This window comes from Physella acuta, unplaced genomic scaffold, assembly GCF_028476545.2.
Source record: "Physella acuta isolate Inbredline_101_S28 unplaced genomic scaffold, ASM2847654v3 ptg001057l, whole genome shotgun sequence".
Taxonomy (NCBI): domain Eukaryota; kingdom Metazoa; phylum Mollusca; class Gastropoda; family Physidae; genus Physella; species Physella acuta.
Genome location: NW_026732574.1, coordinates 642,330 through 779,365, shown reverse-complemented (window position 1 = coordinate 779,365; position 137,036 = coordinate 642,330). Strand labels below are relative to the sequence as shown.

General features: G+C 41.2%; 4 protein-coding genes across 9 annotated transcripts; 1 reads left to right on the top strand and 3 right to left on the bottom strand.

Moving 5' to 3' along the window:
- Nucleotides 1-15,492: 15,492 nt before the first annotated feature.
- On the bottom strand, nucleotides 15,493-77,064 carry LOC131955133 (uncharacterized). Of its 6 annotated transcripts, none has more exons than XM_059319115.1 (17): nucleotides 60,216-60,332; nucleotides 57,722-57,978; nucleotides 45,995-47,704; nucleotides 44,748-44,922; nucleotides 43,734-43,811; nucleotides 38,891-39,084; nucleotides 25,940-26,093; nucleotides 25,442-25,578; nucleotides 24,621-24,800; nucleotides 24,019-24,219; nucleotides 23,241-23,420; nucleotides 22,634-22,738; nucleotides 21,997-22,254; nucleotides 21,138-21,351; nucleotides 20,610-20,768; nucleotides 20,393-20,470; nucleotides 15,493-18,210 (listed from the first exon to the last, which is right to left on the bottom strand). In XM_059319115.1, exons 2-17 carry the CDS (start codon nucleotides 57,809-57,811, stop codon nucleotides 18,041-18,043), a joined length of 4,083 nt encoding a protein of 1,360 aa, XP_059175098.1. In that variant the 5' UTR covers nucleotides 57,812-57,978; nucleotides 60,216-60,332; the 3' UTR covers nucleotides 15,493-18,040. The 6 variants fall into 6 exon arrangements, with proteins under 6 accessions (XP_059175098.1, XP_059175093.1, XP_059175099.1 ...); XM_059319113.1 differs by lacking the exons at nucleotides 57,722-57,978; nucleotides 60,216-60,332 and adding exons at nucleotides 19,602-19,636; nucleotides 73,771-77,064 and having other exon boundaries at nucleotides 18,083-18,210; XM_059319110.1 differs by lacking the exons at nucleotides 57,722-57,978; nucleotides 60,216-60,332 and adding an exon at nucleotides 73,771-77,064.
- Nucleotides 76,451-99,553, bottom strand: LOC131955159 (serine-rich adhesin for platelets). The gene is made up of 5 exons (XM_059319149.1): nucleotides 99,542-99,553; nucleotides 97,863-97,926; nucleotides 82,278-87,401; nucleotides 76,526-81,494; nucleotides 76,451-76,466 (listed from the first exon to the last, which is right to left on the bottom strand). Exons 1-5 carry the CDS (start codon nucleotides 99,551-99,553, stop codon nucleotides 76,451-76,453), a joined length of 10,185 nt encoding a protein of 3,394 aa, XP_059175132.1.
- Nucleotides 99,554-99,616: 63 nt separating this feature from the next.
- LOC131955158 (homeobox protein ESX1-like) lies at nucleotides 99,617-100,744 on the top strand. Its single transcript, XM_059319147.1, has 2 exons — nucleotides 99,617-99,621; nucleotides 100,252-100,744. The coding sequence occupies exons 1-2, from the start codon at nucleotides 99,617-99,619 to the stop codon at nucleotides 100,742-100,744; spliced, it is 498 nt and encodes a 165-aa protein (XP_059175130.1).
- LOC131955157 (uncharacterized) lies at nucleotides 100,741-105,990 on the bottom strand. The gene is made up of 2 exons (XM_059319146.1): nucleotides 104,916-105,990; nucleotides 100,741-101,270 (listed from the first exon to the last, which is right to left on the bottom strand). The coding sequence occupies exons 1-2, from the start codon at nucleotides 105,988-105,990 to the stop codon at nucleotides 100,741-100,743; spliced, it is 1,605 nt and encodes a 534-aa protein (XP_059175129.1).
- Between the last annotated feature and the right edge of the window lie 31,046 nt (nucleotides 105,991-137,036).

The window sequence follows — 137,036 nt, the reverse complement described above, 5'->3', positions numbered from 1 at the left end:
GTATAAAGTTTTTGCAGGCTACCTAAACAAGATGAAAAACACTCCCACTCCAAAGAAAAAAAAATCTTCCAACATGCATCAATTTTTTTTCTAGAAAGCAGTGATATTTATTACTTAAATGATAATTAAATAGTATATTACGTGTTCTTTTACAGTAATTATAAAACATGTTTTTAACGCAATCTGTCATTTTGATTAGCCTGCAAAGCACCAATGGGCCAAACATTTCAAGATCAGTCAACCAAACATTTCAAGATTCATCTGACACACTTTTTGCTGACTTAGCTGTCTGAGTTTCTCTAAAACTTATAGATCCCATCTCATCGATTATTAATCGATTCTGTCCTGCTGATCTGATATTGATCTGCTCAGCCAGGCGTGACGACGATGTGAACGGTTTACCTGGTCAGGTGTGCAGGGCTACTTGTGACCTACTTTCATACCTGCGGGTGAAGTGTACAATTTTTAAAAACATCGACACCCGAGGCAAACAGCTTATTCCCCCATCCCATAGCCTCACTCCCCTTATTCCCCCCATCCCATAGCCTCACTCCCCATATTCCCCCATCCCATAGCCCCACTCCCCATATTCCCCCATCCCATAACCTCACTCCCCATATTCCCCTATCCCATAGTCTCACTCCCCTTATTCCCCCATCCCATAGCCCCACTCGACCTTTCCTCCAATTTATTACCTACTTTCCCCTCCTCCACACATTTTCTACTCCCATCCTCAACTCCTTATAGATGTTACCTAACATTTTCCCTACTCTCTCTATAGATGTTACCTAACATTTTCCCTACTCTCTCTATAGATGTTACCTAACATTTTCCCTACTCTCTCTATAGATGTTACCTAACATTTTCCCTACTCTCTCTATAGATGTTACCTAACATTTTCCCTACTCTCTCTATAGATGTTACCTAACATTTCCCCTACTCTCTCTATAGATCTTACCTAACATTTCCCCTACTCTCTCTATAGATCTTACCTAACATTTCCCCATCTCTTACAATTCCCCCCCCCCCCCCCCCCCCATCATCAGATCATGTAAAACTCAAATTAAATATTTGCCAGTCATGTGACCACTAGTGTGTGAACGAAAAGGTTAAATCCACGATGTATTCATTCATTTCACCGTTTATTTACACCTGTACATGAAAGGTAATTGGCAAAACATTTGAACTCTCGTGTAGATCAACAACACACACATACACGCGCACACACACACATACACACAGACACGCACACATCATCTCAGTGGTTGTCTTTTTAAGGATTAGTCTGATGTTGTGGTTGATGGGATGTAAGATGTGCAAGGGATGGTTGTGTGTATGATTGGTGTGTTTGTGTGTATGATTGGTGTGCTGGTATGTGTATGATTGGTGTGTTGGTGCGTATATGTGTGTTGGTATGTGTATGATTGGTGTGTTGGTGCGTATGATTTGTGTGTTGGTATGTATATGAATGGTGTGTGTTGGTATGAGTATGATTGGTGTGTTGGTATGTATGATTGGTGTGTTTGTGCATATGATTGGTGTGTATGGTTTATGTGTTGGTTTATTGGTGTATGTATGATTGGTGTGTTAGATTTATGTGTATAAGATTAATGTGTATGACTGGTGTGTCCGTAATAGTATAGTTATTAGATCTAGCTAGAATAACGCCACCGTATAGTTATAGATCTAGCCAGTAAACTTTGCTGTTCATATTTTGACAATCCAACTACCTGTATTTTGTAAGGTATTTTTTACAATATGACCTTAAACTTTATTCGCAATGTAATATAGCTGTGCTACTATTATCTTGACTAAAGATGTCCTTGACTGTACTTTAACAATGAAAAGATAGTTTCCTAGGGCGGCAGCGCTATACCGTAACTTGAAGGATTGGTTGTGTCAGTCTTTGTTTAAATCGTGTGGAACTGCACATCAATAAAAACATCGATATGATGCGATAGATTGATACTCTAAAATCAATATATGATTTAGTTTGACGGGAAAACTATAAGTGCTAACGGGAAATTCAAAAGTTAAAATGATAAAAAAATGTTCTCGACAAGCTTGAAGCGGTGCCATTCTAAACTGGGAATTAAATGGGAATGTCCAGAGACTATGTCGTGGCACTGTCTTGAGACAGTCTTAAGATTGAGATAAGGCTGACTTGAGATTATCCTGCTAATGTCCAGAGAATGTCATGGAACTATCTGGAACTGTATGACCCGTTCTGTAAAGTGATGCAGTTTGTCAATGTAGATTTTACTCTGTGGGTCCTCAGTATGGAACTGACCTATGTAGAGTACAGTGGTAGATCTTAAGATACCTAGTTTACAGTGGTAGATCTTAAGATACATAGTTTACAGTGGTAGATCTTAAGATACCTAGTTTACAGTGGTAGATCTTAAGACACCTAGTTTGGCAAATCTCAAGATACTTAGTTTACAGTGGCAGATCTAGGGGTACACGTGATACCCGTTAACATCAAGTAAGTTGTCTAGTCTAGGTACACTCCAGGATTCAGTCATGTGGAACGATCTCACCTAGAACCTGACCACCGACATTTGTTTGGTGTGAGAAAACAATCTAGGTCACGTTCAACGTCACGTGACTTATTTATTTACATTTGTATTGAAAACTCCGTTGACGCACACGTCGACGCGTGCGCCGTGTGTATTTGACCTAGTTAAAGCTGAGTGTGACGTGTAAGGTGTGCGTGTGTGTATGGGGGGGGGGGTGTTGCTTTTCATGTTGTTTCATATTTTTATGTTCGAGTTTTTGTGTGATACTAGCAAGTGAAATCTTTGTCCAATCAAATTCTTGAAATATTTGACACGGTCTAGTTAACAAGTTACCTACACGAGTATTGTGGTTTGTTTCGTTCACTTACCAAGTCACTTTCAACATTCCATTTTTTAAAAACTTTTTAAAATTCTTACTTCTACTACGCTACATTTTTAATACCTGTACATGGGGAGTGACAGTGGTGGGGGGGGGGGGGTGAAAGGGAGGGCAGGGGTGGGTGAGAGAGATGGCCATGAGCGTCCCATCCGTCTAATTACCAGTAAACATTAAACGATGTTTCTAGTCAAATTCAATACAGAAAATTTGCCGTAAACTTAGAGACAGTTTATAAAATGAAAAAAAAATATATAGAAAACTAAAGCGCATTGTATTTTATTAATTTGATTAACTTTATGGATTAAAAAAAACAACAACATATTTGTAAACTTAATTGAAAAAAAAATACACCTACAAATCGCCTAAAGTATCATTAAAATCCATAACCTCACCATTGATCTGAATTCGATTTTACACTGCATCCCCCCCCCCCCCCCCCACCACCACCACCACCCCTCCACACCTCTCTCCCTTAGTCACGACAAATCAAGTCCATCCATATTTTTTAAGCTTGCATTGTCAGTTAAAAAGCTATTAATGAAATCATTACACAACGTTTAAAAGATCAAGGGAAACAATGGGCCAGTATATCGTTTGTAGGGGACGTCATCGCGTCTTTGTTCCTGAGCAGACAACTCGACTAGTCAACTCACAAAGCCATTCTTTACACTTTCTTTCTTCACATTCATAAGGGGGGACAATCAGAATGGTTGAAAATTATTGAGTTATTTACCTTTGTTAGTGTCCTAAAGAGTTTTATTGTGGGTTAAAAAAAATTTCAATGCAATGATAGTCCTTGTGTTTTTTTTCTCTTCAGCGATCTGACGATTATTGAACGTCACGTTTGGCTTGAAGGCCAGTTTCTTAACTGGTAGATTAGGTGGGGCGGGTCTGTATTAAGGGGAGATTACCTAGGACTTCGAGATAGGTGTGATGTTGTAGATAGAGTTCATATTTCAGCGCTCCTTGTTTTAAAGGCAATATGAAGTTTAGAACAAGAAGTTCGTTTGTGTAGATGTTTGGTGGCTTTTTCATAAGGATGTGATCATTCGGGGATGTTATACAGTGTGTCATGTATGCGTTGTTAATATTATATTAGTGATGTAGTTCTATGGTCATGTGACTTGGTGCAGTCATGTTGTGACTTGGTGCAGTCATGTTGTGACTTGGTGCAGTGCTCTGGTCATGTGACTTGGTGCAGTCATGTTGTGAATTCCTGGCCAGTTCTTAAGACGTTATTTTCTGCGTATTGCCCTCTTTTTTTTCTAATCACTAGTCGTGTTCCCCCCCCCCCCCCATTAAAAACTTATCAGCAAGTCAGGTGGTTTTACTATACAAGCTCGCTACTAGTATTTTTACTGCTGACCGTTGTATGAGACGGGGACAGTTATAGGAAGTATCGGAAAAATCGGCAAACACGTTTTCTTCAAAAGCTTATCAGATTTATGGGTTCATATAAAGATCACTTTTTGCTTAAAATACTGTTTCATAAAACACTCTAGATGACATGGCCTTTTACGAAACACGTTTAGTAAGGGAAAATTCCAATCCCTCTTACACCACATTACGTAATGCAACGTAAACCTCCCTCCTCAACCCACATAATGTAAAGCATTACACCCCCACACCCCACGTAATGTAAAACAACATTACACTCCCCACTACCGGCTAATATCATAGAACAACCACCAGTCCTCACGTTTTGTAAAGCAACACCCCACATCATGTAAAGCTACACCCCACATCATGTAAAGCTACACCCCACATGATGTAAAGCTACACCTCCTACTGTGTAAAGACCCCCCCCCCCCACCCCTCTCAACGACTGCCCCAGGAAGTCTTGACACGCCAATCCTGTTTCGATATTTATCAATTTTAATTTTTGCTGAGTCGTATCCTGGTACAATAGTCGCTGAATGGTCGCTGGATAGTCGCTGAATGGTCGCTGGATAGTCGCTAAAGGGTTTCTGTATGGCGTGGAGTTTGTTTCTATTCAGTCAAATAGAATGATCCATTTCTATTAAATTACTAATCTTAATTTAATTAAACGACGAAAAATAATTAGTTATTGACAGATATATAGAAAAAAAAGAAGAAAAGACACAATAGCATTTTAAATACTTCTTAAATCTACATTGACTTCTTTTTCTTATTTTTAAAATTAATTTATGTAATTTGCGAAGTGTCATTTCTCTAGATTTTCTATATTTTTACAAATTTAGGAACGAACTCAAACAGACGGCCTACCATTAAACACATTCTAATCCCCCTGGGTTAGAGTGAGTCTATGAGTAGACCGAACTTGATTCTATATTTGATTAAATCAACAATCGGTAAATACTTTTCGGGCCGAACCCAAAGTTGCATGACACACCAAATTTAGATAAGGACGATACGTCATGTTCAGGAATTCCCGGAAATTTCTGACCGGGTTGATCGTAAGACAGTAGCTCTCCTGTCAGTGAAGTCACTATATTGTTAAGTATTGTGTCGTCTGCAGGTTGTTTTCTATAAGGAGTTTAAATGATGTGGTATTTCAAACTATTCAGTGATGTGTTCGACAGTTTCTTCCACAAAAATTGAAAAAAAAAACAAACTGTAGGCACCCATGTAATTTAAACGATTTTTATCAAGTAGAAAATGATCATTTAAATTTGTTTCGATTGATTGAAACAGAAGAAATGAGTGAACTTTTGACAGTTTCTTTTAGATTCAAATTATATGTAAGTCAAAAAAGATACACGGTAAAAATTGTATGTTTGATATAAGTGGTTTATTTCAATTTAAATAGTTTTTTGGACATTTTTATAAACATATCATCACTTGTTATATGTATATGGTTATGTGATCTTTAAAATAAGTTTTAAGGTTAGGGTCGTCATGGACGTCCGATTGCAGGGGGAGTAGGGACGCGGACTGAGGCGATGTGTGTGGGGAGGGGGAGTAGGGACGCGGACTGAGGCGATGGGGGGGGGGGGGGGGCTAACAATATATTTTTTAAAAAGTAATTGTTAAATGAGCTTTTGAAGTTATTTCTCATTTTATTTTTAGACTTTGAAATTGCTATTAAAAAATCACGGAGGCCTACCTAAAATCGACTAAAACTTGCGGTATTTATGGAAGCCACATTGTGTGATTTAGGTTTTATACGTTTATGGTTTTATATACGATATTATATTTCAGAACTGTTTGTTCAAAACTTCTGGTTTTTTTTTAAAATTTCTTAAACATCGGTTCATATTCATTGATTTATTGGGATCGATAATTTTCTGATTAGCCTATAAGCGAATCGATTTTTTTTCAAGCGAACAAGTCAATAGGACAAGTTAAAGATTTTCTATAAATGTTAGTGGCTGATTTCTAATGACCGGGAATTATCGATAAAATGACGATACAATAGGGGAGGGGGGGGGGGGGGTTGTAGCTGGTGTGATGTAATAACGTAGAGTTGTAATAAGATACGCCTGAGCTTAATGAAAGTCACACCCCTCTCCCCTCTCCCACCCTGTGTTTCTTCCAGACATTTTTTCTCCGGGGGTGGGGGGCACTTGAAATTTTCGGGGGGGGGGGGGATACGATTAAAAGTATTTATTTTCTAGTTAGATTCCATTTCGTTCGGCTGGGGGGGGGGGGGCGATAGACTCTTCGGGGGGCTTTGCCCCCCCCCCCCCCACCCTTACCAAAAGAGGTGCCTGGAAGAAACACTGCTCCCACCTTTTTGAAAACTTGTCCTGTGGGAAATCCTGTTAAAAAAATGATGTAGCCGACTAGGTTGGACCAGCAGAAGATACCGTATGATCTGATTGCCTTTCAACACCTGGACGTGTTTTTACCGCGGTCGTAACTCCGGATATGACGTCATAGGCTAGGTCAGCAGTAGTAAGCGATGCGTGTAAATTTAGACCAGCGTAAAAATGATGGATAAATTTAAACATTGCGATAAAGAATTCGTTTGGGAACGTTTGTAGGTCTAAGTTTTTTTTAGTGTAAAGTAAGCATGGTGGGTTATAACCAGTAGTTAGTATGTGTGGACATTGTGAGGTAAATATAATTTCAAAACGATTTGTTTTCTGCTTGTGGTGGGTGGTATAGTCCTTGATCTAGTGAATTCTAGTGGACTGCGTGTAGGATTGTGTATTCAGTCGGAACTAATTGGAGATTCGTTTGGATATACTAATTACTAGGAGGCTAGATTGGACGGACTGGACGGTTAGATTGGACGGACTGGACGGTTAGATTGTACGGACTGGACGGTTAGATTGGACGGACTGGACGGTTAGATTGTACGGACTGGACGGTTAGATTGGACGGACTGGACGGTTAGATTGGACGGTTATATTGGACCGTTAGATTGGACGGACTGGACGGTTAGATTGGACGGACTGGACGGTTAGATTGGACGGACTGGACGGTTGGATTGGACGGTTAGATTGGACGGTTAGATTGGACGGTTATATTAGACCGTTAGATTGGACGGACTGGACGGTTAGATTGGACGGACTGGACGGTTAGATTGGACGGACTGGACGGTTATATTGGACCGTTAGATTGGACGGTTATATTGGACCGTTAGATTGGACGGGTCGGACTGGACGGTTAGATTGGACGGACTGGACGGTTAGATTGGACGGACTGGACGGTTAGATTGGACGGACTGGACGGTTAGATTGGACGGTTAGATTGGACGGTTATATTGGACCGTTAGATTGGACGGGTCGGACTGGACGGTTAGATTGGACGGACTGGACGGTTAGATTGGACGGACTGGACGGTTAGATTGGACGGTTATATTGGACGGTTATATTAGACCGTTAGATTGGACGGACTGGACGGTTAGATTGGACGGTTATATTGGACGGTTATATTAGACCGTTAGATTGGACGGACTGGACGGCTAGATTGGACGGTTAGATTGTATGGACTGGACATATTTTGCTGACTAGACGTTTAAATTAATTATTGAAAACACGTTATATAAAACATCTTCGCGTTGTGCGTATACAATTGATAGGGGATACACTTTTTTTTATTTAAAACATTAGCTGATTGTAGTTATCTCCCTTATAAGTATGTCTCTGGTCCATTGTACGCGTACTATGGATAGACAATCATAAAAATAAAATGCAATAGCAGCAGAAATAGTCGCAGGTCGATCCATCGTTTCGTATATTTTATAGAACGACCATTTTATCCAACGACCATTTCATCTAACGACCATTTCATATAACGACCATTTCATATAACGACCATTTCATATAACGACCATTTCATTTAACGACCATTTTATCCAACGACCATTTCATATAACGACCATTTCATCTAACGACCATTTCATCTAACGACCATTTCATCTAACGACCATTTCATCTAACGACCATTTCATCTAACGACCATTTCATCTAACGACCATTTCATCTAACGACCATTTCATCTAACGACCATTTCATCTAACGACCATTTCATATAACGACCATTTCATCTAACGACCATTTCATCTAACGACCATTTCATCTAACGACCATTTCATCTAACGACCATTTCATAGAACGACCATTTCATCTAACGACCATTTCATCTAACGACCATTTCATCTAACGACCATTTCATCTAACGACCATTTCATCTAACGACCATTTCATCTAACGACCATTTCATCTAACGACCATTTCATATAACGACCATTTCATATAACGACCATTTCATCTAACGACCATTTCATCTAACGACCATTTCATCTAACGACCATTTCATCTAACGACCATTTCATATAACGACCATTTCATCTAACGACCATTTCATCTAACGACCATTTCATATAACGACCATTTCATCTAACGACCATTTCATATAACGACCATTTCATCTAACGACCATTTCATATAACGACCATTTCATCTAACGACCATTTCATCTAACGACCATTTCATCTAACGACCATTTCATAGAACGACCATTTCATATAACGACCATTTCATAGAACGACAATCACCGATATACTAAACTGTTTGCCGTCTTCACCTAACACCTGAGCGTAGATATTAAAAAAAAAATCTTTGCCCATCTACATAGATAAAAGTTGTACTCTAAAGATAAGTGATGTCAACAGTTGTAATGGATTGGATGAGATTTGTGTTCATAGGAAAACGTTTTAGTTTGAATAGAATCCCGTAGTTATTTTTATAAGGCTTGTTCGTCATTTACTGAAAGGGAAGTAATTTACGTTATTTCCCTTGACTTTCGTTATCATGGGGGAAGTTTGTAGTGGTTCTTGCGAATATTTGTGAGTTGAGTCAAATCCGAAGTGGTGGTTATCTAATTGCTGATAAATGGTTTATTCAACAGGTCATTCATGATCGGAAATAGTATTGTGAGTCTCTAGTTTATTCGTGATTTATATCCTACTGTTAGCCTCCAATGTTTGCTGTTATAGATTTAGTAAGCCTCATTCATGTTATTTATCTGGTCGAACATATAGAAAGATTACAATAAGATTGTTTTTAAGTTTGATGGAAGGATTTTTAAAGAGCTGGGGACTGCAATGGAAAGACTTGCGCATACTTATGTATGATATGATGCTAAAAAGTTAATGATTGTATAATTATAATAGGTAAGTGTTTAGCCATCAAATTAAAGACGATTACATCGAGCGTGTTACTTTGACATCTTTATTGGACCGGTCGTGTCAAGCCACGTGTTCAAGTATTTCGCCGTTGTCTTAAAATTAACGGTCGTCCAGCGCTCCTATCTCTCCAGCCACTACCCCCCCTCCCCACCTATCCTTGACCAGCGCGTTATCTAACGTCCACACAATGACCACTTATGGCATGTCTACTCCACACGGCTCGTTGCTAGGTTACCCGAGGTGTCACGTGAACAGTGATGAGCGTCTATCCAGTGTTTGTTGATTGACCAACCAATAGCGTCCATTTCTTGTTCTAGTACAGTGTATAAAGATAGCATTAATGCTCGACTCAACCAATAGCATCCCTTGCTTTTCGTACTACATCGTATAAAGATAGATCTAGAAGGAATTTTGTGCGTCCAAGTGTTTAACATTATTTGACATTTAAAACTAAGACATTCGTTATGGATATTCTGAATACAACATCCAGTTTGTTGGATACATCACAGCCATGCTATCCATGTAATTGTACAAGTAAGTATTCTTAGCTGGTATTTTCCATGTAATTATTTTCCATGTAAGTGTACAAGTAAGTATTCCTAGCTGTATGTAGTATTTAATTTTGCTTTCAAACAGTTACATCACATACTAAATTACATTGTGCTATTTTTGTAATCATCTGCTTTTTGTGGGCCTATAGCAAATAGACATAAAATAATCCAAATGGTGTGTGTGTGGGGGGGGGGGGGGTTGTGTGGTGTGTGTGTGTGTGAGGGGGGTACTCTGTACGCCTTCTCTGTAACGATCTAAATGCGTACCTGAAATAAAGTTTAAAAACTCAGTAGAGACATCTATTCTGTATGGGACATGAAAGTAACAAAATACAGCAGCAGATGGTCGAACTAGTACCAGATGCTGACAGTGTATAGTGTATAGGTCTAACTAAACTATAGCTTTATATAACGTAGCACGGCTTTTGACTGGGTATTGGATGTCTGCTAATGGGGGTCATGTGACATGACAGGCAGAAATTTAAAGTGTAGTCTCCCAGCTGTGGTGTTGACCTACAGTTGGTAGGTGCTTAGTGCTTGTTTACTGACTTCATCTACACGCTCTTCACTTGAATCTTAGGATTGGACTAAAACAACTTTTCGCAATCAAACTTTTATTTTTTTGTTTATGTGTATTCATAGAATCTCGTATAGAGCTAGTGTTTATTTCGAATTTGTTGAATAGACATTGATGTTTATTTATACGACGAACAGTTAGCTCTAGTTAGACGTACAATCATGGGTTTTTTAAGTTCGATCCAAAGATTTTTTGAAGCTCCGGATGTTGTCTACGGCAATACAGCAAAAGGTAAATATTGGGAGTTGTCTGGCACCACGGTCACGTGACTTCTGATACTATTTATAGATTCTTGATGCCGATTCTGCGACATGGTGTTTCATCCCAACAATACAATGAGTCTACTTTCATTATCTCAACAATATAATGATTCTACTTTCATTACCCGACCAATATTCGAGTGCTTTTGATTCTATTAAGTGACATAATATAAGCACGTCTATGTCACCTGTTCCATAGAGCTCCTCTTTCAGACCTAACGATTCATAAAGTAGATGAAGTAGAGTTCATGTGTCCCGACCTCGGCATTTGTAAGGATGGTGTGGACAGCACGATGCCCCACCGACTTTACTTTTCCTAAAATGAGTCAGGTACCTATCAGAGCTGGGTGGACTCAGGCGTCCCGACTGAGATCCGAACGCGAGACCTTCGGGCTAGCAGTCAAGCGCTCTATCCCCCGACCAAGCTGTACCATCCACTTACTACAGGCTGTTTTTTTTACCTTAGAACTTTTTGTCTTTCCCCAGGTGCCAGTAGCCCGGATACCGCAGATCACCCACTAAAAGTCAATGGGGGATTTATCGCAATGGCTGCCGGCCTGTCCGTGATTGTGCCCCTTATATGTGTCCTCATCATCCAGCTGAGGAGGTCGAAGCGGGAGGAGCGGGAGCGGGTGGCCGCAGCTGCCGCAGCTGCTGCCGAAGCCGGAACCACGCCCACAGACGACCTGCCGCCGTCGTACGAGCAGCTGTTTGGCTCCACCGTCAACCCGGTCTCAGACGATGACCTACATTCCAGCACGGACGCCCTCAACACCAGCACTGATGACGTCATGCACGCGCGGTCAGACAGCATGGCCGTTTTGTTGGAGGAGAACGAGGTGAGACGCCCGAGGGCCGTGTCAGCGAATGCTGTCATGAGTGACAGTGGCACTAATGTGCCAGTGACATCAGACGGTTCCTACGACAACGGAGGGTATGCCGGGACACCCCTGTCAACGATATCCGGTTCCTCCGTGTTGGATTTACCGCTCTCGAGCAGGTCGTCGTCTGCTGGCAGTAGCAGCGACGGCCATGATGGAGTGGACGGGACATCCACCGTGAGCACAGAACTGTCAGACACCAACTCACTCCAGAGTTCTCTTTCTCTGGCGCCTTCCACGTCATCCTCAGATGTGCCCCCACCCTCTCCCCCTCCCCCACCGTACAGATCTCCAGCCACTAGCCGCCATGCCAACAACGCAAACAGTTCTGGAATTCAGCAGATGCTCAGACGGTTTCCCGGCATGCACGTCTCCATCCAGGAACTGTTTTCTTCCTTCCTCTCCCCTCAAGACAACGAGAATGACATCCCGCCCCCTTCATACGAGGAAGCTTTGAAAATTCTAGAAGCTGCCAGTCAGTCCATTCTTGGGGGAAATTCAAATTAAAATCTAGTAATTTTAATTGTGTAAGTGTAAGGACACTTATAATACATTTGTAAGTAGATTGTTGAGTGCAGATCACTGAAGTGTAAGCTGACTAGTCTGTGACTAAAAGCGGTCACTGTGAGTAAGCTAAATTGTGACTCCTGCTAAAGGTTACTGTGAATGAGCTAAATTGTGACTCTTGCTAAATGTCACTGTGAGTGAGCTAAATTGTGACTCCTGCTAAAGGTTACTGTGAATGAGCTAAATTGTGACTCTTGCTAAATGTCACTGCGAATGAGCTAAATTGTGACTCCTGCTAAAGGTTACTGTGAATGAGCTAAATTGTGACTCCTGCTAAAGTTAGCTCCGAATGAGCTAAATTGTGACTCCTGCGAACTAATCTAGATCTACTAGTCTACTACTAAAACTATACTTACTAATCAATTATGTTAATTTATTCAGCTCTATGCATAATTACAAAACTTTTCCCTCTACGAGAGCATTAAAGTAACACGCTGGCCTGTGATTCAAACCAAATGTCTTTCACTTGATAACAAAAATCTGAAGGTGTTTTGTAATACATGGCAAGAAGTAGATTTAGATCCAGCTTTTATGAGTTCATTAAGACAAGTTATATCCTTCTGTGGATTAGTAGCGAACGATAAATGGGATTATTTCAAAGTGAATTTCTTTCAAGCTGAGTTGCAACTCTCTTGTATTGTAGATTAGCACTTGTTAAACATGTTGATGGAATATGTTCTGACATACTTATTTCAATGTATACATCAATGTATGGAACAAGTTCTAGCTTGCTACATGCTGGAGAGGAATGTGCCCTAGACAAATCAAACGGAGTCGCAACAAATTGTTTTCATCATTGTTTAGAACTGTTGGGGGAGTTCTTGTCTAGATCCGCCACTAATACAAAAGGTGAATGGACAAAAAGTTAAGCCCCGCCACCTGTGACCTATTTCTGATGTCCAGACATTTGAATATTTAAATGCACACCATTAAAAACAACTTATTCGCCTCTAGGGTAGTGGTTAAAGGTACCAAAATACTTTTTTTTTCAAGCAAATTATTAATGGCATGTCCTAATTTTACCCTCTTCAATAAAATCTTAAAGTTCAAGTATCATATCCTTTATTTTATAATATTTTTTGAGGAGGGGGGGGGGGGTAACTGTACAAGATCCAAATGAAAAGGCTTTATGTACCATTTTATTGTGGTACACAGGAACATGGATGTTCACTTTGTTACCCCGAGGGCTAAGGACAGGTGAATCAAACATCCATTACAAAATATTGCTGGCGTTATTTCAGCACAATAAACAGGATGTTTAGTGGGTCGATTTTAATCACAAAAACTCTTTGGACATGGCCTCAAATTTTGAACCAGAATTAAAACAAAACTTTTTGTTCTAGATGTCACCATGACCTTTAATAACTCCAGCATACATTATCTGTTACCAATTATAATTGGTAAATGCTAATTTCTAACTTAAAAGAATGATGGGTGGGGTATTAATATTTTAGTCCATCTAATTGAACCATTGGTATCTCATAACCTGTGTTTGTCACTGCTAAATATAATTATACCTTTGGTTAAAGCTGATGCAATCAATCTAATTGTGTGCCTAATGATACCAGTGCTAAGTATAGTTTATTTTTTGCCATTACATAAGTGAATGATAAACCAAGCTATTGTCACTATACTGATTAGTTTGAATCATCTGTAACTTGGAAATTTTTAAAATATCCAAATAGGATTTTAAACCATGTTTTGTTAATTTCAAAAAAAATATTTAAAAATGTTTTACTAAAATATCCAAATAAGATTTAAAATCATGTTTTGTTATATTTCTAAAGGTAATTTAAAAATGTTTGACTAAAATATCCAAATAAGATTTTAAATAATGTTTTGTTAAATTTCTAAAGATAATTTGAAAATCTTTGACTAAATATGGTTATAAGCTCTTACGGGTGATTTTTTTTTTTCAAACTACAGGTAAAATATTTCTGAAACTAGTTTTAAACCCTCCCCCCCTTCCCCCATTAGAGTGATGCTGAATTCCATACTGGTTAAAAGCTTGATATTATGAATCAAACATGATGTGATGTTATTAACTTGTTATTAAAGCTGGCTTTGAATCCAGTTGAGCCTTATTGTATTAGTAGACAAATGGGATGATTATTCTAGACAGTTGAAAAATAAATAACTCCATGTTACAAAATATTTGTACAAATATTTTTGTTTTTCTAAATCCAGGTGGTAATACAAAAAATGGCTGTTATCTGTCCATTTAAAAAATGTTTCTATGCAAATCTCATGTGTATATCTTGTACATTAATGAACTGGTTTAAAAAATATTTTAAACTAAGAATTTTTAAATGCTCATTTTTTTCATTTGATAAATTGCAAAACTGATTGGTTGATGTTTCATTTATTCTGCTGAAAGACCACAGCATTAATTAGTCATTTTTGTAATTAATAAAGAATAGATAGTTTTACATTTAAAAAATATCAAGTTGATATTTTATTATAATGAATGTTTATTTTTAAGAGTAAGTTTATGTTTTAAGTTTTAGTCATCTCCCTTTCACAACAAATGTGAGTGGTCTTTCCTTGGCTAGAACACTAGTAGTCACTGAGTTGTGCTGACATTTCAGGTATTTATACAACAATGTACATGACATGATATTGCAGGTTTTTATGATACTTGTACCTTAAAAAAATATAATTCCAGAGTTTATAGAACAAATATACCTGACATTTTATTTATTAGCCTGCAAATTTAAGGACTAAGTTGTTGAAACATGTGAAATATTTTGTAAATCAACTTTATACATTCCTTGTTACCTTGTGCAATATTGAAATCAAATAAAAGAAGATAAAAAGGAACCTATTCTTTCAAGTTTGTTCCAACCATATTGTTGTTTCTTAATTTTATCAATTAGTTTTAATCAATGGATTGACATTATTGGGAAATAATGGGATGAAGATATACTGGCTAGTCATTACTAGCATATTAAAGATCCACTGGTTCATATACACGCATACATTACAAGGGAGATCATCAAATTGTAGTAGTTTCACAGCTGGATTAAGCACCTTTTGATGGTTTTAGTGTTTGGTTTTAAACCTGTTCCAACTTGCACTAAAAGTCTGTCAATGACTCAGGGTTTAAAAAGAACAAAAGAAATGAAGACCAAGTCCATTGAGATGTTACAACACTGTATTCTTAGACTGACTTGAAGAATGCATTGTTAGTGCAAGCAGTACATTTGGCAATGTGTTAAACAGTTGCCAGATTTTTTATTTACTGTTGTTTTGTATAATTCTTTTTATATACATTTATAAATCATAAAGACATAATAGAAATTTATATTTACAGAATAAATTAAATCTATCGCTTCAATGTTGAAAATTAAAATGAATGGAAGGTAAAACATAACATTCTGAAATAATTTACTGCACAAATTTCATACTTCCATTGTTGACGCAAGTTAACATACAACTAATATAAAACAAGTTTCACATACAATTAATGTAAAACAAATTTAACATTCAGCTAATGTAAAACAATCAAATAATTTACTGCACAAACTTCATACTTCCATTGTTGACGCAAGTTAACATACAACTAATATAAAACAAGATTTTAAAATTGTTAAAATAAAAGAAACAAATAGTTACAAAAATGTGGACAAGTTTATAAAACACATTTTTAGGGCAACACATTTTAACATACAACAAACGGGAATCATCTAGTACACCATATGACAACAAACACACAACAACATATAAACAACACATGATCTCCACAACACTAGAACACATACAGACAACATATCATGCAAACGACAGCATACACAACACAAAAACATGTGGTAAAATTGTAAAATATTTGACAAACAATAAAAAACGTCTAAAATATGAGACTGTACAGTCATTTACTAGAAAATAAACAACTAAAACTTCTTTTACATCAAAAATAGTGTGTGACAAAAACAGTTTACCTCTTGAATTGGTTTACAAAACTATTCAAGGGAAGTAATAATGCTTTTATTTTTGTTTTTAGGTCTATCTGAATCTTTCTAATTTATTTCCGTTAAATCTAGATGTAAAAAAGAAAAGAATGTTTTAGTGTTGGTCCATTTAAATTATAAAAGCTTATGGAAATTTTACAGTAATTTATTGGTCTGTTAAAAAAAATTATTTAAAAAGTTGATTTTAGTTCCAGTTTAGGGGAGGTGACTGGGTTTTCTAAGAGACATTCCATCTAGTCACAGTAATATACAGGTAACTACAGGTGGAATTACCTTGTTAACTTACAAATATAAGCTTAAGTTAATGAAGAAATTGTATGAAGTTTGTAAATTAGCAGCTGAACACTTGGTGCCTTAAAGGCATTATTTGTATCACTGTGGGTTTACGTAGAGCTCATCACTAGAGTCCCTGGTTGACAACCCACAGGTCTATCTACATATGTACAGGTTAGCTTGGGTTTGTCAGCAGCAGTTGTGAAGTATGATCAGATGGAATACTGATGGTTGATCAACATAGAGATGCTAGCAAGAAAACACAGCAGTTGTGAAGTATGATCAGATGGAATACTGATGGTTGATCAACACAGACATGGTAGCAAAAAAACAGATCTAGAGCTGGGGGTGGTTCTGGTAGCAGACATAATTTTTTAAAATATCCAGGTCATTAACTTTTTTTTTCATTGATAAAAAAGTGTTCAGGATTGTCTTAAAAATGTTTAAAAAATCAGATGAATACCATTGTGAAACTTTGAGCTTGAAGAGTGAAGGAAGAAGGTATGGAAGACAAGGGAGTTAATCACTGGTGAGACAGAACAAATGAGATGATTAGAAAGACTTGTGCAGTTGATAGAAGCCAACCATCCACTCTAACATTACCGTTGATAGAAGCCAACCATACACTCTAACATTACCGTTGGCCGTTGATAGAAGCCAACCATCCACTCTAACATTACCGGTGGCGCGACGTTTTGTTAAATTTAAAATGCAGTAAGATTTAAAAAGGCATTGTTTTCTGTCACTGTGGTGTGTGGGATTACAACTTTTCTTTCTAGTCCATCTTTTCATCAGCAAATCTTGATGTCAGTGGATGTAGACAGTATTGTATTGACACCTGACACATCCTGATGACATTGAATGACACATCCTGATGTCTGTGGACATTGCCAGCGCTTGGTTGATGTGTATCATCAGCATATCAGAGCTGAGATCAAGGGAAGACAACTAGAAACTTTGATAAATCCTCTGGTCATGAGAAATGTGATCTTAACATGGTCACCTTCAATCCAATATATTATGAGCACAAGATATCACGAGTTCAGTTTTAGGGTGACTTTCTTCATTACCCAGTGCAAAAGGAGAAACACGTAAATTCTGTTTTAGTGATCTCCCTTTGTCCAGTATTCTATACAAAGATAAAATATTCTGTAGTTTGTAATGATCTCCCTTTGTCCAGTATTCTATACAAAGATCAAATATTCTGCAGTTTGTAATGATCTCCCTTTGTTCAAATAATTTAAGCACTTTTTGTTTTTATTGAACTCTCTTTATCATCCAGTGACAAAGGATAATCCAAAAAATAGTTTGAATGAGATTTCATGTTACATTTCTTAGTGTCATTGCACTGTGGGCAGTTTTACATAAGAAAGTCTTCTGCTGGGCAGAAGTAGTGTCATTGACCTAGGGTCAAGTCAGGTCACCTGAACTGTAAATTTTTGTTTAAGATTTTCCTTTGCCCAGGAAGAACCAGTTGATTTTTTTCCCCAAAGTACTATCAGACTTGACCTTGTGGCGACCTTTGGTGCGGGGCAAGGTGGCGATGGCGCCGACTCTGTTAGCTGTGCTGCCCACCATATGTGTGCTACTGGTCCGCAAAAATTTATTTTTACCTACAAGTAAAAAAAAAAGTTGTGTGAATAGAAATTTTTGTATTGCAATGCTTATTATATAGTCATTCTTTCATTCTCTCTCTCTCTCTCTGAATATATATATATATATATATATATATATATATATATATATATATATATATATATATATATATATATATATAAATATATATATATATATATATATAAATACATATATTATGTATGTACATAAACTAAAAGTAAATATGTGTTCAATGATTTATAAAAAAGTGACACAACTATAATGTTGTGTATTTAGTCTAACTACCAGAATGATTCTCTCATGGCTCGTTTAAAATTAGTGTAGAGAAAATTATTTTTTCATTACAGTGTAACCATCTTGGAATAAATATTAAAAATTTGAGACACACTGATGAGGAATGTATCAATTTTTGTTTTATTAAAGGGGAGTTAATCAGAGCTCAGGAAAGAATTAGACAACAATGAACTAATCATCTACCACTACACAACATGCTAGACTAATCAGATTTCATGCTAGAGTTCAGCATTAGTGGTCCCTACTTTTTTCAACATCCGGATGTTAATGCTTCAATCTATTCTAACATCCAGATGTCAAACTGATGATGTCTAGACATCATTAAAAATACTTTCCATAATTTAGTAATGAATGTGTGACTAGATGGATGACTGAATTAAGCAGCAGTACACGATACCACTATAAAAACCCATAGGACTGAGCATGAACAGGGGAAATAACTCAAAGCTTTGTGGGTACAAAGCAAGTAGTACAATAGGTAAATACAGTGTTAATTTAGGCTAGTTTTCATACCAGTGTCTGATAATGGCATCATCATGGAATCTTCTAGAGAATTGCTCTTGGAAGCTAGTAGCAAACTATAAACCAGAATTGCTTACTGATGTAAACACCCTAAGATTAACCCTAAGTGTCTAAACTAAATATTTCAATACTACTAACAATCTAACACCTACACCTTTAGAAGACACTGGTAGGAAAAATATATATATATATATCTTTGTCTATTAATTTATGGATATTGGATAATGTAGCACTAATACAGTGGTGTATCCAGTAGCCTCCCATGGATTAGTGTTAGAGAATTAGCCACTCCCACAAGTTTACAGCTAGTTTGTGAGTTCAACTAAGACAGTTATATCAGTAGGTAGCCACTCCCACAAGTTTACAGCTAGTTTGTGAGTTCAACTAAGACAGTTATATCAGTAGGTAGCCACTCCCACAAGTTTACAGCTAGTTTGTGAGTTCAACTAAGACAGTTATATCAGTAGGTAGCCACTCCCACAAGTTTACAGCTAGTTTGTGAGTTCAACTAAGACAGTTATGTCAGTAGGGCTCAACAGAAATGCTTCACACAACTAAATTGTTGCGTCACCTTTTAGGATTTTCTTGTCAACCACAGTAAAATACCTGAAACAATTTTTCAGCGCGAGATTCACATTTTTATTTCAGGTAGATTATAATAAGATTCACATTTTTATTTCAGGTAGATTATAACAAGATTCACATTTTTACTTCAGAAAGATTCTAACAAGATTCACATTTTTACTTCAGGTAGATTATAACAAGATTCACATTTTTACTTCAGAAAGATTCTAACAAGATTCACATTTTTACTTCAGAAAGATTCTAACAAGATTCACATTTATATTTTGGATTGATTGTTGTGATGAGATTCACATTTTTATTTCAAGTAGATTGTAATAAAAATTCACATTTATTTCAGAAAGAGTGTAACAAGATTGGCATTCTTATTTTAAATGGCTATTTAATAGCAAGATTCACATTTATAATTGAGATAGATTAAAATAAAAGATAGATATCTTAGATAGATAGTAACAGGATTCAAAATTTCATTGCCATTAAAATAACTAGATTCACATTCATACTTCAGATAGAATTGTAATATCGTGATTGACATTTATAAATAAGAGATTAAAATAATGAGATTTAAATTTTTATTTCAGGCAGAATGTAACGCGATTCAGATTTTTACTTTTATTAGCGAGATTCAGTTTTATATCACAGATAAATTAAAATATTTATATTCAAATTTTTATTTTATGAAGATTGTAATGAGTTTTACATTAGCTTAATTTGAACATGTTGCCGATGTTAAATAACTTAATTAAAAAAATAATCAGGTGTTGCACTAGGTCTACTCACCTTTTGGTTTGTTGTGATTTGTTTTAAGTCTAAAGTTGGTGATGATGTTCTGCTTGACATGAGCTGGAATGTTAAAATCTGGGGACAAAAGTTTTAAACTAGTTTTAAAATCTGTAACCAAATTCTACATCCAGCACTTCATAAATTGAACTTTGTAAACTATGCAAGCAAATGGTGATTTAAAAAGTTGGACCATTAAAGCGAGAAAGAAACCTACTATTTTCAGCATCATCCTTGACCCTGCGCCTCTCGTCCTGGAATGCTTTGAGCCACCTCTGCTTGATGAGTGAAGTTTTGGCCACCAGCAGGTACCACTTCTGTCTGCTGGTGTCATGCAGCTTCCAGGCGTTCCTCACACTCACATTGTACTGGGGATCTGAAGGTTACAGCATGTTACATTCATCTCAATACACAACTAATGTTTTACTGCTGTAACAGTGGGGTGTTAAAAATATTTGTTGGGATCAGGGAATTCGGAAAATATTGGGATCATAAAATCACATCAATATTGGGATCAGAGAATCCTAAAGATATTGGGATCAGAGAATCCTATAAATATTAAGATCATAAAATCATATCAATATTGGGATCACAGATCTTAAAGATACTGGGATGAGAGAATCGTATAAATATTGGAATTATAGAATCCTATCAATATTGGGATCAGAGAATCCAAAAAAATATGCATATATGTCTAGATATTTCTCAGGGGTGTACCCAGTGCAAACATCAGACAAGTGCTCACCTCTGCCATCAGGTACGTTGATCACCTGACAGTAGTCCATCTCTATCCGACCTTTGTAGCAGAAACTGGACTTCTTCAGCAGATCTTTCTTGCAGTAGATGAGTTGGTGGTCAAAGAGGAAGAAATATCTTTCTTGTGACCAGCCAGCGTGGTTGATTTTGTTGAGCTCGCCTGAATAAATTAGCTCGGAGCTGTGCTCTAGTGTGTCAGGACCCTGGAAATATAAACAAAACACATTCGTTTTTCTTGTAGAGATAGTGGTAAGTCAGGTTCCACAACTCTCTCTGACAGCTAAAATCAAGTGCCACAACTCTCCTAGCTACAGCTAAAATCAAGTGCCACAACTCTCCCTTCTTCAGCTAAAGTCAAGTCCCACAACTCTCCTAGCTACAGCTAAAATCAAGTCCCACAACTCTCCTAGCTACAGCTAAAATCAAGTGCCACAACTCTCCCTTCTTCAGCTAAAGTCAAGTCCCACAACTCTCCTAGCTACAGCTAAAATCAAGTGCCACAACTCTCCTAGCTACAGCTAAAATCAAGTGCCACAACTCTCCTAGCTACAGCTAGAATGAAGCGCCACAACTCTCCCTATTATAGCTAAAACCAAGTGCCACACCTCTCCCTACTTCAGCTAAAGTCAAGTCCCACAACTCTCCTAGCTACAGCTAAAATCAAGTGCCACAACTCTCATGACTACAGCTAAAATCAAGTGCCACAACTCTCCCTATTATAGCTAAAACCAAGTGCCACACCTCTCCCTACTTCAGCTAAAGTCAAGTCCCACAACTCTCCTAGCTACATCTAAAACCAAGTGCCACACCTCTCCCTACTTCAGCTAAAGTCAAGTCCCACAACTCACCTCCCAGTCATCCACCAACAACTGCCACGCTGCCAGTTTTTCAATGCTCTCCATCTTCCTCTTCCTCTCATTAATGAGCAGAGCAATCTGTTTCATGGCCTCTAGGGCAGCCTGCACGTAGTGGAAGTCTGGGTGGTCAGGGGGAGTGAACTTGAGCAGCTCCGCAAGCTGGAGGTGATATTTGCAGATCTTTTGGACGGGGGTCAGAAGAAATCCTTCCAGGGGTATTTCTATCATCTCTTGGAGCAGCCGACAGGCCTGGAGGTTAAAGGTCAGGTACAGCAGGTACTCAACTATTACATCATTTATTTACATCATTCTAACTATAGCTTTACATAATAACAACATTTATAACATAATATCATTCAACACTAAAAAATCATTTTACTTATCTATAACATCAAATTTCATCATTAATCTACATTACTAATTTATATCAGTAATCTTTTCAGTTATCTATATTACTAATAAACAACTTAATCACACAATCATTAATCTACATCACAAATGTGCAACATCTTTTCTCTAACATCACTCATCTACAACACATTTTACAACATCACTAATCTACAACATAGATACTCCTTATCATCAACACCTGATTCACACAACAGCCTTCTATCATTCCCAGACTCACCTCGAAGAAGTGCCTGTATCTTTTGTTCCTGTAGAGTTCCCTCAGTTCCTCGCAGGCAGCTGGGTGGTTGTTGCAGTAATCAGAATACATCTCAAAGCCTTTCACCTGATTACAATTCACAAACTTTTAAACTATTGCCAAACAAAGCTCTGACTACAGTTGCTTTGGGAAAATACTTTCTTAACTTCTGAATCCAAGGACAGCAAATTTGAACATAGTGTTGGGGTCGGCGTGGTCGAGTCGGTAAAGCTCATGGTTGCTAAACCAAGAAGTCTAGAGTTCGAACCTTCGGGCAGATGAGGCTTGTTAGCTGGGGACAGCCACTCTTCTAGGAGAGACTACTCCAAAATCAAACTAATGCTGCCTTGGACAAAGGCAATGGAAGCAAATCCAAAAAGAAAAGCAGGCTGAAATCGGAGTCAACGGCCTATATGGCGCATAACCAGTTGACACGTATCCTTAATTGTGATGGAGGCGTGGTCGAGTCGGCAAAAGCTCATGGTTGATAAATTCGTCAAAGTCTCGAGTTCAAACCCTATAGCAGACAAGGCTAGATACCTTCCAACACTAAAAATTAAGAAAGAAGAACAGTGTTGTCATGGCTTACCTTATCCAAGAAACACTGCCCAATCTGACTGAGGTGAGGCTGATGGTGGTTGATGCAACATTCCAGCCTGTCTAACAGTTGTCTGGCAAACTCGTAGATCTCCTCAATGTTGCTGAATATAACAGTCACTTTCTCAATGGGGAACATTTCTGGTCTTTTGCGGGCTTGTTTCACATAACCCTGAAGGTGAGGGGAACATATAGGTTGTAGGTTGATGTGATACATTTATGTCAGAGGAATAGAATGATGTAGGTTGATGTGATACATTTATGTCAGAGGAATAGAATGATGTAGGTTGATGTGATACATGTAGGTGAGGGGAACATATAGGTTGTAGGTTGATGTGATACATTCAGGTGAGAGGAACATATAGGTTGTAGGTTGATGTGATATATTCAGGTGAGAGGAACAGATAGGTTGTAGGTTGGTGTGATACATTCAGGTGAGAGGAACAGATAGGTTGTAGGTTGATGTGATACATTCAGGTGAGAGGAACAGATAGGTTGTAGGTTGGTGTGATACATTCAGGTGAGAGGAACAGATAGGTTGTAGGTTGGTGTGATACATTCAGGTGAGAGGAACAGATAGGTTGTAGGTTGATGTGATACATTCATACACTGGCTACAGTCAAATGTCTGACTGATGACTAAAATACAACAATGTCTACCAAAGGTATGACTAAAACATGAGCTTAGACTAAAGCACCAGCCTAGACTAGACTAGATTAAAACACCAACATAAGACTAGACTACAACACCATCCTAGACTGTCCACTCACCTCCACCACATCCCGCAGGTGCTTGACGTACTCCCTCTCAGCGCTGATGATCTCATTGACCACGTTGGCCCTGGCCTGGTGCTTGTCTACAAAGTTTGGCGCCATCATCACGCTGCCCACCCTCTCACTGACCACCATCTCCTCCTTCTCTGCCAGCAGAAAGGTCAGCTCGTCTTCCATGATGTCCTGGTTCACACGCAGCTGTGGGTGTACAGAGGTCAACATGTCATACAGGTGATAGGTCATACAGGTGGCAGGTCATAGGTCATATGTCAATAGGTCATAAGGTGATAGGTCATACAAGTGGCGTCAACAGGTCATAGGTGGCAAAATAGGTCATACAGGCGGCAGTCAATAGGTCATACAGGTGGCAGGTCATAGGTCATACAGGTGGCAGGTCATAGGTCATACAGGCAACAGGTGATACAGACAGCAGTCAACAGGTGATACAGGTGACAGTCAACAGGTCATGCGTCATACAGGTGGCACTTAACAGGTCATACGTCATACAGGTGGCACTCAACAGGTCATACGTCATACAGGTGGCAGTCAACAAGTCATACAATGTATAACAACAAAATGAAAGTATTTGATTGACATACCCTGACATAATTAGTGGGAAACCAGCCCTCATGTCCGTCTAGCACACCAAACCACCAATGCTTGTCTGTGGCGTCAGTCACACAGATCAGGTCCCCGGCCCTGAACCCCAGCTCATTGGGGTCCATGGTCACATGATCCCACAGGGCCTCGGCATAGGTCAGGTTCTCCTCGCGGTACATCTATAACAACAGCAGATGGTTCACATACACGTACAAGTTCTAAAACAACAGCAGATGGTTTTCATACACGTACAAGTTCTAACATCTAAAACAACAGCAGATGGTTTTCATACACATACAAGTTCTAAAACAACATCAGATGGTTTTCATACACATACAAGTTCTAACATCTTAAACAACAACAGATGGTTCACATACACATACAAGTTCTAACATCTAAAACAACAGCAGATGGTTTACATACATATACAAGTTCTAACATCTAAAACAACAGCAGATGGTTTTCATAAACATACAAGTTCTAAAACAACAGCAGATGGTTTTCACACATACAAGTTCTAAAACAACAGCAGATGGTTTTCACACATACAAGTTCTAACATCTAAAACAACAGCAGATGGTTTTCATAAACATACAAGTTCTAAAACAACAGCAGATGGTTTTCACACATACAAGTTCTAAAACAACAGCAGATGGTTTTCACACATACAAGTTCTAACATCTAAAACAACAGCAGATGGTTTTCATACACATACAAGTTCAAACAGTTTTTATCAGACAAATAAATAGCTAGGATCTAATGATAAAGGCTGACCTTTGTCTAGGGACCAAATGTAGGTCTGACCCATGTAAAAACTGACCTGGTCAAGAGCTGCCAACATGACATGAGATGACCTTGCACTCAATGACTTCTCAGGGTACTCCACAGAATACTCGGATTCATCCGAGGACTCATCCCCTCCACTCTGCTGGCTGGTGATGCTCTGGGTGTCAGATCCTGTAGGGTTGGAAGGGTTGCATAGAGCTACAGGCATTACAGTAGTTTTTTAACAGGTATTACAGTAGTTTTCTTACAGGCATTACAGTACAGTTTTCTTACAGGTTTTACAGCAGTTTTCTTACAGGTATTACAGTACTGTTTTCTTACAGGTGTTACATTAGTTTCATTAAGCCTACAGCATGGGATGATAAGGGGGATGGGGAGAATGTTCTGACTAAATGTCAGAAGTTGACAAAAGATCCACATGATAATCAAACTGAAGTAGTTAATTATAACCTACCAATTAAACTGGCATAATTAATGAAGCTAATTTCCACCTACCAATCAAACTGATGTAATTAAGCTAAGATCCACCTACCAATCAAACTGAAGTAATGTTTTTTCCTGGCCAGTTTGTCCAGATTATCTGGCATGCTGTGAGCTTGTTTTAATGTGTTAATGGCCTGGACACTCTTGCACGGCTTCACGGCTGGCTTCTCCGCATGGAGGGTGATAGGTTGGGGTGTGGATAGCTGTGGATAGAAACAAATATTGATAGGTTGGGGTGTTGATAGCTGCGGATATAAACAAATATTGATAGGTTGGGGTGTGGATAGCTGCGAATATAAACAAATATTGATAGGTTGGGGTGTGGACAGCAACGGATATAAACAAATATTGATAGGTTGGGGTGTGGACAGCTACGGATATAAACAATATTTTGATAGGCTCGGGTGTGGACAGCTACGGATATAAACAATATTTTGATAGACTCGGGTGTGGAGAGCGACGGATATAAACAATATTTTGTTAGGTTGGGGTGTGGACAGCTGTGGATATAAACAATATTTTGATAGGTGGGGGTATGGACAGCTGTGGATATAAATAAATATTGATAGGCTGGGGTGTGGATAGCTGCGGATTTAACAATGTTCGGTGTTGACAAATGCAAAAACTCCAATTTATATGACTGGTATAGAAAATTTTTTTAGTATGTTAACTTCAGACAGAACAGATTAAGTGACTGGTTAACGACCTCAGACAAATAGAGAACTAAGACCGCTTGAAAAACTTTGCTTACACATCTATTGGACTTAAAAGCTCTGCGCTTATGTTGAAGACGGGTGACTACAGTGTCTTCAGGTTCCAGAAACATTTTCTGGCTGAAGCTACTCAAACTCTGGCTCTCAGCCTCAGATATAGGCTGTAAGGTGATCATTGTGTCAGTCAGATGGTACTCACACACAGGGATGTGACACGGTGGTCAGGTTCTCACTCATTCATACATTAACGTTATACTTGTTTGTTGCACTTAATCAACAAGTAGATATCCACATAAACCTATACAACACTAGTTATTCCAAGTATAAATCCCATTAGTGTTATTTCACAAAGTTTGTTAGAATCACAGATACAACTTTATAGCACAACACAGCTTAAATTCCTGATGACAATGTGAAAACAAACAAAAAATTTGAGCAAGTGAGCGGGGAGGCGTGGACACAACAGAGCAGTTCTACCAATGGAGGATCTAGTTCCAGGATGTAAAAACAAACACTTAGCTAGGCTAGATCTAGTGCTGGTTTGTTGACATACTTTATCATCCCATTTGTCAAGTGCTTTGATAACTTTTTATTTAATCTAAACCTGTTGTGCTAGTCAATTCAGAGAAATCTAGATCTGGTTAACCACAGTCAAACAATAAAGTTGGTTTGTGCTGTAGAATGGTTCATGTCTAATAGATAAGCTAGATAATATGTTTCTTGAGAGGTTTGTAATCAAAACTATACTTTTCACAACCTAGATGAGTTTTGTTGACATCGCCTCTTTAGAAATGCTAAACTGTATCAATAAGAGAATATAATACTAAGCTTTTGAAAGGTAAACAAACTGAAGTCAAAGTAAGGCTAAACCTTCCTATGTCAACAAAACTATAAAGTAAGTAAACAAAGCAATGCTAAAATGTTAGTAAGGCACATTGGGTTAATCCATCGGATCAAAATAATCGAATAAATGAAACAAACAAAAGCAGAGCAACAACTGATGGCAGTGACAAATCGTAGTTGATTAAAAACTGATTAAAACTGTACCCCCCTCTCATCATGTCAAGGATGTTTGTTAATTAAGTGAACACAGATTAACTGGGCTACTGATGCAACACATCTAATGAGGTCAGCTACAAATCCAAAGAATAAGTTGTCTGCAAACATTCCACATGTAAGTCAGCACAGCCCCAGTTAACACAGGCTGGTCAAAATATCTTCAGTTCATCTATACTACAGTGGTCCTCACACCTGTTTGCATGTCTTAATGGATACATGATGTTTGTTGACATGATCATCTCATAAATATGGGGGGAGGATGTCTGTCTGTGTGTGTGTGTATGGGGGGGGGGGTGGCAGGGTTGATTTTCATGACACTTTTTGACCTCATCTGACCTAGTTTGTTGTGATGTTAGTTTAATGAAGCATTAGTCAAATAAATGTCATTTGAGGAAAAAAAAAAGTGGGATCTAAGACTGATGTCATGTCTAGTGTGTGTGTCTAGAGTGTGATGTCAGACACCCAAGTGTCCACATAAGACAGACATGATGTCTGGTGTGTGGAGTGTGTGTGGAGTGTGATGTCAGACACCCAAGTGTCCACATAAGACAGACATGATGTCTGGTGTGTGGAGTGTGTGTGGAGTGTGTGTGGAGTGTGATGTCAGACACCCAAGTGTCCACATAAGACAGACATGATGTCTGGTGTGTGGAGTGTGTGTGGAGTGTGTGTGGAGTGTGATGTCTAGTGTGTCTAGAGTGTGATGTCAGACACCCAAGTGTCCACATAAGACAGACATGATGTCAAGTGTGTGGAGTGTGTGTGGAGTGTGTGTGGAGTGTGCTGTCTAGTGTGTGTGGAGTGTGATGTCTAGTGTGTGTGGAGTGTGTGTGGAGTGTGTGTGGAGTGTGTGTGGAGTGTATGTGGAGTGTGATGTCTAGTGTGTGTGGAGTGTGATGTCTAGTGTGTGTGGAGTGTGATGTCTAGTGTGTGTGGAGTGTGTGTGGAGTGTGTGTGGAGTGTGTGTGGAGTGTATGTGGAGTGTGATGTCAGACACCCAAGTGTCCACATAAGACAGACATGATGTCTGGTGTGTGGAGTGTGTGTGGAGTGTGATGTCTAGTGTGTGTGGAGTGTGATGTCTAGTGTGTGTGTAGTGTGAGGACCATTGGTGTGGAGTGTTATGTCTAGTGTGTGTGGAGTGTAATGTCTAGTGTGTGTGGAGTGTGAGGACCACTGGTGTGGAGTGTGATGTCTAGTGTGTGTGGAGTGTGAGGACCACTGGTGTGGAGTGTGATGTCTAGTGTGTGTGGAGTGTGAGGACCACTGGTGTGGAGTGTGATGTCTAGTGTGTGTGGAGTGTGATGTCTAGTGTGTGTGGAGTGTGATGTCTAGTGTGTGGAGTGTGAGGACCACTGGTGTGGAGTGTGATGTCTAGTGTGTGTGGAGTGTGATGTCTAATGTGTGGAGTGTGAGGACCACTGGTGTGGAGTGTGATGTCTAGTGTGTGTGAGGACCACTGGTGTGGAGTGTGATGTCTAGTGTGTGGAGTGTGATGTCTAGTGTGTGTGGAGTGTGATGTCTAGTGTGTGTGGAGTGTGATGTCTAATGTGTGTGGAGTGTGAGGACCACTGGTGTGGAGTGTGATGTCTAGTGTGTGTGGAGTGTGAGGACCACTGGTGTGGAGTGTGATGTCTAGTGTGTGTGGAGTGTGAGGACCACTGGTGTGGAGTGTGATGTCTAGTGTGTGTGGAGTGTGAGGACCACTGGTGTGGAGTGTGATGTCTAGTGTGTGTGGAGTGTGAGGACCACTGGTGTGGAGTGTGATGTCTAGTGTGTGTGGAGTGTGAGGACCACTGGTGTGGAGTGTGATGTCTAGTGTGTGTGGAGTGTGAGGACCACTGGTGTAGATGTAGAGAGGTCATCCATCATTGACACATCCACCTATTACATTAAATTACAACAGCCAGCACAGCAGGTTAGCAGCTGGCTTGAGATATGACATGCTCCTCTCATTTAACTGGTCACGTTTTTACACTGACATCACACCACATGTGATATCCTGTCAGAACTTGTCCTGTCACTGACATCAGAGCATGTCATGTCCTGTCATTGACATGAAAACATGTCATGTCCTGTCACTGACATGAAAACATGTCATGTCCTGTCACTGACATGAAAACATGTCATGTCCTGTCACTGACATGAAAACATGTCATGTCCTGTCACTGACATGAAAACATGTCATGTCCTGTCACTGACATGAAAACATGTCATGTCATGTCCTGTCACTGACATCAGAGCATGTCATGTCCTGTCATTGAAATGAAAACATGTCATGTCCTGTCACTGACATGAAAACATGTCATGTCCAGTCCCTGACATCAGAACATGTTATGACCTGTCATTAACGTCATGCCATGTCATGTGACTGACATCATGCTATGATGTGTCATTGACATTCCTTCCTAACACGATGTGTTATTTAGCACAGAAACAGGTAAATTCCACACAGAAACTATTCAGGAAATTCATAACCTCAGCAGCGAATATTAAATATAACACTAGCCGTGAATATTACATACAATCCAACTACCGCGAATATTATTCCAACCACCGCGAATATTACACCAACCACCGACCAATGTACAGATAGAGAAAAAACACCAGAGCTAGGTGTAGTGCTGTTCTGATATTTATTTTAGCAGCAACAAGACGAGAAATCAAACATGTGTGAGCGTATGTGTGTGTGTGTTCTCCTGAAGATTTTGGCACCAGTTTACACCCACATTCTCTGGCACATAACACTAGACATATTGGCAAAACACCGGTTTAATAAGTGCTTCATGCTCAAACTTTAGCTTAAACAGCAGTAGATTACTTTTAGAGCAAGATATGCTAAACTAACACAAGACCAACAAATAGAAGAAAACAAACACTTCTCAAATAACTAGAAGAAAACCAACTCTAGTACAGCCGATCAACTAACCAAGCGAGGGGGCTGACCATATGCTACAATGAGGGATCAATTCAATAGATTTTTTTTCATGTAATGGTTGTACACAGCATTTGTTTGTTTAATCAAGCCTGAGCTTAGCCAGCACGGCGAGCCTAGCTAGTCAAGTCAAGTTTAGCTAGTCAAGTCAAGTCTAGCTAGTCAAGTCAAGTCTAGTTAATCAAGTCAAGTCTAGCTAATCAAGTCAAAGCTAGCTAATCAAGTCAAGTCTAGCTGATCAAGTCAAGTCTAGCTGATCAAGTCAAGTCTAGCTGATCAAGTCAAGTCTAGCTGATCAAGTCAAGTCTAGCTGATCAAGTCAAGTCTAGCTGATCAAGTCAAATCTAGCTGATCAAGTCAAGTCTAGCTGATCAAGTCAAATCTAGCTGATCAAGTCAAGTCTAGCTGATCAAGTCAAGTCTAGCTAATCAAGTCAAATCTAGCTGATTAAGTCAAGTCTAGCTGATCAAGTCAAGTCTAGCTGATCAAGTCAAGTCTAGGTGATCAAGTCAAGTCTAGCTAATCAAGTCAAGTCTAGCTGATCAAGTCAAGGCTAGCTGATCAAGTCAAGTCTAGCTGATCAAGTCAAGTCTAGCTAATCAAGTCAAGTCTAGCTGATCAAGTCAAGTCTAGCTGATCAAGTCAACGAACCCAAACAGACGTGACGTAATAAAAGAAATGAAACCAACCCACCCAGACGTGACGTCATAAAAGAAATGAAACCAACCCACCCAGACGTGACGTCATAAAAGAAATGAAACCAACCCACCCAGACGTGACGTCATAAAAGAAATGAAACCAACCCACCCAGACGTGACGTCATAAAAGAAATGAAACCAACCCACCCAGACGTGACGTATCTGATAAATCCTCCATGTAATCCTACACATACAGCTGTACTCCATGTTGACCACACCAATGTCTGGCCACAACTAACCACGACTAGCCACACTGGCCAGTGGTGGGCCACACAGAGGGTCCCCCACCAACCACGTGACCTGATGTTGGTCAAGCGTCCACAGATTAATGTCTCCAGTCAACATCAGCACGTCCAGCAAGGAAGCGGTGCTGGACACTCGCGTGTTGGTCAAACAAGCACTTCCGGCTCACACGTCAGCAGCAGAACCAGCACTCGTCTGCTGATACTAACGGTCAACAACAACACGCAACAGGTAACAGTTCCTTCAAGTTTTGTAACAAGAGATCTAGGACCAGGGGTTAATTACGGCAGGGAGGTCACTGGGAGACTTTAAATAGTAAAACACCGAGAGACCGACCGTATATATCTTTAGTTACATGCAGTATATTGATAACTTTCTTTAGCAATAGTGTATGTATATAATGCTGTTAGTATTAGTACTCAACATATGTCACGGAGAGACGTGGTGTAACCCACCTGTACAGTGTGGGTGGGTGGGTAGTTTGAGGGTCGGGGTGGGTAGTGTAGGGGTCGGGTGGATTATGAGATGGTCTTTAGTCTGACTCGTGTGTCACAAGATAAAGCCTCTTGTTCAGTCAATGTTTTAGTTATGTAGATCTGATAGCTGTACACAAGTCAAACACTGCTATACATGAAGCACAGCTATACAGAGGGTAGCCACAGCTATACAGGGGGTAGCCAGAGCTATACACAGGGTATCCAGAGTTATACATAGGGTAGCCACAGCTATACACAAGGTAGCCACAGCAATACACAAGGTAGCCACAGCTATACAAAGGGTAGCCAGAGCTATACAGAGGGTAGCCAGAGCTATACATAGGGTAGCCACAGCTATACACAAGGCAGCCACAACTATACCGAAGTTAGCCAGGGCCATACAGAAGGTAGCCACAGCTATACAGAAGGTAGCCAGAGCTATACAGAGGGTAGCCAGAGCTATACAGAAGGTAGCCAGAGCTATACAGAGGTTAGCCACAGTTATACAGAAGGTAGCTAAAGCTATAAATCTATACAGAAATTGAACAACGCATTAACCCCCATGTTAGTGTGTGTACTTACATCCGTCCGATAAATCCAATTGGTGTAAGCAAAGAATGAACGAATACAGACAGCATTGACTTCGATAAATCCAATTGGTGTAAGCAAAGAATGAACGAATACAGCATCGACTTATCAACAGAGGACAAGTTCGGATGGGTCTCACACCTTAACGTTATCTGTGAAAAGGGACCTCTTGTATGTGGCTACTAGATCTATCACCTGCTTCAAGTTCAAGGACATCTACTGTATAGTGTCAAACTACCCAGTGGTCACACAAGCAGGCGGAGGTGTAGTTGGTACACGGAGCTAGTCGGGGTAGTGTAGGGGTCAGTGTGAGATCTGCTGATGGTCACACAAGCAGGCGGAGGTTAGTTGGTACACGGAGCTAGTCGGGGTAGTGTAGGGGTCAGTGTGAGATCTGCTGATGGTCACACAAGCAGGCGGTGGTGTGGTTTGTACACGGAGCTAGTCGGGGTAGTATAGGGGTCAGTGTGAGATCTGCTGATGGTCACACAAGCAGGCGGAGGTGTAGTTTGTACACGGAGCTAGTCAGGGTAGTGTAGGGGTCAGTGTGAGATCTGCTGATGGTCACACAAGCAGGCGGAGGTGTAGTTTGTACACGGAGCTAGTCAGGGTAGTGTAGGGGTCAGTGTGAGATCTGCTGATGGTCACACAAGCAGGCGGAGGTTAGTTTGTACACGGAGCTAGTCAGGGTAGTGTAGGGGTCAGTGTGAGATCTGCTGATGGAATGACCGGACTCACGTAGATGGTTGGAGAAGACCTGGACCTACTAAAGCCGAGATAAGAGAGTTTTCTCTGCTGCACATCACGTAGTGCAGCACCTACTGATGGTTACAGTCTTTACTGGACTTGTATTAAGTCATCTCTAGCCTTCACAGTCTTTACTGGACCGTTTGCTTGTAGTAAGTCATCTCTAGGCTGTATTTATCTCAATCCCGTGGCATTAAACGCCCCACACATCTTGATTAGCGTCAACACATTTGCTTGAAGCGTGTAATTACTCACTCAATTATCGGCGTGAGTCCACCCTAAACTTCACCCAAAAGGTTACAGCTGATGCGGGACAAATTTATGAAGAAAGGGGGAGGGGATGTGGGGGGAGGGGGGAGAGAAATATCACTGACTTACCACCGCTCGGCGACACAGCTTTAGTCCTGGGTAGATACCCAGCTGATCTGTTCATCTAGGTCAGCGGGTCAAGGCTGGGCAGTCACAGGTCAACGGTAGACTGGGCCAACGACAGATTAGGCCAACGGCAGATTAGGCCAACGGTGGATTTGGCCAACGTTAGACTGAGCCAACGTTAGACTAGGCCAACGGTTGATAACATTGGATGAGCAGATGCCCACCAACTGAAAGACATCCTACGTCCCGGGGGACCAGTCTATTTTCATCAACTGCGCGTGCGAGCGACAGTTGCGCCGTTAGGACGTGAGTCAACAAGTGGCCCATCCTTGTGAGGTGACAAGGAGAATCAATGGGGTACTCAACTACAGGGTCAAGCACGTCCACAATCAACGGAGCTACTGTCCCAGGATTCTATTTCTGTGACTCGCGCGAGCCAGCAGTGTAGGACATTGGCCCAAGGTCAGAGCAAAGGTCAGCTCGCGGCACACCTTGACCACCGCTCACTCTATAGGAGAGTGTACAAACATACGGGCTGTTGGATGGTCTTGGATGGCCGTCACTAGTGGAAACATTGTGTTGGGTGGCCATCACGACAAGTATACAGTACAAACATACGGGCAGTTTTGTTGGATGGCCGTCACAATAAGTAGTTTTGTTGGATGGCCGTCACAATAAGTAGTTTTGTTGGATGGCCGTCACAATAAGTAGTTTTGTTGGATGGCCGTCACAATAAGTAGTTTTGTTGGATGGCCGTCACAATATGTAGTTTTGTTGGATGGCCGTCACAATATGTAGTTTTGTTGGATGGCCGTCACAATAAGTAGTTTTGTTGGATGGCAGTCAAGACAAGTAGTTTTGTTGGATGGCAGTCAAGACAAGTAGTTTTGTTGGATGGCCGTCACAATAAGTAGTTTTGTTGGATGGCCGTCACAATATGTAGTTTTGTTGGATGGCAGTCACAATAAGTAGTTTTGTTGGATGGCCGCTCACATCAGACAAGACCACATTACAATACCGCCAATATCACATTCACAGCATGCAGATCTAAACCAAACAGTCCAAACTAAAGAGGAATGTAACAACTATACCAGTAGCAAAACTCATGAAACAAAGTCAACTAGAAAACACAACCGATGTTTACATAGTAGCACTCATCAGACCAAAACCTTACTCTACACTAAAGACGAGTGAAAGATGTTTAATGATAGAACCAAACCTTACTGTACACTAAAGACGATTGAAAGATGTGTGTTTACCTGGAATGGTAGAACCAAACCTTACTCTACACTAAAGACGATTGAAATAAATTTACCTGGAATGAGGAAGAACGACGTAGCCGTGTCGCCATGTTGTGACCAGCTAGTGTGCCATGTCTGGTGTGCACATTACGAGGTGCAGGACATATTTCCTGCATCTAGTCACGCACCAGTGGACAGGTAACAACATTCCCAACAGTTGGCTGTCGCCGTTATCCTAGAACCACGCATGGGTGATTTACGGTAGGAACCAAACATGGGTGATTTACGGTAGGAACCAAACATGGGTGATTTACGGTAGGAACCAAGCATGGGTGATTTACGGTAGGAACCAAGCATGGGTGATTTACGGTAGGAACCAAGCATGGCTGATTGACGGTAGGAACCAAGCATGGCTGGTTTACGGTAGGAACCAAGCATGGCTGATTTACGGTAGGAACCAAGCATGGCTGATTTACGGTAGGAACCAAGCATGGCTGATTTACGGTAGGAACCAAGCATGGCTGGTTATAGACAGGGGACCAAGCATGACTGGTTATAGACAGGGGACCAAGCATGACTGGTTATAGACAGGGGACCAAGCATGACTGGTTATAGACAGGGGACCAAGCATGACTGGTTATAGACAGGGAACAAAGCATGACTGGTTATAGACAGGGAACCAAGCATGGCTGGTTATAGACAGGGAACCAAGCATGGCTAGTCATAGACAGGGAACCAAGCATGGCTGGTCATAGACAGGGAACTAAGCATGGCTGGTCATAGACAGGGAACCAAGCATGGCTGGTGATAGACAGGGAACCAACAGAAGGCAACTGGGACCATCGCAGGTTACGGGGAACATGACAGGGAACTAAACATGGCTGGTAATTATAGACAGGGGACCAAGCATGACTAGTAATTATAGACAGGGGACCAAGCATGACTGGTTATTATAGACAGGGAACCAAGCATGGCTGGTCATTATAGACAGGGAACCAAGCATGGCTGGTAATTATAGACAGGGAACCAAGCATGACTGGTCATAGACAGGGAACCAAACCTGGCTGGTAATTATAGACAGGGAACCAAGCATGGGTGGTGATAGACAGGGAACCAAGCATGACTGGTCATAGACAGGGGACCAAGCATGACTGGTCATAGACAGGGAACCAAACCTGGCTGGTAATTATAGACAGGGGACCAAGCATGACTGGTTATAGACAGGGAACAAAGCATGACTGGTTATAGACAGGGAACCAAGCATGGCTGGTTATAGACAGGGAACCAAGCATGGCTGGTTATAGACAGGGAACCAAGCATGGCTGGTCATAGACAGGGAACCAAGCATGGCTGGTCATAGACAGGGAACTAAGCATGGCTGGTCATAGACAGGGAACCAAGCATGGCTGGTGATAGACAGGGAACCAACAGAAGGCAACTGGGACCATCGCAGGTTACGGGGAACATGACAGGGAACTAAACATGAATGGTCAAGGAGACAGTTGACCTCCATACAGAACGGTACACACGCATATGTTGAGCAGAAACTGATGTGAAGGCAATACCGTTTAGCCGTACCCACACACAGTTGTAGAGAACCAGAGCTAATGAACACTGGGGAGACTCGAGTATGGGCTTAAAAAATCTATATCGGCGATACTATGTATTCGAATACATGGACCTGGCTAATCAACATGACAGGCATTTTATTTTTAATCTAGTTAACACTCGGATGTAAAGTTCTACTACGTTTTAAGCTGATGCTCCACCAGGAAGCAACAGTACAATTACAAGAGCGAAAACTATTTTAACATTAGCTATAGGAGGCCACTTATGGGACGGGAATGGTTGAATTGTGACGGGTTACAGTCTCAGCAGTAGAGAACCGACACGGATAGAATGAGATAAAAGGTCTAAAAATAGACTAGGAAAAAACCAATCAAATAGCAGGATTTATAGGTTAATCCTATTGTTATGGATATTTATATGGTCTTATCATACACATGCAGATATGATTTAGTATAGTGGCGTGATAGTGCTTTATGATTGTATTTACTCTAGCACATATAGTGTGTAAAACGGAGGGGTCAGTTAGTATTTACTTTAGCACATATAGTGTGTAGGCCTAAAGCAGACCTAGGATTCTAAAAGCCGTGTGGTAGTAATGTTATACAACACTGGCAAATTAAAAAAAAATTTACTTTGGAAAACAACCACCAACCAATGACTATTGAAAAGCTTGATGGAATGGCAGCAATGTAAAATACCCCCCCCCCCTCACCGTGGGGGAATCGACACAGTAGCTTATGAAGCAGGAAATGAAAAAAGTGTGCCAGCAAGGGGACGTAACAATGAAATAATCCAATAGTTTAAAGAAGGGAGTTCACGCTTTCATGTCGAAATTTATAGCAATAAAAAAGTTTTATGTGTCAGTATCAAAGATCTCATTAACTTCTTAATTATAATAAGTGAGCCACTAGAAACTCACCGCTGTGATAACTGAGGGTGTCAACCCCCCCTCCCCCTAAAAAAAAATGACATCTCGCTTTCACTCAACTATTATTATGACTGGATAAAACGTTTTGACAGCAAGTTTTTATTTTTATTTTTCGTCGTGGTATCACCCCTCCCTAAACGGTTTCACCAGGTGCAGACCGCACCCCACCTTGTAACGCCACTAATTGTAATGTCAGAAAAGATTTACACAATTAAGTATTACGTGTCACCCAACATGTTATGCGGCATATAGATAGTTGAATCCACTTCAGCCTGCTTTTCTTTCTGGATTTGCTGCCATAGTCTTTGTCCATCGCAACTTACCCGTCTAAACTTGGCCAAGTTGGCCGAGCACCAACTTACCCGTCTAAACTTGGCCCAGAACCAACTTACCCGTCTAAACTTGGCCCAGTACCAATTTACCCGTCTAAACTTGGCCAACTTGGCCCCGTACTTACCCGTCTAAACTTGGCCAAAATGGCCCAGTACCAACTTACCCGTCTAAACTTGGCCAACTTGGCCCCGTACTTACCCGTCTAAACTTAGCCAAAATGGCCCAGTACCAACTTACCCGTCTAAACTTGGCCAAAATGGCCCAGTACCAACTTACCCGTCTAAACTTGGCCAACTTGGCCCCGTACTTACCCGTCTAAACTTGGCCAAAATGGCCCAGCACCAACTTACCCGTCTAAACTTGGCCCAGCACCAACTTACCCGTTTAAACTTGGCCCCGTACTTACCCGTCTAAACATGGCCAAAATGGCCCAGCACCAACTTACCCGTTTAAACTTGGCCCCGTACTTACCCGTCTAAACATGGCCAAAATGGCCCAGCACCAACTTACCCGTTTAAACTTGGCCCCGTACTTACCCGTCTAAACATGGCCAAAATGGCCCAGCACCAACTTACCCGTTTAAACTTGGCCCCGTACTTACCCGTCTAAACATGGCCAAAATGGCCCAGCACCAACTTACCCGTTTAAACTTGGCCCCGTACTTACCCGTCTAAACATGGCCAAAATGGCCCAGCACCAACTTACCCGTTTAAACTTGGCCCCGTACTTACCCGTCTAAACATGGCCAAAATGGCCCAGCACCAACTTACCCGTTTAAACTTGGCCCCGTACTTACCCGTCTAAACATGGCCAAAATGGCCCAGCACCAACTTACCCGTTTAAACTTGGCCCCGTACTTACCCGTCTAAACATGGCCAAAATGGCCCAGCACCAACTTACCCGTTTAAACTTGGCCCCGTACTTACCCGTCTAAACATGGCCAAAATGGCCCAGCACCAACTTACCCATCTTAACTTGGCCAACTTTCCAGTACCAACTTACCCATCTTAACTTGGCCAACTTTCCAGTACCAACTTACCCATCTAAACTTGGCCCAGAACCAACTTACCCGTCTAAACTTGGCCCCGTACTTACCCGTCTAAACTTGGCCAACTTAGCAGACAGCACATCCCTGGCGGGCCGCCTGAGTTCCACAAGACTCAGCAGAGACTCGCCCGACTGCATGAAGATGACGTCACTGCTGGCAGCACTCATGTTCATGGCAGACGGCACAGACCCGGCAGACGTGACACTGACAGCACGCTGTGAGTCCAGGGTGTGACAGCCACCTGCACGTGAGAGAGGAAGGTGTGAGTAACCAGGCGAGACAACTTGAGCCAACAAAGGGAAGCAATCATCGCCACCGTGCTGTGTGAAGCACACACGGATACTGTCCCTTGGTGACACGATTAGATGTTTGAAGCCGATCAACAATAGCATGACTTTACTTTAGTGTTTACATTATGGAGATGAGTAATTGACGTTTTTTTTTAAATATTTAAAATATAATGATCTACAAATTATTTTATAATGAAACAAATAAATATGAAATGTGAATTTATGTTTTGTTTTAAAAAAAAATTAAATTGTAATTGAAGTACAAAACATTTTAGAATGAAACAACTAGATTCTAGGTATGAAATGGAAATGAAATATTTGAGATAATATCAACAACGTAATAGAATGATTAATGCAATCCTTATGTTTACAAATTAATTTGCTGTGAAAAAAGTACAAGCGTAGATATAAAATGATGACTTAACAGATTCAGCCTGGTCTACATGAGGTTACAGAATGTTAAACATGATTAAAGCCATAGCACAAAGCATTGGTACTGTTGAGTTGATTCACACAGCTAGTTAACATATAGATGGTTAACATTAACACAGCTGTTAACATATAGATGGTTAACATTAACACAGCTGATTAATACATAGTTAACATTAGCCCAGCTGATTAACAGATAGTTAACATTAACACAGCTGTTAACATATAGATGGTTAACATTAACACAGCTGATTAATACATAGTTAACATTAGCCCAGCTGATTAACAGATAGTTAACATTAACACAGCTGTTAACATATAGATGGTTAACATTAACACAGCTGATTAATACATAGTTAACATTAGCCCAACTGATTAACAGATAGTTAACATTAACACAGCTGTTAACATATAGATGGTTAACATTAACACAGCTGGTTAACACAGTTAACACCAACAGAGCTAGTTAACATATGAATAGTTAACATTAACACTGCTGTTTAATACATAGATAGTTAACATTAGCACAGCTGGTTAACAGATTGTTAACATTAATACAGCTTGTTAACACGTAGATGGTGAACATTAATACAGCTTGTTAACGCAGTTAACATTAACAGAGCTGTTCAACATTAACACAGCTGGTTAAGGTTGAGCTGTTCATCACACAACATTAAAAAAAAAAGATTGACACTCCATCATCACTGAGGCTTGTACACTCAAGGATGCCCTAAGAGAAGAATTATTTACACAGTTTTCCAAAGAAGAGCAGGAGAAAATCTTCCATGTCCAGAGAGCGAAAGAGTTGAAATGTTACATTCCATTGTGCTGGCCTACACGGGCGGCTAATTGTAGGTGAGTGTGTGCCGGGTCTACCAGTCTAGTACAGGGGTAGAAAACAATTGCTTCGGATACTTGCATGCCGGTTGTTATGTAGGGATGGTGTAGGGGGGAATATAGAAATTTATACAAATTTTCTGTGTCCGCGGCAAGGCGATTGGTCTCTATGGAGACGGGACGCAAATGGTATCTTCGATTTTCTTATAAGACGTGTCTAAGCTGTGTGACTGGTATGTGTGTGTGTGGGGGGGGGGGAACGTATGTAGCAGTCTAGGGGACAAGGGGACCATAAAGATATGCGCCAGTAAAATGTTAGGGCGGATGTCCCATAGACTTGACAGATGTGTGTTGACATAGCAGATGAATAAGTAAAGCGGGGAGGGGGGGGGGGGAAGGGAGGGGGGTGCGTCATGAAGCACGTGAGCCAGAGCTGGACTGGCAGGGTGAGCACTGTGTCGCATGCATTTAGGGGAGCATCACGTGATTGTTGCACCAAGCCACACCCACATTGCTATGTCTAGCTGAACTTTCTCACGGGTTTTATTTTTTCACTTAGAGTCTAGCCTAAATTAACATGACAAGTTCACTTGTCTAGCCTCAAATAGTTATCTTAGTGATTTTCCCAGTCCGAGTCTAGAATAGCATAACAAGAAATTTTCACCAAGCCTGAAGAAAATGTCACCACCCAGCCCCCTTATCTGATGTGACATGGGGTCCAAATGTCACCACCCAGCCCCCTTATCTGATGTGACATGGGGTACAAATGTCACCACCCAGCCCCCTTATCTGATGTGACATGGGCTACAAATGTCACCACCCAGCCCCCTTATCAGATGTGACATGGGCTACAAATGTCACCACCCAGCCCCTTATCTGATGTGACATGGGGTCCAAATGTCACCACCCAGCCCCCTTATCAGATGTGACATGGGCTACAAATGTCACCACCCAGCCCCTTATCTGATGTGACATGGGCTACAAATGTCAGCACCCAGCCCCCTTATCAGATGTGACATGGGCTACAAATGTCACCACCCAGCCCCTTATCTGATGTTGACATGAGCTACAAATGTCACCACCCAGCCCCCTTATCAGATGTGACATGGGCTACAAATGTCAGCACCCAGCCCCCTTATCAGATGTGACATGGGCTACAAATGTCACCACCCAGCCCCCTTATCAGATGTGACATGGGCTACAAATGTCAGCACCCAGCCCCCTTATCAGATGTGACATGGGCTACAAATGTCACCACCCAGCCCCCTTATCAGATGTGACATGGGCTACAAATGTCAGCACCCAGCCCCCTTATCAGATGTGACATGGGCTACAAATGTCACCACCCAGCCCCTTATCTGATGTTGACATGGGCTACAAATGTCACCACCCAGCCCCCTTATCAGATGTGACATGGGCTACAAATGTCAGCACCCAGCCCCCTTATCAGATGTGACATGGGCTACAAATGTCACCACCCAGCCCCCTTATCAGATGTGACATGGGCTACAAATGTCAGCACCCAGCCCCCTTATCAGATGTGACATGGGCTTCAAATGTCACCACCCAGCCCCCTTATCAGATGTGACATGGGCTACAAATGTCAGCACCCAGCCCCCTTATCAGATGTGACATGGGCTACAAATGTCACCACCCAGCCCCTTATCTGATGTGACATGGGCTACAAATGTCAGCACCCAGCCCCCTTATCTAATGTGACATGGGCTCCAAATGTCACCACCCAGCCCCCTTATCTGATGTGACATTTGCCGGCTAGACTGCCAGTTGTGTGCAAGACGTACCGAGAAAAACCACCGTCAGCTATTTATAGACATTAGCGTTATTCTGGTGAGCACTAATGAGCTAATCAGACTAGGAGCGGAATGGTTAGGGGGGGGGGGGGGTAGGGAAGGAGAGGCTTTACACACGTGAGGGGCATTAAAATGTGGGGAATCGGAGTGTGTGATATTGGTAGAAGTGTGGGTAATAGGAGTGTGTGGAATAGAAGTATGAAGAATTGGAGTGTGGGAAATTGGGAGCCAAGTGACCAAGGCTACTGATAGTTGGACATGTGAGGGGTATTGGAATGTGTTGTATTCATAGAAGTGTGGGAAATTGGAAGCCAAGTGACCAAGGCTACTGATAGTTGGACATTAAACACTGAGGTTACACAAGATCACAGAAATCTTCATTACAACACTCAATGTTACATGTCATCAATAACATACATCAACAACACATTCACAACATTTTAAAAGTTGTTGTAAGCTGATTACATATGTATTTAGTACTATAACAACAACAAAAGCCTTACAGTTATTACATTTTAAAACATCAAGAGCACCATTGAACACATCCGCAGTTTAAGATGTGTTAACACATCTACAGTTTAAGATGTGTAAACACATCCACAGTTTAAGATGTGTAAACACATCCACAGTTTAAGATGTGTAAACACATCCACAGTTTAAGATGTGTAAACATATCCACAGTTTAAGATGTGTTAACACATCCACAGTTTAAGATGTGTAAACACATCCACAGTTTAAGATGTGTAAACATATCCACAGTTTAAGATGTGTTAACACATCCACAGTTTAAGATGTGTAAACACATCCACAGTTTAAGATGTGTTAACACATCCACAGTTTAAGATGTGTAAACACATCCACAGTTTAAGATGTGTAAACACATCCACAGTTTAAGATGTGTAAACACATCCACAGTTTAAGATGTGTAAACACATCCACAGTTTAAGATGTGTAAACACATCCATAGTTTAAGATGTGTAAACACATCCACAGTTTAAGATGTGTAAACACATCCACAGTTTAAGATGTGTAAACACATCCACAGTTTAAGATGTGTAAACACATCCACAGTTTAAGATGTGTAAACACATCCACAGTTTAAGATGTGTAAACACATCCACAGTTTAAGATGTGTAAACACATCCACAGTTTAAGATGTGTAAACACATCCACAGTTTAAGATGTGTAAACACATCCACAGTTTAAGATGTGTAAACACATCCACAGTTTAAGATGTGTAAACACATCCACAGTTTAAGATGTGTAAACACATCCACAGTTTAAGATGTGCTAACTTCATGTTAGAGATTAACCAGCAACCAGTAAAGTTTCAGGCAACAACTAGACACCACACAGTAGGGGGAGCATGCTGACCACTCACAGAAAAACATTCCCAGTTAAACAGATGAAAAAAGATGGTTAATGAAAAGCCATGAAACAAATCTCCTCCCATGCAGTACAAGATGCCTTGTTAAAAGTTTCAGAAAGTTTTTAAATTCTATCCAGCAGGAACAAGATTCTACCTTCATTGTTTTCTTCTTCAATATCATCATCATCTTCACTGCCTTCATTATCTAGACCCTCATCTTCCATACTCTCATCTGTCAAAGGGGGATAAATCCAGCAAGGTTCATCAGTGTGAATTTTAACCAAATATTTCTCTACTGATTGTTCAGTTCAGTTTTGTAACCAACATTTTCATTGATAATAAAGGCTGGTATTTAGTTGAAATAAACAACTGGTTTTTAAAAATGTGAACACAAAAAAATGATAGGTATAAACTTAGCACAGAGGCATCTAATCTCACATTGTTTATGCTATTCTAACTTAAATCAGTGGAAGAATTTTAGGTTGCACACTCTATGTGTGTTAGAATAGTGTATATGTTATGGTGCTAAGTGGGCTAGAGTGGTGGGTGTATGTTTATGGTGTGTGTATGTTTGCAGTGTGTGTATGTAGTGTATGTTTATGTTGTGTGTATGTTTGTGGTGTGTGTATGTAGTGTGTTTAATGTATATATGTGTATGTTTATGATGTGTGTTTGTTTGTGGTGTTTATGTATATTTGTGTGTATTTACATGTGTGTGTTTATGTATATGTGCCTATTTTTGTCAGAACTTGTAGTATCATAACCATGGAAAAAAAAATGATATGTGTATTTTTAACAGACTTGAAATATTATCTACAAAATATACTACATAAAAATACAATTAAAAAATATTTTGTATAGACCAAATTCTAAATCCAAGTACTTCAAAATCTAAAAATTTCATGGATGGTGGAAATGGCTACAAATCAACAAATAGTAAACCAATTTTTTTTATAACAATTTACGCTAGCAGTGTTCATTGTACAAATGACATTGAATACAGTGCTCAATAAATGAATGACATGTTTTATACAGTGCTTATCAAACAAATGACATGTCTACAGCTACTTGGGTAACTACAGAAAAAAGGGAGCTGGACTTATGTGACATAGCCCTGACATTTGGGAAAATGTGACATATTCATGTCATTTGTGCAGATGTTACGTACCTATGTCTGATTTAGGCCGAGGCCGCTTGTGTAACCGGATGGCATCCTTGCGGAACTTGACAGACGTGGTGTCCATCACCTGCTCCAGCAGGTCTGCCCACCTGACCGTGATGTCAGACTTGGGACGCTCCACTACAGGTGAGGGGGACTTGGACTTTCTCAGTTTCACGGTGGCCTGAAATATATAGTGGTGTTGTTGTGGTCCCAGATTGATAAAACTAATTGATGAGTTTTAAGTGTAGTCTGGAGTTATTTTTCAGAGTGGATTATGAAGGTAACAATAGAGCTTAGGGTAAGAATTATTGTTGTAATAATTATCTTAATCTCACTTCCTGAACAATTTACTTATTTGCATGACCTTGTTAACTATAAGCCAACTTTTTCTGCAGTTTTAAATGTCACAATTTTTCCAAAACTTTTAAAGCCCATGAGTTACCATGTTTGCTTACTTTAAACTAAAATTTTTGATAAGTTTCACATAATACAAGCTAGATTTAAAAAGATATTAAAATGATTTTTTCCCCATGATGGGGGATAACTCATTTACATATTTTAGTTCACGGAGTAAGTTTTGGAAAACATGATGTTCAATTAACCAGACAATCTAAGTTTTTTTGTAACACGCTAAATATAATTGTATAAAATATACACAGAATACATTTTGATATCACACAATTAGAACATTAGACAGAAATTATAAACTATTAATAAACAATCATTAAAACCTAGCAATAAGGAGAGTCACAAATAATTACAATCCTTAGGTGTAAGTGATGATAAGTCAATATAAGTTGTAGGCATTGTAGCTGAATAAATAAGTAATAGGATTCCTGTACAGAATAGAAGACCTGTATAGACAGCACTAAGAATTACCTTTTACAGATAGTACTAAGACAATGTATTACCTGTATAGACAGCACTAAGACAATGTATTACCTGTATAGACAGCACTAAGACAATGTATTACCTGTATAGACAGCACTAAGACAATGTATTACCTGTATAGACTCAGCACTAAGACAATGTATTACCTGTATAGACAGCACTAAATGTATTACCTGTATAGACAGCACTTAATCAATGTATTACCTGTATAGACTCAGCACTGGAGGTCACAATGACATCATTCTGTATTACCTGTATAGACAGCACTTAATCAATGTATTACCTGTATAGACTCAGCACTGGAGGTCACAATGACATCATTCTGTATTACCTGTATAGACAGCACTTAATCAATGTATTACCTGTATAGACTCAGCACTGGAGGTCACAATGACATCATTCTGTATTCCGGAATCATTGCTGTTACTGGAGGTGATCTCCCCTCTGTCCACTGTGGTGTGGCCGTTGACCCCATCTTTTGACCTCCGGCGCCTGGCCAGTTGGGGACTTGATGAAAGTGTCTGGTAGATGGGGGGAGACAACCTGTCATTGGGTGAGGCGGGGCTGGGGACAAGAGTTCTTTCCCCTTCTGCGGAGACATCAGCACTGCCAGGGGAGATAGACCTGGGCGTCAGGGTGTCTTCAGAGTTCTGGAACTCCATGTCGTACTCGGAGAAGGAGTCACCAGACAGCCGGGCGTTGTGGTGCCTGGACCTGCCTGACGAGCTGCGTGACCTCCTGTGTATCACATGACCGTAGTCTGCCGTGGGGGTTCTGTCAGAGTCCTCGTGATTCTGGTTGTGGTACAGCGAGCTTTGAGAGCTCGAGTTGGACAGAGGTGTCCGCGGTGACCTTGACCTAGACGATGTGGGAGAGAGGGAGTCGCATTCGTCGTTGGTCACTGCCTCATCATGGAGTAAGTCCGCCTCACCTATCCTCAGCAGCCTGCGCTGGGAGGAGTGAGGGATGGAGTCTTCACAGAATGGCGCCACGTTGTCATCTGGAGTGGGAGATTTCTTCACAGACAAGTCTGATGAGTTTTTCCTTTTGAAAATTCCACGGAAAGACATTTTCCGAGGTAGGGACGAGTCTCTTTTGTTTGGGGACGTGGAGGCTGGCTGATTGCAAGAGGACGCTAGTGATAAGGATGACGATGATAAATCTTCTTTTGATGGATTAGATGAGAGCTGTGCTAGTTTCTCAGAGCTGGAGCCTTTACGCTTCTTCAGCATACGCTGGATGAACCCAGGACCTTTAGACCTGGCTTTCAGGCTGTGTTGAGATTCATCCCTGAAAAGTCTTTGATGGGAGTCGTCAATGCCACTGTCACAGAGCTCAGTGTCCCTGACGTCACTGACGCTGCCAGTGTTGTTCAGCATTAGATTTGAACCCATGGCCTCTGTGAAACTTTTGTTCCTCTTCAGTGAAGAGCCTTCTTTCACTTGCATCCCATCTCCTTCTTTCTTCCTTCTCTCCATCTCAGCATGGCTGACCAGGGACTGCTGGGATTTGCTATAAAATTTCATCAGACGCACCTCATCAACAGATACGGGCCGTGGGCCTTTTTGTCTCCTGCGGGGGAGAGAGAGGAAGATGGGTGCGCCAGGTTTGGGCTGGATGTCCTCCCAATGGCTGGCCTGCTGGGGGTCTGTGATGCCTTGCTCCAGCAGAGACAAGATCTCAGCTCTCATATTCCCGTCCTGGTCGCACACCTCTTCATTCACCTCCTTTAAAGAGGAGGATAAATTCCTCTTAGGAGGTGATTCAGAGACCTTATCCTCATCATCATCAGTTCTCTGATGTTCTGTTGTGGCCCCTCCAACCGTGACAAAATGTCCGTCCTTGTAAAGTATTTTCACATCCCCGTAAGACAGCCCACCAGAGGGGAGGCTTAAGCTTCTCCTGGCTGACTTCCTCTGCTTGTGGGGACGAACTGGTGACCTTGAGGCCCGGACTCTCTCGTGACAGGAGTCTGCTGGTTGCAGGTGAGCTGGGTCAAGGCTGTTCTCCTGGACAGTAGCGCCATCTTGTGAGCCATGGACTTCCTCAATCTCTGATATACCTGCAAGAATCTGGAACAAGAAAACAAAACTGATAGAGGTTTGGCGATGGAGGAAGTGGCTGTCACAACACATCAAACGCACTAAGTAAAGCACACAAGAACAAAAAACCTTATTTCAAGTTAGAACATGTTGAGATTATTTTTTTCTCAAGAATAAATATAGTAAATAGGAATATAAATATTTGGAACATATTACATGTTTTTGGGATAAAGCAAAGGCCGAAATAAACACTAGCTATTAGTAGATCAAAAGATTCTAAGCTGTTGAGGTTTATTTGATGACTACATCAAACATTTTTTTTTTAGATTCATCAAAATTAGATATTTTTAGAATATGAGGTGGACCATTACATGAGTTTTATGTGTATTGGCAACAGGGATCTTTCAAGTGGTGATAATATGGGTCTTCCACGTGATAATGTGGGTCTTACACGTGATAATGTGGTTCTTACACGTGATAATATGGGTCTTACACGTGATAATATGGGTCTTACATGTGATAATATGGGTCTTACATGTGATAATGTGGGTCTTACACGTGATAATGTGGTTCTTACACGTGATAATATGGGTCTTACACGTGATAATATGGGTCTTACACGTGATAATATGGGTCTTACACGTGATAATATGGGTCTTACACGTGATAATGTGGGTCTTACATGTGATAATGTGGGTCTTACACGTGATAATATGGGTCTTACACGTGATAATATGGGTCTGGATATTTCCCCCCGGACATTCCCCCCCCCCCCCGTATTTACCCCGAGCAATTATCTCCTGTCAATTACCCCCCCCCCTCTCAAGTTAAAATCCTAACTCTAACTAGAATTTTATACCTATATACTACTTTAATCCAAACCTTAAGAAAAAGACCAAAACCTAAGCATCCAACTTCACACAAAACCAAAACCAAAGCTAGACACAACCCTAACCCTAGCCCTAACCCTAATCCTACCCCTAGCCTTAACCCTAGCCCTAAAACCTAACCATAACCCTAGCCCTAATCCTAACCCTAACTCTAACCCTGTCCGGGGGGGGGGGGGGGGGGGGGGGGGTAATGTCCTACTGGGCGGGGGGGGGGGGGGGTAATTGACAGGGGGGGGGGGTAATTACTCTGGAGGGTAATTACTCTGGGGGGTAATGTCGGGGGGGGGGGGAATATCCGGGGGGGGGTAATTGACAGGGGGAAATGCACGTGATAATGTGGGTCTTACACGTGATACTGTGGGTCTTACACGTGATAATATGGGTCTTACACGTGATAATATGGGTCTTACACGTGATAATGTGGGTCTTACACGTGATAATATGGGTCTTACACGTGATAATGTGGGTCTTACATGTGATAACAATATGGGTCTTACACGTGATATTACAATGTGTCTTACACGTGATGACGATCTAGTCTGTAACGAAGCATGTATTAAACCCGACGCTTACACATTAACCTTTACCTTATCTTTACATTTTACCCATTTCAAACAGCCAGCCATGTTTAAACTCTCTCACAATTTTCAGCTAGCTGTGTGATAATTATGTGGAGCTGTGTGATGTGTGACATCGTGTTAAACTGTGTGATGTGTGATAACGTGTGAAACGACACACAACTAGCGATTTTTGTGTGTGTCTGCATACAAGTAGCGTCAACTAACAGCCGCTCTGGTTAAGGATAATCCCCAGGCCAACAAACACAGATGGGATGACGCTACCTAAAGATGGCTTCCCACTCCTTAAACCCATCGTTCAGACACGCCACTACACCCCCGTCATCACCATCCACCCTTCCCCTGACTCATGAAAATTACTTCTGAATTAAATATGTGCACATGAAATAAAACGTGGTCTTTGAAATAGGTAAATTAAACGAGAACTTGGATAAAAAAATAAAAAGAGGCAAAGAGAAGTTTAAGGGGAGATAAGTCGAGTTCCTGTTGATTAAAGCGCTTACACCTGCAAGAGTTAGCGGACCTGGAGACATAAATTGGCGCAAGATTTTATCATTTAACGAAATGGTATTTCCCAGTGAATCACATAAATGATGGTGTAAAAATTCGCGGTGTAAATAATCACTGTTTATCGGGAATGAGAAGGAACAGCGGGGATAAAACTAAGTTATTTTATTTAGAACGAACTAGGAAATGCCGTTATCTATTCTATACTGGTAGATGAAGTGATCCACCGACAAACGTGAATCAAATTACTGTCAGCGTTGTAGGGAATATTTCTCGTGGAATCTCGACTATCAGAAAGTAAATAAAACAAAGGCTTATCTACTTTCACTTTCGTTTTAATAAAGTAAAAATCACGCGATTTAGCAGATCACATCAACACACCGGACCCATCAGATGCTTTTTAAAGTTAATGATAATCAAAACAGTGCGCTCTTTGATAAGTAGTTAATTAAGTTACCGCGTAATCAATCGCGTGTTTGTACGAAAACAAAACAGCGGACTAAAATTCATTAGTCATCTAATTAGTTAAATTAGCCACTGGCGATTACCATAGTTAAGCAGCTGTAATGAAAATAGGTGTTTTAACATACGGGCGTGTAGTGAAGATATGGTTAACATAAGTGCATTTAGTCGTGTAATAAGGTCACGTGTTATAGAAGTATAACATCTGTTATAAAAGTATTCGAATGTATCAATTATCTTGCCTGATCGAATCCACCAAACGAAAAGAATCTTCGACGACTTGGCATTACGCTGGTAGCAAAATTGGCGGGGTATCAACAAATTTCCAATCTAACTAGTTCTAGACTCCATTTTGTTTAATTAAAATCTTGTCAGTAGATGTGTTAGATATCGATAGATTACAGCCTGTCCGTGTAAGGGAGAGACTATTGGACAGTTTTAAACAGCTGTTATCATATAAGCAGTAGTGGTATCGGTCTTCAAAAAGAGAGTTAGATTAGTGACAGCACTTAACGATTGCGGTTCAAAGGACATCTATTATGATTATATAGTGCTGTCTAGACATTTCTCTATTCACTAGATATATTTCTATTTCCTCAAACAGGCGATCACAACAACCATAGATCTGAGGTGTTTGTAACTACTGGACTCAGGGTAGGGCATATGCAAACTACTGGGTCATTGGAACATATGAACGCTACTTCATTTGTCCCAGGTGTCTTGGGAGTGAAAAGGGAAAAAAAATGGTGAAATTACTTGGTTCCGAGTAGTGAATGTGCTACTAGCCAAGTACTAAGTTCCGAGTAGTGAATGTGCTACTAGCCAATTACTAAGTTCCGAGAAGTGAATATGCTACTAGCCAACTACTAAGTTCCGAGTAGTAAATTTGCTACTAGCCAACTATTAAGTTCCGAGTAGTAAACATTATGAAGTAAACGCGCCGTGCTAACACATGTAGTAGACAACTAAACTGATACCAGCACAAATCTACGATGTTAAACCCTAAAAAGTTGTAAGCTGTACAACACGTTCAGCCTAAACATTTTAGATTCAGTCAATAATTAATTATTGAACTGCACATGCAGCCGTATGTTTGTGACTTTAAGTAGGTTTGTTCTACATTAAGTAGGACATACAACTAGATTTGTTCTAAATTAAGAGTGTAGTGTATAGGGATGGAGCATACGATGACGTCTGCTAGGAAAGATCAGATAAAAGTGGGACAGCTTAAGCACGGGTGGGGAGGTGGGGGGGGGGGAGACAAGTCGCATGTCCAGATGCAGCGATTACGACATACTTCAATCTGCTTGACGTGTTGCATGTCTAGATTCTATGGCTGTATGTCGATAGTGTGTTGGTTTGTCAACTCAACGGCTTCCATTCGTTTCACATGAACTGCTGCAGCTATTTATTTCGATTATATTTATGAAACTTGAATTTATAAACTAAAGTAATTTATAAATTAAATGTAGATATAAAGTAATTTATAAATTAAATGTAGATATAAAGTAATTTATAAATTAAATGTAGATATAAAGTGCGAAGTCACACATTATAACCGCCGGTTAGTCTAGCTGGAGTTATTTTGGATATATTTACAGTAAAGAATGTATGTGGGTATACGGCTGGTGATATATTCTGTATATAAGCATACAAAATGTATGTTTGTGTATGAGTGGTAGTATTTTCTACACATAAGCTCCACAGAATGTATGTGGGTATACGGCTGGTGATATATTCTACACATAAGCTTCACAGAACGTATGTGGGTGTATGTGTTTACACGACCGCTGAAAAAACGTATGAAATATCTCCTATATAAGCCACTGAAGCGCTATGTTTATGTTTAAAGTATAGCGTGTCACAGAGGGGGGTTATTACGACGGGGGGGGGGGCGTGGCCAGGAGAACTGGAGGTGAAGGGTGGAGTGGAGTGTTTAAATTCGAGGTTCTGCATGATTGATGTGGGGGAAGGTTGTTGTCGGCACATCAAACTATCCGAGTTGTCATACCAGTCGAACACTCGGTCAAAGATTTGGTTGACATCATAACAAACACGACCACGAGAAACGTGTAGTACACACCACATTTAAATAAAGCTTGAAGGTGTGTCCCACTTCTAACGATGATGGGTACAAGAGCTTGATTGTGTACATGTTTGACAGGACCCTTTCTGTGTGTACATGTTTCACTGTGCCCCCCCCTCTAGATGTGTACATGTTTCACATGCCCTCTTCTCTAGATGTGTACATATTTGACATGCCCTCCTCTCTAGATGTGTACATGTTTCACTGTGCCCTCTCTAGATGTGTACATGTTTGACAAGACCCTCTCTAGATGTGTACATGTTTCACTGTGCCCTCTCTAGATGTGTACATGTTTCACTGTGCCCTCTCTAGATGTGTACATGTTTGACAAGACCCTCTCTAGATGTGTACATGTTTCCCTGTGCCCCTCTCTAGATGTGTACATGTTTGATAGGACCCTCTCTATGTGTGTACATGTTTCCCTGTGCCCTCTCTAGATGTGTACATGTTTCACTGTGCCCTCTCTAGATGTGTACATGATTGACAAGACCCTCTCTAGATGTGTACATGTTTCACTGTGCCCTCTCTAGATGTGTACATGTTTCACATGCCCTCCTCTCTAGATGTGTACATGTTTGACATGGCCCTCTCTAGATGTGTACATGTTTCACATGCCCTCCTCTCTAGATGTGTACATATTTGACATGGCCCTCTCTAGATGTGTACATGTTTGACATGGCCCTCTCAAGATGTGTACATGTTTGACAAGACCCTCTCTAGATGTGTACATGTTTGACAAGACCCTCTCTAGATGTGTACATGTTTCACTGTGCCCCTCTCTAGATGTGTACATGTTTCACATGCCCTCCTCTCTAGATTTGTACATGTTTCACAGGACCCTCTCAAGATGTGTACATGTTTGACATGGCCCTCTCAAGATGTGTACATGTTTGACAAGATCCTCTCTAGATGTGTACATGTTTCAAAGGGTCCGCTCTAGATGTGTACATGTTTCACTGTGCCCCTCTCTAGATGTGTACATGTTTCACATGCCCTCCTCTCTAGATGTGTACATGTTTGACATGGCCCGCTCTAGATGTGTACATGTTTCACTGTGCCCCTCTCTAGATGTGTACATGTTTCACATGCCCTCCTCTCTAGATGTGTACATGTTTGACATGACCCTCTCTAGATGTGTACATGTTTCACTGTGCCCTCTCTAGATGTGTACATGTTTGACATGCCCTCCTCTCTAGATTTGTACATGTTTGACATGGCCCTCTCTAGATGTGTACATGTTTGACATGAGGAGGAACAGATGCCAGAGTGGATGTGATTGATGAAAAACTTAAGCCAGAGTTTGATGCTGCTGCGTTGATTGTTTATTGATCTGGTCAGGTGGTCCGTCCATATAAAAGGTGGTGGTCCGTCCATTTAAGAGGTGGTTCGTCCCTATAAGTGGTGTTCTTCACTTTATCACGGTTACACTAGCTAACACGCTGTATGACTTAATTCGTCATGTACTTCTGTGTGACTTAATGTCATATAACTCTGTATAACTATGTCATCTAACGCTGTATTTATTATCAACTATGTCAGTTGTGTATTTCACGTCCAAAAACATTGTCACGTTAAAAAAGGACTACTTCGATAGCGACGTATAGAATGTATTTTAAACTAGTATCAACGCCCTAATCATAAACTGGTATCGTCACACTAACCTTAAACTGGTATCGTCACCTAACCCTATAAACTGGAATCGTCACCAATAGTCACCATAACCCTATAAACCGGTATCGCCACCCCCTAAAACTGGTATCGCTCCCTAACCCAATAAATTGGTATCGCCACCCCCTATAAACTGGTATCGTCACACTAACGTTAAACTAGTATCGTCACCTAACCCTATAAACTAGAATCTGCACCAATAGTCACCATAACCCTATAAACTGGTATCGCCACACTAACCTTTGATATCGAAACCCTAATTATATTCCTAAAAGCGACTAAGAAACAGCATTACCAGAAAGCATAGAAATACCATTTTAAACAGGTCATTAAACCTCAGTAGATATGAACACTTGCACTGGATCACACCCCGGACCTCACATTGACCCTAAACCTAACCATGTGGCACCGCCGTCCTAATCCAATTTCCTGGGTACGGTGGTAATGTGTGGCTAGCGCCGTCAAGGGAAATAATTCATTTAGAGCTAACCAAGCTAGCTAATGGGTAATATGTCGTGTACTTACACGTCAAGCAAGATGTGTACATACATGTAGGAACACATGTTTGTTATGTGGGTAAAGGGAAGCTACTGAGATTGTGAAAATGTGTACATACATGTAGGAACTAACGGTTGTTATGTGGGTAAAGGGAAGCTACTGAGATTGTGAAAATGTGTACATGAAGGTAGAAACTACTACTAATTGTGTGGGTAAAGGGAAGCTACTGAGATGGTGAAGATGTGTACATGAAGGTAGAAACTACTGCTAATTATGTGGGTTAAAGGGAAGCTACTGAGATTGTGAAGATGTGTACATGAAGGTAGAAACTACTGCTAATTGTGTGGGTAAAGGGAAGCTACTGAGATTGTGAAGATGTGTACATGAAGGTAGAAACTACTGCTAATTGTGTGGGTTAAAGGGAAGCTACTGAGATTGTGAAGATGTGTACATGAAGGTAGAAACTACTGCTAATTGTGTGGGTAAAGGGAAGCTACTGAGATTGTGAAGATGTGTACATGAAGGTAGAAACTACTGCTAATTGTGTGGGTAAAGGGAAGCTACTGAGATTGTGAAGATGTGTACATGAAGGTAGAAACTACTGCTAATTGTGTGGGTAAAGGGAAGCTACTGAGATTGTGAAGATGTGTACATGAAGGTAGAAACTACTGCTAATTGTGTGGGTAAAGGGAAGCTACTGAGATTGTGAAGATGTGTACATGAAGGTAGAAACTACTGCTAATTGTGTGGGTTAAAGGGAAGCTACTGAGATTGTGAACGATGCTACCAGAGCTGAGCCTCAGAAGGGAAATGTGGGGAGTAAAAGGGAGATAATCAACCTGCACCTTTTTTAATTCACACAATTTCCTGCTTATTTTATAACATGTGCGGCACAGCTACAACAATGATATGGACCAAGTCGCCACATGTGGGGCTAGTTAATATGCGATGGACCGCCACATAGGATCTAGATGTAATTCTATGGACCGCCACATAGGAACTAGATGTAATTCTATGGACCGCCACATGGGATCTAGATGTAATTCTATGGACCGCCACATAGGATCTAGATGTAATTCTATGGCCCACCAAATGTGGACTTAGTTAAAGATACAATGCTATGGCCCGCCAAATGTGGACTTAGTTAAAGATACAATGCTATGGCCCACCAAATGTGGACCTAGTTAAAGATACAATGCTATGGCCCACCAAATGTGGACCTAGTTAAAGATACAATGCTATGGCCCGCTAAATGTGGACCTAGTTAAAGATACAATGCTATGGCCCACCAAATGTGGACCTAGTTAAAGATACAAAGCTATGGCCCGCCGAATGTTGATGTAGAAGAAGATGTGATGGCTCGCCACATGTGGGTTAACATGCGCTAACATGGACCAGGATGCCACATCTAGATGTAGATAAAGATGTGATGGCTCGCCACATGTGGGTTAACATGCGCTAACATGGACCAGGATGCCACATCGAGATGTAGATAAAGATGTGATGGCTCGCCACATGTGGGTTAACATGCGCTAACATGGACCAGGATGCCACATCGAGATGTAGATAAAGATGTGATGGCTCGCCACATGTGGGTTAACATGCGCTAACATGGACCAGGATGCCACATCTAGATGTAGATAAAGATGTGATGGCCCGCCACATGTGGTTTAACATGCGCTAACATGGACCAGGATGCCACATCTAGATGTAGATAAAGATGTGATGGCCCGCCACATGTGGGTTAACATGCGCTAACATGGACCAGGACGCCACATCTAGATGTAGATAAAGATGTGATGGCCCGCCACATGTGGGTTAACATGCGCTAACATGGACCAGGACGCCACATCTAGATGTAGATAAAGAGAACGAAATCCGTGGCATAAATCCTCCCATCCTGCAAACGTTTCAAGGCAAGGCGTATCTATTTCCACACCAAGCTCCAATAAAAAGCAAAGCTCGTGCTGCTATTTTTATTCATCACGTGACTCATCCTCGCTCTTTGTCTGAGGGGGCAACAAAAATGTTTATTTACCTTCTCCAATCCCACAGCCGCCAAGTTTTTGCTAATCAACCGTCAAAAAACGCTCCCCGTCCGTGGAGATCTATCCCTTGTTCCTGATTGTTTCATTTCCTGTTGGTCTGTTTTGTCTCGCCCTTCCAGCCTGCCTTATACTTGATCATCTTAGCCGTACATCGAAAAACTCGTCATACTTTATCATCCTGGCCATACATCATCATACTTTATCAACTTCACCAAGCATCAGAACACAAGGCCCAAGTACTGCCTATCATTTTGAAATAACTTTTTTCCTTTGATGTACGGTACAGTTTTTCTATTTCCTTGTGTTCAGCAGTATCATCTTACCATTGTTGAGATGTATTTAAGACTGTGTGTAATAGACTTTGTGTACCAGCACCTAACGCCGATACAGTGGAACACGAGAATGTTGGGGGTACCGGGGCAAGAGTTAGTAGGTGCACGTTCAGCTTACCTCGACACCATTTCACGTTCATATCTACCGTTCCCTACCCCTCCCCTCTCAACACCTTGACCCACAGTACGCTACAGCTTATGTTGCTAGAACATCTAGTGCTGTACCCCTCCCCTCCCTACCTTGACCTACCGTATGCTACAGCTGCACTGCAAGAAAATCTAGTGCTCGTCAAAAAGAAATAAACACTCTGTAGAGTTACAAGTTTGACACCAGGTCTAATAAATGTGTTAAGATTACGTTATGACTCAGTAGCTAATCAGGGATGTAACATCATCTATGGCAACTTAGTCATGCTGATAGATGGATGGATGGATAGATATGATAGATAGATATATAGATATATATAGATAGATAGATAGATAGATAGATAGATAGATAGATAGATATAGATAGATAGATAGATAGATAGATAGATAGATAGATAGATAGATAGATAGATGGATGGATAGATAGATAGATAGATAGATAGATAGATAGATAGATAGATAGATAGATAGATAGATAGATAGATAGATAGATAGATAGATAGGTAGATAGATAGATAGATAGATAGATAGATAGATAGATAGATAGATAGATAGATAGATAGATAGATAGATAGATAGATAGATAGATAGATAGATAGATAGATAGATAGACAGATATACTTGCATGTGTTTACTTATATAAACATAGATTTACATATACAAACATATGTGTCTATATTATAATCTCCCTATAGGTTTAAGATTGTCGACCTCGGTAGAGGTATGAGGTGTGGTATACGGTATCCAAAGTAAAATACAAAGTTTTGATCAAGTTTTAACAAGGGACAGCACTAGCTGGGCTGCTCAAAGGAATGAGTAAGTGAGTTTTACCTGTGAGATCCTTAGAATGAGGTAGGTTGAAAGGCCCATAACTCCCAGGATGCACGTCACATCCCACCACGTACTAATCCATTCCTGCATTGCATCATCCACTCATCCAGAAGAGTGAGATACGGTTTGTTCATTATCCACACTTTGTTCATGTAACTGGACCGAACACCGAATGTCACTGTGGTGTACGAGTTTAATGACGGCACATAGGGCAAGCCTGGGTCGGTGGAGTACAAACGGATGGTCGCCACGCTCAACTAGCCAATGAAAGGTGAAAATACAGCACACTTTACAGGTGTACGGGTTCAATCTCCCACGGTACAGCACACGGTAAAGAAAGAATTGACGGATGGTACAACACAGACTCACACGTCAAAAAAAAAAACAACGATCCACCAAAAGCCGAGTGAACTACCTGACTTGGGGAGATAGAAAAAATAAAGCACAACTTGTAAGGGCTAAAAATAGATCTCCCAACAAACACCAGAATAGAAGGACTAATTTTCTCACAGGATAAAGGTAGAGGAGATAACGTCACTAGCGTACATGGTACACGGTAATGCCAGTCTGTCAAGCTTGACAGTCTGTCATGCGGCATGCTACAAACAATAAGTGTTGGTTTCAGTTAAGAGACAGCTGTTTAGTGAATGTGTCAAAGTTTAGCTGTCAAGTTGATGGAGTGTTCAAAACAAATTATTGTGCAGCTAGCACCAACGTTTACGTCCTGTTGTACTTTTATTGCTGCAGCTGGTTCCAACATACAAGTCTTGTACTTTTATTGCTGCAGCTAGCTCCTACATACAAGTCCTGTTGTACTTTTATTGCTGCAGCTAGCTCCTACATACAAGTCCTGTTGTACTTTTATTGCTGCAGCTACGCCAACATACACGTGTTGTTGTACTTAGGTCAGTGTTCAGTATTTTTAAACTAGTGTTAAAATCAAAACCTCCCACCAATCATACCAGTTCAGTATCTGCTCTAGATGACTATTTGAACTACAACAAAAAATTGTGCTTTGATCTAAGGCCAATACAGTACATCACCATCTGAAGCCGTACTTTTCTGCCTCATTAAATTTACACACCACCCTACATCAGACTGGCTTTGATGTACAAGTTAGGGGGAGGGGGAGAGGTCTGTAAGTTAGATGTAGAGACGATATTTTTTTTAAAGAATTCACGTTTCAAAATATTTTAATGGCTAAAGAAAAAAAAATGGAGGAGATTACAATACAAAGTATTTTAGTGGTTAAAGGGGAAAAAGATTGAGGAAATTACTATACAAGTGGCGAAAGGAAATGGTGAAGAAACCAGCGAGAAGGTAGGGCGTGGTGAGACCAAGGTGAGACGATTGAACTGGGAGGTAATGATTGATTGGTGACCAGATGTAAGGGGGAAGTCGTTAGGTAAATATGACAGGGGGAAAGGTGAACAAGTAAAAAAAATTAGGAGGAAAACGTGACCAAACATTGATAGAAAAGTAATCGGATAATGACATGTGTTATAGCACGGGATAACAATGATGATTGGGTGGGTGGGGAGAGGGTAAAGGTCAGAGGCGGGGTTTTAACGGGAGACCTTAATTAGTAAAGTTTAGGGGCACAAGGACTGGGGGAGGGGGGGGGGGGGGTAGAAAAAGGGGTGAGAAGGGGAAGGGTCAAGAAAAACGTACACCACGAGCTGTGTGGTCCCTGACTGAAAGGTCCTCTCTACCAGAAGCGGAAAGTCTAGCAACAACACGGTGGGTGGACCTGAGACCTTTCGCACTCATTTCATGCTGGAAACTCAAAGGTGAACGGGACTTCCTGGTTCGTCTTTGGTCTAACCAACCGCACAAGTTATGGCAAATATTTGCGTTTAACTGTAGTAACACAACACATCAGGACCTGCACAAGTTATGGCAAATATTTGGGTTTAGCTGTAGTAACACAACACACCAGGACCTGCACAAATTATGGCAAATATTTGGGTTTAACTGTACTAACACAACACACCAGGACCTGCACAAATTATGGCAAATATTTGGGTTTAACTGTAGTAACACAACACACACCTGCACTAAGGTGTACTAAAGCATATGTTGTGTTTGCTTTGGAAAAGCGCTACAGTTAACACAGGTTTTCTAGAAACATAAGTTAAACAACACAGAGAAGAATGTGTCTTAACGAATCAAAGTTACATGCATGGTCAAATGTAAAATCACATGCACAACATCAAAGTGTGTAACACGCCAGTGAGTCACCTACCAGGCGCTGATCAATACAAAATGTATTTAACAAACTTCACATGAAAATACGTGCTAACACATTACAAGGGTAAAACTAGAAAGACACACTCGACAACTGATAAGGTAGGTGTCACAAACTGGGTGGAATATGCAGGTATGTCCACACAGCGAAACGAATGACACAGCACATTTCTCAAGCCACCCACCGTGAAGTTTGAAACCTCAACTGATGTCTACACACAGACTTTAGAGAAGAACACATGTTTACGGTAACATGACGTCAGATACAAATCCAGGAAAGTCAACACGAAAACTGCACAAACTCCAGTGGTTAAGTCCCGACATGCGTGTGTCGGGCCCACTACAATCTAGGCCCGGGGTTCTGGAGATGCCGGCGTGTGGACACCCCCACCCCGCCTCTTGTCAACACGGCACTAGATCGATCCACCGAATTAAAAACACAACAGCGTGACGGCACAACAATTAGCCGTGCTGGGACCAGAGAGACGGTACCTGTACGACAGGTCGGGTACGGTCGGTACTGGGGTCTAGACAAACACAGTCGGAACACGCTCTGACCTTTAGGGCCCAACGGTTTTTTTTTCGAGGTTAAATTGTAGACACCTACACAAACAGTGTTCCGCTTGTGACCTGGAAAAAACATGAGGTGTCTCGAGTGGTCGTAAGACACGTGTGGAGCTAAGACATGCTTGGCTCAGGGTTTAGTCCTGCATAAGTAAACTGTAGACTCTCATTAAGTTGGTTGGAGACTACTTAGGAGAGGTCTACACAGATGGCCGTCATTGGGCTAAACATTGGTCTTAATGCGACAAGGGAACTAACTTTTATATTGCACTTAGGTAGACCAACCAGCAGCACATGTTGTGTGTGTGGAGGGAGGGGGGAGGAGGGGGGAGGAGGGGTTATACAACTTAAGAGCTGAATCAGCTAAAATATATCATTCAAACTGCTGTTAAGTAAAGATACGTGTTGCTCTTGCCATCCTTTAGTTAATGTCATGCCAGTTGTAGTTTCTCCTACCAACAAACGAAATCTAGACTATGGCATCTAAACACCCCAACCAGAATACAATTGTACACGGAGATTAAGAAGTCTGGAGGCGTAGACCTACTTGCAGTTTGTCATGTTAGTCTTGTATGATTTCTCCAATATAGACACATTAAGACCAAAGAAGAAGTAGACCAATGTATTTGTTTGATATGATAACATATACTGCCACACCTGAAATTATCTCACACATTTATACCTGGTGCTAAGAGAGGTAACCGCGTTATATTTAGGTTTGAACGACCTTGAACTTCTATATTTAGACAAGCAATGGGCGAGGACAATGGCTGCAGCGTTTGTGTAGCAGTGACGTCTATAAACACGACACCCCTAATCCGTCACGTGGTAATTATCTACTGTCTTAGATTGGCCAGATAGGCTAGTTCTTTTGAGTTCCCAAAAAAAGACCTTGCACTGTATATTAGCCAGATAGGCTATTTCTTTAGGTTCCCAAAAATAAGACCTTGCATTGTATATTAGCCAGATAGGCTATTCCTTTAAGTTCCCAAAATAAGACCTTTCAATGTGTCTCACATGGCGTGTTGGGAGAGACGCTACTACAGACATACTAACGTTAGTCACACAATCTTCGAGAGAATTGTTCCGCCATTCTCTAGGTAGTTCCAGACGCCAGGTGAGTAGCCAGGTGAGCAGCTGATACACGGGTAAGGTTTCTCTCACCTGAGTCCATCACTTAACCCCTGACACAGCCGTACACGAGTGGAGCAGATCTTGGACTACCTACGGCAGGTAACAACGATGTGCCAGGGTCTGGTGTCAAGACAGTTTCAAGTGATAGAGAGGTAGCTGGTAGCCTGATGGTAAGTGGTAGTGATAGATAGACAGTGATAGACAGACTATATACCGGGGTTTATGTCGGGGTTACCAAATACACGGAAATAAATAAGTAATGATGGGATTCAAATCAGATTCCAACAACTGTTACACTTTGTTTTTTTCTTCGACTGTTGTGTGTCCACGTGATGCTATTTATCGTATTTTTTAATTGTAAGGCACAGCTATCGCTTTACTCTTAAAGTGATGTTGTACACACAGAATACATCAGTATATTAAGACTGCCATAAGAAAGAAGACTGCCATAGGAAAGCATATCATAAGGGTCAAAGGTGAATCCAAATACAACTGACGTAGAGTAATTGAAAAAGATAGAATATTATTGGAAAGATTTGAATAGAAATAGAGAAAAATGTTAAAGTACAGGAAATCATGGATGGATGTTGTCATGTAAATAGTCCATGCTGGGCGTAAAACAAGCGGAAGAATAAAAATAGCACAGTAAAGACAGTATTAGCGCTCACACACAGAAACTTTTAGGGCAGGATGGTAGGAACAGGGCGTGGGACTACAATCAAAAACATTAGGTAGAAGAATATATACACATCATAACTCCAGTTCACACTTGTATCATATAAAAACTACTTCTGACTAAATAAAACACGTTGTTTAAATAATTGGTTGCATTTGCTTGATCTGACTCTAAACACTAATCGAATACACATTGTGTTCTGACATTTAAAACTGTTGCTGGTGATCACTGAAGTGAAAAAAACAATAACACGAATCCTCCGTAGAATAAACCAGATCACACACACTGTACCAGAAGAGAAAGTGAATAACCACAAGAACACTCTACATCCACTGATTGTGTAATGAACGTTGTGACCAGTACACACAACACCAAGTTGGGATTAGCTCCGTGTACCTGGTGTGGTGCAGGTGACAGCTCGTCAATGCCTGGGTCGCCCCACTGGTTATCTCTACCCCCCCCCCCCCCCACTCTACAACATGGGCTCGGCCCGGTTAGGTGGCTTCAAATTCAATAGAACGACATTCGGCGGAGTCAAGATATTCACAGGCACTCTTACATAATGCAACTCGCTCCATAGGACACGGTCAATGATAGAAGGGAAACATGTTGCTTCAACAACTTGTAGGGGGGGGGGAACATAGGTAAACAAAACAGCCACTATGTGCAATCTTAAAATAGATAATCGTGCAGACGTTTACGTAGGAGTCAGGCTGCCTCAAGACAGCTAGACTTAATGACACCTTCTAGAGTTGATGACACCATCTAGAGTTGATGACACCATCTAGACTTGATGACACCATCTAGACTTGATGACACCATCTAGACTTGATGACACCATCTAGAGTTGATGACACCAGCTGAACTTGAGGAAAAACCGCTAGGCTTGATGACAGCAAATATTTTTATGCCTTATTATTCAAGCTATATCTAAAGACTAACAAAGCCCGTTTATCTTATTGTTTAATGAGAGGTTGGTGTGGGGTGGGGAAGAAGAGGTCATAGGGTGATGAGACTAGGGGTAGTTGACCTATGAAAGCCAAACTCTCACAAGAAACAACTCGGACTAAACCTCATGGTATGTAGGTCAGTAGATCAATAGAGAGGACAGCCACAACAAAATCACGGCCCCACTTAATCCGACAGGAGAATCATTCCCCCCCCCCACCCCACCCCCTTCTCTAGGCCTGGGTAAGTGTTTTATTTCTCCAGCTCATCAATCAATAGCGCGGGGGAGGCCGTGGCGTTGAGACCGACACCTCGTGTGGACGGTGATAAACTAAGTGGCCGGTCTAACAGCTGGACCTGGGTCATGCAAGTCTGAAGGTTTGTCTACAAATTACATGGGCATCTACTGGCAATATGTATCAACATTTACAGCTGGGTCACGCAGGTCTGAAGGTTTGTCTACAAATTACATGGTCATCTACTGGCGACATGTATCAACATTTACAGTTAGCTCATGCAGGTCTGAAGGTTTGTCTACAAATTACATGGGCATCTACTGGCGACATGTATCAACATTTACCGTTGGAGAGAGGGGAGGGGACCTGATGCATGTGCAACATCAGGCTCTTCTCAAGTTTAAACCCAGGCTTTGTGCTTGGATTTCCAGTGAGCAATATCTTCCCATTTGACTAGGGAACGATATACACGACACTGGTACAAACCCACCGTATACTAATAAGTTTAATTAAACTAAAGTCTAAAACATAGTGGGTTCTGACATGTGGCGTTGAATGGCAACAACTCAGGAATGTAACCATTAGCATAATGAGACTGATTTATCATGTCATGCCATCAATAGAACTTTGGAAAAAAAATTTTTGAAAAAAAAGTCTATCACGTGATTAAAAAGAAAACCTTGTTAAAACATAAAATAAAAGGGTTACAAGATTTTAAAACTAGGTCAGACATGGGGAAAAAAAATCCTAAAAAGTTATTTTCCGATCTGGTGGAGACGAGTGTTGTTTAGCCACTTAATTCCGCCATTATGGCTTCGTCTTCATCCGGTGCTGATCAAGCTAGGGTTTTAGCTTCGTTCACGTCGTTACACCAGGGAATAGGGCCCCACCCCACCCACGTCGTTACACCAGGGAATAGGGCCCCACCCCACCCTGTTCACGTCGTTACACCAGGGAATAGGGCCCCACCCCACCCACGTCGTTACACCAGGGAATAGGGCCCCACCCCACCCACGTCGTTACACCAGGGAATAGGGCCCCACCCCACCGTGTTCACGTCGTTACACCAGGGAATAGGGCCCCACCCCACCCCACCCACGTCGTTATACCAGGGAATAGGGCCCCGCCCTAACCCTGTTCACGTCGTTATACCAGGGAATAGGGCCCCACCCACGTCGTTATACCAGGGAAAAGGGCCCCACCCCAACCATGTTCACGCCGTTACACCAGGGAAAAGGGCCCCACCCCAACCATGTTCACGTCGTTAAACCAGGGAATAGGGCCCCACCCCACCCACGTCGTTACACCAGGGAATAGGGCCCCACCCCACCCCTGTTCAAGTCGTTACACCAGGGAATAGGGCCCCACCCCACCCACGTCGTTATACCAAGGAAAAGGGACCCACCCCACCCCCGTTCACGTCGTTATACCAGGGAATAGGGCCCCACCCACGTCGTTATACCAGGGAATAGGGGCCCACCCCAACCCTGTTCACGTCGTTATACCAGGGAATAGGGCCCCACCCACGTCTTTATACAAGGGAAGAGGGCCCCACCCCAACCATGTTCACGTCGTTACACCAGGGAATAGGGCCCCACCCCACCCACGTCGTTATACCAGGGAATTGGGCCCCGCCCTAACCCTGTTCACGTCGTTATACAAGGGAATAGGGGCCCACCCCACGCCGTTATACCAGGGAAAAGGGCCCCACCCCAACCATGTTCACGCCGTTACACCAGGGAATAGGGCCCCACCCCAACCTTGTTCACGTCGTTACATCAGGGAATAGGGGCCCACCCCAACCATGTTCACGTCTGTTCAAGACGAGTGAGACTAAAGTAAAAGACGAGTGAGACTAAAGTAAAAGACGAGTGAGACTAAAGTAAAAGACGAGTGAGACTAAAGTAAAAGACGAGTGAGACTAAAGTAAAAGACGAGTGAGACTAAAGTAAAAGACGAGTGAGACTAAAGTAAAAGACGAGTGAGACTAAAGTAAAAGACGAGTGAGACTAAAGTAAAAGACGAGTGAGACTAAAGTAAAAGACGAGTGAGACTAAAGTAAAAGACGAGTGAGACTAAAGTAAAAGACGAGTGAGACTAAAGTAAAAGACGAGTGAGACTAAAGTAAAAGACGAGTGAGACTAAGCATAACATTGCCACGGTGTCTAGCCCAGGAAACAAAATGGAATAAAAATGCGAACATTTGTCTGGCAGCTCTGGAACTGAATAGAGCCGCGGGCAAGAGACACATTAGCAGACGTGAGTGGAAGACAGGTCGTCAGGTGGGGGTCAGCCGTATTGAGCCTGGACATTTTAGATGAACAGATTTCCTTGGTGGGTGGAACTCACCCCAGAGCCATTTCTCCCCTTAACAAAACGCTTTCAACCTCAGCCGTAAAACTAACCAGCCAGAGGTCGTTGACCCGGGGTCGGTGATAAAAGGTCACTAAATACAGCTCTCTCGGTCATAAAACTTGGATCACTCTACGCACCCGTAGGAACTGGGTCACACAAATGTCAAGGTCTTGTTATTTAGAATGTGTGTGTGTGTGAGTATGGCTTTTTAAAACCTCTCAGCTTCTAATAGAAAAAAAAAACCGTTAAAGCAAATAGCTGTATAAAGCTGGCGCTACATCAGCTAAAACGTGTGTGTAATCTAGAGCGTAGTGCTCAGCCTGTCACGGTCCTGCTGAATTGTGCTTTCCCCCTGTACGTGCCTTGCATCAAACCCCCACCCCACAGCCACACCCAGCTACCCAGGAAAAACCAGAAGCTGATAGTTTTAAAAAAAATTTGCATGGCATAAAAAATTGTAACATACCATGTTAAAAAATGAACATGAAGGGGTTGGGGGAATGGGGGTTAAAAAATCTCACGTGACAAAAAAAAACCAACTAAGAGTCAAAGAAGCTAATGTTAGAACCGCTGAAATCCAGTGATATAAAAAAAAATGTAGCTAATTTAACGAATTGATTTGATGGCCTTAAAAATATAGCTTGTGTCAGAGCTTACCCCACCCCTTCCCATCCTGTGGCCAACTTTTCGGATGCTAGATAAGGGAGGTAAGAACTAAAAAAAACGTGAGCTTATTGCGCGGTGTAAGAAAATATACAAGATTCAAGAGTAGGCTCAAGGCACTTAACGTGAAGAAAACAACATAGCTGACATGGTGTTGTACTGGGTGTAGGGCAATGTAGGCAGTGGGAGCCTGGGCAAACCAAGGGGGAGGGGGATAAACAGTACAGTAGAGTGCTGGGGCTTGATAGTACAGTAGAGTGCTGGGGCTTGATAGTGAAATACTTGGAGCTTGATAGTGCAGTACTGAGTGCTTGAGAATGCAGTAGAGTACTGGGTGACTCATAGCACAAGGTACCTGGCAGTGCAGTAGCAGTTTGCTTCACCGTGTGTAGGTTACTTGACAGTCCTGTGTAATAGAGTACTGGGTACCTGACAGTGCACTGGGCGATCGTAATTGAAAGTGCAGCAAAGTACTGAATATTTGACAGTACATTAGACAGTGTTGTTGAGAGTACATTAAAGTACTGAATATTTGACAGTACATTAGTCACAGTATTGTTGAGAGTGCAGTAAAGTACTGAATACGTGACGGTACATTAGACAGTGTTGTAAAGTACTGAATACCTGACGGTACATTAGTGTTGTTGAGAGTGCAGTAAAGTACTGAATACGTGACGGTATATTAGTCTTGTTGAGAGTGCAGTAAAGTACTCAATACTTGATGGTACATTAGACAGAGTGTTGTTGAGAGTGCAGTAATGTACTCAATACTTGACGGTACATTAGACAAAGTGTTGTTGAGAGTGCAGTAAAGTACTGAATACCTGACGGTACATTAGACAAAGTGTTGTTGAGAGTGCAGTAAAAAGGAAGCCAGGCGACCAGCCAACATTAATACACGCTAATGGACACAGATCCCCTCACATCGTCTGAGTGGCTGACTTAAGTCAGATTAAGGCTGGGCTGACTTAAGTCAGATTAAGGCTGGTTTTAAAACGTGAGGGGAAATACACCATCTGGCATAAGTCACTGCAGCCAACAAGATGTTTGTGATGTGACCAGACACATTTTACCCAGAGGGTGGATTTTTCTACACAATATAACAGAATCAGAATCATACCTTAAAACATAAACACAATTACATTCTCTCCTCATATTGGTATGCAGGAAATTAAGTGGATTTATCTCTATGCATTCAGAACTTCATGGTATTATTGAGAAAAAAAGGAAGCCAAAAACTAGTTGAAACATAATCAAGAAGTTTAGACAAGTAAAAGGTGTTAGCGCGAGAAACGTACTCATTTTATCATGTGTTGGATAAAAGTTGGCAAAGTTCTCTACAGAAATCATTTATTTTGTTCTATATTTAGTAAGACAAAAAAAGCATACAAAGATAAAAATAACCCAAGACAGTAGTTTAAAGTATAAAGTTGAATTACAAGTAGTCACAACAATGTTAAGACTGAGGTGAAAGCTCAATGAAGAGACGGAGCAGAACAGAATGGAAAAACTACCTGTTGTAAACACACATGGACAGGTTTTTTCTCACACCAGCAAGTGCTTTGGATTATAACAAATCTCCAGAGTTTGGTTGCCAGGGGTAGTAGGTAACCAAGATAAACTAGCGTCACGTCTTTAAGTGGAAGTGGACTAGATACCGCCTGGCGTGCCCTATCTAATCTACCTGAGACTATATTGCCAGATTAGCAAGGAAAGCTTGGGTTGATGTTTATGAGAAAAAATAAGTTTAAAACTTTTTGGATAAGTTAACCTAAAAATAGCTTTAAACTACATTATTACACCAGCAATTTAATAGAGAAAATATTTCTGCATAAAAATAAACAACTTCTAAGGAATTCTACAACAGTCAATTGAAAAAAAAAAGTTTATATCACCACTTGGATTATCCAGTGCAAACTAAATTAAATTACAGCTCAACAGCATGAAGTTATCAACATAAAGATTTTTTACTGTTAAAACTAAACTTAACCTGTAAAATACAAGCTACACTTAACCTTTTAGCTACAATAAACTAACAGGTTAATCAGTAAAATCAGATGCCAAACTGTGCTGCAACATCTCAAATTAATAAGAAACTCTTTTCAAACTTCCACTGTAAAAAATTGCATTCAACATTACTATATATAAGAAATTTTTATCTTTTCAAGGAATAAGATAAGTCAGTTTACATTATAACCAGGCCGTAAACTGTCTTATCATGACATGGCGTGAGAAAATATAAAACATAAAATGTTATGAGATGCCACAGGATGTTCCAAGGTTCACTAAACCTATCATAGAGTTTACCATATACCATGCAGATTTTACAGTTCTTTTAAAGTTAACTATGTGAATAAACTACAGTAAGGTAAACACTAAAATATGTATACAGTCTTCCTGGTAAATGACAAAAATATTTGTAGACCTCAGTCTCTCAGTTTCTAAATGCCAGTTATACAAGTTGATCTTATAGAAACCAACAAGCTGCAGGATTTACCTTGGCCACAACTAAAGGACTTAATGAAACATAATTAAAGAAGACAGTAAGTTTGTATAGAGGTAATATAAGGAAGACATGCAATCAATAGTTTTATTACCAACAACAACAATTTTCTATAAGTATGACTGGTAGAAAACAATATTTTCATCTTCTTAGCACAATGAATGATATCTTTACTTTAAAACTTGTACCTGTGGTTTAGTGTATGCAATATGTAAACTTATTTTTTAAAAAACTTACTATTATACCCCACTCCCCACCCTTAAAATTTCCTTTATGAAGTACTATGTGGTTGAATAAAAGTTTTAATAGAATTCAGTCAACTTAAAATTAAGTTACCTGAATAATTAATAAATTTTAATAAAAACTCTTGACCTAACTTTTCCTTATGTATGAGTTGTTTGAATTGAACTTTAGCATATCTTGCTTATAAATGTGGTCGATTTGCATATTACATTATTAGGAAATAATAACAGATTATTAATGTTAGTGATTAGCCTAGTAAAAAATCAATTTAAAAAAAAAAATCACATTTTACACAACTGCAAAAGACATGGTCTCTTTCTTCAAACCACCCATTTTGAAGAACTATAGTATAGACCTAGGTTGCTGAGTTGGAGTGAATGTGCGACAGTTAGTCTGCAATGAATTTTGCACTAGGAAAAAGTTGTATGAAACCCCCAATGTAGGCACATTAAAAAAGGAAGTAATAAGATTAATAGAAGGCTAATAGTAATACTAATATAATAATACTAGCTAGTGAGAGTAAGCAGATCTAAATCTAGACTAGTAGTTATTAACTACTTTTACTTTTAACTATCACCCTACTCACTGGCCTATTAGAATTCTAGATCTACCACTTGTCTGCTGTTGAAACATAGTAAATCTAGATAATTTATTCTATTGAATCTAGATCTATGACTAATAATTTAATTTAATTTAATATGTAGCCTACAGCTAGAATCTAATAAACAAATTTAATTAGGGCGAGTTATTACTTAGGGCTACTAGATCTAATACTAATAATTTTACTAATAGTGGGCTATCAATCATTTAGCCTTAACATTTAATTTTTAAGGTCTAGATATCTAGATCTAGATAAGAAAAATTGTTTGAGTAGAATAATCTAAAATTTAGCGATCAGACTAACTTACTTTGGCCTACTGACTTACTACTATTACTTATTAGGCTAATTATTACTAAGTGACTACTTGGAAAAAGATTTTTTGCCCCAACGTCTCCACCTAGTCGGCAAAAGATAGATTCTAGTTCTGCGCATACGCAGTGACCTATGGCTAGGGTTATGGTTAGGGCTTTGCGGTTGTAAACACACGCATGCGCAGTACCATCGAAAACATCACAGCGAAGGCAAGTTGTAGTTTCTCTGCATTGCGCATGCGTATCATTTTCCGGCTAGCATCGGCCTAATTATTAATATTATTATTAGGGGGCTTATTTAATTATTTATTTTAGGCCTATAGATCTAGAACTTGTAGGCCTAGGTAGCCTAATTATTAATTGGCCGATGCTAGCCGGAATAAGATGCGCATGCGCAATGGAGAGAAACTACCACTTGCCATCGCGGCGATGTTTTTGATGGTACTGCGCATGCGTGTGTTTACAACCACAGAACCCTAACACCAACCCTATCCCTAACACTAGGTCACTGCGCATGCGCAGAGCTATCTTTTACCGACTAAGTGGAGACGTTGGGGAGAAAAATCTTCTTCAGAGTAGTCACTTCGTTATTAATATTATTAAATTTGGCCTACCTTTTTAATTTTAAAGATTTTTTCTTTGACTTCGTTGTTGAGATGATACATTTTCTCTGAACAGTAAATCCAACTTATGAATTTGAAATCCACCCATTTGATAAAATTTGATAAAATCAGATTTACAACCAGGCCTACTGACCAGCCTATAGTTTTATAGTTAAATTAAATAGATCTAGGTGCATTTTAAAAGGTTAGACCTAAAATCTCGGTAGATTTACTAATTGTTGCTAATTTTTTGTCAGTTAAACATTAAATTAAGTTAAAACATTAATTTAATGCACTTGACTTTATTTTTCTTTCACCGGTCAAATAAACTATGGTTTACAGTAACGAATGTTACCGAAACTCAACGAACATTACCCAATAATTTCCGACGCTATATCGTGATTTTACCCGAATCTCTATCTATTATCTAATCTACCTAGATTCTAGATCTAAATCTAATCCTCAAACAAATTATTTTAGTCCGAAATCATTTTGAAAACAATCGCCAAATTTTAAAATTCACGTTTGTAAAGCAGTTGCAGCAGTTGTGAAATTAAAATAGGCCTAATAGTTTCGAATTTTAGATTATTAATTATTATAATTAAGAAATAATGTTAACAAAATAATAAATAATTTGGGATAATATTTAATACCGTTTTTTAACGCTGAATTATCATGCAGTTGACTTTACAATACATAATATTTAGAAGAAGAAGAAATAGACAAATCCAAAAAGAAAATCAAGTTCCCATCATTGCTTAATCAACATCCTACACTACTAATGCTACTGTACTATCACAAGATTATTGAATTGTCTAGATCTAGATCTATTCTAGATCTAGTTTACATTTTTAAAACTGCGTAACTTTTTATTTATGTTTTTAGGAAATGCATGTCTTTGAGTCGGTTAAAACGCTTATATTTTCGATAAAGTAAAAGTAAAACATTTTAAGACTTGTAGATAAAAAAAAATAGGCTAATAGATCTAGAAATAAAACAACATTTTTTATAAATGTAAAGCTCTTATAAAATCTCTTTAACAAAACACTAAATTCAGAGCCAGCTGTAGTAAAGTAAATAAATATTGAACATCTCTTTCTACTATCTGGAATAAGCTCAATGGGAGGGGAAAGTCCGGGCATCAAACGTTGGATTTGTGATTGGCAGTTCTAGATCTAAGTGCCGAATGTTGCGACTATATAACTATAAGTTAATACAATGGTCCAGGCTAAGTTCAAAATGTTGGTCTTCATATAGAGAATTTTTACTTTGCCCCCGCCCCCACCCCCTTTTATTTTCCCAGGGTAAAATGTCTGAAAGAAACTCTGGTAGCCAAGGAGATATATTACTAGACTAGGTCAGTGATATATTACTAGACTAGGTCAGTGATATATTACTAGACTAGGTCAGTGATATATTACTAGACTAGGTCAGTGATATATTACTATACTAGATCAATGATATATGACTAAACTAGGTCAGTGATATATGACTAGACTAGGTCAGAGATATATTACTAGACTAGGTCAGTGATATATTACTATACTAGATCAATGATATATGACTAAACTAGGTCAGTGATATATTACTAGACTAGGTCAGAGATATATTACTAGACTAGGTCAGTGATATATTACTAGACTAGATCAGTGATATATGACTAAACTAGGTCAGTGATATATTACTAGACTAGGTCAGTGATATATTACTAGACTAGGTCAGTGATATATTACTAGACTAGGTCAGTGATATATTACTAGACTAGATCAGTGATATATGACTAAACTAGGTCAGTGATATATTACTAGACTAGGTCAGTGATATATTACTAGATTAGGTCAGTGATATATTACTAGACTAGGTCAGTGATATATCACTAGACTAGGTCTCCGACTGGCGATAGTCAGTGATATTTGACTAGACGAGGTGATTACCCCCCCCCCCCCCCCCCCACTGCTCTGGCAGCACGACCATAAAGCTGACGAGAGAAAACTATAGGGTTCTAATGCCAGATCAAACCCGTCAGATAAAAGGGGATGGCAAATACCGAGATCCTGAAATGAAGGGATGCCAGTGCTTTAGGGTAACTATCTCAGCAATACCCACATTTCGGTATTTAGCCATGTGGAACACAGAGTGTAATGAGGAATTTGAGGTGAGGGTTTTTATCGGTTGTTAAAGTCATGTGACCTTTATATCACACTTTGGCTCATATCTTTTTTTAATCTCATCTGAGTACTGATTATTTTTTTGTAAACCGATAAAGAAAAAAAAAAAAAAAACAACGCGTAAAGTGCAATCGGAACCAGTAGCTTGGGTTTGGGGGGAGGGGGGGTGTTTGAGGGTAGTGGATATAACCCCCCTCCCCGCATCCCACAAAATAAAAGTACCTTTCGTCATAAATATGTGTCTGCATGGGGGGGGGGGGGATGCTAAGGCCACATCACGCAAGTTGCATAAATGTTATCTGTCTTAATTTTACCAATACATAGCACGTAGGCTCCGCGCACTCATCCACAAAATCCCAGATAGCCAGCACCAACACCGTACACCTCCCCCACCCTCCCATCCTACATTACCGCTACGACTGGCTTTAGATGCACTTAATGGACCAAAAATCTATAACTTTGGATTTCTTTTATTTAAAAAAAAATATTCGACATATGCAAATATAAAATGAAAGCTCTTGATTCCGTAGAGATCTAATTGACCAACTTAAAAGAGTTGAAGTTTTTTGTCAAGTCAGAAACAGGATTATAGCCATGTTTCTTTAACAGATCAAAGGTAATTTCAGGATTTTTCAGGTGGAAATTTACTCTTCTTCAAAAGGAAAAACGGGATTTTATTTAAAAAGGGGAAGTAAAATCTCCGGTTTGAAATTTAAAATCAAGTAAATAAAGGCCCTTATGTGTTTAAATCAAGCATGTTAGTTTAAAGAAGGTGTACACGTGACAGGAAGTACTCACCGGCTTTTCTTCAGGTGTCCAGAGTCTGCGCGAGGGTCTATTTTTATCACCGTCGTGAGTGTCCCACACGCTGACACTGATCAGTTTGGCGCTCTGCATGTTTCTTCGTGACCCTGACCTTGGTGAGGTCACCGACGATTGGTCGTATGGGTTGTTGTCCACGCTGTCTCCGGAAGATTCGCTCGACGGTTTCAAGGGTAATCCGGTTGGGTGACTTGGAACTTCCGGTAACTTGACGTACGGCTGGTCTTCCATGACGTGTTGAAGCAAGACTGGAGCCGATCTGGTACTGGTCAGGGATTTCTTCAAGGGTAGGACGGTAGATGTCATGTCTTTGGCATCAGATGACACGTCACTGACAGCACGTGCGGAACATGCCGTTGATGAATCAGTTGCCGGAACAGCCGGCCGTACCGTTAAGTCAAGTGCCGGAACAGCAGATCGAAGGATCGCATCAGGTGATAATGTGATCACAGGTGAAGGGGGAAGAACTCTCTCTGGCACTGTAGGAGGCGCCCAAACAGTGCGTTGAGTCCTGGACTTAGCCCGTACGTCAACCACCGGGTGAGGATCTGCCGGCTTATGTTCCGGCGAGGATGCTGTTTTCACGGACGTATTTTCTTGGAATTCCGTCAAAATCTTAGAGATTAACTCGGAAGCCGAGGGTAACGTGTCTTCCAGCACTTTATCCTGCGTGGATTCAGAAAGTGTTGAGTGATCATCGCGGATTTCATCGTTGTCAGCTGAGGTGTATGGAGGTGCAGCGGGTCGTTGACCTGGTGTTTTCCTGTAGGTCGAAAGTTTGGGTGAAGTGTTGTAAGTGGCGTCTCGGGCACGGTGACCGCGGTTAGGGGCCGCGGCTATAGACTTCTGGAACCGCTTCAGGCTCTCAGCCACAGTCGGCCAGGTGTATTTCTTCTTGGGGTCCTCGAGCTCGGCCCTCTTGTCCCCATCTGGGTAAGTACATCCTGCCTTGTCCCCATCTGGGCCCCTGTCTTCTGCCGGCGTTTCAACAACTTCCGTTTCATCGGTGAAGATTGTTTCGCACTTTTCCTCATTGGGTACGACGCTGTTTTTCATGAAAATAGTCGTCGGTCTATGAGCGGCTACAGCTGGGCTAGCATTGTACGGGTCTATCTGGAATTGTTGTGAAATTTCATGAGAACGTCTTTCAGAATTCCGTACAATCTGTTCAGGAATATGTTCTATATTTGGAAGAGAAATTTGGCCGGCTAATGAGTCTCTTGTCATTTCTCCATTAAACGGGTTTTGTAGAGAGATGTTGGCGGGTTTCGGCGAGTTCATCAAAGTTTTAGCGGGCATATTTGCATCAGAAATAAGGGAGGTAATTCTCTCGATGGATATATTTTCTTTATCTCCCTTACATTCTGAGCCTATTTCATCCACGATCAAATTATCCTCGACGCTAATGTTGGAATGGTGAAGAAAATTGGTTTCTTTTATAATAATTTCCGGTCTTTTTCCTTCTGTTTCGGTGCTTACACTAGCCGCATCTTGTTCTGTCTTTGTGGTTTCAATAACTATATCTGCCACCTCTGTTTCTCGTGTAACGAAATTAGACGATGTTTTCTCGTTTGTTTCCGTAGTAGTGTTTGTTCTATAAATAGAATCCGCTACAGTGACGCTCTTTTCACTATTCGCATGGCAAGAGTTGAGTTGTATTTTATGTCCAGTTACAGAAAATGTTTCATGTTTTCTAGAATGTTCCACAGGTCCAAGGTCGCCGTACAAGGTGTCTTGTATAGATGACGTGTCGAAAGTTGTCGAAATGGACCGAATGTTGCATTCTAACAAACGAGAGTTCGTGCATATGTTTGCACCTTTAAAATGTTCACATTTTTCAGGATCTTCAACTAAATCACTGCTGGATTTACACACACCTGTTTTAGTTGTCTTTTTGTCAAAATCTTGACTTGACAAGGCAAGATCGATTACAGGTGCTAACTTTTGACCGTTATTTATGACGTCATTGTGGTTTACAGGTGAAGTAGATTCAGTTTTGACTGAGTGGCTTGACTGCGACTGTTGTACGTCTGCCATGGACGCCTGACTGAATTCCATCCCACATACCACCCCTACACCCAACACATCTGCTCTGTTTACACTAGCAGCTTTACCGGCAGATAACTCCGCCATGTTGGATGATGACCCAGTTTCAACTGGACACCAATCTACATTGTTGATACGACACGTAGTTTCCTCTAGTTTATTTTTGTTTTCGGTCGATGGTCTATCCTGGACTGGTGAACTCAGAAGGTCACTGGCCGAAGGAGAATGTGTCCATACAAAGTTTGCTGGATGGTCAGACTTGGAGCTGAGCTCTTGTGAAGAGGTGGAATTTACTGGAGTGATCGCGTGGCAAATGCTGGATTCCAAAGATTCGGCTGCGAATGTCTGATCATATCTGGCATAGTCGTGGTCAGGTTTTGGGGACTCGTCCAGGTAAACTTTTTTCCAGATCCCCGAGTCCCCCCGCGCCCATTTGTACTTGCGTGGAGGTGTGGGGGAGAGTGGGGGAGGGGCTAGTGAGGTGCTGTCTTCCGGTCCTGAAAGTTTGACCTTGAAGGAATCTTTGATGGCGACGACGCGAGATTTTTTGATCATTGACTTCCATTTATTGACAACCCTTGCCTCCCTACTCTGAGCCTTGGTGTCGCCGCTAGGTGGCTTGTCGTCTGGTACAGGTGAGGTCTTGGCTTTCACAGGTGTGATCTTTTTGTCTTCTGGCGGGCACGGGGATTTGGAGCGGGCTATCTCCGCTGGTTCCTTAGAGGAGATCTTGCTCAACAGTTCACAAACTTTCTCCAGAATAAACGGGCTCTTTTCTTTTGGGGGGTGGTCCGGGTGGGGGGACGGGCTCAGTTTGTGCGGCTCCAGATGGTCCGGTTTGGGTAGCGTGCAGGCACTGAGCGTGTTCCACCTCTGGAAGTTGAAACCCCCGCACGTCTTGGGGTTTCTCGTGTCGTCAGATGGAACATAGACCGGATCCTGGTCTTTATACACCAGCTTGGCACTCTCGCTCACAGAAGTCTTTAACTTACTGTCTACTATTTCGTTACCTTTTTCAAAATACACGGTGGTTATATTTCTAATTCCGGTGTCGGTACTGTAAGATCGGTGTATTTCTGTTTTATTGTCGAATTTATCGGATTTATTGAAATATAAGTTCTTTTTCTCTGAGACTTCCACTCTGGTACCGAGGTTGTGTGTGTTTGATTGTAGTTCCTGTGTGTTGGAATCGTGTGGGTGCTTGTCTGGTTTCTTGTTGTACAAGACAGGTGCTTGCTTAGTGTCTGTGTCGATTCGGTGGTGTAGTTCCCACTGGTGGGTGGCGTGCACAAGTTGCATGTCAGGTTTTGGTGCTGTGGGTGGTGGCGATTTGATGGTCTTGCTGCGAGTGACCACATCATGACCACCAGACCGGTCAGTGTGTTGGTCATCTACTTCAAGTGAGCCGTATTGCTTGCCGGGTGGATGTGTGAACAAAGTAAAGCGAGGTCTTACCTCAACGACTTGGTTTACCGAAGTTACTGTGTCCTGGTTACCGCAAGAAATACCGCACTTTGTAATCCTCGCAGGGTTTGTCTCCGCCATATTAGAGTCGATGGTCTGGGAACATTGTGGAGACAGGGGGTGGGGAAACTCCTGGGTAGTATCCACGGGTCTATGAAACACAGAACAAGCACGGTTCCCTTCTTGTAACGAGGCAGGAATTAAGTCCACAAGATCCGGGGCGCTGGTGGGTTTACCTGCAGACCAGCCAGACGTGATCTCGTCTACTGCCACATGACACACGCCAACCCTGGCAGTGACCTGACAGCTGCCCGCTACCACGCCAGGCGCGGGTAATGCACGGGGTGATGACAGCTGACCCCCAGGTGTTCCATAACCCCGTGGGTCGTCAGAACAATGTCTAGTCGGGCCGCAGCATTCCACAGATCCGCTGGTACAACCGCCGGCTGTCTGTACACACATCCCCTGCCTTAAGTCTGTGTTTGATACATTCTCCTCCTGGTCACGTAATGACTCACTCGGAAGCACGCGCTCGCCCGTGATATTGTTTATCACCAAGGCTGAACTAATCTCAGACTTTTTATCCCCGTGGGTATCACACTTGTCGGAATCCTGCGCCGCGGTAAAATTAGAATCAACAACACATTTCTCAGGGTGAGTAAAAACGGTTTCATCAATTTTTTCATTCAAATTGTTCCAACTTTTTATGTGTTGGGGTTGGTGGCTGTTGTCGTGCCTCTCGCTTGAATCGCCGTGTTGTTCGTTAGCCTCTGGGAGATGAAGCGCCTCATTGTGCGAAATATGGAAACCAGTTTTTGTAAAGATGTCGTCATCTATAAATGGAAAGTTCTGCACGTGTGCTGAGTCCATGGTAAGACTCTGGCTCACGAGCTCTGTGTGCTGTGTGCAGGGCGGGGGCGGGACTGAAATGTTTTGATTGTGTGATTTATCACGGGATTTAATTTCAGTGACGTATGGTTGGCCCTCGTGACCTTTGATATCTCCAGCGAAGGTAGATTGAGGGTGAGTAGTATCCGTGTGTGCACGAGAAGTAGCTTGTGGTTTGTTTACCTCGGTCATGTGACTGTTGGAGCTATCGTGACAGGGGGCGGATACTTTATGGTGAGTACTGTTTAACTCACGTCCAGGGGCGCACGTTTCAGGACTGGAACCCAAGTCTGTGCCGCCCCTGTCCTGACGTGTGCCGCCCCTGCCCCCAGGAAATGTGCATATTTCTCGTGTTTGTGTGCAGCTCTGCGTTAATCTCGACTCGAGGCTGGGCGATAAGCGAGATAGGAGCCCGTGTGAGACTTCCTGCAATATTTTCTCGTCTCTACCGCCCAGCTCCAGGGTGCTGAAGTTTGCCCCGTGTGTCGGGCCGCCCGATAAAGAGGTCAGCACGATGACTGGTTCCGTGTGTTTGCCGCTGTATACGCCTGTTACAGCAGAAGTTGCTTCAAGGTTAACGTCCAGTGACGTCACTGTGTCCATCTCTAGCTTCGAGTTGTCCTCCATGTCTTGTGTCGGTGACGTCATTTCCGGTGATTTGATATCCGAGGAGTAGCCGCTCTCGAACAAGCTGGTCTTTATGTCCGGTAGGTCATCTTGACCCGTTATGCTGTCTTTTGGGATGGTATCCGATAGGCTATCATCTATGGGGGAGAATCCATACTCCCCCAAGCTGGATGTTAGTATATCCATCTGTGTGATCAGCCGTGAATGGATGACGTCATGTCGCGAATGCGTGGAACTATTTTCTGTCGTTTCGTTCATCTTTGATGAAGTTTTAGTGTCCATACATTGCGTAGGGGTATCCGGTGGCGGCGGTTTAAAAGTGCAAAGGTCACGCGACACGGCGTTGTTTTCATCGCAGAGGTCGCCACGCTGCGTTTGTTTGTTTTCTGTAACGGTGTGTTGGTTGGTCGTGTGCTGGTTGGCCGTGTGTTCTACTTTCCGTCGACCAGCGTCCAGCGTGGTATCTTTGTCCCTGTTCACTCGTAGCTCGGCGGACTTGGGCGTGGTTCTATTTATAGCTGTTACTTTGTGTGAGGTGGACGATGATTTGGTCAGTTTTTGGCCAGTTAGCGAGGCGCTGGATGGCTCGTTGCGCTGTTTTTTCAAGCTTGTTGTTGTGGCACTGGTTGTTGTTGCTGTGGTACTGGTTGTTGTGGCTGGTCTGGCGAGGGCTGTGTGACGACCAGACGGTCGCTCGTTTGGTTTGGTGAGCGAGGTTTTTAACTTTGCCGGTGAAGATTTTTGGTTTGTTTCGTTCACTTGAGCGGGTTTTTGTTTCACCGAGCCGTTAGTGGTGGGGTGTGCTGTGGTGGGGTGCGCTGCCGGGCATGGTGACGACTGGGCGGGGGTGGCCGGCCCGTCCCTGTGAGCGGTGACAGACGAGATCTGAGATTCACGTTCTTGAGATCTGGCTTTTAAAACTGAGATCCTCGAAGTTCCGATGAGCTGCTTGCCTCGTTGGTTCAATTTGTGGGAATCGGTATCGATTATTAGAGAAGTCGAAAAAATGGACGGGGACCGACTACGCGGTTCCGATATTGTGGTCGTTTTGGAAGAGCGTTTTGGTTCTAGGGATAGGGAACGGGAGGGGAGGAGGGAGGGGGTGACCTGGTTGTCAGCTATTCTTTGTTGTCGAGATCGTCTTTTCTCCTTATTCACAGATGAAGACGTTAATTCCGTGGAGTTATCTGTAGTGCCGTTACATCCAAAAGATTCTGGCGTGTTGATTTGTGAATGCACACTTGAGCAAAAGGTAAATGGAGATGTATTGGAGGGAGAAGAAAGACGAATAACGGGGTCACTGCTCGCCCCGCCCCCCGGAGAGTTTGACCGCTGGGGGATGTTATTAGATCCCGCGCCGGTCGGGTCAACGGACGGGGAGGGCGGGGTTTGTTGTGGTTTTAGGTCAGGCTGTAAATGACCTTGACCCTCCGTGTTGAGTTGAAGATGCAGGAGCGACGTTAGTGAAGAGGCGTTGTTGTCCATGTGGCATGCGGGTGATAATACTAGCGATGTTCGAGTCGATGAGGACGGTGAGCGAGTTAGATAAGGAACGTACGGCATATCCGAGCTGTCAAAGTATGGAGTTGGTGCTTGCTGGGGGATGGGCGAGGATAAAGTGTTCTCATACCTTGGGTTCAAATCCAGGCTGCGCCGAGGCGTGGACGAGCCGAACACACCGTGTAGCGTATCCTCCGTGTTAGCGTGTAGCGTATCCTCCGTGCTCTCATCTGACGTCACATTACATTCACGCTCCGGTGTGTCATGCGCATCCCTCCAACTGCCGGCACCCAGCGCCTCGGTATCTGACGCTATCAGCTTCGCCATGCCCTCCCCTGCCTTGCTCGTCCCACACCCCTCAAAATACGCCAGCTCCTCCGTTGCGGGGGACGCCGCCGCCATTAATATATCTGACGTAGCGGATTGGAAACTCGACTCGGAGCACGATGACTCACTGTCCAAGTTTTTGTAGTCCTCTATTGCGTCATTATCGTCTGGAATGGTGTTATCTACAAACTCATCGTCGTCTTCTTTTTCGTCCGAGTCAGCCATCAGCATACTCCCCATGGCGGTATCGAATGCGGTGTTGTTTAGGCTGTAATCGCTGAAGGTCTTGTGCGGGAGATTATCAAGCAGGTACAGCCCTGCTGCTTCAGGGCTGTCGTCGGCTGTCTCCTCCCTGCTGCCACACCGGACCTCGGAGTTCGTGGTGGCTGAGTAGGACACTAGGTCATCTCGCGAGGTCCCGTCGCTCGATTCCGAGAATGATTTCGTCGAGAGTAATTTATCGTCCTGAGAGCCTCGATTTGACAGCGGGGTGGTATCGATACTGTCACTCTCTTCGCCATCTTTCGTTGCCAAAATCTCCAGTTCTTCCTCGAAATCCGACGAATCGATGTCGTCTATCATGATATTTTCCTCATTGTGTAATGCTATGAACTCTGAACCCGCCCCTGACAAACTTTTAATGGAAGCGAGGGTGAATTTTTGATGCTCCGAGGGATCAATACTGAGGTCAGCGTCAATGACGTCACAATTTGATTGGCCACTACCACTTGACCTAGTTCTATGGGACGATTCTTTCTTCAAATACTGGACGGTTTCACGTTTTTCACAAGTGTCCGAGTTATGGTCCCTGTCTTCTTGTGTTGTGGCCTGGGAGTTGGGATGACCGTCTGAAAGAAAGTAAAACACAGTTACGTCGTGTTTGTTTACTAACATTAGTGTAGCCTGGACATTAAAGTATGGATGTTATTGCAAGCAAAGTATAGAGGTTGTATATCGAGATGATGATGGGGTTATTGAAGTATGGATGTTATTGCAAGCAAAGTATAGAGGTTGTATATAGAGATGATGATAGGGTTATTGAAGTATGGATGTTGTTGGTCAAACTGGTGGTGGTGATGTCATATTGGGTGTGTGTTGGACATGTAATGGTTGTTCATTTAGTTGATGGATCAGAGGTAATGTTGCGGGGGTGGGGGGCGGGGTGGGGGTGGTGATGTTTGGGGGGGGGGAGTAGTATCGTGATTTGGTGTGGGGGGGGGGAAGGGTGGAGGTATTGTTAGGATGTGGGGGTAGTTTTGTGATATGGTTGTAATGTGGTGGTGTGAGGTAGATAGTAATATGGTCTGTGTGGAGGGTATGATGTTGGTGGTAAATTTTGTGGTAATGGCTAATGGTAGTGGTGCTGTGATGTATGTGTGTGCATGGGGTGGTGGTAGAGAAAGTAATGCTATTTAGATGTTATGGGTATATGGGTATTTGAAGTAAAGTGTGATATGTGATGTGGATGTTGGAGGTAAAGTGTGATAAGTGATGTGAATGTAAAGCTGTGACTGGTACTAACATGACCCAATGTTTTGGACTGCATGCGTGTAAAGATTTCCCCCTGTCCTAACAATAGTAGTAATGTGTAACCCAAGTCTGACCCTGACCTAGAAAAAATGCCCCCTTACCTGTAGCAGTTCCCTCCTCCATCTGGTCAGGCTGACCACACACATGGTCCGCGGCCACTGAACCGTGAAGGTTCTCGTGGCAAGAAAAATAAATCAACTCATTACTGATAAATCCTTGAGAGTTAATCCGGTTCGAATTTTCACACAGATAATCCTCAGAATAATCCAAAATCTCCTGGCCGTCCATCGGGTCATCGTCCGTCCATGAGTTCAGGTCATTTTGTACCGTCTCCCCGTCTACAGCCTGACAAAGAACAGTGGAGAGTAGAGGGGAGTGAATTACCTCCCCTCGCATGGACCGTGTAGCCTCCCCTTGCTCGTGTATTCGCCCATCATTTCTTTGTGTCTTCCCCGGCGACTCGTCCATGTGAACGGCAGCGGCGTACAGTCCCAGCGCCGGTACGGAGGGCGAGATAAAAGCCGCTCCCACGAGTTGCCGTGCCGCTCCCTCCCCTGCCCGTGTTTCGGAGATGGGTCCGTCGGAGTGTTCCGATTTCTGGACCCCGACTGGGAGAGGAGCCTCAGATGAGGGGGTTTCCCTCGCGCGTTCATTCGCACGTGCAGAGTCCGAGAGAGGTGATGAGCAGTCGTGTTTACCTTGACTATCAGAGTCGGAGATAGCAGGGGTGGGGGCACACAAAGATGAGGGAATTATTGCATTGAGTGAGCCCGGCGAGGGGGATAACTCGTCATTTTTTATTTCATCGGTTATTTCCCTTTCGTCTTCAGCTTCGTCACATATCTGTGTAAAATTAGTTTTTTGCGAGTCACTATCGTGGAAACTGTTACGTTCTATGTGACTATCGTGACAACAGTCATTTAGCATGTCACGATCGTGATACTCTCCTTGGTGATTGTCACGATCGTGATCATTGTACTGTGAAGAATCAGTCGAGTGTAAATCACATGTATCAAGTGTTGGAGAGTCAGTAGTTTCCTCACCAACATCATCTACATGTTTTATGTCAGCAACGATGCGATTGGTTGTTGAAGCTGTTATCCTATTTTCAGAAGATATCACACCGGGACTCTCCACCTCATTCAACCTTCCCATCTTTTCATGAGCAACTCCTGTTCGCTTAATGACTGGGTTTTCTTTTTGAGTTACTGCCCTTGCACCGCACGATTTTATTTGCCGTTTCTTTTTATCTTCCAGACTTTCGGTTTTGGCCAGAAAAGTTTTCTTTAAAGTTTTACCTGGCAAGGTTCCCGTGCTGGAAGTTAATGTGGGACCTGGGTCGGTTTTAGCTGGGAACTTTGTTGATGCTGGCCGTAGGGCAGAAGTGAGTGCAGACGTTTTGTTTGCTGGTTGTTTATTTGGTGGCGGGGGTGTTTTCTTTTTGGGGGAGTCGGGGGGTGGGACGGGCAGGGGGTGGCGGGGAGGTGCAGGTTTACTACGGCGGGAGCTGATGGGACGGGTGTAAGCTGACGTGTAGGTGATGTCCGACACGACAGAAGCCGTGTCGTCATCAAACCGGCTGTCGACGGAACTCTCCCGCGTAGTGGCGCGAGATCCGACAGCAGATTTTGATGACGTAGGCAGGAAGGTTTTGGTCGAGGTTTTCATAAGGCGTCGTGTAGGAGGCAGAGTCGAGAGGTCCTGAAGTCGAGATTTCAACAGCTGGGAGTCTTTTAGACTCTTCTGCGTGGAGAGCTCTTTGAGTCGAGACCTTAACAGCTGGGAGTCGATGTTTAGACTCGGGTTGGTGGGTGAGGTCTTGTCAGTTTTTGGTTTCGAGGCTGAGGGTAGTTTGGTGGCTCTCCCTTGTCCATCACTAGACGTCTGCAGATCTTTGTTTCCCCCCTCCCCGGGCATCACGTGACTAGTTTCTCTGACGCGAAGGTTTCTGTTCTCTTTAACATTTTTCTTGAACCTCAGCGGTTCCTTGCCCCTCTCCCCACCCTCCCTGAGTTGACCCGCACTTTTACTGACCTCGGCACTTTCAGCTGATGTAGCGCTCTCTCTGGAACACTTTGACGTGAGATTGATGCCGGAATCAGCCGGCAGGCGGCGGTCGCCGGCATGAACCGGATCGATAGTTATTTGCCGTGTTTCGTCCATGCCGGCAGTTGAACCAGCGTCATGCCTATTTTTAGAATCACGAGGTTGAGCGCGCAGAGACAGTTGTGAGGCTTGAGAAGCAGACATCACATGACTCGGGTCGATAAAGGTGTTGTCGGTCTTCTCGCGATGGCTTGCCACATTGGACGTCTCAAGTTTTAATTCCAGATTCTCCGGTACAGCTCTGTCTTCGCTGCCAGAGTGATCCATCGGTTGTAGTTTACATGAAAGAGTTGCGTTATTTGTGCTCTCGGGTAGTTGTTTTTGTGTATTTAGTTGAGTCTCGAGGGATTTGATTAAAGTTAATTTGGTTGTGGCCTCGGTAATTGGTCTGGGAGATTTGGTAGAGAGTGAAGTGACTTTAGCGGGAGTCACGTGACGTTTAGACACAGGCAACATGGAGTCGCGGTGAGATAGTTGTTTTAGTTTGTTGGATCGCCGAGATCCTGGGCTGGAGATCTTTACGGGAGCAGTTGAAAGTTGTGGGGCTTTGGTGGTGGATGATGTGGTTGTTGTTGATGTGGTTGATGTGGATGTCTGTGGTGCTGGTGGTCCATGCAGTGATGGTTTAGCGTCTGAGTTGTCCGTGGTGTAGGGTCGACTGGGGGAGGGGGCGGGGCTGGTGGAACCACCCTTGGTCCTGTCCTGGGGTGACTGGTTGCTATGTTGGGGGGACTGGTTGCTATGTTGGGGCGACTGGTTCCGGGCAGGGGAAGGTGACAATGATTTGCACCTGGGTGTTAAGGTCAAGGTGATGACATCCTTGCCGACATCTTGGTCGGATTTAAACGAGCTCACCATTTCCGACGAGGGACTTTTGGGCTCCGATTGCGTGGGCGACGTCACGGGCGACAGAACATCCGGAAATGACGTCACGCCGAGGATGCTGAGCCTCTTTCTCGACCTGGGGGATTTAATGCTCGCTGCCGAGTCGGAACAAACGTTTTCTTTACGGGAAGCCTTGCGTAGGATAGGCGATACCACGTGAGCACTTTGTGAGCATGTGTCGCTTGTTGAGTTGTCAACTTCTACACATGTTTGAGCTCTACCGGAAGTGGCCGTCGGGCGTTTAGAGAGCTTCCCCGAGGAGATTTGAGAGCTGTCTTTGACTCCGATGTGTTGTGGTTTGAGATTCGTTAGTTCGGCGTCACCTGGGTGGATCTCACCTGAGATTTTACCTTTCGAGGCCGTCGGGTTTTTGATTTTCGAGAGCTGGGACTGGGTCTGTCGGAGAAAGCCGAGCGTGAGTACTGTTCTGTTTACAGGCGCGTCTTCGCCTGGGGTTTTGGCTGCGGTCCTCGTGTTACCTTGGCGGGGTTTATTTTGTCCTGCTGGGGCGCCCACAGTTTGTCTTGTCTGAGATGTTTCCTTGGTTGAGAAAGTTTCTTTCGTTATCGACTGCTTCTTGTTCGCACGCCGCGCGATCTGAGTTTTTGGTTTATTTATAGTAACAGGCTCCGCCATTGTTTTTATGGAGTGTAAACTGGAGGCAACGATCAAGGAGGTTGTTGTAGATCGGTGGGAGGGGCGGGGTGGTATTTCATATAACACAGTGCAAATTTCAGATAAACTTAGTTTACTTTTAATTAAGGAATTGTGTTCCCTTGTTCCTTCAGAAGAGAGGGTTGTCTTCTCTTGTTTGTTTTCGTGGGTTGTCGGACTTTTCAGCTGACGTAAGAGACTAGCTCGAGTTTGTCGCACGTGAAGCTTCTGAGGCCTGCGTGCGGGGCGGGACTGTGGTACAACATGGACAGTAACTCGCTCACTGCTCACATTTTCAGAGTTGTCCAACGTGTTTTCACATTTTGTGCGTGTATTGTTGTCTGTGTTGGGACAAATATCTAGGCTATAAATAGCATTGTTGGCACCGTGAAGACGTGTGTTAGCTGTGTGTAGACCAGAGGTGTGTGTACTTGATACGATGTGCTGCTCAGGTTTTAGTTTGGTCCTAATCGCACCATCGCTAACATTAACATGTCCTAATGCTAGATTTTTCACAGAAGGTTCTCGACGACTTGAGATAAGCCGTACCCGGTTATTTCCCTTAAGCCTAATCCTCCCCACCACCCTACTCCCCCCTCTACTACTTTTTTCTCGTTCAACGATTGGTCCATGGGGCGTGGCAGTGGAGGCGCCATTTTGAGTTCCAGGTGATGATTTATTGTTGGAGTAAACAGCAACTACTTCACTTCCTGTTGGTCGAGTAAGCTGGGTAACTTGGTCGGCTTTACTTGAAGTGATACTTAGTACACTAGGGCGAGATTTATTGTGGCGTAAATTCTCTAGATTAGAGGTTTCGTCACCGTTTTGAGAGGTGCTGATAGTGGTGTGAGGGGTGTGAGGGGTGTGGGTAGCTGAGGTGGTGTAACACGTCTGTATGGTTGGTGTGACGCATGGGACGTCAGACGTATGATGCTGGTCAAGAATAGAGTCTTGATTGGGCAGGTAATTAGTCTGTTGTTGATTGTGTTGTTCGGGGCGAAGGTCAATGCGCGACCCACACGGGGGAGATTGGACAGGTAAAACTTGACCGAGAGTAAAACCGGAAGTCTCGCTGATTGGCTGGGCTGGTCTGCACCGGATGTTGTTGAAACTGCTGGGAGAAAATGCTGACGGGTGATGACGGGAGGCTTTTAAACCTGTGGCGATAGCCTGATCAAAATGTAAATCTTCAGGGCTGAATAGCGCAGACAGAGTTGCCTGTTTGGCCTCGAGATTTGATTGGTTATTGGCATCTAATGACGGCGGGCTGGCCGCGGGGGTGTATTGATTGTATTGGGTTTGATCAGCGGATTCACAGACTAAGCCCTTTCTAAGGGGGGATAAGTGGGGAGGTAATGATGATAAATGCTTGTCTCCCCGGCCGTTAAGATCGATGTGCTTCAAGCAGACGACAGTGTCACGCTGACCAGAGATATCAGGCGAATGTTCTGGAAAACACGAGTCAGCACTTTTAGTTGCCCGGGCAGTTACATCGATGTGATTAGGGTTAACGTTTAGTCCAGGGTTAGGGTTCCGGTTAGTTAGGCTGTCACTGACGTAGTCGGATGGTGTGACGTCACCTGTTGACAGAGATGAGAAATATGGCATCATAGGTTCTTGTATGAGTCATATACATACATTTCACAATTAGCATATGCATTTAGAATCAAGAAACATATACTACAAACAGAAATATGCGAGGAACTACTGAAGGAAATAGATACTTGTCACATAGCAATAAAGTAAAAGAACAACGCCTTAAACCCCATGAAATAAATATAAAACAAAAAACACCACAAACACATACACGTATCATATATAGTATAAATACTCCGAAAACACAGACATATCAATACAATATAAATACAATCAAATATAGCATACATACTCCACAAGCACATACACGTATAAAATATAGCATAAATACACCATCAACACATACACGTCTAAAATATAGCATAAATATCCACATAAGACAAAGGCCTACACGTATCAAATATAGCATAAATACGCCACATAACACTCTACAAAAACAAATACATTCCACACCATACGGTCGATTTCTTGTGTCAAATATTCGACACGTCAAAATAAATTATGTTTTTTTTTGTTTCCCTTCCCACATATCTTCTCTACAGTCTTACAGTCCCAGGATTGTTGTTTTAACAAAACAAAGAAACGCCAAAGTCATTACTCCAGGATTGACATCCATCCCAATTAACATATGACCTAATTCGATCAACCCAGCCCTCGTAATTTACCAATCGATAGCCGTCGCAATTCCAAATAAACAGGTCAGGGTGACCTTTGTTCGGACGCTTCAGGTGGATCTGGAACCAAGGGCGGTAACCTAGACAGTTCGATCTGTGACTCGCGAGATGTGGGCCAGGGTAGGTGAGGGGGAGTGGGGGGGGGGGGGGTTTACATCAACAATTTATGCCTGCACAGCAGTAAAGATACGACTTTAATGTAGCCAATATAGTGCAACAACCACGGCAGTAAAGATACGACTTTAATGTAGCCAATATAGTGCAACAACCACAACAACCACAGCAGTAAAGATACGACTTTAATGTAGCCAATATAGTGCAACAACCACGGCAGTAAAGATACGACTTTAATGTAGCCAATATAGTGCAACAACCACAACAACCACAGCAGTAAAGATACGACTTTAATGTAGCCAATATAGTGCAACAACCACGGCAGTAAAGATACGACTTTAATGTAGCCAATATAGTGCAACAACCACAACAACCACAGCAGTAAAGATACGACTTTAATGTAGCCAATATAGTGCAACAACCACGGCAGTAAAGATACGACTTTAATGTAGCCAATATAGTGCAACAACCACAACAACCACAGCAGTAAAGATACGACTTTAATGTAGCCAATATAGTGCAACAACCACGGCAGTAAAGATACGACTTTAATGTAGCCAATATAGTGCAACAACCACAACAACCACAGCAGTAAAGATACGACTTTAATGTAGCCAATATAGTGCAACAACCACAACAACCACAGCAGTAAAGATACGACTTTAATGTAGCCAATATAGTGCAACAACCACAACAACCACAGCAGTAAAGATACGACTTTAATGTAGCCAATATAGTGCAACAACCACAACAACCACAGCAGTAAAGATACGACTTTAATGTAGCCAATATAGTGCAACAACCACGGCAGTAAAGATACGACTTTAATGTAGCCAATATAGTGCAACAACCACAACAACCACATCAGTAAAGATACGACTTTAATGTAGCCAATATAGTGCAACAACCACAACAACCACAGCAGTAAAGATACGACTTTAATGTAGCCAATATAGTGCAACAACCACAACAACCACAGCAGTAAAGATACGACTTTAATGTAGCCAATATAGTGCAGCAACCACAGCAGTAAAGATACGACTTTAATGTAGCCAATATAGTGCAACAACCACAACAACCACAGCAGTAAAGATACGACTTTAATGTAGCCAATATAGTGCAACAACCACAACAACCACAGCAGTAAAGATACGACTTTAATGTAGCCAATATAGTGCAACAACCACAACAACCACAGCAGTAAAGATACGACTTTAATGTAGCCAATATAGTGCAGCAACCACAACAACCACAGCAGTAAAGATACGACTTTAATGTAGCCAATATAGTGCAACAACCACAACAACCACAGCAGTAAAGATACGACTTTAATGTAGCCAATATAGTGCAGCAACCACAGCAGTTAACATCCTACGCTTGTAACGTTTGTGGTTGCTTGTTTATTGCCTTTAAATTTTATCTCCCCTGATGTTTATGATCCAAGTCTAATAAAGGAAAAATCAAGTTTATATCGCGGTATAAATTTGTAATGGTGAACAGCGGCAGATCAACTTTATATCGCGGTATAAATTTGTAATGGTGAACAGCGGCAGATCAACTTTATATTAAAGTATACATTTCTTATGGTCAACATGAACATATCGACTGTATATTCAAGTATACATTTGTTATGGTCAACATAAAATCCTGTAGTTTAAAATCAAGGTTTATGTCACTATAAACAGACGATAATCACGTAGGCCTGCACATATTTGTTGAAGAATAAATTTGAGCAGACTCCGAAATGTTGTAATAATTTCAATAATTCACGAGAAATTAAATATTCCAATCTTGAGGAATCCCCCCCCCCTTCCCTACTCCACCCCCCCCCCCCCTCCCACCCCTGGGATAAAGACATTTCTGACTCTGCGAACTTTCTTGTCCGTTTAACACCTTTTAGGAGCTAACGAAGTTAATAACCAACTGGGTAATTGCCAGATATGTTTTCTATTAAAGATGCCAAATCTACCAGTGGTGATTTCACTTTACGACTAAAATGTTTACGTGAAAAATGAAAGTTTCCGTGTGGCTATTTTTAGCACGTCACGTACTCTTGAGGATGGTTTTATCCTCATGTTTATGTGAGAGATATTACATCAGGTGTTCCATCAATAGGTTACAGGTTCCCTGAGCGGTTCCCCCAATAGGTTTCTTGTACCCTGAGCGGTTCCCCCAATAGGTTTCTTGTACCCTAAGCGGTTCCCTCAATAGGTTACTTGTACCCTAAGCGGTTCCCTCAATAGGTTACTTGTACCCTAAGCGGTTCTCTCAATAGGTTACTTGTACCCTAAGCGGTTCCCTCAATAGGTTACTTGTACCCTGAGCGGTTCTCTCAATAGGTTTTTTGTACCCTGGACCAGTGTTTCTTCCAGACTTTTTTCTCCGAGAGGGGGGGGGGGCGGTAGACTTTCTTCGGGGGGCGGACACTGTTAAAAGTATATATTTTCTATATAAATTTCATTTCGTTCGGGGGGGGGGGGGCGGTAGAATTTTTTCGGGGGGGGGGGGTCGGAGAGATGCCTGGAAGAAACTCTGCCCTGAACGGTTCCCCCAATAGGTTACTTGTACCCTGAGCGGTTCTCTCAATAGGTTACTTGTACCTTGGTGGTGCAGTTTTCGTAGTTAGTGAAAACAACGTTAGTAATGATGAGAAAAGGAGAGCTCAAATTAGTGAGTTCATTAATGAGCCCGTGGATGATTGATAATACTTGTAAATTCTATTAGGAGACCAAACGAATACCTGAGAATGGTTTAAATCATAAATTAACGTGGCGTCATTTTTGTTATCATTTATTTAAAACTTAGAAATATTTAATTAATATACTAAAGACCAGTCTCTCCCCCCCCCGCCCCCACACACACACGAAATATCAAGTCAATATCTAGCCACTTCATGATGTCATAACTGACACAGTGACCTGACTGTGACATTTAACCACTTCATGATGACATGACTGACACAGTGACCTGACTGTGACATTTAACCACTTCATGATGACATGACTGACATTTAACCACTTCATGATGACATGACTGACATTTAACCACGTCTTAATGACATGACTGACACAGTGACCTGACTGTGACATTTAACCACTTCATGATGACATGACTGACATTTAACCACTTCATGATGACATGACTGACATTTAACCACGTCTTAATGACATGACTGACACAGTGACCTGACTGTGACATTTAACCACTTCATGATGACATGACTGACATTTAACCACTTCATGATGACATGACTGACATTTAACCACGTCATGATGACATGACTGACACAGTGACCTGACTGTGACATTTAACCACTTCATGATGACATGACTGACATTTAACCACGTCATGATGACATGACTGACACAGTGACCTGACTGTGACATTTAACCACTTCATGATGACATGACTGACATTTAACCACGTCATGATGACATGACTGACACAGTGACCTGACTGTGACATTTAACCACTTCATGATGACATGACTGACATTTAACCACTTCATGATGACATGACTGACATTTAACCACGTCATGATGACATGACTGACACAGTGACCTGACTGTGACATTTAACCACTTCATGATGACATGACTGACATTTAACCACGTCATGATGACATGACTGACACAGTGACCTGACTGTGACATTTAACCACTTCATGATGACATGACTGACATTTAACCACGTCATGATGACATGACTGACACAGTGACCTGACTGTGACATTTAACCACTTCATGATGACATGACTGACATTTAACCACGTCATGATGACATGACTGACACAGTGACCTGACTGTGACATTTAACCACTTCATGATGACATGACTGACATTTAACCACGTCATGATGACATGACTGACATTTAACCACGTCATGATGACATGACTGACACAGTGACCTGACTGACATTTAACCACGCCATGATGACATGACTGACATTTAACCACGTCATGATGACATGACTGACATTTAACCACGTCATGATGACATGACTGACATTTAACCACTTCATGATGACATGACTGACATTTAACCACGTCATGATGACATGACTGACACAGTGACCTGACCGTGACAAATCCTGCCGGCGCCATGGCAAGTGAGGTCAAGTATGACCAATCCATTAGAACATTAGATCGTGGCTTTGTTACATAGCGACAGTTGGATATTGTGCAACTCCATTTAATAGAGCAGCCTTTACGTAACGGCAACAGGGAACAGAGAAACTCTGACATAATGGCATCAGTTAATGGAACAAATGTGACGTAATAACCGCTAGAATTTATTCCCTGTGACGTAATACAGGCAGTGAGTTGAGAAACTTTGGCGTAGTTAAAGCTGCAAGCAGATCCACTGTTACGTAATGACCGTTGACATCGGAGTCAGTATGACGTAATACACAAGTGGAACAGCTCCTGAACTGAGAGTACGTCAGGAACCAGCGAGTCGTAACAGGCCAGGGGTGCCCTCGGAGATCCTTGCTGGAAAAATTCTAGACGAGACAGGCAGGAAACAAAGGTTGGTCGGGGGTTATCCGATTATATTTTTAGACTGGCTGCTGATTGCATGTAATTGTTTTAGTCGGGAGACGTCCTGGGGTGGGGGTGACGGGGTTAGGGGTGGGGGGACGTCCTGTGGTGGGGGTGAGGGGGTTGGTGGTATGTGTCAACAGTTCTGGTTATGCAGACATAACATTCCAAATCAGACGTCAGGTTGTCCTGGATATTACAAGTGGCATAGATATATAGGAGTGTTCAACCGTTTGATACACTGTTAAACTCATGATACTATGTTAAACTATAACACGATGTTAAATAATGACACGGTGTGAAACTATGACACAGTGTTTAAATAAGACACAAATAATGTTAAACATACGACAGATGAGACAATCAACCTTACATGTCTGTCTGACAGAAGATGTATTTGACTACACTAAATATAAAAAATACATACCAAGTAGAAGGATTTATCCCTATATACATTAATACATTTAGCATAGGACAGAACTAGAAAGTACATACCGAATACAAGATTTATCCCTTAGATTCATTCATACATGTAGCATAGGAGAGAACTAAGGGATCGATACTTCTTGTTTTTGACGGAGAAATCGATACGATATGTAAGAATAGAAGGAAATTGTGTGTGCTTCTGACTGGCTGGTGGGAGGGAGGGGGGGGGGGGGGGGCTAACAGCACAGTTGTTTATGTAGGGGGTAGTGTATAGCAGATAACAATGATATCAATGGATATAAAGATTTTATGGTAGAAAGGTGTATGTTGTAGAGGGTATATGTGTTATAAGGGGGTTGTTGAGAATGCCACACAAGGGTATCCTATAATCCTGGTAATATAATGAAGATAGAGAGGTGTGTTTCGTGCTTAAAGTTATGATATAAAGCGATCATTTGTTTATGGTATAGAGAAGGACGTAGATACTTTACTACAGGGACATGGGCGTACGTTCTGTGATGTCTGTGTTCTTGATATTAAAGTTGATAGGTTTTAAATCATTCATACATCGAATTACCTGATGGAAGATTTACATCGAGTTATCCAAAACAACAGGGACTTTGGAAAAATTTTCACTAACAAAATGTGCTGAGGTTTGTTAGTAATCCTACACTGGTCAGTGGTCAGTCAGAAAGTGCTGCGTCAACAAGTTTGACAGCTAATAGACTTAAACACCTTAGATAGAATTTTATTACTGGGTCACGAAGGTAGACAACTCAAGGCCACTAAATTATTCAAACAATACCCGCAACACAATTTGGTATGAGATACACACTAGGTGCTTAATAGCCACATATTAGCCACACATTAGCCATAAAATAGCTACACAATAACCGCAGACTAGCCACAGACTAGCTACATAATAGCCACATACTAGCCACATAATAGCCACACACTAACCACATAATAGCCACACACTAACCACATAATAGCCACACACTAACCACATACTAGCCACACACTAACTACATATTAGCCACACAGTAGCCACATACTAACCACATACTAGCCACACACTATCAACACACCTGTGTTTACATCCTAGATCACGTGACACAATGTTTACATTATCCAACACAACACCACAACACGCGATAATAAAACCACCGCATCCTTAGTGTTGCGTCCAACACACCAGCGAAATAAAACAAGAACACTACCAGTAAAGGGACGAACAAAAGGCATGAGTTGTTTTCTTAATACACGCTTCCGGTCTGTTTAGAGATTATGGGGCCAAAATTCAACCATTGTTCGCCGTACTCTCGAAGATTTTAGTGCCTAACGTAAACACAGGGCCGATTAAAACTGGGCTTTACCTGTGGGCAGGGGCGCGCACTGTGTTATGGTTTGAAGTGGTGGGAAGGGGGTGGGGTATGTTCGAGACTTTAATTTTAATACGCGTGGTATCAAGGTGTAGAGAGTACTTAAACACTAGGGCAGTAGGGCGAGTTATCTCGTCTGGTAAAGGGTAGAGCACTAGGTCGTGTTATCGTGTGTGATTTACATCAAGGCAACAAACATGATATGCATCAACAGGTCTCTCACATTTGTTGCGGGGGGGGGGGGGGGGAGGAGGGAGAAAGATCAAAAGGGAGAGAACTGCCCATCAAACAGGGCCAACACAATTGTCAATATAAAGTTATTACACGTATGTATCACAAGATGTTGGATAGTGCACATATTCTATAACACAAAGTCAGAGGGGTATAGGTGGTCATCATTTTCTTATATTACGATGTGTTGGTGAATATTGCGGTTAGTCTAAAATAACACTGCCGGTGAATTAGATTCAATACATAGGCTCTGTGCAGTGTTGTGGGATAGCAAATTTGACCCGACGAGCTTACAAGTTTATTTTTTATTTGTATAGCGTGCACAATTTTTAAAATGTAATACAAACGTTTTTAATACGATTCCAATAATGTATGTTTTAAATTCACAGTTTTAAAAGTACCAATAGATTGCGTGAGTCTTTAGATGTGATATATTTTGAGGGTGGTAATTTTCGGACATTTTTAAACGTTTTGTGTGTACATACGCGAACATACATATATAACACTCATAACACACACACACACACATTCTACACTCATATCACACAATAAAGTACATATGCAAACAAATTCTTCATGGGCGAATCCTGATGAATAAGTTGAATGGGTGGCTGTAGACGGACATGGAAGTGTACCACGCCTATGGTATTGTTTCACCAGATCTGGTCCTATCGATATCATTGTCTGGCTCGCCATCCAGTGGAGCGTGACACCAGCTCAATACTGCTCACTGGAGCGTGATTAGTGACGTCAGAGAACAACACTAGACTAGCTGAGTTGGCATCTCCGCCACACGCAAGGATGGGGGGGACATGCCAGGTGGGCGGTTTGTGAATAGTGTAACGGTCAGTTGTATGCTGCTACAAGCTTGTAGCGGGGGGTAGCAACAAACGGAATATTTTGATGGTTATGTGTATGCATCTTGATGTATGTAAACCTACAGGCCTACATGCTCAGCAAATATGCATGGTTATTTGATTAACCAGATCCCCTCCCACATGTAATTAAAAGTTAAACACAAAGACTTTTGATACCCCCCCCCCCCCCACCAAACATACACACACATTTTGCTCTTACCCTAGCTTACCCTAGGTTTGTCTACAAGTCTATGTATGTGTAAAGTCATGTTTCTATGGTTAAGTCAACATTTAATTAGAATTGTCTACAGTCATCTTTAAAGTCACCATGTAAGTCAGACGTGTCTAGTCATGTGTAAGTCGGTGTGTAAGTCACCATATAATTAGAATTGTCTAGTCATGTGTAAGTCGGTGTGTAAGTCACCATGTAATTAGACTTGTGTACACCAATACTGACAGGATATTCCTGATCTGACATGGTACGGGAATAGATCGCGAACAATGCTAAGAATTTTGATGACAATAGTTATATCACATACCACAAGGGTTGTCGTTCTTTGTTCGATGATATTTATAGAACTTATAATGTTACTTTAGTTCAGAGGATGTAGGGAATCCATAACAACTTACACAATAAGGATTTTAGAGACCCTAGTTACTTATTTGGGTTTTCTTTGTTAAACACAAAGGCAATATAGTAGTCTGTAGTGAATTGAATATTAGGTTGGTTTGCAAGAAAGTAAAATTAGACACAGGGCTACAGCAGGAATAACTTTGTCTATGTCAAGAAAGAAGGGGTTGTTTTTTTTTCCTGATGAAATTAGAAATATATCTTGTCTAGTTTTCTTTAGTAATGGGTGCTCTTATTAAACTAACACATGTTGATTTTGGGCCATTGATGGTTGGTTATAATTGTTTAGAAAAAGTAGTTTAAATATTTTGCTACAATCGTGCAAAGCATTGTTGTGTTAATGTTGTTTTATCGAACTAGTTGTGCCAGAGTTGTGATATATAATTGTAGGTTTAATGGTTTCTATTTTGTTAAATGTTAAATTTACAACCACGTTATATTTAGTTACAATACTTTGTTGTGTTGTTAATAATTTAAATGATGTTAATTGTATGTTGTTATGCTTAGTTAAAAACTTTGATGTATTTTAATATATTGAGTTCTGCTATAAGCATGTCATGTTTAAATACTTTATTATGTTCTTAATATATTAAGTGATGTTATATGCATTTTGTTATGTTTAGTTAAATATTTTTTGTTGTTAATATATTAAATGATGTTATATATATGTTGTTATGTTTAGTTAAATACTTTGTTGTGTTGCTAAGGTATTGAGTGATGTTATATGTATGTTGTTATGTCTATTTCTGGATGTTCGCAGGATGTGTATAATTTGTTTACCTCTCCGTTCCGTTCTATACCCCCCCAACCCCCCCCCCCCCCCCCCCACCTGGTACACTACCTGATGTAAAGAGTACGAGTGGTTTATTTTGTATTTATTTTTGAACCAGATGAAAACAAGTTGCGTCCAAACTAACAGAGCTCATTAAAATGTTCGTACTTAAACTAAAAGCTTTACAGTAAACTAATTACGGTCCACTAATTATGGTCAACCAATTAGCGTCTCTCTACGTTAAGGATGAATGGGATGGTTAACTTTGGAACATATATTTTTTATTCGTCAGCCAGTCAGGCGTAAAATTCGGTTAATCTTAACTACACTACACTGATTAAGGTTTAGGTTAAGTTTAAGGCTAGAGTGTTGTTGTTTGTTATAGTAGTGGACACACAGTAGAGGCCATTTATACTAACCTAATACCTGACTGATTCTAATTTTGCACCTGCAGCGATACTAGTATCGATACCGTTACGTAACAATGTATCGTTGAACTTCACTGTTCTGATTTGAAAGAATATTTTTTGTCAATGCTAAAGTTTTCTTCAGTTATGTGAGACTTTGAAATGGTTGTTTGGGTACACCTAACCCAACAGAAATCTCCAATAACGTTCAAGAAAATTGAAAACTCGTCCATGTGTTTGAAGTTTTCAAGTGTTTATGGTTAGGTTAAATATTTTCATTCTAATGCTCAACCTAATGCTAGATAAAGCAACGACCTTTGTGCGATATGGGTTTGGTACTGCATAACGGAAGAGAACCTCGCATGAAAATTTAGTCAAGCGGAAATAAAATAAATCGAAACAAAATCGTTTACCTTGTGTCCTGTGTGTCCAACGTGTGTAGTGTGTAGTCCAGCACACCGGTGTGTTATTGTTCTGCTAGGTCTATCCGTATGTAGTGTGTCTATCCGTTTATAGTGTGTAGTTTGTCTATCCCTATGTAGTGTGTAGTCCAAAACGCCGGCGTGTTGTTATTGTGCTATCCGTGTTACGCGGTTATTATAATTTATCGTTTGAATACGCGGAGCTGAAAGTGGCAGACTGATCTAGATATGACGCCTCATGTGTTGGGCAATAGATTAGTTGTAGTCAGGAGATTGGATTCGCCTCGGGCAGACCAATGAGATTCAAAAGTCACGTGTGAGTCATAACGTTACGGGAAATTGGGTAAAGGGGACACTACTACGTTCGTGTTGACATTTGGAATTACGTCCCTTTTGTTTTTCCTCAATAGCCCCTTATCGTGAAGTATCTATCAATATCTACAAAGCAAGTTGTGTGACTGCGCTCTACTGTTTCCACCCCATCCCCCCCCCCCCCCACACTTAACTCGTGACATTGTTTTGACGTTATCTGAAATTGAAAGAGGTGGGGTTGGGAATAGGGTGGGGGTGTAAGTTGGAGGTACGATATAACACGGCTTTGTTTCAAAGTCACGTGACGGGGGGGGGGTGGTGAGTAGCAGATACAGAAACACGATTAGCCTTCTGCTAGCATAGTGGACAGGCAAAAGAAACGTTTGATTAGGGTAGGGGTGGGGGTGGGGAAGGAAAGAGTTGAAAATGTCACGACGCCGAATAAAACAACACATTCAGGCGACATGACGCATGATTAAAATTAACATTTCCTGGTTAAATCAATCAAATATTTTATCCGGAATGTGAAGTGTACTTGAAACAGCTAATAATAAAATGCACCCCCCCCCTGTATTCACTGATAGCTGTTTAGTATCGTAATTCAGTATTTCGCAAGGGGGGGGGGTGTTTATTTTTTTTAATTTTTTATTTAATCGCTTAATTATACACTTCTTAAAGTTATTGTTTACCGAGTTGTTAGTATTTAATGCCTCTTTTATAAAATGTGACAGACTAACGTAACAGACGTTGTCACATTTGTGACTGTTATGGACATCCAATGATGAATGCATACACACAAGGGAGATAAACACAGATGAAATATATTTTTTTTCCTTCAGTTCTCGTTCCTGACTGTTAAAGATTTAGAATTTCGACTAAAGACGACACTAACGCCTAATGGATCAGAAAGTAATTGGGCTGGGAGACACAGGAGTTTAGAAATGTTTTTGGTTTGTTTTTGTATAATGGCGGGTGGGGGGGGGGGGGGCGGGGAGACGAGGAAACATGAGATCATTGGTTTGTTGACAACAAAACAGATGTCGACAGAGGGAGGGGGGGGGGGGTAAATTGTCAACTTATAAACGCTGGGGCGGAGCAATTGTTTTTATAGACATATGAACCAATGTGGAATGGTGAGTGGGGGGGGGGGGCGGTTGTGTGTGGGGGGGGGGGGGCTTGTGTGCGTGGGGGATGCTGGTAGTTAGCTGCCCATCAACCTGCAGAAAGTTGGGTTGTGAGACATATGGGTGACAATACAGTAAACTGATATGTTACAGTGTGACGGGATCACGTTAGTGTGACGTTTTGTGACACAGTGTCCCCTTGCAGTGTTGCAGTGAGGTGTAGCATAATCTTACGTAATGTGACATTCTACTTTTAGAGAGGGATGATATAATAATATTAAACCTGAACTTACACCATACTGTACGCCTATGGCGTAAATAAAATCATCAGCAAAATTTCACAAGAATTCGATTATTTACACTAGCGATACCACTCAAACATCATACATTTCACCGAATGAGCTATTAAGTAGGTCAAATTATTTTCAATATCAGAACCATGAAAATAGTCGCTGAGCATACAAATGATGAATTTATTTATAGAACTGCGTGCTGACAAAGCATATAAAATAGTGTGTGGCGAGAGTGGGTGCGTGGTAGAGTGAGGGGTATTGCATATTTACACACATACACACAAACACACGTAGTGTTACTTTACTTTTAAAGAAAAATCGTTTATATATGGGAGATGAATAACCTTAGGTTATTGTGTAATTATTTTTACAACATAAGATTGACATTTCAGTGACACAGTGTTACACAACAGTGACATTTAAATGACACTGACAGTATTGCTTAAGAGCGACATTCAATGACAGGGTTCTATGTTGACAGTGTGGGTCTATTTTTATCAAAACGGACCAAGTTATGTTAACAACTACATACGTGTGAGCACTCCCCTCCCTCCCCCACCCCTAAACTTATCGAGTATCCTAGATGCACTATTTATAGAGACCTATGATATAAATATTTAATTTTAGCTCAAATAACATTACATTATGTAGGCCACCAGTGCCACCAGCTGAACCAGCTATCTCAGTGCCACCAGCTGAACCAGCTATCTCAGTGCCACCAGCTGAACCAGCTATCTCAGCGCCACCAGCTATCTCAGTGCCACCAGCTGAACCAGCTATCTCAGTGTCACCAGCTGAACCAGCTATCTCAGTGTCACCAGCTGAACCAGCTATCTCAGTGCCACCAGCTGAACCAGCTATCTCAGTGTCACCAGCTGAACCAGCTATCTCAGTGCCACCAGCTGAACCAGCTATCTCAGTGCCACCAGCTGAACCAGCTATCCCAGTGCCACCAGCTGAACCAGCTATCTCAGTGCCACCAGCTGAACCAGCTATCTCAGTGCCACCAGCTGAACCAGCTATCTCAGTGCCACCAGATGAACCAGCTATCTCACCAGCTGAACCAGCTATCTCAGTGCCACCAACTGAACCAGTTATCTCAGTGCCACCAGCTGAACCAGCTATCTCAGTGTCACCAGCTTAACCAGCTATCTCAGTGCCACCAGCTGAACCAGCTATCTCAGTGCCACCAGCTGAACCAGCTATCTCAGTGCCACCAGCTGAACCAGCTATCTCACCAGCTGAACCAGCTATCTCACCAGCTGAACCAGCTATCTCAGTGCCACCAGCTGAACCAGCTATCTCACCAGCTGAACCAGCTATCTCAGTGCCACCAGCTGAACCAGCTATCTCAGTGCCACCAGCTGAACCAGCTATATCAGTGCCACTAGCTGAACCAGCTATCTCAGTGCCACCAGCTGAACCAGCTATCTCAGTGCCACCAGCTATCTCAGTGCCACCAGCTGAACCAGCTATCTCAGTGCCACCAGCTGAACCAGCTATCTCAGTGCCACCAGCTGAACCAGCTATCTCAGTGCCACCAGCTATCTCAGTGCCACCAGCTGAACCAGCTATCTCAGTGCCACCAGCTGAACCAGCTATCTCAGTGCCACCAGCTGAACCAGCTATCTCAGTGCCACCAGCTGAACCAGCTATCTCAGTGCCACCAGCTGTGCGGTTCTTTGCTTGTTTAGCTTACACACGCACAGAAATCTGGCCAACTGTTCAAGGTAGATAAACGTTGGGGAACAATCGGTTGTTCAAGTTCGTTTATTTGACTGATTTTAAAGTTTATTTGTAAATAAGATGTGTGCTTGTATTTGAGTGAGGAGAATTTTTAAAAAGTGTTAGGTGCATGATTTTTACTTTCTCGTATATACGTAGTATAGAGAAAGTATTGTAATCGTGCAAAAAAAAAAATCGAGATTTTTACAAATCTCGACGTTTTACACCTCACTGATACGGAAAAACATAATTTTGCAATCTTGTCCGTATGTCTGTGTGTGTGTGTGTCTGTGTGTGTGTCTGTGTGTCCGTGTGTAAACACGATAACTTGAGTACCGTTACAGCTAGGTTGATGAAATTTCATATATAAGTATTATATCAAAATCGTAGATCCGTATCAACTTTTGAGCGATTTCCGACAACCGGAAGTGGTACTTTTTCTACTTTGAATTTTTCAAAAGCCTATAACTTGAGTACTATTTCAGATAGATAAATGAAATTTCACATGTAAGTAAAAGATCTAATTCTCTACCTTCTGTTAAATTTTGAGTAATTTCAGTTGACCGGAAGTAGTAATTTACGCTACTTCCGATTTCTCAAAAAACTAATGTAAATTTATTAAGTACTAATACTATTGCACACTATTATACACACCTTTATTAGGCATTCGCTTGGTGCGCAATTGTTTTTTACTGAGATTCTATTCTATTTTTAAAAGTTTCAGTATTTAAAATGGATTAAAAATCATAACTATATCCCCAGTTACCATCCCCTGTTGTTTTATATAAGAATATTCGAGAAAGTTTAGGGGAGATCACTACCGGTTTATTTTTATATAAAAGGCAGAAGTAATTTAAAAAAGAAGCAGTAAGGAAAAAAAATCAACCAGTTAAACAGATGCAGCAGTAAGCTTCAAATCGTAAAGATTTTCTTTTTGGCTTTTTTTTTTTTTCTATCACGGCTTTGATTTCTTATTTTGGGAGCGTTAAAGGCGGTTCATTCAGTACGGATGTGACGTCACTTACTAATGAACTGCATGTTTTTCTTTGTAGTTTATTTAAACAATAAAATACGCTAGGGAGTTGTGATGTTATGTTTAGAGAGGGGAGGGTGGAATTGCGTGAAAAATAACTCAGGTATTTTTATTCTGCTGTATAGCCTAGTCAAGTGTGTTTATTACATCTAGTTTCCCACTGAGTGTTTTCTTAAAGTTATTTCTTACTGGCCTGCTAACTGTATAAGATGATATGATCTGTATAACTCCCTTTACTTACCCAAGCGTGACTCGGGTACCCATTAGAGCTGAGTGGACTCAGGGCAGTTCTACGGACTCGAGCCTGGATTTGAACTCGAGGTTTTCGGGTTAGCATTCGAACACTCTACCATTCGACGATAAAGGCGGCTGGGTATAGTGCTGACCACACAATCGCTTCATATTCCAACGTCGTAGATTCAGATTAACTCTACGTCACCTGCCCTATGGACCCGAATGTTCAAAGGGTTGTTTACTTAATTTATATGATCATTAATGTTTGCTCTATAATTATATGCTCAAGTTACAGTAGCTAGTCTAAAAAATATTCTTAAATGTTTAGGGAAGTTAATTAGTGCAGGAATGTGACAATTATTTTAAACATACGGGCACAAATTTAATGAATGTGTGAAAAATATGTTTTCACTTCAGGAAAGTGAAACGAAACTTAAAAGCAAGAAGAGTTTTTTTTTAATTTAAGAAAGAAACGTCTTGAAAAATACTTGAAAGTGAGTATATTTATACAGGATTCTACCTTGCATGTTGGTAGTGCTTCATTTGGGAGCATTTCACACCTCTACCCTGAATACCGTCTCCACACCTTGAAAATACCTTTCCTACCTGTGCTAAACTTTCATGAAGTTTTACAACTTTTTTAATTAACTTTTTTTAATTTGTGAAGGCAGGAAGAGGCAATCACCGACTGTGTCTTGAGGTTAATTAAATTTATAAAGGTGAACAATAGGACGGCAGTGGGAGATCAAAGACATCAAGTTTCGTATTTCACCGGCAGAGCCGGTCCTAGTTTTACACGCAAGCGAGTCTGTGTGATGTGTATACTTTCTTCTACATCCCTTTAAAACACTGCTACACTTTCCTTGAATTTTCTTAATACCCCCCCCCCCCCCTGCACAAATTACCTATCCCAGCATGACTCTAGTTCGACACGACATCAGCATGTGAGAGATACAGAAACAACTTGATTTGTTTACAATAACACGTTTCAATCCTGGAGAATCGAATTGCGAGTTGCGAGTTGTTGTTTTTTTTAAAATACATTTACCAACTTCCCTTTTTACCCACTCAAAAGACTGGAGAGGAAAAGAGGGGGGGGGGGGACTTTGCCTTTCCGGTTTCTAAGCCACAGTTTTCCTCCTCCCAGCATTTAATTAAGTTAAAAGTCTACGCTCCTTGAGAGTGATTAGTGACGTAAGCGACCGTTGAAGCTCATCTAGTGAAAGTGGTGAAATAATTGTAAAAATATTGGGATAAGTGCGGATATCTTCGTCACGTATAAAGTTTAGCGATCAAACGTTAAGTTTTTGTCTACTACACTACTGGACGGGGTCGATTTAGCGTGCTAAATAAATTATCAATGACTTGAACTCTAAAAGAATTGATTGTTTACTAGTGTTTACAACAGTGTATCAGATGAGTACTTGAATGATACAGTGTATCAGATGAGTACTTGAATGATACAGTGTATCAGATGAGTACTTGAATGATACAGTGTATCAGATGAGTACTTGAATGATACAGTGTATCAGATGAGTACTTGAATGATACAGTGTATCAAATGAGTACTTGAACGATACAGTGTATCAGATGAGTACTTGAATGATACAGTGTATCAAATGAGTACTTGAATGATACAGTGTATCAGATGAGTACTTGAATGATATAGTGTATCAAATGAGTACTTGAACGATACAGTGTATCAGATGAGTACTTGAATGATACAGTGTATCAAATGAGTACTTGAATGGTAAGTGTATCAGATGAGTATTTGAATGATAAAAAGAAATCTTACCCTTCCAGTAATTATCCTCCACGTGATTTATATCATGCGACAGTAAGCAGTTAGGTAATCCAGATAAACGTGTACCGTGACTGCAAGAAATATTCCAATCCTCACTCACAGTCTCTGGCACTAGTAAATCCTCGGCCGGGCTATAAATATCCTTGGCACGAGTCAGAAGATTTTCACTGAGTTTCTTTAACTCTTCATTTACAGGATTATCTTCAGGTACGTCTCGTGGACAGGGTAAACCTACCTGGTACAAGCTACCCCCCTCCTGCGGCAAGTCTCCACCCCCGGGGGGTTGGTGGGTGGATTGAAGATTGAAAGCACAACCACACAGTACATCACAATCACAATAATTCACAGGGTCCTCGTTAATGCTATTTATAGATCCAGATATATCTTCTGAATTAACATCCCTAATACAAGGAAGAGAAAAATTTAACGGGGTATTTTTCTCGTGTTCACCGGATGAAGAAGAAAAAACACATGTATCTTGTTTTTCGTTAAGTGGAATATCCAAAAACGAATTTTCACCGAAGTTATGTTTTGGTTGAAAAAGTTGAGGAAAATCTGATAATTCAGTCCCTACGTCACAGGTCTTAAGATACACGTCACTGGTATCTGAACATGAGTTCACAGTAGTTTCCGAGTCTATGGCGGTGTTGGTCAGTGATTGACGGGTGATTGGTGTTTCCCTGGGTGAGGGTGTCTCACGAATGACACCATTGACGGTGACACAAACACCACGGCTGGGTCGAGGGTCTGCTCCTGCAGGGTTCGAACCGCTGGTCACGTGACCGTCTGCCCCGTGGGTGAGGCGTGGAACCGGCTGACTGGCCGCGTGGATCGATCGGCCGGTGAGCCGGCGTTGTGTCAGAGACGAGCCGCTCTCGTGCTGCCGGCCACACGTCTGCCGGCTTGTTCGCTCGTCCTTGAGCCGGCCACACTTCTGCCGGCTTGTTCGCTCGTCCTTGAAGAGACTTTTCGACCGGAAGTAGAAGACCAATGTTTTTGGTTCTTTGAGTTTTAAATCACGGGTAAAGTGTGAAGAAAAACCGCTATCGTCACCTGTTGTGTTTAATTGTTTCGTTAAAAAGATTCCTTGATTATCCGGAATCGAGAAATCCACATTTTGAATGTTTGAGGCTTTTTCTGAACAAGATTGAAAATCACCGGGATGTTCTGAAGTCGGGGCTTGAGTTTTATTGTACGAGTTATCAGCCCTTGATGTCTGTAGAGCTAGGCCGGGCTTCCAGGAATATGAATTGAACGGTGCGGATGGGGAATGTCGGTCTGGAATCGTCGGGGGTGGGGGAGCCGCTGGGTGGGTATGTGTGTGAGTCGACACTAGCGCCTCCACACTGTGTGGGGGTAGGTAACAGACAGCACCGTGGTCGAGGGTAACGAAGGAGGAAGTTTGGGAAGCGTTACCTGGTGGGGGAGGCGGGGTGGGGGGTGCAGGGAGGTGTGTGGAGAGGGCAGGTGGAGAGGTGGAGAAACGTGAGGGCGGGGAGCGGGTGGAGGTATCTGACGGCGCGGCCTGGTGGAGGAGGGTGTGCACCTGTGCGCACCTTCGACTTTCGTTTTCGTTAGTGGCACGTGACGTCATGGCGCGGGATTAAAGTTACCCGTTAATTTATATCCTGTTTCTGTATGGGCCTGTAGGTTTAAACACGAGTCGTGACGTCCCCTCGGTATGGCTGAGTTACTTCCCTCTCATTATCTCCCTTATTTTAATCATCCCCTAGTCACATTGTAAAAAATACCCACATGTTTTGTAATGTTCGTTTTACATTGTACTTGTTCCTGCGATTGACTTAGCTCAAGACCTCATTAAATTATCCTCCTTTTGTGGTAACTAATTCGATATAATTGAACCCTGTATATGAACTTAGACTTGGAGATAGCGCACTGCAACATCCTGATGTTCAGATACACTTTCTATTTTTATTTAAACCAACGTGCCAGCACGATATTGATACAAAGAATAAAATGTTTTTTTTTCTTTCATTGTTTCGCTTCCAACCGCACGCAGACGATTGTTTTGATGTAGACGATGAAACGAACGTTTGATATCCTGAATTAGATGAAGCCGGCAGCCGACACCTACTTTTGGCCGATCCACCTCATCATCGGATCCATTTCAGCCCAGTTTTTGCCCTCCTGTTTTCTTTGACTCGCGTCTCTGTTACAAATGCTGTGGCTCGGCTTGTGGATGAATCGGTCTATAAATAGAACAAAACAAGGTTACATAATGCAGACTGGCTGTAGACGGGGAGAACTGGCTGTAAGGGGGATAACTCTCTGTAGAGGTGGGGGGGGGGGGGATAACTGGCTGAAAGTGGGATAACAGTCTGTAGGGGGGGGGGGGGTAGGTAAATGGCTAAAGTGGGGGGGGGGGGGGGGGATAACTGCTGTTGGGGGATAACTGGTTGTAGGGGGATAACTGGTTGTCGGGGGGGGGGGGGTAGGTAAATGACTGTAGGGGGGGGGATAACTAGCAGAAGAGGGGATAACTGACTGTAGGGGTGATATCTGACTGTACGCGAACAAAGTGGCGGGAGGTAGGAAAGGAACTGTCGGGGAATACCTGGATGTAGGGAGCATAATTGTCTGTAGGGAGTAACCGACTGTATGGGGGAGATAACTATAGAGAGAATAAATATCTGAAAGGGGGAAATAACTCCAAAATATTTAAATTCTGTTGTTTATAGATGTCAAAATCAGTGGGTGTTTTTTTTGTTAGGAAACTGAATTTAGCTTGAATGATGAAGAAATAGTCGTTGAGCCGCTGTCTTAGCATTAGTGTGAAGCTACAGCAAGAAGTAAGTGTAGCGGTGATGAAGACGGAACCGCTCTCTGACTGATGGAGCAGGAGAAACATGACTCGGGTGTGTGTGTGTGAGAAAGGCTTGATTTATGGCAAGTGTTGCAGTACATGATGTATTGTGTATGGGTGAGTGGGGATTAGGGTGAGGGTCAGGGTGAGTGGGGATTAGGGTGAGGGTTAGAGGGTAAAGATGTGGGTCAGGGTGAGTGGGGTTAGGGTTAGGGTGAGTGGGGGTTAGGGTGAGGGTTAGAGGGTAAAGATGTGGGGTGAGTGGGGGTTAGGGTGAGGGTAAGAGGGTAAAGATGTGGGGTGAGTGGGGGTTAGGGTGAGGGTTAGAGGGTAAAGATGTGGGTCAGGATGAGGATTACTGGGAGAGTCTGGATATGGGTTAGGATTAGGGTAACTATGTGGAATCGGATATGGATAGAGTTTAGAGTTAAAAGATGGTTACGATGTAGGTTAAGAATTGGGTTATAGTGAAATTACGTGTGAGTTATTGATAATTTGTGAATCCTTCATTTACGGTTCGGTTTCTGCATTTTAAACAATGTTTTTCTAAACCACACGGTCAAACTATTTTGTAGTATAAAAGAATAAATACAAGTGTAAGAGTTGATGTTCATAAAATCATAAAATGTACACAATCAACAAAGAGAATGTATTTTAGGTGAAAGGACCGATAAGAACTGATAAGTGTACATTAGATAGCAGCCCCATATTTATTGAACACAGTTATTTCGTTTGAAATACAAGAACACATGTAAATATTACCAAATATATAGAGCTTCGGAAGCATGTAAGATAAGATAAGTTTTAACCAGAGGCGTATCCAGGTTTTGGTTGTAGGGGGAGCGGAAATAGCAAAAAAAGGCGCCGAATTTGTAATATTTTCTATATATGCTATTGCTTCGATATGATGTAAAATAAATTTAAAGTAGCACTCTGAAGAAATTAAAAAAAAAACACACAATGTAGGCCGACGAAACAAAAAATAATGGGACATCTATTAAGACTAGCGAAAAGGGGAAATAATCAATATCTAAATATAAATATGTATATGTCTACACATTTTATTATTAATATAAAAACAAATCAATAATTACTTTAGAATCTAATAAAGTAGCTTAACACTATTTGATTTTACAAAAATAATTTGTCTACAATCAGAATTAAATATATTGTCATTATAAATGCTAAAGTATTACAGCATAATGAAAGTATTAAAATCAGAGTTGGTATAAAAGCCAGCTTTTCAATGTAGAGGTATGACATTTGTAATAATAGCCTACATATAACTAAAATATCGGTCTCACATTTCAGATCATGCACTTTTTAATTTACTACTGACTTTTTGTGTTCTTTAAAGATAATTTTTCAACATAATGAGAAGGTTTGGGTTAGATCACTGTATTGCTCACACACCTTTTACTGGTAATTGCAAAAACAATATTCACAGAGATTTACGTTTCAAATGTGCCGACCAAATATAATTTTTTAACAAATATCAATGTTTAAAACTTAGAGTTTAAAATGTTTCCAAAAAGGCGCCACTTTGCTAAAAATGGCCAGAGGGGGAGCGGCCGCTCCCCCTGCTCCCCCCCCCCCCCTGCGTACGCTACTGGTTTTAACCAAACTGTTTCATTCGTTTCTGTCTTTGATAGATTAACTTTATAGTTAAGATGTTAAATTAAAACTCAATTTAGATTATCTAGGGATTTTTTGCTATTGTTATCGTTTGTTTATTTTTATTCATTCTTAAACGGACATTTCAATCTCGTGTTTAGTTTAACTTAGTTCATACAGTTTGTAAAATAATTATGTTGTAAGTTTTCTTTAGATGTCAATCAACTTGGAAAGATTTAGAAGTTAATTCAAAGTTTAACAAGTACAATCAAACATAAAAAGTGAAAGTGTGTTTTAATGAATTAAAAACTCGGATTGAGAATATCCTACACACGAAACAAATTGAATCAGTTACCTTTTTAATCAGTGACCTGTCTACTCCTATATCCTACCTGTACTCGTGGGTGGGGGGCGGGCAATGTGGGTAGTCAACTCGCCGTGTGATTGGTCAGTGCATGTATTCGATTTGATTAATGCATGTATTCGATTTGGTCAAATCATGTACTCGGTTTGGTCAAATCATGTATTCGGTTTTCACAACGCTTCTCACACTGTCCAATGTTGCTTTAATACCAAACCCTAATGAGGAGGGTACACCTATAAACGTCATCATAACCTGTTTTGTTGCTGGTATCGCCTCTGTGAACCAACACCTCCAGCGATCAGAGAAAACACCTTCAGCGATCAGAGAAAACGCCTCCAGCGATCAGAGAAAACACCTCCAGCGATCAGAGAAAACACCTCCAGCGATCAGAGAAAACACCTTCAGCGATCAGAGAAAACACCTTCAGCGATCAGAGAAAACACCTTCAGCGATCAGAGAAAACACCTTCAGCGATCAGAGAAAACACCTCCAGCGATCAGAGAAAACACCTTCAGCGATCAGAGAAAACACCTTCAGCGATCAGAGAAAACACCTTCAGCGATCAGAGAAAACACCTCCAGCGATCAGAGAAAACACCTTCAGCGATCAGAGAAAACACCTCCAGCGATCAGAGAAAACACCTTCAGCGATCAGAGAAAACACCTTCAGCGATCAGAGAAAACACCTTCAGCGATCAGAGAAAACACCTTCAGCGATCAGAGAAAACACCTCCAGCGATCAGAGAAAACACCTTCAGCGATCAGAGAAAACACCTTCAGCGATCAGAGAAAACACCTCCAGCGATCAGAGAAAACACCTCCAGCGATCAGAGAAAACACCTTCAGCGATCAGAGAAAACACCTTCAGCGATCAGAGAAAACACCTCCAGCGATCAGAGAAAACACCTTCAGCGATCAGAGAAAACACCTCCAGCGATCAGAGAAAACACCTTCAGCGATCAGAGAAAACACCTCCAGCGATCAGAGAAAACACCTTCAGCGATCAGAGAAAACACCTCCAGCGATCAGAGAAAACACCTCCAGCGATCAGAGAAAACACCTTCAGCGATCAGAGAAAACACCTCCAGCGATCAGAGAAAACACCTCCAGCGATCAGAGAAAACACCTCCAGCGATCAGAGAAAACACCTTCAGCGATCAGAGAAAACACCTCCAGCGATCAGAGAAAACACCTCCAGCGATCAGAGAAAACACCTTCAGCGATCAGAGAAAACACCTTCAGCGATCAGAGAAAAAAATAATAAAAGATAAATAAAAATACCTGCACGGTTTAGAATCGCCCTCCCAGAGTACAAAGAAAAAAGGGCGTTGTTACACGTATCACGTGATATGGCGCCGACATCCTGACAACTCTCAGAACATCTGGCTGGTGGTTTAACTCAAGGCTGGTCATTGTGACCTGGGGTTTAACATCTCATCAATTATGTCATGATGGGGTTTAACATCCCGTTTAACTTAGGGTCATGTTAGGGGGTTTAACATCCCGTTTAAGTTGGGGTGATGTTAAGGGTTTGACATCCAGTTCAACTTGAGATCATATTGGGAGTTTAACATTCCGTTGAACTAGAAGTCATTTAAACTTGAGGTCATGTTGGGGGTTAAAGTCCAGTTTAACTTAAGATCATGTTGGGAAGGGGGGTGGGGAAGGGGGGGAGGGTTAACGTCCCAGTAACTTTAGCCTACATTTGGCACTTCAACCACAGCTCACCTTTCTGTACGGGAGTGTTGGCATTTCCTGACTTAACTGGTCAAAGGTCAGTAAAGGTCAAGGTTAAAGTGTGAGTGCTGCATCACCACATGCAAACAATGATTGCTCACGTGTCCCGGCTGCAAGTATCGAGTACACAGAACACATGCAGATATTGATAGCTTGTCTCGGTTGTAAAGTCTATATCTTAGAGATGTGATAATGTACAGCATGAAACCAGGTAACCACGGAACCATGAACAGAATGTAATCAGGTAACCATGTACAGAATGTAACCATGCACATAATGTAACCATGTAACCATGTACAGCACATAACCATGTAACCTTGTACAGAATGTAACCATGTAACCATGCACAGAATGTAACCATGTAACCATGTACAGAATGTAACCATGTAACCTTGTACAGCATGTAACCATGTAACCATGTACAGAATGTAACCATGTAACCTTGTACAGAATGTAACCATGTAACCATGTACAGAATGTAACCATGTAACCTTGTACAGAATGTAACCATGTAACCATGTACAGAATGTAACCATGTAACCTTGTACAGAATGTAACCATGTAACCATGCACAGAATGTAACCATGTAACCATGTACAGAATGTAACCATGTAACCATGTACAGAATGTAACCATGTAACCATGTACAGAATGTAACCATGTACAGAATGTAACCATGTACAGAATGTAACCATGTAACCATGTACAGAATGTAACCATGTAACCATGCACAGAATGTAACCATGTAACCATGTACAGAATGTAACCATGTAACAGAATGTAACCATGTACAGAATGTAATCATGTAATCATGTACAGAATGTAACCATGTAACCATGTACAGAATGTAACCATGTAACCATGTACAGAATGTAACCATGTAACCATGTACAGAATGTAACCATGTAATCATGTACAGAATGTAACCATGTAACCATGTACAGAATGTAACCATGTAACCATGTTCAGAATGTAATCATGTAACCTTGTACAGAATGTAATCATGTAACCATGTACAGAATGTAACCATGTAACCATGTACAGAATGTAACCATGTACAGAATGTAACCATGTAACCATGTACAGAATGTAACCATGTAACAGAATGTAACCATGTACAGAATGTAACCATGTAACCATGTACAGAATGTAACCATGTAACCATGTACAGAATGTAACCATGTAACCATGTACAGAATGTAACCATGTAACCATGTACAGAATGTAACCATGTAACCATGTACAGAATGTAACCATGTAACCATGTACAGAATGTAACCATGTAACCATGTTCAGAATGTAATCATGTAACCTTGTACAGAATGTAACCATGTAACCATGTACAGAATGTAACCATGTAACCATGTACAGAATGTAACCATGTAACCATGTACAGAATGTAACCATGTAACCTTGTACAGAATGTAACCATGTAACCATGTACAGCATGTAACCATGTAACCATGTACAGCATGTAACCATGTAACAGAATGTAACCATGTAACAGAATGTAACCATGTACAGAATGTAACCATGTAACCATGTAACCATGTAACCATGTAACCATGTACAGAATGTAACCATGTACAGAATGTAACCATGTTCAGAATGTAATCATGTAACCTTGTACAGAATGTAACCATGTACAGAATGTAACCATGTAACCATGTTCAGAATGTAACCATGTAGCCATGTACACCATGTAACCATGTACAGAATGTAACCATGTTCAGAATGTAATCATGTAACCTTGTACAGAATGTAACCATGTACAGAATGTAACCATGTAACCATGTTCAGAATGTAATCATGTAACCTTGTACAGAATGTAACCATGTAACCATGTACAGAATGTAACCATGTAGCCATGTACACCATGTACACCATGTAACCATCTAACCATGTAACCATGTACACCATGTAACCTCCCCACTGTCGTGTGTGACGACCATTCTCTCGACTCCACTAATCCCTCACCCTCATGCTATCAGCGGTACCCTCCTGGTAAACTTCATGAGAACCCCTGGATCAGGCGCTGCTTGTCTGGTGACCTTGACAGTCTGGCACTAAACGTCAGCAAACTATGAGATGATGACGTTACACTCAGCTGACATGGCAATGACGTCTAGACGTCACGTGATTGTACTAGAACACGGATGGAAAATCTTAATTTTCACATTTTTTTCGTCCGCGATTTGACAATCTGATACATCTCAGGGCCTTAAATTTCTTTGGAAATAATCTAACAAAGTCATCAATGTCTAGAGGTTGGTGGGGAGGCGAGATTTTTTTTTTTGGGGGGGGGGGGGAGGGGGAGGGGGATACTTCATATTTGTACAGACAGGCTGTAGACGGTCAGATGTGTATGGGACTTAATGAAATAGGCGGCGCTGATTTTTGTTGAGGGCAAAGAAGTGTAAAGAGCTAGACGGGTAGTCAAGTTACTTGTAGCCCAGTATTTCCGTATATGTAGGCCTATAAGTCAATATATATATATATATATATATATATATATATATATATATATATATATATATATATATATATATATATATATATATATATAGGCCTATATATATAATTTATGTATTTATTTATTTATAAGTATATATCCGAATTAGCAAACAAGATAAGATACAGGCGTATCTTAAGTTCTATTTTCATTATCGCTTAACATCTCCCTCATCTACAGTCTTTGTTTTGCTTTTTTAAAATAATTTTTATTTGGTTGAAATTTGACTTGTTAAATCACCCAAGAACTAGGTGTAAAACTTTGTGTTAAAGTTGGTTCGTAAGTTGTTTTTTTTTTCTAAATTTTATTTTAAGCGTTAAGCACATGTTGGGTTACAAAAAATGTGGTGAAAAAAGTATCTGAGTCATTGGCTGAGTCACCGACATCTTGCACTTTTTGTTGCTGTTTAGTTGGGTGGTGGGGAAGTTTACTAAAGTTAACTTTTGTTTAGCAGAGTGTGGACAGCAGAAAGACATGTTGGAGCTAGGAAGTAACGGTGAGACAGTGATATACTAGTCTACATGTTTTTGTACGAGTCAGGACATAATGATACACTGGTGTACATGTTTTGTAAGAGTCGGGGCATAATGATAAACTGGTGTACATGTTTTGTAAGAGTCAGGACATAATGATAAACTGGTGTACATGTTTTGTAAGAGTCAGGACATAATGATAAACTGGTGTACATGTTTTTTAAGAGTCGGCGCATAATGATAAACTGGTGTACATGTTTTGTAAGAGTCAGGACATAATGATAAACTGGTGTACATGTTTTGTAAGAGTCAGGACATAATGATAAACTTGTGTACATGTTTTTGTAAGAGTCGGGGCATAATGATAAACTGGTGTACATGTTTTGTAAGAGTCGGGGCATAATGATAAACTGGTGTACATATTTTTGTAAGAGTCAGGACATAATGATAAACTGGTGTACATGTTTGTGTACATATTTTTGTAAGAGTCAGGACATAATGATAAACTTGTGTACATGTTTTTGTAAGAGTCAGTACATAATGATAAACTGGTGTACATGTTTTTGTAAGAGTCAGGACATAATGATAAACTGGTGTACATATTTTTGTAAGAGTCAGGACATAATGATAAACTGGTGTGCATATTTTTGTAAGAGTCAGGACATAAAGATAAACTGGTGTACATATTTTTGTAAGAGTCAGGACATAATGATAAACTGGTGTACATATTTTTGTAAGAGTCAGGACATAATGATAAACTGGTGTACATATTTTTGTAAGAGTAAGGACATAATGATAAACTTGTATACATGTTTGTGTACATTTTTTGTAAGAGTCAGGACATAATGATAAACTGGTGTACATGTTTGTGTAAGAGTCAGGACATAATGATAAATAGTGTACATGTTTTGTAAGAGTCAGGACATAATGATAAACTGGTGTACATATTTTTGTAAGAGTCAGGACATAAAGATAAATAGTGTACATGTTTGTGTAAGAGTCAGGACATAATGATAAACTGGTGTACATATTTTTGTAAGAGTCAGGACATAATGATAAATAGTGTACATGTTTTGTAAGAGTCAGGACATAATGATAAACTGGTGTACATGTTTTATAACACAATTGCCGAGGGACCTGGGTAGCTGGGATATGTCAGCTAGAAATGGCAGGCGACCCCATTTCAGTTCTACAGACCCTAACCCCCATGATGAACTACTGAATATCCGGGCACAGTTACATGGCCACAACCCCACCCCATACTGCCCCCTTTACCCCACACTGCCCCCCTTACCCCATACTGCTCCCCTCACCCCACACCCCACACCCCACATTGCTCCCCACACCCGCACCCCCGTCACCAAAATGAAGGCCAGCTCATGCCGTGTGATATTTATAGATCGATAGATGGGGGCTGGGTGGCTAAATATAGACATCGATTTGGGTTGGGATATAACAATAGAGTGTGTGAAGATACAGTTGTGTCGCTACCGTTCCATGCTTGTAAGTGTGGGAGTATGATAACAATGCTGTAGATGTCGGCCTTTCCTACCACTTTTGTAGATGTAGACATACGGTATTTGTCGAAACTAAACATCGTTAAAGCCATCATTAATTTTAAGTTTTAGTTGTTAAGAAAATTAATAAACAAGGGGGGGGGGAGGTAGGCGATGTATAGTGTGTTTCAATGTTTTTGTTTCGTTTATTTATTGAAATTAATAATTTTTTTACCGTGTTGTTCAACAGAATATTCAATTTAACTTTTTTTTTACTAAGCTGGTAAAATTTTGAAATTTCAAGAACTTTCACTTAAAAAAAACAAAAAAAAAAAAAAAAAAAAAAAAAAACGTGTTTGTGGTTTTGACTGACGTAATGCTACATGTAAGAACAGTTGTTTGATTCTCTTAAAAAATGAACTGAGCTTAATGAGGCTTCAGGCGCTGTAGATAAGATGACATCAAGGGGCAGACAACTGGTACGTCATGTGTACGTCACTAGTCGGATGGTTGTTGCACAGAGAGGTGGGGTAGTTGTTGGAGAGGTGGGGTAGTTGTTGGGGTGGGTAGTTGGGGAGGTGGGGTAGTTGTTGGAGAGGTGGGGTAGTTGTTGGGGTGGGGTAGTTGTTGGGGTGGGGTAGTTGTTGGGGGTTGGGGGTGGGGAAGTTGTAGAAGATGTGGGGTAGTTGTTGTGGAGGTGGGGTAGTTCTTGTGGAGGTGGGGTAGTTGTTGGAGAGGTGGGGTAGTTGTTGGGGTGGGTAGTTGGGGAGGTGAGGTAGTTGTTGGGGTGGGTAGTTGGGGAGGTGGGGTAGTTGTTGGAGAGGTGGGGTAGTTGTTGGAGAGGTGGGGTAGTTGTTGGGGTGGGTAGTTGGGGAGGTGGGGTAGTTGTTGGAGAGGTGGGGTAGTTGTTGGGGTGGGGTAGTTGTTGGGGTGGGGTAGTTGTTGGGGGTTGGGGGTGGGGAAGTTGTAGAAGATGTGGGGTAGTTGTTGTGGAGGTGGGGTAGTTCTTGTGGAGGTGGGGTAGTTGTTGCAGAGGTGGGGTAGTTGTTGGGGTGGGTAGTTGGGGAGGTGAGGTAGTTGTTGGGGTGGGTAGTTGGGGAGGTGGGGTAGTTGTTGGAGAGGTGGGGTAGTTGTTGGGGGTTGGGGGTGGGGAAGTTGTAGAAGAGGTGGGGTAGTTGTTGTGGAGGTGGGGTAGTTGTTGGAGAGGTGGGGTAGTTGTTGGGGTGGGGTAGTTGTTGGGGAGGTGGGGTAGTTGTTGTGGAGGTGGGGTAGTTGTTGTGGAGGTGGGGTAGTTGTTGGGGTGGGGTAGTTGTTGGGGAGGTGGGGTAGTTGTTGTGGAGGTGGGGTAGTTGTTGTGGAGGTGGGGTAGTTGTTGGAGAGGTGGGGTAGTTGTTGGGGTGGGTAGTTGGGGAGGTGGGGTAGTTGTTGGAGAGGTGGGGTAGTTGTTGGGGTGGGGTAGTTGTTGCGGAGGTGGGGTAGTTGTTGGAGAGGTGGGTGGTTGTTTGGGTGGTGGGGTAGTTGTTGGGGTGGGTAGTTGTTGGGGAGGTGTGGTAGTTGTTGGAGAGGTGGGGTAGTTGTTGGGGGTTGGGGGTGGGGAAGTTGTAGAAGAGGTGGGGTAGTTGTTGTGGAGGTGGGGTAGTTGTTGTGGAGGTGGGGTAGTTGTTGGAGAGGTGGGGTAGTTGTTGGGGTGGGTAGTTGGGGAGGTGGGGTAGTTGTTGGAGAGGTGGGGTAGTTGTTGGGGTGGGGTAGTTGTTGGGGAGGTGGGGTAGTTGTTGGAGAGGTGGGGTGGTTGTTTGGGTGGTGGGGTAGTTGTTGTGGTGGGTAGTTGTTGGGGAGGTGTGGTAGTTGTTGGAGAGGTGGGGTAGTTGTTGGGGAGGTGGGGTAGTTGTTGGGGAGGTGGGGTAGTTGTTGGGGAGGTGGGGTAGTTGTTGGGGAGGTGGGGTAGTTGTTGGGGTGGTGCGGTAGTTGTAGGGAAGGTGGGGTAGTTGTTGGGGAGGTGGGGTAGTTGTTGGGGTGGGGTAGTTGTTGGGGTGGGGTAGTTGTTGGGGAGGTGGGGTAGTTGTTGGGGTGGGGTAGTTGTTGGGGAGGTGGTGTAGTTGTTAGGGAGGTGGGGTAGTTGTTGGGGTGGGGTAGTTGTTGGGGTGGTGTAGTTGTTGGGGTGGGGTAGTTGTTGGGGTGGTGTAGTTGTTGGGGTGGGGTAGTTGTTGGAAGGTGGGGTAGTTGTTGGGGAGGTGGTGTAGTTGTTGGGGATGTGGGGTAGTTGTTGTAGAGGTGGGGTAGTTGTTGGGGTGGGGTAGTTGTTGAGGAGGTGGGGTAGTTGTGGGGTAGTTGTGGGGTAGTTGTTGGGGAGGTGGGGTAGTTGTTGGGGAGGTGGGGTAGTTGTTGGGGAGGTGGTGTAGTTGTTGGGGAGGTGGGGGATATGGACTGGTGAGGTAATAAAAAGGTTTTATGTGTTGAGCTTAAGTTTTATGTTTGAAGCTTATTTCATGTTTCTAAAATACAGTTAACTTGAGTACCGTTTCATTTAGGCGGACAAAATTTCATAATTCTCTTGATCCATTTTAAGTGATTTTCGGTGACCGAAAGTAGTAGGCCTACTTTACGCTATTACCGATTTCTCGACTGAAGATTACTTCTACCGAACCGATTTCTTTCAAACTGTACACGTAAGTCAAGATGACAATGCATGATGACAACAGACGTTACGTAATTAGATGTTTAAATAGCTTTTTAAAAATTAATCAAAATCTCTTGTATAAAGTGTTAATTTTGCGTTCATTTGCTGCGTAATTATTTTTTCCCACTCGATTTTATTCTTTTAAAAAAAAATTAGCATTGAAAGTGTGATATAAGGTCATGCTCCCCATGCTTTTAAATGAATTAACTTTTTTTAAAAAATTCATGTTGTGTTTAATAAAAAAATAAACCGGGAGTGATCTCCCCAAAACTTTCTCGAATATTCTTATATAAAACAACAGGGGATGGGAACTCGGGCTATAGACATGATTTTTAATCCATTTAAAATACTTAAAGTTTTAAAAATAGAATAAAATCTCGTAGACAGATTAATTGCACACCAAGTGAACGCCAAATAAAAACGCGTATAATAGTGCGCAATATTATTAGTACTTTAAAAATTTACATTAGTTTTTTGAGAAATCGGAAGTAGCGTAAATTACTACTTCCAGTCAACGGAAATTACTCAAAATTTAACAGAAGGTAGAGAATTAGATGTTTTACTTACATGTGAAATTTCATTTATCTATCTGAAATAGTACTCAAGTTATAGGCTTTTGAAAAATTCAAAGTAGGAAAAGTACCACTTCCGGTTATCGGAAATCGCTCAAAAGTTGATACGGATCTACGATTTTGATAAAATACTTATATATGAAATTTCATCAACCTAGCTGTAACGGTACTCAAGTTATCGTGTTTACACACGGACAGACAGACAGACAGACAGACACACACACACACAGACATACGGACAAGATTGCAAAATTATGTTTTTCCGTATCAGTGAGGTGTAAAACGTCGAGATTTGTAAAAATCTCGATTATTTTTTTTTGCACGATTACAAGACTTTCTCTATACTTCGTATATACGAGAAAGTAAAAAAGACATTGCTTGCTTATATGTGAACGATAATTCATGAGCTTATGGTTTAAATTTGTTTCCAAATGGCCGAATAGAGCTTTGGACCAAATATAGAATCTAGAGCCAAAAAATCTAGCGCTGTAACACTGGTCAAATAATTTAGCCAGAAGTCTAAAATCGTTGCCGATCTGGGCAGAAATGCGTGAACTCTTATTTAGTCAATTTCCTGTGTCCTGGCAGGTTTTTTCCCCACCCCTTTTAACACAGGGATCTTGGAACTATATATGCCAGACTTCAACCGTCCGAGAGAAAATCCCGGGGGGGGGGGGCTTGCTTGAAGAGGGGAAATTAGCCAATAGATCTATAGGTCAAGGGTCAGTGAACTTAAGAAAATTTATTTTTACTGTCAGCCAATCACATGAGTGACAGGTAATTGATGGCAGGGCGAGAGGTCAGAGGTCGTGGACGTGAATTATTTACTTTGGGTGAAGGTCAATGTCTGTTAAGGTTCGCGTGCGTTTCACGCGCTTGTGAAAGACGAGACTGATGTGGACGGGCATTGGTCAGTTGTAGTCTGGTGGATTTTTCCTAAAGTGTCAGATACGGATTTTTTTAATAAGGGGGGGGGGGGGATGGGGGTATTAGGTCTTTATTTGTATTGTGCCATCAATTAGACTGCGGAGCTTGGCATTAGCGATGGAGCTAATGTTAGACTATTAGTTATTAGCTAGAAATAATGGTAAAAAAACAACAACATACTTTTAGCGGTCTAACACCACCCCCTGTTCATGACACTGACAGTGTTGGGGGTTGGTATAAAGATAATTCTCTCGTTCTAGTCTATTGGGTGTAGGCAGGGGTGCCGGGACATACAATGTGGTGCCACTAAAGTGGGTAGCGCGCCCTGTGTGTTCTTTACAATGAGATTGGTGAAGCCTTGATGGAGACATTCAACCAGTGTCAGAAATACATGCAGGGGCTCATACATACATATATATATATATATATATATATATATATATATATATATATATATATATATATATATATATATATAGATGTGTGTGTGTGTGTGTGCTAGCCCATATGTATATGTACTAGCCCATATGTATATGTACAAGCCAATATGTATATGTATTAATCCATATGTATATGAACTAGCCCATATGTACTAGCCAATATGTATATGTACTAGCCTATATGTATATGTACTAGCCAATATGTATATGTACTAGCCAATATGTATATGTACTAGCCAATATATATATGTACTAGCCCTTAGCTGTGGCATTTCAAACAGTTTTATCATGTATTGTTTAGTTAAAGTTTTGTAAAGTAAGCTCCACTTTTGTGTATTCAACAAACGGCTAAACCCAGGATAGTTCATTAGAAAATGCATCCATTTTGTTAATGATCTACAATATAAAAAGCTAATGAAAGATAATCAAACATTTCTTATTGTACAGGTAAGATCGCCCTTTGGTGTGTGTGTGTGTGTGGGGGGGGGGTGTTCACGATGTTCAAGTTCAGAAAAATATTTCCTCAAAGATTTTGTGAACAATTAACTCAGTATGTTCAGTTTCAGGGGGAGATAAGTGGTACGGACACGAGGGTTAAAGCTTTCTATAAAGATAAACTTCAGGCACTTCAGGGTTAATAGACAATCGTGTGGGGCGAGGGGGGGGGGGGTCTTTTGAAAGGAGGGTGGGGGAGATTTTAAACAGAACAAATAATTAAAAGAATAAATAATTAAGGCGTGGTGACATCCCGTTTGTTAGCAATTACATGTTGGCAGTAAAATGTTAATTAAATGTTAACAGTTAGATGTTAACAGTTAACTTTTGACAGGTAACTGTTAACATTTAACAGTTAAATGTTACAAGTTAATTTTAACACACTTAACACACATTTTACACATACGTTCATGTTGGTGTCTTTGTTTGTCTTTGAATCTTTATATATCTGATGGTGTATTTGTCCGTTTGTTTGTCTTTGAATCTTTATATATCTGATGGTGTATTTGTCCGTTTGTTTCTCTTTGAATCTTTATATATCTGTTGGTGTATTTGTCCGTTTGTTTGTTTTTTGAATCTTTATATATCTGTTGGTGTATTTGTCCGTTTGTTTATCTTTGAATCTTTATATATCTGTTGGTGTATTTGTCCGTTTGTTTGTCTTTTGAATCTTTATATATCTGTTGGTGTATTTGTGCGTTTGTTTGTCTTTGCATCTTTATATATCTGTTGGTGTATTTGTCCGTTTGTTTGTCTTTTGAATCTTTATATATCTGATGGTGTATTTGTCCGTTTGTTTGTCTTTGAATCTTTATATATCTGTTGGTGTATTTGTCCGTTTGTTTGTCTTTGAATCTTTATATATCTGTTGGTGTATTTGTCCGTTTGTTTGTCTTTGAATCTTTATATATCTGATGGTGTATTTGTCCGTTTGTTTGTCTTTGAATCTTTATATATCTGTTGGTGTATTTGTCCGTTTGTTTGTCTTTGAATCTTTATATATCTGTTGGTGTATTTGTCCGTTTGTTTGTCTTTGAATCTTTATATATCTGTTGGTGTATTTGTCCGTTTGTTTGTCTTTGAATCTTTACATATCTGTTGGTGTATTTGTCCGTTTGTTTGTCTTTGAATCTTTATATATCTGTTGGTGTATTTGTCCGTTTGTTTGTCTTTGAATCTTTATATATCTGTTGGTGTATTTGTCCGTTTGTTTCTCTTTGAATCTATATATATCTGATGGTGTATTTGTCCGTTTGTTTGTCTTTGAATCTTTATATATCTGTTGGTGTATTTGTCCGTTTGTTTGTCTTTGAACCTTTATATATCTGTTGATGTCTTGGTTTGTTTGCATGTGACAGACATCCACACCCTAACACACAGGTAGTGACCCAATTATCAACAAGATAAACTTGCGTGACCTATTCTTTCAGTAAATTATTATTACAAAAATAACACATAATATTCAGTAATCCATCCTAAATGCAAAGTAAAATAAAAATACAATAAATTTGTTTTGTTTTTTTATTTTTAAAAATTTCAAAAAAAACCCACAGTCTATCCAAGACATTAGTGATAAAAGTACAAAAACAATTCGAATCACCCACGTATCTAGGTTGTAACAGTCATTTTGTTTCTACTTTGTGAATTGTCGTTCGTAGAGTTTTCTTACCTTCCCCACCCCCTCCCCCCTCCCCATCTGGGAGGTTGTACGCATGCGTCATGTGCATTGTCATGGTCTGTTGGTTCTACTTTTTTATATCCCCCAGTCTCCCTCTGATGTTTTCCGCACCCAGGCGTACATTTCATCAGTCCAGGTCAGGGGTGAGGGGGGTGGGAGGGGATGGGGTGGATGCAGGTAAACAACTTGAAGCAGTTGTGGAGTGACTGGGGTTCGAGGCTAGTACAGGTGTGAGCCTGTGTGGTCTACTAGGTAATCAACGTCTCACTTCATTTACAGTATCGAATGTGTAGTACTCAATTTAATCATTGGTAGCGATACTAAGGTATCAGCAGTATCAAATCTTTAGTACATTTAATACATCGTAGCGTTGTTGAGGTATTTCTTCACTCAATCAGAAATATAGAAATACTTGAAGCTGAAGTATTGAACCCAATATCAGAAGTATCGAATCTTTAGGACAACATCAAATAAATCGTAACGATATAGAGGTATTTCACCCAATCAGAAGTATCGAATCAAGGAATTTAGAATCCCGCTATGAAATTAAGAGGAGGGGGGGATGAAGGGGGTTAATTTGTTCCAACAGACTATGATTCTTGAGGGGTGGAAAGGGAGGGGAGGATGTGCTATCATTAATTAAAATAATATCTCATCAACCTCTTCCCCCCACGATATCATCCCTGATATATTGTCAATATTTTTCTTACAAGGTTAAGAACACGATGCCATTGTTGTGTGGTGTCTGAAGTTCTCTTCCGGTTCCCCGCCCTACCCCCCACTCCCCCACCTCAGCAGACGATATGGTTCCAGATGACGTCAACTTCCTCCAGATGGAGCTACAACACTTTAGATTGGCCAGATTTATTCGAATCTGTTGTTTTTTAAACCTGCCTCTGTACGAAACTTTTACCTGCCATACGTCTACACTAGTGTACACTTTTTGTGTGTACACATGTTTAGAGCACATTTTGTTTCTGTACAACAAATATATTTGGTGTACACACATTTTGATTGTGTACACATGTTAATTCTAGCGGACACATGTTTTTTATATATATTGTATCTCCTGTACAGATTTTGGCATAAACATACTCTTTATATTTTTGGTGTACCTATTTTACATCGTGTACACGTTTTTCTTTTGGCACACATTTTACTTAAGTACACATATTATTTCTGTTGTGCAGATATTTCTGATGTACATATATGTTTTGCTGTGAAAATATTTTCCAAACAAAATTCACGGGAAAAAATGTGAAAGATGCAGGATTAAATAAGGACAGACTTAATCACTTAATCAGTGATTATCTAAAAAAATGTTTCCACCGGCGTCATATTAAAATATGATTTAAAATGTGCAACATACGCTCTGCTCGTCACAACATCACATTCCCCATAAACTGTTGAGGATCTTAATTGTACAGATCTTTTAACTGTATAGGTAAGTCCAGATCTTTTAATTGTACAGGTAAGTCCAGATCTTTTAACTGTACAGGTAAGTCCAGATCTTTGAATTGTACAGGTAAGTTCAGATCTTTTAACTGTACAGTTAAGTCTAGATCTTTTAACTGTACAGGTAAGTCCAGATCTTTGAATTGTACATGTAAGTTCAGATCTTTTAACTGTACAGGTAAGTACAGATCTTTTAATTGTACAGGTAAGTCTAGATCTTTGGGTAAAATGTCTGCTAATTAAAGTTTAATCTAAGTAAATAAAATTATGTGGACTCAGTGTTAAACGGTTGTGAACCTTTGAATTCTATTACACATGGAAGCTATATTAGATATTATGCAACGACACTTAGACGATTTTAGACATATTTAGACTCCTCAAATGGATACCTTACGACTCTAGACAAATTAAAACCTTACAGCATGCAGTTGATAATACTAGAGACATCTTTGCATTCTTCTATTTTATGACATTTATCTAATACAACAGCTAAGACAACTTGACTATGCACCTTATTGTATCTGGATAACCAAAGACAATTCAATACAATCCACCAATACACACATTTTAAGTAAATAAGATTCGACTTCCCTCCAATTATTTCAGTGACTAGCCTGGGGTTGCCTAGATTTACCTCCCTTTACACCAGGTTATCCCTCTTGAAGCTGGCTTGAAATAAAACATGGACGTGATAAATTAGGTGCTAAAAGGAAGGACCCGTGGACAAAGGAAACAAAACATTGGGGGGGGGGGGGGGGGGAGGTGAAATCTTGGTGCGCATCTGGTGTTAAATGAATGGGATTTATTGAGGATTAAGTGTGCTGTAGCCCCCCCCCCCTCCCCCCCCCCCCCCCCCCATTACCCAGGCTACTACTGTACTACCGGACTAAAGCTAGGGGCGAGTACTGAAGTAAGTGACCTGTGAGTGCCAATGAGGTCAATCTACTGAAAACACGTGCAAGACACGAGCGGCTGAGAGGGTTTGTTGCGGTAATTTGGTTGATTAAATAAGCCAAAACCTAACGCATGGGAAGGTAGGGGGAGAGAACCATGAATATTTGATGGGGGGTTATCTTATTGTAACCTGCACGGGGGTGGTTGGAAATAGGGGTAGGGGTGTGGGGCATTAAATTTGGGGGTGTGGTGAGCATAAGGGGGTGGGGGTGTGGTGAGCATAAAGAGTGGGGGTGTGGTGAGCACTAGGGGTTTGGATGTGGTGAGCATAAGGGGTGTCGGTGAGAACCAGGGGTGTCGGTGAGCACTGGAGGTGTGTTGAGCACTAGGGGTGGGGGTGTGGTGAACATAAGGGTGGGGGTGTGGTGAGCACTGGGGGTGTGTTGAGCACTAGGGGTGGGGGTGTGGTGAACATAAGGGGTGGGGGTATGGTGAGCACTGGGGGCGGGGGGTGATCACTAGGAGTGTGGTGATCACTAGGGGTGGGGATGTGGTGAGCATAAGGGGTGTCGATGAGCACTGAGGGTGTGGTGAGCACTAGTGGTTGGGTTGAGCACTAGTGGTTGGGTTGAGCACTAGGAGTGGGTTCTGGTGAGCACTAGGGGTGTGGTGAGCACTAGTGGTTGGGTTGAGCACTAGGAGTGGGTTCTGGTGAGCACTAGGGGTGTGGTGAGCACTAGTGGTGTTGGATTATCGGCACCGACAAGAGGTGTAGTGTAGAACAAAAACGGCGGGCTTGTGACGAACACAGCCTTCTATTAGGCGAATCCTCCTTGTACAACGTTTTTTTTATGCTAGTCATTTAACATTTCATTATCGTTATTGCAAATTGTCATCTTACTTGCTAGTCGTTTAATATTTCATTATCGTTATTGCAAATTGTCATCTTACTTGCTAGTCGTTTAATATTTCATTATCGTTATTGCAAATTGTCATGTTACTTCTATCTTGAGGCTATAATTACTTGAGTCACTGGATGTTCTTATCGTAAAAAAACTTTCCATTCGTCATCTCCCCTGAGCCGAACGTTAAAAAACAGATGGAGAGTGCAGTCACGTGACTTGCTCCAGGAGAGGTAACTAAAAAATGTTTGAGCTGTTGCCAACACTAATTCAATGAAGCAGCTCAAGGGGCAGATAAAGCTTATTGGGAAATCATTTCGCTGACTGTAGCAGATATAGATGCAAGACAGGCAGTTATAGATGCAAGACAGGCAGATATAGAGGCAAGAAAGGCAGATATAGAGGCAAGACAGACAGATATAGAGGCAAGACAGGCAGATATAGAAACAAGACAAGCAGATATATAGACAAGACATGCAGATATAGAAACAAGACAAGCAGATATATAGACAAGACATGCAGATATAGAGGCAATGCACACGTAAGTTGCTGTATATGTACACATTTTTCCCTCTAAATATGCACGCCGTGTGCTATATATATCCAAATTATCTTTACTAAATGTACAAGTCAGGTGCTGTATATGTGCACATTTTTGTGTAGTCTGCAGACATTATGTGCTGTCTACTTATCTTCTTAAGTTATCAACAAGATAAGGAGAGACTTTTAAAGTTATTTATTTTTGTAATTTAAAAAAAAATTCTTTTGTTTTGTTACAGGTAAAAATCTACCAGTCTCTGGCTGACCTAGTTAGAGCACGCGCATGACTTTACCTGTACCTGGATGCTCTAAATAATTTCTTACCTGACTACTCCCCCCCCCCTCTATGATGACGTCATTGATATGACAAGCCTTAACGACAAAAAAACGAATATGACTAAACTACCGTAAAAAAACGAAGAACGGATGGGATAAAGCGATACATACATAAGCATCATCTGTCTGAACTATTGTTTTCTACTTAGAGAAAATTTAGTTGCTAGAAAAATATATTAGTAATTCAAAGTCATAATATTTTAAAAAGGACATTTAATGAGCTTTTATATGGGCATATAAATGAAATTTTGGGTAAATGTAGTTGGATATGATTGTATGTATCATAGGATATATTTAATTGTTTAACTATTTTCAAACAAACTTCAGTGTTTTGTATTATCTATTTCAGCTACCATTCTATTACGTAAGGTTAAGATAAAATAAAGGAAAAGTTATGATTAGGTACATGCGGAACGTAGCACGAATCTGTATTTGTAATAAAACTGGATCATACGAGTTTTTGTGTTTGATGTTAACTTCATCCCACTTCCGTATGTTTCTGATGTTACCACCACCCTACCACTCAAGATGTTTCTGATGTTACCACCACCATACCACACAAGATGTTTCTGATGTTACCACCATACCACACAAGATGTTTCTGATGTTACCACCATACCACACAAGATGTTTGTCGGATGTTACCACCACCATACCACAAGATGTTTCTGATGTTACCACCATACCACAAGATGTTTCTGATGTTACCACCATACCACAAGATGTTTCTGATGTTACCACCATACCACAAGATGTTTCTAATGTTACCACCACCCTACCACTCAAGATGTTTCTGATGTTACCACCACCATACCACACAAGATGTTTCTGATGTTACCACCATACCACACAAGATGTTTGTCGGATGTTACCACCACCATACCACAAGATGTTTCTGATGTTACCACCATACCACAAGATGTTTCTGATGTTACCACCATACCACACAAGATGTTTCTGATGTTACCACCATACCACAAGATGTTTCTGATGTTACCACCATACCAGACAAGATGTTTCTGATATTACCACCATACCACACAAGATGTTTCTGATGTTACCACCATACCACACAAGATGTTTCTGATGTTACCACCACCATACCACACAAGATGTTTCTGATGTTACCACCACCATACCACACAAGATGTTTCTGATGCTACTTCCATGTCACACAAGATATTTCTGATGTTACCATCATCATACCACACATGATGTTTCTGATGTTACCACCACCATACCACACAAGATGTTTCTGATGTTACCACCACCATACCACACAAGATGTTTCTGATGTTACCACCGTACCACACAAGATGTTTCTGATGTTACCATCATCATACCACACAAGATGTTTCTGATGCTACTTCCATGTCACACAAGATATTTCTGATGTTACCATCATCATACCACACACGATGTTTCTGATGTTACCACCACCATACCACACAAGATGTTTCTGATGTTACCACCACAATACCACAAAAGATGTTTCTGATGTTACCACCACCATACTACACAAGATGTTTCTGATGTTACCACCACCATACTACACAAGATGTTTCTGATGTTACCACCACCATACCACACAAGATGTTTCTGATGGTACCACCATACCACACAAGATGTTTCTGATGTTACCACCACCATACCACACAAGATGTTTCTGATGTTACCACCACCTTACCACACAAGATGTTTCTGATGTTACCACCACCCTGCCCCCACCCTGTTCCCTTCTCCCAAATGTTAATTGGACGAAATGGATTCCCCAGGTTTCCCAAATGACCCAGATAAGACAGATTGAATGGAGAAATAAAACTGACCCTCTTGGAAATATGTATGTAGGTCAACGCTTCAACTGCTCGTGTTTGTTTCGGTGTTTTTTGTAGACAAAAAAGTTTGAGTTTTTAAATTAATCGAATGACGATCAAACAAATAGCCCGCTCTGTCGCTAAAGAAAGTTTTTATACTTTGTCAATAGGCACATTTTCACAATAGTTTATATACATATAGGTTTAAAAGGTTAGAAGATCAGATAGTTTTCCTTGCACTCGCACTATTTTTGTAGCAAGTAGAACGCACTATTTCAAGTACTTACGTTCTAGGTAGAACGTACTTTTCAAGTACGTATTTGCTAGGTAGAACGCACCATTTCAAGTACTTATATATTTGGTAGAACACACGTAGGAATGTGTATCTAAACCCTGACACTAACCCTCATCTATACATAGACTGACCATAAACCTAATCCTGACTCTGGTTGTGAACCACAATCTAAACCCTGACCCTGACAGAGTTACCTGCATACAATAACGTCACGTGATCGATCTGTATTTCCCCACTGGTGTCTTTACAAGTGTGAGTGTGCCCTGTTAGGGTGAGTTGAATACTGTAAATGGATAGGGAGAAGGGTGACGCCAAACAGAAAATGCAAAATTGTTGGAGGGGGGAGGGGGGCGACACCTTCAATTACAATATCGGGTGACACCCGGCCTAGTGACGCCACTGTTGTGAAGTAAAAAAGTATCTCGTTCCTGATTTTTTTTTTTTAAATTGTGTAAGGGTCGAGTGAGGGGGGGGGGGGTGGTTATGCTTTTAAAAATAACATAGGATATAGCGACGATCTATGCTGCCTATAAGTCCTATATCATTAATCAAGTTATTCTGACCAGACATTGGTCTAAATGTCGGATTTTGTCAAAAAGTTAACCCCCGCCACCCAAAAACGATAAATAAAAAGAAGATATGAAACTTGTACTAAATATTTTTTAAGAGGGCGAAATTAGGTCAAATTGTAATTAACCCTTTAACCCTAATTCAATGCTTAACACTAACCCTCAAGGTAGCGTGCGTGCATTACATTGGAGCTGGTAAAAAGAGGCGGGGCTTAACTTCTCACGTGTGCACTTTTAGCATATGTGGCGGACAGAGGCGTAGCGAATGGGGGGGGGGGGGGGGGTTGGGTACATAATTATGTCTCTGGGCGCCGACCCGAGGGGCGCCAAAATGAGTAAAAATAATATAAGTTCATTTTATCTGCAGTTTTGAATTATAAATATTAAAAATATAGGGGGAGGGGAGGCGCCAAATTGAAAGTTTCTCCCCGGGCGCCGGGAGGAGTCGCTACGCCTCTGGTGGCAGGGGTTAACTGGACAAGACACCAAAAAGTCATATTTAGTGTTGGATAGCATGCTTATGTTCAGTTTTAATTATACTTCCCTTCAATAACAATATGAGTACAAGAAGTACAAAAGAAAAGAAAAATTAAAGAAACTGAAAAAACTAATTAAAATACAAATTTAAAAATTAATTAACGTGTACGTACATGTCTGTGATAGGCTCACAGATGAAAGTAATCAATTCTAATTAAAACGCACGTTTAATTATCGCGCCATCACCTTGACTCGCGACGTAAAAACTAGCAGACGAGGAAGATAAATAAAAATTCGGCGCGAGTTTATTCGATGCTTTCATTTGAACTGTGGTATCGTAGTCGAAGTTCATTATTTTAATTGGATTCAATTTAAACTTGACCCAGTGAGTTTTGGTCGGTTTTGAATGCTGTTGAATTTTTTATATTTTAAATCTTTTACAAGAAGTAAATTCCTTCGTTTGTAGGATGTGATTGCAAAAATTAATTGATTAATTAATTAAAGGCAATTTTTAAAAATGAAAACAAGTTGGGCATCTACAGAGAGTAGGAAGGTAAACTTAATATACACACGAAAGAAGGCAACTTCCGGAGTGGGGGGGGGGGGGGGGGGATAGTGGGGGGGGGGGGAGTGGTGAATCTCGTAATTGAAGTTTTTTTTTTTTTAAATCTAAAAACGATGGCTGTTGTTTAGTTAAGCATTGAGGCAATGTTAACGACGGTTTTTGTCATCTATCATAGCCTGCATAGGTGGAACAATTATATTGAGGCTTAACATCTGGCGCACATAGAACAGTTGTGCTTAGATAAACAAAATAACGTTTTAAAAGCATTAGAAATGTAGGTCGACTGCAGTCAAACAAAAATCTGGACAAAAGTGGTGGAAAACGGAATTGGATAATGATTGGATAGGGAAATTAACATAATTATGGAGGGGGGGATTAAACTCAGTGTAGGTAAGTGATCATATGAGGTGAATCACGTGATACACAGGTGAGAATACATGATGGTGGGGGGATGGAGAGTACTGGGGGGGGGGGGTGAAAGTCTAGACGGATGTTGCATAAGGTCAGTGTCAGTATTGGGGTAGGGGGTGGGGTGGAGTGGTGAAAGTCTAGACCAGTGAGGTATAAGGTCAGTATTGTGAAGTATAGTGAAGGCCGTATAAAGAAGGGGGGGGGGGGAAGCTTTGCCTGAATTATTACAACGCGGAAGAGAAAAAAAATTAAACAATTAAGTGGGAGGGGGGATGGTGGGTACTTGGTTAGCTTACAGTACAGAAAACCTAAATATTCTATCCAACTGGTAGGCAAATAACCATAACCTCGCTTCGGGAAAGCAATATAAGCCATCGCCACTTCCCTGTTCACTTACCTCCCCTTATAATTAGAGTTAACCCCCTTGGTAACTCAGCCTTATCTCAGAGATCAGGCAGTTTAAACTGCTCTTGTAGATTCTTGTCGACTTTCGACTTTTAGCGCTACCGGAAATGGGCCTTGTCATGCCGGTTTTGTTTTATTTTTTGTTTCGTTAAACAAAAGTGTAGATGTGTATATTTTAAACTGCAGGCAGCAGTGAATCAACTTCCTGTTCCAGAATTATACAGAGACAAGGTGCGTGGGCTTGCGTTGTTTTTTACAGAGCGAGTTGTCCGCCCTTGTTGCTTGAAAACATCGTTTCGGAAAACAAAATATGTGTACAGAAATCTTTACACACAAGAAGATTGTGTACAGAAATCTTTACACACAAGAAGATTGTGTACAGAAATCTTTACACACAAGAAGATTGTGTACAGAAATCTTTACACACAAGACGATTGTGCCTACAGAAATCTTTACACACAAGAAGATTGTGTACAGAAATCTTTACACACAAGAAGATTGTGTACAGAAATCTTTACACACAAGAAGATTGTGTACAGAAATCTTTACACACAAGAAGATTGTGTACAGAAATCTTTACACACAAGAAGATTGTGTACAGAAATCTTTACACACAAGAAGATTGTGTACAGAAATCTTTACACACAAGACGATTGTGTACAGAAATCTTTACACACAAGAAGATTGTGTACAGAAATCTTTACACACAAGAAGATTGTGTACAGAAATCTTTACACACAAGACGATTGTGTACAGAAATCTTTCCACACAAGAAGATTGTGTACAGAAATCTTTACACACAAGACGATTGTGTACAGAAATCTTTACACACAAGAAGATTGTGTACAGAAATCTTTACACACAAGAAGATTGTGCCTACAGAAATCTTTACACACAAGACGATTGTGCCTACAGAAATCTTTACACACAAGACGATTGTGCCTACAGAAATCTTTACACACAAGACGACTGTGCGTACACAAATCTTTCCACACCAAAAGATTGTGTACAGAAATATCTCTACACAAGAAGATTGTGCGTACAGAAATATATCTACACAAGAAGATTGTGTACAGAAATATCTTTACACAAGAAGATTGTGTACAGAAATATCTCTACACAAGAAGATTGTGCGTACAGAAATATCTCTACACACGAAGATTGTGTACAGAAATATCTATACACAAGAAGATAGTGTGTACAGAAATATCTGTACACAAGAAGATTGTGTACAGAAATATCTCTACACAAGAAGATTGAGCGTACAGAAATATCTCTACACAAGAAGATTGTGCGTACAGAAACCTCTAAACAAAAGATGATTGTGTTTGCACGATTGTGTGTACTAGATTGTGTGTACAGGTTTGTGTGTGCTGAAACCCCCCACACACACAAAATGATTGTGTGTATAGGATTGTGTACAAAACCCCCCGCAAAAGATGATTGTGCGTACATAAACCTCCACACAAAAGATGAATGTGTGTACATGATTTTGTGTACAGAAGCATCTCCACAAAAGAAGATTGTATGTACAGAAACCTCCACTCAAAAGATGATTGTGTGTGTTCACGATTATGTGTATAGGATTGTGTGTACAGAAACCTCTCCACTCTGTCTGATTGTATTCAGGAAAGTTGGCTGGAGAAGTGCCAGTGACGTGGACTATCAAATTAGAATTGGGGAGGGGGGGGAGGTTGAGATGTGGGGGAGGGATGTTGAGAGGTGGGGGGGGGGGGGTAGGGCACATCTAGGCTTTAGCATGGGACAAAATCTAATAACCTGGCCTAGTGGATGGGTTCATTAATTATCTTATTTCTAATCACGTTGTGCCAGTGTTGCGTCATCGGCTGTTGTGGTCGTTTGTTACCATTGTACACCCAGGCAGCTGACGGGGGTGGGGGTGGGGGTGGGGGGTCGCCTTGAACTTCGGTTTCAATCAGACCAACATCTTGACTAGCTCACAATCTCCAACTGACAAGTTCTCGGCTCATCTTGTCGTTATGTCTTTTCGCCTGTCAGATTTTGTTAATCCCCCCTCCCTCCCTCACCACAGCGTAGTCATATTTACTTTTTTTCTACACTCCGTGATGGTTATATTACAACAAGCGGAATATGCACGGACTATTTTGATATCGCTACTCTCACAAGATAGATAAACGCTATCAAGTCATCGAGTTCACGTGTACACACATGAAAGGATCAGATAACTTTGGATAACTTATTTATCAGTTTAGTTCAATGGAAACAATGGGGTGATCTCCCTTTACTAGATAGCCTGGAGAAGAGATGATTTGTATCGTTAAAAAAAAACATCGTTTAAATATAAAGTGCCCAAGGGTAAAATCGATATTAAAAAAGTGAGCAATACAATATTGTATCTTTTTTCTATAATAATTAATCAAATAAAATCGTATTAATGACGTAATGTATTTTTACAGCTATTGGCCTTATATTAATCATGCTTTTATCTTGGTTTTTTTTTTTTGCTTTATTCGGAATAAAATAAATAAAATATTACTGGAATAAAATAAATAAAATTTACGACTCTTAGGAAAACTAAAGTTATAATGGCTGCTTATTTTAGTGGGTTGTTCAACAAAGTGTATGTTGATTATCGGATTATAAAAGTATAAGAAGTAGAACGTTTGTTGATTCACTTGATGGGTGACTCGTAATTGAACTCATGTTAGGCTAAGGGGAGCTAATCATGTCAGATCTAATGCAGGTAATGTAGGTTGTCTGTGTGACAGTTGTCTCCCATAGAGGTTAGTTTGGTCCCTTGGTTTTTTTTTGTCCAGTCTTGACAAAGTGGACATTGATGACCACGTGATGAGGTGTTAGGGATGGTTGTGACGAGTCAACATGAAGCCTACGTCATGTTTTATAAATAGACTTGACCAATGACGACAGTCCAAAGCCGAACCTCGTGTGTGGTGAATAGAGTTGGATGATGGTTGGCAATGTGGCTCATACAACTTGGCTCATTAAAATCTGGCTCATTAAACTGTGGCTCATTTTACTGTGGCTAATTAAACTGTAGCTGATTAAAGTGTGGCTCTTTAAGGCATGGCTCATTAAACTGTGGCTCATTAAACTGTGGCTCCTGCATGCGGCTTATTCAACGAATTGCCTTGTAATTTTTACAGACCCAAGAACCTGGTTGTTCATTTTCTTTTATTTTTTTATACAACACACAACACACAACACACAACATACAACATACAACATACAACATACGACATACGACATACGACATACGACATACGACATACGACATACGACATACGACATACGACATACGACATACGACATACGACATACGACATACGACATACGACATACGACATACGACATACGACATACGACATACGACATACGACATACGACATACGACATACGACATACGACATACGACATACGACATACGACATACGACATACAACATACAACATATAACATATAACATACAACATACGACATACGACATACGACATACGACATACAACATACATGCTGTCAGTTATACAACATACAACTGGCACCATGCTGTCAGTTATGAAACATTTCAACGAATTCCGCATCACTGTCATGTGTTGAATTATGCCAATTTAAAACAAAACAAAAATCCATTTTACTTTACCCACTTTAAAAAAACAAAATTCCCCTTAAAGCCACAGACGAACCTGCTTAAAATAACACCTGTGATTAAATGGAAATTAAATCCGAAGGAAAATTTTTATTTTTCAATGTTAGGCCCGACCTGCTAAATACCGAAACGTTGTAGGGATAAAACGATGTATGTTGTACAGAGAAATGTAGTACTAGACTAGTTGAAGTCTTACGGTAGGAATTTAAATGGCGTAACCAGCACAGCGTGTCAACATAGGCCCGGCCCATAAATAAAATGTTTGTTACACGCTTGGTGATGTTTGTACGACATGACTGACAGTACAATGTGAGGTCAGTGACAATGTCATGTTGTCAGTAAGGCCTACATGCCAGTGACAGTGTCATGTTATTAACAATGTCATGTTGTCAGTAAGGCCCACATGTCAGTGACAGTATCATGTCAGTGTCATTTTGAATGCTGAGGCCCTACATGTTTTAGTGAAAATTAATGCAAGTTACCGTAGAGTCATGATTGTTTAATTACCTGAGGTTAATTAGTGCAGTATTTAAAGGGATGATATTGTTCTGTTGGACCCATGAAGTTTTGTAAATTGGAGTCTCTCATTCAGGCAATAATAGGGTTAACTCCCTTCTGTTCAAATTAGGACGATCGCTTTTAAATTATTAAACGAAGAACTTAATTAAACTCTTGAGATAATTGACAATATTCCTGGGGATGTTTAATTGGTGTAAAAAGTTAATCGTTGCGGCCTAGGTCAGTATGACACGTTACTAATGGAGTTATAATTAGCAGTGGTGACCCCGAGGGTCAAGGTCACCTAGAGTCAGCAACTTTTGAAGGTGGATAAACGATATCGTCGTTGTAGTGGACGAGTAACGTCGTTGTGGTTGTTATAGTGGATAAGAAACGTTGTTATGTTTGGAAGTGGGCTATGTCCATATTTCTCAGATAATTTGTGTTCTCGTTAAGCACAGTGTTAAAGTGTTATTTTAGATCCTTTCCGAAGTATTAATTGATGATAACTGATTATGTTATATGGGTATGGCTATATTGTTTGGAAGTATTTTAGGAGGTGCGAAAAGACACACTTTAATTAATGAACATTTGCATTAAGAAGAGGGGGAACTTTCGTAGAAGACTGGGAACATGTCGTAAAAGATTGGGGGGGGGGGGGGTGGTCAATTGAAAATTTCGTGGGGTTAAAATATATAATAATATTCTCTATTGAAATTTGATATTATGTTACCATTTCGTTCATTTCGTGCTGGTGGGGGGGGGGAGAGGGGGCAGTACCCCTTCCCCCGAAGATACGCCAGAAAGAAACCCTGAACATGTCAATAATAGAAGAGACACGGGACATATCTTAATGGGAACACGTCTGAAGACATTATGTAATACTAATACACTCTGTGTACAGAAGTTTAGTATAGTGTGTGCGATGGAACAGACAAAGGCTTGTTCTTAGTTAAAGAAACACAGACTATTTTTTTACAATCCCCACAGCCTTACCTTATCTAGAAGTACTTATCCAACTTGAGAAGAGTGTAGTTCTGTAGTAAATATATTACATGTTCAGCCAGTTAATGGTGATCTTTATCACTTGTTCATCTAGTAAATTCTAGTAGATTGTGTTGTTACGACTTGTGAGAACAAGGTTTTTGTAAGTCCATGAAAACCAGTCAGTCCAGTGAATTGTTGTCTCCCCTAGTGGGAGTTGTCTCCACTAGGTAAGAGGGAATTCTTGCCCCAAGATTTGCCGTGACAGAGGACAATCAGGACACATTCTTCAGGTGGGGGTGGGGGGGGGGGGGTTCATGGTAGTGACCTAAAATAAAGCTGGGGCCTAGTGATAACCCGTCGCTTGTGTAGGTATTTAATGCGGGGGGGGGGGGGGGGGCTTGTAAATTTAATGAAGCAAAGGGGTTCTCAAGTTGGCGTTAACAGGGTACTCAAGTTTATCCCTGCAGGGTCCATATAAATATATCTGCAGGTTCTATAACAAAAAATGCATACAGCTTCCTTTCGGGATATTTAAAACCTGTACCACCAACGACGAATTAAAAAAAAAAAAACTTCCGGTGAAAATTCACCAGTCTGTTTATCTAATCTTTAAGCTGTGCTTATTTGAGCACAAAATATTTCCAAATATATTATGTCTGAGTTAAACATATAGGCTACATAGAAGTAAAAATAAAATGTCTTAGAACCAAACTAAATAAAAATAAATTCAAAGTTTTTTAGACTGCGTTAATAGATTAATAAAAGTTTTCTTAAGCTATTTACTGATATGGTAAATGATTCACTCTTGTTGTTGATGCAGTAGGGTTTAGGTCTTGGGTTTGGTAGGGAGGGGAATCTTGAAACAAATGGGGGGGGGGGGGCACAACAAAAGAGTCAACGTGGGTCGGCTACATCACACTAACCACAGTGTGGGGCTAGATGTGACTCCCCCCCCCCATCCCAACCCATCCACACGTGACATGTTAGCAGACGTCATCAGTTGTTGTCATGAAATTATCATAAAAATGTCAGGCTTGT

What these genes read in the sequence shown, in the direction of transcription:
- LOC131955159 (XM_059319149.1), bottom strand. An exon ending in TTGGACACACAGGACACAAG is followed by an intron (nt 87,402 to 97,862) that starts GTAAACGATTTT and finishes CTCTGTCAACAG; the next exon opens with GTGACGTCACACCATCCGAC. An exon ending in GGAGGAGGGAACTGCTACAG is followed by an intron (nt 81,495 to 82,277) that starts GTAAGGGGGCAT and finishes ACTTTCTTTCAG; the next exon opens with ACGGTCATCCCAACTCCCAG.
- LOC131955133 (XM_059319110.1), bottom strand. Translation starts at nt 76,395, where the DNA reads ATGATCAAAAAATCTCGCGTCGTCGCCATCAAAGATTCCTTCAAGGTC. An exon ending in GATACAGGCACTTCTTCGAG is followed by an intron (nt 22,255 to 22,633) that starts GTGAGTCTGGGA and finishes TTTAACCTCCAG; the next exon opens with GCCTGTCGGCTGCTCCAAGA. An exon ending in CAAGGATGATGCTGAAAATA is followed by an intron (nt 20,471 to 20,609) that starts GTAGGTTTCTTT and finishes TTTTGTCCCCAG; the next exon opens with ATTTTAACATTCCAGCTCAT.
- LOC131955157 (XM_059319146.1), bottom strand. Translation starts at nt 105,990, where the DNA reads ATGACGTCACGTGCCACTAACGAAAACGAAAGTCGAAGGTGCGCACAG. An exon ending in TCAACCAAAACATAACTTCG is followed by an intron (nt 101,271 to 104,915) that starts GTGAAAATTCGT and finishes AGAACCGCACAG; the next exon opens with CTGGTGGCACTGAGATAGCT.